Source organism: Caretta caretta, chromosome 27 (genome assembly GCF_965140235.1).
Source record: "Caretta caretta isolate rCarCar2 chromosome 27, rCarCar1.hap1, whole genome shotgun sequence".
NCBI classification, from domain to species: domain Eukaryota; kingdom Metazoa; phylum Chordata; order Testudines; family Cheloniidae; genus Caretta; species Caretta caretta.
Genome location: NC_134232.1, coordinates 10,464,631 through 10,606,829, shown reverse-complemented (window position 1 = coordinate 10,606,829; position 142,199 = coordinate 10,464,631). Strand labels below are relative to the sequence as shown.

The window sequence follows — 142,199 nt, the reverse complement described above, 5'->3', positions numbered from 1 at the left end:
ATCCTTAAAAGCGTCACACTTGGACATTAGCCTCCATGGCTCCCTCTTGTGTTGGAGATGGGACGCTAGCTGCCCTATTGCAATCTCCATCACGTGACTTTGAATCCTGCTGGATTCCCAATGAGGAGAACTGCTCTGTACAAACCAGGCAGGGTATGACTGATGGCTTCACGAGAGCCAAAGTACAAGGGGAGCCACCCTCCATGGCAATATAATATCTCCATTTCCCATAATCCAGCAGGTATAAACCCCACAGTGGGTGAGCCAAGTCAGAGCACAAGTCAGCCTTCTCTGCAGCAGCTTCACCATGTTGTGGCCAGCTGGATATTTAAAATACGCAGACTCCTTCCATTCATCTTTCCTCAAGCAGCAACGTCCACAGGTTTCCAGCAAAGCTCCTTGCTCGCTAGCGACAGGTTGCTGAATTAGTTAATGGACATAAGGCTTTTCCAAGGTTTAAGCATTTATCCCTGTGGTATCAGGCAGCTTCTTTAAAAGTCAACACTGAGAGGCAACATGCTTTGATAGGAATATTTGCTCTCCCTGTCCCAGGGGAGCCTGCAGGATCATTGTGTGCTATGGTCCATCAGAGAAATTAATGCCACAGCTTAAGGGCGTGTCTTCACACGAGTTATTCTGAAATAGATAAACTGGAATAACTCTAGTTGTGGACACTGTTTCTAGAATAAGAGTCCTTTTTTCCCTGAATTAGCTCAATCCATTTTGGAAGTGGATTAAACTAAACCACTAAAAAAAGGCACTATTGTTCCAGAATAAGAGCGTCCACACATGGAATTATTCCAGAATAGCCAGCCCACTTTAAATTCACTTCTTACCTTATTCTGGATTAACATTCATGTTTAGACAAGCCTTCAGAGCCACCTTCCTGGGAACACCGTACCTTTGGGAGAACGGTTGCGTCATCTTTACAAGGCTCTTGGATGCTCTCTGAGCGTGATCTAATGCCTATTGGACTCAACAGAAGGACTCCCAGTGACTTCAGGGTCCAGGGTCTAATTGAGACAAGGGGGGGCAGCGGCAGGGGAAGGAAAAGTCATTTCCCTCATTAAAATGAGACATGGACCCAAGTTGTGAACTTGGGACCAAGAAGCAGATTCTAATCTGAGCTGGAAGGAAGGAAGGATATGGGTGGATGGGAAGGAGGGGTTGAAACGGAGGGGAGAAGAGAAGCAGGGATTTATTTGACAATCCAACTTTGCCGTTTATAAAAACAGGCTCAATTCATGGCGCTGGACCTGAAGGTGCCTCTAAACGTGCTATTTATGAGTTTCATTACAGTACTGCCTCGCATTCCCAGCTGAGATCAGGGCCCCTACACAGCACCTAGCAAGAGACCTTCCCTGTTGTGAAGCATTTGCAATCGAGACAAAACAGACAGCTTGGGGGGGGAACAGAAAGGTTATCACCCCCAAATGAGGCACTGAGAGAAGGAATGACTTCAACTTCCCCAAAGTTTGATGCAGGCAGGGGAGGTTTTAACTGGTGCTTTAGTTAAGCCCCGTCTCTGAGGTCTGGTCTGCAGCCAGTTTTTGTACTGGTATAATTATATCAATTAGTGGTGGGATTTCTTTTACTGATCTAGTTATAAATGGTACAACCCGCAGTGTGGACTCAGTGATCCTGATATAAATGTCCTTTTTTCCCATCCCAGAGAGGGAATAGGTATTCCAGTATAAGCAAATTTATACCAGTATAAATACATCTGAGCTGGGGGAGTTGTACTGCTTTAACTACACTGGGATCGCTGAAGTGGTACAACAACTTGTGATAGACAACTTGTGTTACACACACTGATTCACACCTCTTCCCACTTTCAACGTGGAGACGCAGGAGAGGTGGCCCTGTACTTGCTCAGTGATTATGGTTTAATTAGTGGCTAAAGCCAGGGTGGAATTGAGATGAAATGGGGGTGCCCCCATCCACCCAAACGGTCAGAGTCTCCCTGCAAAGACTAACCCGCCCTCCACGGCTGTGACCCTCCCCACCTTCTGAGTAACTTCTGTGTGAGCTGCACTGCTGAGTCTGCTGCTCCATGCTAGAGACAGGTCCCAAGTCACAGAGCCTGGTTTTGATTTTTGGACCGGGGGCTCCTGCATCCCACCCATTACAAAGATAGATCTGAGCTGTGATGGTGAATTCAAATCCTAACCTGGCCAAGAACTTCCGCAAAGTTTGGGTGTGGGGCCTGACTTCTGGCGCGTTAATCCCCTTTGGCCAATAACTTGGTAGATGAAGCCCTGCCTCAGGTATCATAGTCTAGGGTGGACTATTACTAAATCTCTCATCAAGGGGTTAATTCAAGTCAGGTGGCCTGTGGGTAGGGTCACGTGATCTGCAGTAGGTATGATGTCATCTATCTATGTGGCAGATGTCACATGCAAGGCACATCATTAGTCTCTGCAGGGCCACATGATGCATGTTGACACCACGGCTGCGAGGGGTGTGATTGATACTTGGCGCATGCAGCGGCATGAAAAATCTAGTGTGCAAATAACGGTTTTATAAATGCCTAATTCTATATGCAGACAGGCCCCTGGAAGGAATCTAGGAGATTGAATTAAGCTTTTAACCCTCTAGGCTCTCCTGTCGTTTATTGTTAAGGAATTAATAGGAATGCAGGAATGCAGATGGCCTGCCTGTCAGCTCCAAGAGGTGATTTTTCTGATCTTCACGGACGTTTCCAGCATCTTTCATTAAACACTCATGTACCAATTTGTCATTTTAACTGGGCAGGAAAGAAACTCCCATTGAACTCGCTACCTCAGGTGCTGTAAGTTAAATTCAGAAGCAGAAAGCCGTACTCTGTTACATCTGCCAGGCAGCCTTAAGGCTGATGAACAGCCTCTGATAACCGGTAGGAGACTAGAGGGATTCCACTGAGAAGCCCCAAGCTCCTCTCTCTGGAATCAAAATAAAAGCAGCTCATTCACTAGCCGTGAGGAAAGTCATAACATGGATCACCGCTGAGATCCCTCAGCAACTGGTATCTCTGAATGGCAAGAGCATTTGCAGAGAGAGCGGAGGGGGTGAGGGGGGGAAAGGAGAGATCCTGGGTCCAGTTAGGTTCTTATTTACATTGAAGTCAGTGGAGTCACTCCAGGTTAATACCAATGGGTTTACACTAGCATATCTGAGCGCAGAATGAAACCCTCCGTGATGCCAACAGCCGAAAATGTCTATGAATAAGCCCCTAAAATCTGAGAGCTGGACGTTTTGCAGAATAGATTACCATCCATTTGGAATTAGACACAAACAGCCACGTACCTCAGCAGTAGCCAAAGGAGAGGAATAGATTGCTACAACAGCATAGGAATTGCCAGAGTGGATCAGACTCAAGGTCCATCTAGCCCAGTATCTAGCCCAGCACCAGAGGCTTCAGAGAAGGATGTGGGAAAGAGGACAGCCTTGGGATTCTGGCACAAAGCCGGGCTTCAAAAGACCAAGGTTGTTCTCAGCTCTGAAAGCGGCTCTCTCCTGATGACGAGCAAGTCATTTAAACTCGCTATATCTGTTTTCCCATCAGTAAAATGCAGTGACATTTCCCTACCTCATAAGGGAGCGTGAAGCTTAATTCACTAACATCTGCAATGCGGTTTGAGATCCAGAGGCAGAGCACTATCATCCTTACTATCTGACTGGAAGCACCATAACTTCCGGAGAATGTATCTGTTAAAAGGCACAAAGATGCCCTTTACAAATTAAAAAGCACATGATGAACAACAGATATACAAAGTTAACACTTGGATGTCGCAACTAGGTCCCACAGTTCCTTGGAGAGGTTCTCACATCTTCAGGAAGGGACCTGGTTTACGTGCCTATGTGATGGTCTGAATGTTCAAATGCAGATCTGGACTCCATAGCTTAGGTACCTAAGAAAATCCAGCTCCCGGGACCTGATTCTGCAATCCTTGTTCTTTTTGGCATCATTTGCACCTGTACAAAGCAGATGTAAAATGCCACTATATCAGAATGGTAGCATTTTGCATACAGGTGTAAAGCTTCTCAGGGTGCAAAGCAGTGGAGAACCCGGCATCCTGTCCTCAGCAACTGGATCTCCTTTAAGACTGAAACCTGACCACCAACCCATCAGTCTGCTTTGCCAGTTCAAGAGAAACAGAGTGTTTCATTCTGGGCCTGATACAAAGCACTGGGAAGTCACCGGAACTCTTACTAAACAACTTCAATGGGCATTGGATCAGGATCTGCATGTAGAGCTATGCAAGTTCCTTGTTATCCCAGAATTCCCTTTGATGACGTTGGGCTTCCTCCTTCAACTAAAAGCCAAAGTGCTCATGGCATTGAGAACCAGCAACCCAGGCAAAAAGGGCCTGGCGTGGGGGAAATAACCAATTGAGTCACTATGAATGAATCAGGTTGACTTTATAATGGGCTCATTAAGTAACCTGTAGCTGTAGTTTGTTTCTATGTGTGTGAACTCTAGATGTCAGAAAGCCTGACAGAGGGACAGACGGCCGCAATTATGCTAACAGAGGATGGACTAGGCAGGATTCCCCCATTCACACTTATTGGAAATTGTCATCACTTCAAGCCAAATGAGCTCCAGATGTTGAAATCCTTGCAGGGAAATCTTGAAGGCCCAGGCTAGTGGCTTGTGATTTTCACTGGTGTCACAGCAGCTGCTCCCTTGATGTATTGTTATTGTACCTGACAAGATTTGGTAGATGGGAAAACTGAAGAGACCAACACCTGGGTGGAGTTCCACGGCACTGGGCCACCGAAGGAGACGTGACACTTTTGTGGCCGTGGGGCAGAAAAATATCAAGAAGGACATTATTGTTGAATGTTCCTCTGACAAGTTCAACATCTTAATATTTTCTGTTTCTGGTGTCCTACGGAAAAGAGGAATGCTGATACGAGCAGGCTTTTAGTCATATTGCAATAGCACCTAGAAGCTCCTGTCAGACACCAGGATCCCATTGTGCTAGGGGCTGTACAAAGACAGAACAAAAAGATGACCCCTGCCTCACATCCTCAAAGTTAGTTCGGCTCCTAACTCCCATTGGGCATCAATACCTCTGAGGATCTGGGCTTTACAGTCCAAGTAATTGTTTCATCCAAAGAATTCAATGTGCTTTACTAGGGAGGGTAAAATCAAGACCAGGAAGAAGACTGACTGAAACTCCCACCACCACTTTTGCGACAAGCGTCAATGACCTGGAAGTGGTGGTGGTGGAATGATGCATTAATTGTTGATTGCAAATTTGGGCCCTAAAAACAAAAACAGTGCTCCAGCCCAGATCCTCAAAAGGTATTTAGGCACCTACCTCCCATTGCAATCAATGGGACATAGGCCCAGATCCTCAAAGGTATTTAGGTTGATTCCAGTGGGAGTTAGGTGCCTACGTTCCATTGAGAATCTGGGACTGAGTTCCCCAACTGCCCCTGAAGTCCATGGGCCTGATTCTCCTCTCACACTGGGGTAAATCTGGACTAACTCCATTGAAGTCGCTGGCACAGGCAAGAGGAGATCCAGGGCTGATGGGTGTTAAGGGTGCTCAGCAGCTTGCAGGATCGGGCCCTTTATTGTTTTAGTGGATAAGTTTATAGAGTAAATCAGCTGCACCACTGTCATATTTGTGCTTTCATTTCAGAGGTTCATTTTCTGGCCTGCTCTGTGCTGCCCGCATCTGACTTCCTCTAGACCAGCTGATGGGATCTGTTCCCAGTGGCTCTAAGCCCTGTCTCCTCCCCTCACAGGCCGCTTTTCCTCATTCACGGTCAGGGTTCGTGAACTGTTCCCTGAGCTGGGCCCACAAAGGGGTGTTAAAGGAAGGGGCTGGAGCAGAGTCCTTAAGAATGGCCCCCTTCCTCATCAATAACAGCCCCATGACAGGGCTGAAAGGGGCTCGTCACTTCAGCGGAGGAACAATCCAAGAGGGACCCGGTGGTAGCTGGACTTTGCGGTCCAGGTCACTGGAGAAAGCTTTTCACTTCCTGTTCGGATTTCAAAACCCTTGTGTAACCCAGGGGCTGCATCACCGAGGAACGGGACTCTGCTGTTCACTTGGGGGGGGGGAACCTGGACTGTGCAGTTGTATCTGGAGGGACACCCGAAGCTCTGTTCATGCTGTGGAGTAAGCAGGGCAATGTGAATCAGTGTAGTCATGGAGCGATACCAATTTACAGCAGCTGAGGGAGACTGCTGGCAAATCATATCCCAAAGCTTTTAGGGAAGCAGAGCACCACTTTGCAGTTCTTACCCACAAACTCTCTTCTTTAATGTAAGCTGGATTCCCTTCTCCCTTCCCCTGTGTAAATAGAGAGTAACTGAGCTGAACCCCCTGGAGTTATGCTGGTGTAAAGTTAGTGCCAGGAGATCTAATCCCCACCTTTTATTGTTTATTATGATGAAGTTTGAAACCTATTGACTAAAATTCAATTCATCTGAGGGTGGGGAGGAGAGACAATGACATGAAATAGGCGCCCAAATGCAATGACAGGCATGGAGCGTTTGCTTCGGTGTTTGTTTTTACAGAAGGTTTTAGTCTGTGACAGGTCCAGGGCTATACTTGAGGAGTTTGCTGGTATTTCTCTTATAAATGCTAGAGTTGATTCTCCTTTCATGTGCCTCTAAGTCAGGAAACACTCAATGGAGCCTGCGTAAAAACCAGTGTCTGCTTCCTGAATGGTTCGTTTTCCTCACGTACAGTATGTATTTCCTCAAGGTTAAATTCCGCAGTCCTTGGTCAGTCCTTACCTAGGCAAAATTCCCATTGTTTTCCACAGTATCTTTCTTTCAGAGTACAGTAGGGTCAGCCCTTGGGAGTACCCTAATGTCATAGGGCCCCATTCTTATCCCCCAGCAGTTGTATACTAGAGTACCTCCACTCACTTCTGAGGAGTCAACTGCTGATTTGCCCCAGCATGGGGGAGAATCAGGCCACTGATGCTGCTCTTCAAGCCCTACATTTCTGATTCTAAAAGACCTCCAGTGGTCATCTAGTCCACCCCCTGCCTGTGTTTCGATATTCCTGCCTTGCGTTTCAGTGCCTGAATGCCTCTCCTAGCAGGTCAAAAGGCGTGGATGGAGTTCTACAAAATCAGACTCCAGCTGGTCTCTCCAGCTCAATTGTTTGGGCTGTTTGACTTTAGCTCTTAATAAAAAGCTAGTCGGTCTTTCTCCAGCTGGCCCCTGGATTCTTACGTGCTTTTACTACAAGCATTAGAGTGTTCACAGTAAAACACCTCTCACTGCATGAGAACTGAAGCTGCAAAAAGATGGTAAATACAGAGGAAGGGCTGTATTCAGTTACTAATCCTATAAATTGGTTAGTCTCTAAGGTGCCACAAGTACTCCTTTTCTTTTTGCGAATACAGACTAACACGGCTGTTCCTCTTAATCCTATCTCGAACTTTACAGCCATAAATCTCAAAAGCACTTTGTAAAGGAGGTAAGTACCATTACCTACCCAATATACAGGTAAGAAAACTGAGGCACACATCTATAGTGACTTAGCCAAGGTCACACAGCAGGCCAGAGCTAGGAGTAGAACCTAGGTCTCCTGAGTCTGGGCCCAGTGCCCAATCCACTAAACCACACTGCCTCTTTTCAAGGCCCCATCAAGCCACAAACAGCCTGAGATTAGGAAGACATTGTCTAGAACCACTGGAACCCCTCCACAGTTGAGCAGGTGTTATGGCAAATCTGCCGCCATTTCCCCTTTGCGGAGCTACTCACCACTTAACCCCAGGCCAGGTAGCTCCTCGCCGTGACTCCAGTCTTCTGTCTGCATCATTAATAGCCTCTCCCCTCTTGGGCAGTAAAGACTCTACTGAGTCAGGAAGGGCCAGTAACCCTAGCAAACCATCAATAGTCTCCACTTTCTTGGGGTTTAGACCCCTTTGCTCTGCAGGCTGTAATAACCCCTAAGTTGGGGCAGGTAGGAGAACCCAGGCCACCCACTCCTCTGGGTGCCAAGCCAGGGACAGCCAGTTTCTCCCAGTCCCTTACTGTTTTCCTGGACTGCTCCCTACCACCCCTCGCTAGTCAGCTTCTTTCCCACATTGATACTCTGTGAGCCTCTTCTTCTTGAGGGCTAGGTATCTGGGCAGCTTCCGACCAACCTGATGCTGAAAAACTCTGCTTTCAGGGAGACCTCCACTGCTCTAGCAACTAATCCAGCTGTGCGACCTACAGCCTTTTTACCCCACCCCAGCTGTTGCAAGGCTGCCAATCAGCCCCAGTTGAGGAGGCAGTTAGTTAACCCTGTTAACCCTTTAGCGACTGGGACAGCATGGGGTCTGTACACCCCATGGCAGCAGGTTATTCCAGAATTGCCCATCATGGAATTTCTTATCCCTGCCTCTGCAGTACAAGATCTATGATGTGGAAAGAGGATGAGGAAGGGAGGTGATGAGAGGGGAGAGCTCAGCCAGGGACAGATGGCAAGAGGGGAAAGAGAAAGGTGTGGATTGTTTTGTACATGATATCTCTTTTCCCTATCCTCTGTTTGGTCTATTACAATTGTAGGTCCTTTGGGGCAGGGACTTGTCTTTATTCCATCCTGTCTGGGAGGCACCTCACATGCTTCTGGGAGCAGGATCAATAAAAACAATTAACCATTCTAATAAACCCTCTTGTCCTGGTCGCTGCTGGAAACGAGGTACGAGATGAGATGCACCACTGATCTGATCTATCATGATGATTCTGGTGATCCGATCTGACACATTTCCTGAACAGAGTTTATTTTGCCTGCCTGTCATCGTTAGCTGGGAGTGCGTGAGTCTGGGGGTTATTCTGGATTTAAATGCTTGATATTTGGAAGCTGTCTCTGCCAGATCATTTCCTCCTTTGGGTGGGGGAGAGAGAAAGAGAAAGAACCCGCAAGCCAAATAGAATCTACCTACTACTACACCCCATTTTAAGGCTCAGGGGAAGAGATGTAGTTAATTATTAATGATTATTATTTATTTGGATTAGGACCCCCCCCCCATGACCCTGCCTAGTCATGGGTCTCGTGGTGGTAGGCACTGTACATACACAAAAGAAAAAGGCAGCAGCCCCTGCCCTCAACAAGGTTTCAACCTAGGCCAGATCCTGATCTCATTGAATCCAAAGGGACTTTTGCCACTGCCGACAGTAGGCGCAGGTTCAGCCTTAAAATCTTTACTAAGTGGAAGGAAAGAACCAATTCCAAAATGAGAACTGAGACCTGTAGTTATACGGCTTTAAATCATTGCAGAAAGCGTTGCCTCAAATATCCAAGTGGCAGGGCATGGATTTTTTTGCCCTGCTCTGTGCTAGTTTCAATTGATTTATTCTTACCTTGGAAGCATTTGTTTTCTGCTGAAAGGATGACTGGTTCTAGCTAAGAAGTAGATGTTTTTCCCTGGCCTGGGCAGGGCATCCTAGTGGGTGGAAGAGATTCTGCTGCTGAAGAAATCATCCCAGTTTCTCTGCTCTTCCAGAGTTGGAAGGCATCAAATCCCAGCGTACCGTGCAACTGACCAACAAGGCACCAGAAGCTCTCCCCCCGATTTGAGGTCTCTGTAAGTTTAACACCCAGATGCCTTTATTTTTCGGTTTATTGGCTTGCCCATAACATTTGGTGAGCTGTGATATGAGCTAGAATAATGCCGAAAGGCTGGATTTTCCCCTCCGGCTGTCTGCTTCGTGGTGAACAGAAGGATGACAACAGCTTTGGTGGCTCAGCTGAGATTTCAGGGTCTATGGGCTGTTGTGGATGGAGCAGAACTGCAGGGTTCCAGGTGCCTGTATGCCACATGTATGGGACACTCGGGCAAGCAGGGCCCCATCCCACTTCTGCCATAATAAAGTAGGGAAAGGCCTTTGGCTGCCAAAATTAACCTCTCTGGATTAATCAGGCAGGGGTAAAGAGCCTCAGAAGCAGTGGTGAGGAGCCTGTCTGTAAGGAGTTTCTTTCTGGGGTCTGTTTCTTGCCAATCAATAGGCCTGTGTTGTTTCCAGTTTGGAATAATACACTGTAGTGAAGAGGGATGAGCCGTAAATTACATAATACATGTTTTGGTGATTTTCCAAGACTCCTCCGGCCCCACCCCGTAATACTCTGTAATGCCAAAACAAAGAGCCCTGTCACGCAAAATTCAGGGTCCACCCATTAAGGCATAGACATCTCCAAAAGGGAAGCAGTGTTGCCTAGTGGTTAGGTGACAGGGCCTCAGGAGGTGCGGGTTCAATTTCTGCTTCTGCTGCTCTGGGACTGTGGGCCAGATGCCGCCTTTCTCTTTGCCTCAGTTTCCCCCGCTTCAAAATGAGGATAATGATATCAGTCTCCTCAGTGAAACCAATGACGATCTTCAGATGAAAAGCACTAAATAAGAGCTAGGCATTAGCATTAAAAAAAAAAAAAAAAAAAAAGCCTTTCTCAGACTGGAGATAAGGCATGAATTTTTGACAGACCCTGAGAATCTTTGTTTCTTCTAACCCCTTCACCCCTTAATTATTTCCTGACACCTGCAACACACACCACATCTGTGACTCTTAAGGGTTGAGGGTTTAGGTATCTTTTCATGCCAGTTGGGACACCTCAGTCTAAAGCCCCAAGCTTTCCCCCAGAAATCCCTGGCAGGCCCAGGGGATCCCACATTCTACTAAGATCACACCCCTGTTGTGCCAGGGAATCTCACACTAAAATCCAGAGGTACCTCTGAGTTCCCCTCAGTGCAGTAAACTCCCTGCAGGGTTCCCACAATTTTATCTTCTCTGCTTTGTAAAGTAGGACAGGAGGAGGATCTGTGGAGACCAGATTTTCTGACAATGTTACCTCCATAAGGCTGTTTATCCAGGTCTACATTCTTAGAGTTTGTACATGTGTGTGTGTGTATGTGTATGAGTGCCACACACACACGCAGAGAAATTATAAATTGCACAGCCACGTGATAAACTGTATGCATCATGCACCTTTGACAACCTCACCAGCACTCTACCCACTAATTTGACAATGTCTAGACAGCTGGTGTGCTGAGACCATGGCCTGTCATACTGGCCAGTGTTGTCTCATTGTTCCCTTGTGCTTCCCCTGTCTGTCTGTCTCCACCAGTTGTCTCTTGTCTTGTCACAGCTACAGTGTAGACGCTTCCTACATCAACGAAAGGGGTTTTTCCGTAGATGAAGTGAATCCATCTCTCCAAGAGGCAGTAGTTTCCGTCAGCCTAGCCGTGTCTACACTGGGGATTAGGTTGACCTAACTACAGTGCACAGGGTGTGAAATTTGTCACAGCCCTAAGTGACGTAGCTAGCTCAGTCTAATTCTTAAGCGTAGACCAGGCTATCCTTAGATGGTTAGCTCTTTGGGGCAAGGACTGTCTTTTTGTTCTGTATTTGTGCAGCACCTTGCACACTGGGGACCTGGTCTCTGATTGGGACGGCTCGATGCTACTGTAATAGAAATAACAACAATAATAAATAATAATCCAACTCTCCAGGGACTGCATCCGCCATCCCACATTTCTGCGCAGCTTCAAATAGCCAGCATTAAAAAAAGAACGTACATCAAAAGAGCCCCCCAGAGCCATGTTTCCTCTGAGCAGTGAGTTCCCTTTCCTAGCATTACACTTTGGGGTTAGAAGAGGGAGCTTCGTACCATTAAAAACAGGAAAACTGCGGAGTTCCAATGGGATACACAGCACTTGCCTTGCCCCCCAGCTTGACTAAAACCTTGTGGGGAAGCCTGCAAGTATAGATGAGCAGAGTGGAGGCACTTTCGCTGACAGATGTCTTAGGCAGACGGCCTGGGACGGGCTATCCAGAGGCAGATTCAGAGATCTCACTGGCCCAGATGGCCTGAGGTGGCAGCACAGGGCCTGGCCACCCCTTCCTGTCCTTTTCAGGGCTCCACCCCCAAAGCTCTGATACTGCAGTGGAAGATCCTCCCACCACCGCTGCTGTCCCTCCTGGCTGGCTGCACTGTCTGGATTGAACCCTAACCTCATCCAAATCAATGGCAAAACTCCCCGTGACTTGTCTGGCCCTCGGTCCCTTCCTCCCCAGCTCTCTTTGTTTTCTTATCATCATCAGCTTTCTTCTTCCTATTGTCTTCACTTCTCTCCTCCACTCAGCCCTCTGCAAGGGGCCACTTACAACAACCATGCTGAACAGGAGCCTGATACCAAGCCCACGGAAGGAAGACAATGGAAAGACTCCCATTGGCTATGGATCAGCCCCTGAATGAATGGAGTTCTGGTCGCCCCATGTCAAAAAAGATCTATTAGAATTGGACCATGTGCAGAGAAGGGCAACAAAAATGATGAAGGGGATGGAACAGCTTTTGTATGAAGAGAGATTAAAAAGCGTGGGACTGTTCATCTTAGAAAAGAGACGACTAAGGGGGGATATGACAGAGGTCTATAAAATGTCAACCAGTGTGGAGAAAATGAATAGAGAAGTGTTATTTACCCCTTCACTAACCACAAGAACTAGGGGGTCAGCCAATGAAATTAATAGGTGGCAGGTTTAAAACAAACCAAAGGAGGTACTTCTTCACACCATGCACAGTCAACCTGTGGAACTCCATGCCAGAGGATGTTGTGAAGGCCAAGACTATAACAGGGTTCAAAAAAGAACTAGATAGGTTCCTGGAGGATAGGTCCATCAATGGCTATTAGCCAGGATGGTCAAGGACGCAAGGGCTCTGGGTGTCCCTAAACGTCTGACTGCCAGAAGCTGAGACTGGATGACAGGGGATGGATCAGTCAATATGCTCCTGTTTGGTTCATTCCCTCTGAAGCCCCTGTCACTGGCCAATGTTACAGACAGGACACTGGGCTAGACGGACCATTGGTCTGACCCAGTATGGTCGTTCTTATGCTCTTAACAAAGAAGGGTTTGCATTGCCCTCCTGCTGTATTAACATTAGCTAGTTCATCACCAGGAAGCTCGTATCAGTGGCAGAGAACCTCAGCTTCCACAAAGGAGAACCTGGGGAAGAAGAGGTGGGGAGCTTGAGCTTCCATCCTCAGCCCCATCACTCCTCTCTCCCCAGCCCCCTTTCCTCCTGCCCCCCAATGCTGCCTCGGCTGCTTTGCAGTTGTTCATAAACACCGTCTACATCTGTCCCGAGCCGCGAGACGTATTAATCAATTTGATGAGGATGTTAAAGCTTTCTCTTTGCACCTAATTATGGGCTGATTTATAGGACTGGCCTTGTGTGTGATGGAGCTGTCCCCTTGGCAGTGATTTACGTGGCATTGGCACCAACCCCTCCGTCTCGCCAATGCTCTGTCATTCCCCCCTCCCACCCTGCCGCACTTCTTCTCTCTCTCTCTCCTCACTGTCCCATCCCATACCTCCTCCCCCCACACCTCTTTGCTCTATGTACCCTCACCAGAGCCTTAATGACATGTTGACAGGATAGTGAAGCATTGCTCCCTCTCCGTTACATCTGCCTCTGGCACTGCAGCTCCCTGATGCTCTTTGACACATCCAGATGGAGAGCCCAGCAGGCTAGGCCAGGTACAAGCCCTGGAACTCTGCAGATTTCCTCTGGATGCAGCTAATATAGAGATCCAAAAGTTCTGGGGGAAACCTCGTCACCAGCAGGGCTCTCAGGGGATCATCAAGTCCTTGCTCTTAAAGTTCTGTTGGCACCCCTTAATAATAATAAATAATCATAAGTAATTATTAAGGAAAACATCTCAACCAAAGATGACTAAGGGGGGATAACACAGAGGTCTATAAAATCATGACTGCTGTGGAGAAAGTAAATAGGAAAGTGTTATTTACCCCTTCTAATAACACAAGAACAAGAGGTCACCCAGTGAAATTAATAGGCAGCAAGTTTAAAACAAACAAAAGGAAGTATTTCTTCACACAATGCATAGTCAACCTGTGGAACTCCTTGCCAGAGGATGCTGTGAAGGCCAAGACTATAACAGGGTTCAAAAAAGAACTAGATAAATTCATGGAGGATAGGTCCACCAATGGCTATTAGCCGGGATGGGCAGGGATGATGTCCCTAGCCTCTGTTTGCCAGAAGCTGGGAATGGGCGACAGGAGATGGATCACTTGATGACCACCTGCTCTGTTCATTCCCTCTGGGGCACCTGGCACTGGCCACTGTTGGAAGACAGGATACTGGGCTAGAGGGCCCTTTGGTCTGACCCAGTGTGGCCATTCTTATGTTCTTAAGAATCTCAAAGCATTTAGCCAAGCATAATTCACTAAGCTGTACAACTCCCTCATGAAGTAAACAAGTGTTATTGTCCCCATGTTACCGATGGGGAAACTGAGTCACAAAGGGAGACTACTTAGACATGGGAGCAGAGTAAGGCCAATATGGAACACTTTAGAAAGCCCAAGTCAATGGCAAAGCACCGGAGTCTGGGCTTCCCAGCCCTGTGTCTTAACCATTATACTGTGTAGAGCTTCCACCTGGACAAATGCAGCTTTTGGACAAATGCAAATTCCTTCCTTCCCACCAGAAACGTTGTGCATAGAAATGTATACACAGGACTAAAACTGTGTTAAAATCCAAGGGCCTGATTCTCCTCTCAGGCCAGTTTTACTAGTGAAATGGTACTAAGTTCAGTGGAGTTACTTCTGATTCATATAGGTGTAGCAGACAGCAGAATCTGGCCCTGGATGTGTAGTTCTCCTCTCCCTCAGAGCAGTGTAAATGAGGAACAACTCCATTGAAATTAATGGTGTAAGTGAGAGGAGAATGAAACCCAATGCAGTTACACCAGCGTATGTGAGATCAGGTCCAGTCAGGCTCAGGTCTGGTTCCATACGGCTCAATCTCACCTTCTTTTAGTCTGGTACAGACTGACTGGAAAAAACCCCCACGTATAAACAAATATAAAGGAACAGAGGCAGCTAGATTCATGGATATCAGCTCCGCACAGAGGCATTTACCAATGACATTTAAACTCTTCTTCATGGAGGTTTCAGTGTGCATTTGGGTGGGTGGGGGGACATATCATATCCTTACCAGTTATGATACAGGAACTAGACATGGGCCTTCAACTCCAAATACCCCTAAATATGAAGAAGATCCTTAATCCAAACCTGAATCCGGATCCAAATGTTACATCTGGGCCTTGACTTTATTTGTCAAAGTCCAAAGTCCAGGATCCATAACTTCAAAAGATGAAAAGCAGGGGGCTGTTGAAATCTGGATCTGAACTTCAGGGCTCAGGCCCAGCCTAATGAGACTATGACTTTTAGATGCAGAAAGCAGGCCCTGATCCTGCACCCCTGAGATCAATGGAACTTTTGCCGTTGTCTTCAACAACGCTCCACAATAATGGCCTGATCTTTATGGTATGTCTGCACTGCACCTGCGAGCAAGCCTCCCAGTCCAGGGTGACACACCTGTGCGAGTGTGCTAAGAATAGATGTTGCAGCTGGGGCTCTCAAGTCTGGGGGTGCGGGGCTGAGACACCGAGCTCCTACCTGAGCCACAACATCAAAGTGACACCCACACAGCTATTTCTAGCCTGAGCCCCGCTGCCACAAATCTGCGGACCCGGGCTGAATCCCAAATACAGGGTAGGCATAGAACTGTGGAACTGTAGGACTGGAAGGGACCTTGATAGGTCATCTAGTCCAGTCCGAGTCCCCTGCACTGAGGCAGGACTAAGTATTATCTAGATCATCCCTGGCAGGTGTTTGTACATAACCTCCCTAGGTTATCCAAATGGTGCTGAGAGATCCCAGGCCTCACTGACATCATGAGGACAGAGGATGCTCAGCACCTCCGGCCTTAAAAGCTGGCTTTGAATCCCACTGAAGTCAGTGGAAAGACCCCCCCAAACCCCCACTGATTTTTAGTGGATCAGACCCTAAGCAACTATCTAAAATTAGGAAAGCCAAGGCATGGGGTAAATCAAGCAAAGCCTGGAGTTGGGTGAAAGTCTCTGATTCGTGAGGTCCTGGAAATGTGTCACTGGAGTCAGAGAAACCCCAGGACTTTTCTAAGACAAGCCAAAAGAGAGATGTGTATCATATAGGTCGTCTGAGGCGCTACCTACGTTTGAAGACTATGCGGTTGAGAATTCACAGCTGCTGGTATGCCACTCCAGCCTCATTCCCCAACCTCTACCTACCCCCCTTGCACCTAGATAATGCAAAGGTCACAGCACCAGGGGAAAAAAGTTATATTCCATATGCATGCCCAAATAACAAAGATTATGGGGTCGAATTGGAAAGGACGGTTGGCCTGAACTCTGAATTTCCTGGCTTTTGCTGGTTGCCATCAGGAGATCTTATGCACAAGGGACTGACAAGGCGAAAACCGATTCAGACCAATGGGAGTTGCACGTACATTCCCCAGAAAAGAGATCAGAATAAAAGGCTAACTTTTTAGTCAGCGTCTCTGGTTTGCTGTGCTGTAGCTGCTAGAGTGGGCATGCACCCCTTCAGGGTGGCACAACGGCCATGTCTGCACAGCGGGGGTTGGGTTACCTGGCTGCTTGAGGTGCACGTGCAAAACAGCTGAGTATCCAGTTTTGCAGGTGCAATTAATTGTATGCGCAAAACCAGGCCTATCAAAATAGAGGCCAGGGCTGAAACTTCGCTGTATTATTATATTATTAAATATTATTACAGTAGTGCCTATAGACCCAGCCAAGATCAGGACCCCAATGTGTTAGGTACCTGTAATTGTGCATGCTTACCTGGACATGGCATTGCAGGGGATCCTAGTCTACGGCTCCCCCTACTGGGCTCTCCTTTGGACCTTGCATCTTCTCTTGATTCCCCCTCTGGTTGTTGTGTGGCTTAGCCCTCCAGCCAGATCTCATAAACACCCAAAACCCCTTCTGGGGAAGCACAAACAAGTCCAAACAAAATTTCAGATTAACAGCCTTTCTGCCCCTGTTGGGTCTACCTCAGGGCTTCCCCTGTAGCAGCCTAACCATTCCCTGTAGTGTTCTTCCTCTGTTGTTACCTGGTTAAACCCTCTCCCAGGGCTTCTCTCTGCGAGAGAAACCTGTCTTCTCTACAGTGTCCCTCCGACTGCTATTCCTCAGTCTACTTATAAGGCCTAGTTCTGCCTTGTCTGGTCAATTAGTTAACACCCACCAGGTGCAGAGCATGACTAACTGGGGTTCTTGCCCTTGCCTTTGCAAGTGATGGGGGTTAAACCCAATCACAGTACCATACATACACATAAAGAAAAGGAGTACTTGTGGCACCTTAGAGACTAACCAATTTATTTGAGCATGAGCTTTCGTGAGCTACAGCTCACTTCATCAGCTCACGAAAGCTCATGCTCAAATAAATTGGTTAGTCTCTAAGGTGCCACAAGTACTCCTTTTCTTTTTGCGAATACAGACTAACACGGCTGTTCCTCTGAAACCATACATACACATAGTAATACAGTTTGCCTACCTTATTATATCTTGGAAATTTAGACTGTAACCTCTTTGCAGTAGGGACTGTCTTGTATTATGTGCTTTACACTGCCTAACCCAATGAGGATCCAGTCTTGGGTAGTGCCTCTAGACAAAAGAAATAAATAATGGTACCAAACTTTACATGCTAAAGTTTGAACTTTTTAGCCCAAAATTTTCTGGTGACGTACTCCATGTTCTCTTGCATGTAGTATGAACAACACAATATACAGCGCTCTATCAGGTCCTTAAGTAGAGCTAGTTGAGAATTTTTCAACAAACTATTTTTGCACCAGCAAATGACAATTTGTCAAAACCAAAGCTGTTTGGGAAACAAGGTCAGTTTCAATGAATCTCCCAACTTGAAAAAAATATTGAAAAAAAGTTTTGAAATGATTGAAGTATCCTGTTCTGACATTTTCAAACTGGAACGTTTTATTTTTTTGAGTCAAAGTGACCTTTCATTTAGAAGTTTTGCTAAATTTATGAAAAAAAAGAAAAGAAAAGGTCAACACTGATACTCATTGATACTAGGCTTTACAGTCAATGCCCAAACAAAGAGAGAAACAGGTTCCTCCCAGACAGAAGGGACTCTCACAGCTATCTACCTATCTCCAATGAAATTAAGCAAGGTGTGACCAAAAACAATGGAAACCCCATTTATGTTCAAATCAGCAGCAGGATGGAAAGCCCACAGGGAGGGAAAAACAGCATGAGATCATACTGCCTCTTGAAAACAAGGTCACTGAATGCTGGAAGATATAAGTAAAGTAAGAAGCTATCTTTGATGTTCATCACTACACAGACCCAAAGGACCAGAGCTCTAGCAAGCTGAGAAAGATGGATCCTTCAATTAAGGGAAGGTTGAAGTCTCTGGAAACTGAATATAGGTGAGAAACCTGATTAGGCAAAGATCTTTCACCTAAGAAGACAAGGGAAACCAGCCCCTTGTGCTTCTGTGGAAGGTCCTAATGGAGAGAACATCAGCCATGCCTGGGAAGAAAAATGACTGGTGAGGAAAATCATCTTGAAGAAAGCCTGCAGCTTGCTAGATTATTTTAGACTTTTAGATGCATGTTTTCACTTTTATTTGCTTGTAACCACCTCTATTTTTATTTCTTTGACTTGGCATCACTTATCCTATGTCCTATTATTAATAAATGTCTTTTATTTTTACTGTAAACCAACTCAGTGCTGTGTTTGAAGGGACGGGCGTATTTCCCCTGGTTAAGTTAATAAGCTGTTATGTGCTTTTGACGCTGAAGAAGAGCTCTGGGTAGCTTGAAGCCTTGTCTCTCTCACCAACAGAAGTTGGTCCAATAAAAGATATCACCTCACCCACTTGATCTTTCTAACATTGACACCAGACATTTTGAAATGATCAAAACAAAATGTTTTGATTGCCTCAAACTGAAACTGTTCTAGACTGTCTCTAGACAAAGACTGTGAATGGCTAGCCAACTACAAAAGCAGTTTTTCCTCCTTTGGTGTTCACACCTCAACTGCTAGAAGAGGGCCTCAGCCTCCCTGATTGAACTAACCTCGTTATCCCTAGCCTGGTTCTTGCTTGCATATTTATACCTGCCTCTGGAAATTTCCACTACGTGCATCCAACAAAGTGGGTATTCACCCACGAAAGCTTATGCTCCAATACGTCTGTTAGTCTATAAGGTGCCACAGGACTCTTTGCCGCTTTTCCAGATCCAGACTAACATGGCTACCCCTCTGATACTTGAAACTGTTCTAGTTTGTCAGCTGAGATTTTGACATTTTGCCCTGATTTGGGATGAGAAAATGTTTTCAAAATCGAAAAATTCTCATGGGTTTAGAAAACCATTCTGTGCCTAATCATGTCCTATATCCTTTGGTTGCAATAATATGGCATAAATGGAATTATTCCAGTTTCATCACAACAGGTTAAAAATTCAGTTGAATGGTTATAATAAAAATGTGAAAATCGGGTGCATTAAATGCATCTTTTGTCCTTAAATAACACACACACTTTGGCATTTATTTCATTAAAAAGCCAAAAGCACTAGCCTATACTAAGATCCAAGGACCACCACAAAGCACTTGTGGTTGTATCCGGTCAATGCTTGAAGAGAATCAGAAGGATAAGACGTAGAATTCCTTGACACTGATAGAACTATGTACCGTATCCATTATGGAATTCTTAACATAGTTCCCTTTTGATAAGAGACTTCTTCCTCACAGAGTCTTTCTTAATATTCTGACAGATTTCAGAGTAGTAGCCGTGTTAGTCTGTATTCACAAAAAGAAAAGGAGTACTTGTGGCACCTTAGAGACTAACCAATTTATTTGAGCATAAGCTTTCGTGAGCTACAGCTCACTTCATCAGATCTCACTTACGTTGGTTTTACACTTGGTGTAACTGAATTGCCATTAGTGGATTTACTGCCAATTTACAATGGTGTGATTGGTATAATTAACATTATACTATAACATATATTGTTCTTTTTTATCTGGGAAATGTATCCTTCTGTCTATATTCAGTATATTGCTGCAGTGGGAGATTTGATACAATGAAGTGACATAAAGGATGGTGTGAGTAATATATTGATAGAGGGGGGTTAAGTAGATGGGCAGTGTGGCCGAATGGATAGAACACTGATTGGGGATGTATGAGACCTGGGTTCTTTACAGTGGGAGATTTGATACAACAAAGTGACATAAAGGACGGTGTGAGTAATATTTTGATAGAGGGGGGTTAAGTAGACGGGCAGTGTGGCCGAATGGATAGAACACTGGTTGGGGATGCATGAGACCTGGGTTCTTTTCCCAGCTCTACCCCTGGCATGCTGAGTGATCTTGAGTCACTTCACTTCTCCTTGCCTCTGTTTCCCCATCTATAAAATGGGAATAATGATATGAATCCCCTTTGTAGATCTACCCATGAAAAGCACAATATCGGAGTGAGGTATTATTATTAGGGGACATTTACACACCAAAGAGATAGAAAGGGGGTATCGGATATAGGAGGAATAGCACCCACCAGGAGGATGCAAGAATGTGCCAGATGAAACAGCGGCAGCAAACTCACCTTCCCCTTCTGTAACTTAAACCTGTTTACATCCACCCCAGCATATAACCCCTCCCGCAACTAAAGTCACTTCTGAATCTGAACACTGGCGTTACACCAAGAATGAATTTGCCCCCAGGGTCTGCGCGTACGTATGGATGTTTGTTTGCGCGCTGTCCTGGCGTCTCATTTCTCTTCCTCAATACATGTTAATCTTGCGGGATCTGGGTGCAAGAAGATGCTCTGTGCATGCGTGTGTGTGTGTCCATCCAAAGCTGTGCCTATGCGCCACACATGTGTTCCACTGCACTCCACAAAATGCACATGAGTGCTCCCGGAGTTGGAGTCCTGTGCAGAGCAGCAGATGCTTGTTGATGGTGAAGCTGGCTCCGATGAACAGATGAAAAGACATCTCTGCCTCTGAGTGAATTCCATCAGACCTGGAGCAGCTGCTCCTGAAGTCTCTGAAAGCAAAAAACCTCATGAATAAATATTAGTGGGGAACGGGGGTGGGGGGTGGGAGTGGGGGGTGGAATGAGGCTTCTAGAGAACAAAAGGAATGCAAAGGAAGTTACTGAGAGATGCAGATCTTTCATCTCAGCAAAACACATAATTAACACAAAAAGAAAAGGAGTACTTGTGGCACCTTAGTCTCTAAGGTGCCACAAGTACTCCTTTTCTTTTTGCGAATACAGACTAACACGGCTGTTCCTCTGAAACCTATAATTAACACACACACACCTCCCTAGGAAAGGCCTCGCATTCGCCCAGAGTGACTGCAGAATCGGATGATGATAAGGTTGTCGGTTTTTCTTAGTGAGCCAGAAGGTCTATAAACTGCTACTCCACTGCCTGTCAACACACGCGCTTTCTGCATTAGTGATTTCATGGAGTGACTGAGTCAGCCTCCTGGAAAAGCTCAACAATCATTTGAGCTAAAGGGAGGATCCTGAGGTGTCAGGTTGAGAAATGCTTCGCATTCCCTCAAACAAAGTTTGCACCGGTGGGGAGATACCATGGCTTTGAGTTCTGTTGCAGGGAAAAGCTTCAGGGCCTGATTCCCGGTTGCCTTGCATCTTTGTGTTGTCATTTATACCACTGCAAAGTGGGTGCTACCAGGTCAGCATAAATAAGTTCATGGGGGATAAGTTCCATCAACGGCTATTAGCCAAGATGGTCAGGGATACACCCCCATACTCTGGGTGTCCCTACGTCTCTGACTGCCAGAAGCTGGGACTGGACGACAGGGGATGGATCACTCCATAAATTGCCCTGTTCTGTTCATTCCCTCTGAAGCATCTGGCACCTGCCACTCTTGAAAGACAGGATATTGAGTTAGATGGACCATTGGTTTGACTCAATATGTCCATTCTTATTCTTCACAAGGCTAAATGATCACCCAAGGTGCGAGGCAGTAAAGAGTCTGGCCCAGAGTTTGTAGTCTCCACATTTTCCATCCTGGCTAAGCATCAGGTGTTAAAAGTGAGAGAAAGCAATGGGAGCACAGTATCCACTCTTTGGCTAAAAGCCGAAGGAGATTTTCCCCATCTCCTTTTCTCTCTCCCTGGTTTGTGGGAGCACTAATCCCTCTTCTCCTGTAGTGCAGTCAAGGGTAAGTTCAAGTGAACTGAGTTTACCCACTTCTCATTGGGGGAATATAGAGTTTAGTTGAGATTGGTTAATCCACTTCTATTTTTTTACCAGTACACCACTGCTCTTCTCCCATCTCCTCTCCCCCTGGTGAGGTGAGGATTCATCAAGTGGAGGAACAGCAGGAGGTGCTGGTGTTTGGCCAGACAGTCTCCTGAAAGTTAGTCTTATTGTTAGTGACCGTGGCATGGGCAGTCAGGCCTAGTGGTCCGAGCAGGAGTCAATAGCCAGAAATCAGAATTCCAGGTGCCCGAACCATGGGACAAGAACCGGAGTCAGAGCCCAGGGTCAGGACTGGAGTTAGAGGCCAGATACCAGAGCCAAGGGTCAGAGCTGGAGTCAGGTGGTCAGGAATCAGAGTGGAGAGTCAAAACCAGGTAATCCAGAGTGAAGCAAGGCTGGGTCTAAGGCAAGAGCCGGGCTGGAAACAAGCAGGCATCTAAGGCAAGAGCCGGGCTGGAAACAAGTACAGCCATGGAGTGATGATTTGAGCAGCCACAGGACTGCCGCTGCTGCCGGACCCTTCCGCCCAATCAGGCTGTGTAGCCCATCAGGCAGCCTGCTACAGGCCAGCTGTACTCATTAGGTTGTCCAGAGACTGGCTTTGCTGCAGGCCCGGATTCCTGACACTTCCTGCCAGTCTGAGGATCATCATCAGCATGTGATGGGGGTCCCTTATCTGAAGATTTGCCCTCTCACCTGCTCCCCCTTCCCTCCATGGGAAGAAAGGAGGCCCCTGGAGGCTCCAAGGGAAGAAGCGAAGTGAAGAAGAGACCCTCCCACATGTCAGCTTGCCGTGTGGGGAGCAACTGTCACCTCCTTCTCTCCTCTTGGCATTCTGTGGGGAGTTGGGGTTGGGGTTGGGGAGAGCAGTGACGCTGGAACATTTTTAGCCGTGGGGGTGCTGAAAGCCAGCCCCCTTACCCCTGTCCATGGTCCCCTGCCCCCCCAGGGTTGAGGCTGGGAACAGGGCTGTGTCTCCGGGATAGGGGAACCCAGACAGGAGTAAGGGTGCCGAGTCCGTGGCCACAGCTGGGGGCGGGCGTGGGGCCAGGAGAGGAGCCCCAGGCAGGGGCCGGCAGCCAGTACCCCACCTGTGGGGCCAGGAGCACAGCCCCGGGCGTGGAGCCAGCAGCTGCATAGCGGAGCCGGCTCCTGGGACCTGAGCTGGGGAGTGGAGCCCTGGGCGCGGGGCCAAGTGGCCCCACATAAAACCTGGAGGTGCTGCAGCAGCCCTCCGCAACCCTACTTCCCTCACCTATGTGGGAGAGTGAATTTCGGAGGGGTGAAGGGGAGACCATGAGAGCTAAATGGGAGTGAGTGGGGAAGGATGATGGGAGAATGGAAGGGGATGAAAAGGGGAAATGAGGGGAACAGAGGAAGGAGAGTTTTCCATGGGAAGGAACTCCTGGACCCTCCATTTTAAATTATGTTTCTGTTGGTGCCCACCAAGCCTAACTGGGAGCATTTCTAGGGAGGGGCTGGGGAGCACCAAGGATTTGCTTCCCCAGGAACATAGGAATCGCCAGAGTGGATCAGACCCAAGGCCCATCTAACCCAGTATCCTGTCTCTGACAGTATCCAGAACCTGATGCTTCAGAGGAACCCTGCAGTAAGTAGATGGCTTCCCCTGGCATCCCCTTCCTAGTGCACAGCATGTCCCCACGCACTCTGGCTTGGCTGGCTCAGGCCCTGCAGGGGTTCCTCTCAGAAACATCTCTTCTCATATCCCCACGCCCTCCCCCATGGCTCATCCCATCACCAGAAAAAGACCTGAATGACGCATCCCCATGTGACTCCAAGGCCCGTCCCCGTGGCCATGGGAAGCAGTGAGCTTCCCCTCCTTGTCTGATCTACTTGCACTGTCCTTGGATAGCAGCCTGAAAATAGGCTTTCTCTGACTTGTGGACTTCTCATCCCTTGGTGCTATCAAGATATTGCAGATACAAAATCAGTGATGACCTGGGAAAAATCTGAAACTGAGCCCCCCCCCCCCCCCCGCACCCTTCCAAAAATACCATAGATGGGAGACCCTGCAAGGAGTGGGGGATGGGCACCCACACTTACCCTTCAGTGGTGGCTCTTGTCCCGTGGGGCTGGGCCCTAATCCCTATGCCAGGAGTTGCAACCAGGTGTGCAGGGTTACAGCACCATTCACGTTTGGCCTGGCCGCCCCTCCATCATGACAGAGGGGTGGCCACGCCAAACCTGAGTGGCATAACCCTGCTCATCAGGTCACAATGCCACTCAGTTGGGGGGCCCTGTCAAATGGGGGGGGGGCTGGGGCAAATGACCGATTTTGTCCTCCTCTCTGGGCAGCCCTGGTCATAACTACAGATGGCTCACAACTGGAGGAGAAGCCAAACACAGATTTCAGCTGGCGGCAGTTTCTACCACGCCCAGGATAACTGGTTCCTCTGGATGAAGAGAAGCAGTCTGTTCCTCTCCTCTAAGCAACAATAGGTAGACTAGACTTGACCATGAACAACTACAGGAAGACGCAATCGAAAGAGCACAGAATGGCTTCTGCAGAATCCAATGACTTTCTTTCTTTCTCCCACAGCACCCCGGGACCAAAGTCCACTACAAGAGCCCCTAAATTCTGCAGCAGTGTGAGTTTATTCTGTATCCATTATGATGTTTGCGCCATGCACACAGAGAAGTTAGATAAAAACATAAATACTTTTTCTGGAAGGTTGCTCTAAGCTGACGGTCTGTACATTGACTGCTAGGCCCAGGTTGCACACTTCCCTACAGAGCCCCCTAGCCTGCAAGCAGGACCAGGAAAAAACCCCAAAATTGAAAATGACAGCCTATAATTTTAACACAGTTTAAATACACCACATCTACGAAATACCCTTTGTCCCCATCCCTCAAACGCATATGCAATTGTGGCTCATCAATGAAAATACTTGGAACAAAAAATTCTTGTTCAAATAAACAAACAAATCAAACCCACTGATTATCTTCTGATGCAGCCAGGCATCCAGATTCCATGCATGTGGGATCCCTAAGACTGTCTCTCGTGCTTTCTTGGAGAGTCTGGCTCATCTGGTCTCACTCACTTATCTGTTAGATACTGAGTTATCTGATTTACAAATTCTGGAGAAGGTACAAAGAAGCTATAAATTGATCAAAGGCCTGGAAGGTCTTAGCAATGTTGATAGACCAAAGAGCTGAAACTCATACAGTTTGGAGAAAGTGCAATTACAGGGTGGGAGGTTGGGGCGTGTGTTTCTGGGGGAGGAGAGAAATCTTCTGACTGGCCCTAAACGCGGACCATGAAGGCTTGGATAAGAATGTGTTCAAACTAAGCAGTAACAGGAGAGCATGGGGATGCACTGAGAGATTCCAGTGATGCTGTCAGATAGTTTACACCCGAAATACAGGTTTGCTAGAACACAGTATTTCTGCCTCAGGAAAAGATGGCATATAGCGATCATTATACAATATCTAGGGGCAATTCCCCAGCCTGCATGTATCTTTTAAGGTAATGGATCTGTTTATCTATCATTCAGTGTGGTGGTAAGGCTCTCATTGAAGAATGACTCCAGGGCATGATCTGTCTTTCCATCTTTTTTTTTTTTAAACAGCTTAATAGTGCAGTTACTTCCCAGAAAAGAGGCTGGATTCCCAGCACTGGAGACTGAAGATTTTTACTCAACCACAGAAAAGCTACAGTTTAATGGCAATGTAAACTTGTACTACCCTGCCAATGCACTCCAACTATAAAGTGAAGAGATTCCTCACCTTAAGCCCTGGGTGAAAGAGTAGCCTCCAGGGGCTGTTCTATCCTTGGTGTCTCTGCTGAGGTGGTCAGCAAAGATGAGCATCGCCACAAAGAGTTTACGTTGTTTACACCGATGTACTGGATTAAGACCACTGGTTCATTTCATCTGACACAGGTCAGATGGTCATCACTTGGACTCACTACCAACCTGGATCTGACTTGAATCAATGTCCCAGAGGGGGACAATCTTCTGACTGGCCCTTTTTATCTCACTACCCGTCTCCTGAACCAACCAGTGTCTACCCATTCGGGGCGCTGGTTCCAATCAGCTCAGATAGCAACAGTGCAGAAAATCTTTGGTCCCATTGTTTTAATACACATTCTCCAGGGGAATATCATGTGCAACTGGTGTTAGGCTCCTCTGGGTCTTATATGGCCCAACAAGGCCCTGAATCTAATTAGGGACTTTATGCAACCATATGATACAAATAAGTAACTACAAAAATCATAATCAAAAAGTATATGTCATCCATCTATGCATGGGAGAAGGTTCCAGTTTTCTACAAAGCACATGGTGTTGTCTCTTGTGACCGTCCAAAGCAGCGAGGAGACTCCCAAAATGCTCAACCTTGTTACAGAATTATCTGTTACTGTGTGATTTCAGCTCTTCCGGTATTTGTCTAGGAGGTTTTTAACTTCCCCCTGCAGAATTATTGAGAGGCAGTGTGTCCTATTGGGTTTGCTTACTGGACTGAAACCCAGAAGATGTGGGTTCTATTCCTGGCTCTGGCCTGCCAGAGGCAAGTCAATGCCCCGCTCTGTGCCTCAATTTCCCCATCTGTAAAATGGAGATAATAGTACTGACCTCTTCTGTAGAGCACTTGGAGATCTAAGAGTGAGAAGCACTATATAAGATGTTATCAGGGACATATCAACTTCACACAGGAAAGGGCTGGTCAAAGGTGGTGAGTTTGTAGGGAAGACTATAGGCTAAACTCCAGTATGCTTCCCTGAAATTAATTCAGAGAGGTCGTATGTTATGCAGGACATCAGACTAGATGAGTACAATGGACCCTTCTCCATGATACTTCAATGGAGCTATGACAATTGGCACCAGGTGAGGACCTGGCCTCCTTATTTCAGTGGAGTTACCCCTGGTTTATGATGGTAGAAGCAAGAGGAGAATCAGGCCCAGAAGCAGTGTTGGAAGATTTGCCTCAGTTGTATGTATCTCAAGGGGTTCTTATTAAGGCCACTATAGAAAGAACTATTCTGTCACTGACAGAGTCTGCTGCCCTCATCTTGTCGTATCCCATTTATTCCTGCATAGCTGGTGGAATTCCTCTAGAGTGGATTTTCACCCCAACACTACAGGAACTATTAGATGAGTTTTAAAAACACCCCAAACCCTAGGGAACAACCAGCCATCAGGTTAGACTCAGTTTCTTCTGTACTTCTATAGCACTGATGCTAAATAGAAGCAGAAATTCCCCTAGGTCAGAAGAAGCCAGGGTAGGGGCAATAAAAAAAGAAACAGCAGCCAAAATTAACAAGGTCCTGGGGACAGAAAAAAAAACCCAATAACCAAGCTGTTTGGATAGGATACAATGAAAGTGACAGGTAGGGTGACCACATGTCCCGACTGTAAAGGGACAGTCCCGATTTTTGGGTCTTTTTCTTATATAGGCTCCTATTACCCCCCACCCCCGTCCCGATTTTTCACACTCGCTGTCTGGTCACCCTAGTGACAGGGCAAAGTTTCCTTGCTAGCATTTGAATCACGCTGTTAATCTGCAATTCCTCAGAACAGCTGAGATGGCTCTGCTGCTTTCGATTTGATTTTTTTTCCTTGCGGGCGGGTGGAGGAAAGGCCTGGGTTGGCCGGATCTCCTGGGCTGCAAGTGTGGATCCACTAGGGTGCAGCTGTGGGCTGGCTGTCCAGAGGATGCTTCCTTTCGACGTTGGCTCTTAGGCTTTGGGGTCTATTTCTGCTGTAACTAGAATTAGGGAGGGACTCTTTGTTTATTGAGGCTGAGAGCTTTAAGATAAGTGACAGCTCCAGAGATGTTTTTCAGCACTTCATAAATCAAGTGCCAGCTGGTCAGTTTCACCTCTGAAATGTCTTGTGCGTTGTGGAGGGTTTTTTGGGTTTTTTTTTAAACTTTGGAAAGATGGTGTAGGCCCCCCCCCCTCCACACACAGAGCCAGGAGTGTGGGGAGAAGTGCTTTTGCCTAGACACCCACACGGCAGGGAGTATGGGGAGACATGATTTCGCCCCCTTGAAAGGCTGGAGGCATTTAAAATCAGAACCCCTTGCCTCATTTCCGTTTCTGAATTGAAAGCTGTTAGGGGACATCCACAGCAAACATTTGTAAAGGCAAGAGACACCCAGCAGACGGACTGACAGACGGGCTCGCCCCTCGTTGGCAGCAACACATACATTCTCTGGTTTAATTTAATGCTTCTTTTCACTGTCTCACTCAACACGTCTGGAGATTTACAGGTGATATGGGTTGGGGGGGGGGGGTTGGCCTTAGCAGAGTATTTATAGCTTGCTGGGAGGCCTGCTGCAGCTCACGTGGGTGACTGTGCCAAAAAGCGAGACAAGATCACTGGCAATGGGGCGTTGGCAGCAGTGTACCCTCTCTGGACAGGAGCTAAAAGGGTTTCCCTCAAACAGTGTGCATGCTTTGAAGGCCTCTGGACAGCTCTGCACCCGCTAGCAAGGTCTGGGTTTGCATTATCTCTGTCCCAGACAGAAGGATGGGACGGGGGGAGGGGGGGCAAGAATGCCTGAGAGCCCTTGGTTTTTTCTGAAGGAGGTGATGTCGAAACACACAGTGGCTGGGATTCTCGAAAGAGTTTAAGGGAGTATGGCACTCAGGGGGAGTCAGTGGGAGTTAGGTGCCTCAATACTTTTCTGAATCCCACCGCCGCTGTTCCAGTTGTCTTTAGGGCACCTTTGGATAATCCCACCTGTAAGGGTCATCTGAAGAAGAGACATGGGCTGCAAACGCTCATTTGCAATGCTCTAAGTTTGGACCCACGCCACAGAGCAAAGAAAGGGGCTTGATCAGGATAATCCGTCTTTAGGTATGCCTTGGAGCTTAAGTGAATTATTGAAATTATTGGGCCTGTTTCACAATGCTCGTGTGAGGGGATGCCAGAAAACCTAGCCTTTGCGTATCCACCATGCTTGCGTCACCACAAAACAGTCACCAGATGTTGATACCACAATGCTGCATCGTCACCGTGTTGCTTGCAAATACATTCAGGGATTCTTTGAACTGTTGTCTAGGCTTGGAAGGTGGCTAATGAAAACAGGGGTGCAGGGCTGGCCCAGCCATATATGGAGTGTAGGACCACCCAAGGACCTGTGCTTGGCATTCCTGGAGTTAGTGCCTAGGCCACATACCTAGGGTCAGCCTTAACTGTCTGGCTTGAGGAGCGCTGTGTTGTGAGATGAAGAGGAAAAGGAAAAGGCCAGCAAGATTTTAGCAGAACAGGCCCTGTTTCCAGTGTTTAAAGGGCTGTCCTGCTGTAACATACCTGCCTTCCTTGTAATTTCGTCTCTTGCCCAGCTGGAGGTGCTCCGGAAAGCCACGCTGCTCATGGGATGGGCATTGCAGCTGGCTCCTTTGTCTGCCCATACTCCCATCCTCTCCATAAACTAAGACGCTCGCCAAATCACAGTGGCAGAGCTGAGGAACGGGAGGAAGGTAGCAAGCAGGGTAGGGAGGCAGCTGGCGGGTATTAGGCAGAATCACTGTAAAAATACCCCCCCAGCTCTCTACATGCTAAAAAGATGGGCATGGAGTCCAGACAAACTGTGGCTCTGGGGCCTGAGGTGGAGAGGGGGCAAAGGAGAGAAAGCCTGGGGTCTTGCACAAAACCTATGGTTGATCCTGTTAAGATTGTCCTTCAGGAGAGAGGCAACCCCATTGAGATGGTGGGACTTTCTCCTATCCTTGTATTATCAGGGGGCCCCTGCCACAAAGGCTTTCTTGGCCCTGCTAGGAGGAGACCAAAGACTAGAAGGGATGCTGGCCCCAAACACTCTAACATCAGTGCATTAGAGACGGGAGAAGCAAAGTGAAGGGAGAACCATACAAGGAGGAGAAGAACCACTGACTAAACCAACCAGGACACAGGTGCAAGAAGCTTTAGGCCCTTGAGAGTTCATCAGAGACAGTAAAATGTTATGGCTCTCAAGTGCATGTTACAGCATGAGAGACCACTGTGCCTTTCAGATGGGCAGATCCAGTGCTGGTGTAAATTGGTGTAGCTCTATTGTCCTCTGGTGAACAGTGGGAAATAGCGGGGCAAGTTCCCTTTAAAGAAAAAAGTGGAATTAGTTGAGGTATTTAATAAACTGACCTAAAAAAGCCCAGTGCTCTGGAGAATTTCCATCAGGTTGCAGTAAACCAAGACCTGCATTTTGTTAAAATCCACCCGCGCTTTAATCTCTGCTCAGTTTCACATTTCCTTGTGATGCCGAAAGAAATGCGCTCGATGGCCAACAAGCTTAACCATCACCGGGAAGCTTAGCAGAACCTTGATGGGGCTAAAAAACATATAATAATAATACACTTAACTGCTTAGCTTCCTGAGTTCCTCTTGTCAGCAGATGTTCTAAAGGGACCAAAAGCTTGGCAAATATTTGCAGACAAGAGTAATGTTCATACTGATGGTCTGATTTTCATTTATACTAAGACCCTTTTATGCTGCTCTGGCTAGGCAAAGGTACCTTGAAGTGGGTGTAAAAGTAATTTATATAAAGGGGCCCTAGTGTAAATGAGAACCGGTCGCTGAGTCTCCTCGGGCAGATGAGGATTTTAAATGTGGTCAGCTCAGCTTCCTTGATTTGAGTCCAAAAATGTCAGATCTTAACGTGTGTGTGTGTGTGTCTTTAACAGAATGCACAGTAGTTCCTGTAATGTCTGGAGACTTCACCTCCAAATTTCCTGACCGTTATTGTGATTGTTTGTTGTTATAATCTGTGGTAGCACATAGCAGACCCAACCAAGGACCGGGACCCCATTTGTCTGGGTTCTGTACACAGAACACATAGACAGTAGAGCCTAAGGTCTAAGTACAACACAGAACTCTGGAAAAATAAAACCAGGTGATACTCATCTTGACACTGAACAAAGAGCATGCTGGGAAAAAGATTTCTGGGCACTTTGGCCGGTGCTGTGTGGATATGCATGGGCTGAGACTTTTAAAGAGATTTTTGTCTCTTACACATCTTTAAAAATTCCAGACATGAACAATGAAGCTCATACCTATATATTACATTATCAAGCCTTTAATGGAAGGATCTCCAAGTTCCTTGGGACACAATAACTCTCTTTCCATATTTGCTTATAGCTTAATGTATTAAACACTCACATGCCACAGTGATGGGTGCAGTATAAGAGCCTACTATTAATAAATAGTTTAATTAATAGGCAGATCTTCTTTCCCAAGGGTTCTGCCCTATAGGCCAAAATAATCTCTGGTGTAACTGCTGAAGTCAGTGGAGTTATACCGGAGATGCATTTGGCCCCTAGGTATATTCATAGTTATATCTGCTGACTTAACAGATAATTTTTTCCTCCTCTTAGACTGGCAAAGATAATGCATCCAAGGGAAAGCGAGCTGGATTCTCTTCCAGCTCCTACATCTTTAACACGATTGCTAATTAGGAGCATTGGAATTGCAATAGTAGGTGAGACTGGTAACCAGAGACACTAAAATTCCTGCTGCAGAATGTACACTGGTGGTTATGGACAAGCCAGAAAGGCACAGCTTGAGTTTGTCCCCCTCGCTGGAGTTTGGGAGCCGGCGGCGGGGGATCTTTTCACTGATTTGAATGTCAGTGAGAAGCAACAAACTCGGGAACCCTTGTGGTATTTTTACAGGGTCACTTTCCAGAGCTGTCCTGCACTTTAAAAACGAGTCGTTTGAAAGATATCACAGTTTGGGTCAGCCAGGGCTTGTGAATCCTAAGGCTGCATGGATACATTTAGTGGAAGTTGCCTCTTCACCTCTATTTCTTTGTGGGATGAGGCAGGGATGGCCTCTCGGGCTTTTATTTTCAAGGGGTGGGCGGGGGAGAAATCTGATTTCAAACAACTTTGAGACACTTCCTCGTCAGGGAGAGACCGGAGCCGGGCGTGACCTAAGTGGCGACAGTTTATCTGGAGCTGTTGCTGCGTTTATTAAGAGGGGCTGTCGCTGTTTGTCTGCGCCTTGTCTGCAGAGTCAGGTGTTCCCAAAACAAATTCTATATCCTGTCAGCATGCCGGGCCATCAGGGTCGGAAAGGGGTAAACGTCCAGAGGAGACGAGGCGAATCCAACGTCTGACCGTCTCCGGGAAACCACGCAAAAACCTCCCTCTTTGCAAAAGCCTTTCCAGCCGAAGGGAATGTCTGCTCTGGAGCTAGACAAGCATCATTTCCAGCTCGGGTGGACATACCCACGCTAGCTCTGATAGAGCTAACATGCTAAAAAATAGCAGCGTAGCTGAGGTTACACCATAAGGTGACCAGATAGCAAGTGTGAAAAGTCAGGAAACTTTTTTTTGGAGGGGGGGAGGTAATAGTTGCATATACAAGATAAAGCCCCTAATATTGGGACATCTGGTCACTCTACTGCATTTCTAGTGCACTTGCTGGATGAGAGTTTGCATGGCTGTGTCTACCCCAGCTAGAAATTACACTCCAGCTCCGGTTTAGAAATACCCTAGGAATGACACTCACAATGGTGACACTCCAAAACGTCTACCAACAAAACAAAACAAAAATGAAAACGATTAATTAATATCTTTAACGATTATTAAAATTAATATTTTAAGAGAAAAATCAGAACCCCTCCTCCAAGCAGAGTTGTCAGCCCAGAAAGAGAGACGCACCGGAGATTCCACAGCCCACTCGGGCCTTGGCTGTGGCTATTGATTCACACACTGCAGTGATGGGCAATGGTATAAAACCCTAAAATACAGAAATGGTCTTTCTGTTGTCTCTTCATCTTGGCTGGGGCCTTTGAGGGGCTCGGTGGGTGCTGGAGTTCCTCTGAGCAGCTGTGTCAAGCTTGAGAAGGGACTCTAATTTTTAGGGTGGCTCATCCTCCTGGCCTTTTATAAAAATAATTAATAGATGGGGATAACAACTTAGAAAAATGATAGATTCTAGTGCTAAAAGCGGGGACAGACGTGATCTTTGCAAACTCCACCATTACACTTGCGAATGCTTAACCCACACACCTCCTGGGTGGGGTGCTCTGTCCCCTCTAATGGCACAGAGACCACTTAGAGATTAACGAGGCTGCTACAGTCTTAGCTAAGGGCCGCGTGGCTTTTGGCTCATGCATTTAGCTCCAGAGGTCCTGGGTTCGATCCTGCCCGCCGCGTTACAAATGCATCTCAAGCTGAACCTACGATAGTCCTAGGACCCCAGGCAGCTCGACAATTGACACTGCCGGTCCTCTAGCACGTCAGTCCAGAGCTGCAACGCCCCCTTGTGCTATTCCAGGCCTGCCCCACCCAGCTCTTACTGCGAGCCTCACCCTTTACCTGCAGCATCATGGCTGGCCTAGTCCAGCCCCCATTTCCCACCTCTCTGCTAATGTGCCTGAATCCTGACCCCTGTTCCCTCTAAGCTGTGCACATGTGCACACAGATCCTAAACCCTGTGCACACGTGAAACACTGCGCACACAGCAATTTGCACAGAAGAAATTTTTTTGCTCACACGGCCTGTCAAAAATTAGAGGGAACCTCGATCCTGACCCTGCTATTCGAATGAGCTTCATGTGAGCAGAGCCTTCCCAACGTCCAACTGGGTCATTACGCTGTGAGGTGGACGTAGGTGACGAATGCCTGCTGAAGACTAGGTTGAGACCACCCAGACTTGTCTCATGGGTGTCCTAAGGACAAGCTGAGCTTGCATTTTCAAGTCAGGAAGATGGCTATGTTACAGCACTCACACCACTTGTGCGTCTACTTATGTGCCTATTTTTGAAAACCTAAGCAGACAGTCTGGACTTCCTTCCCGCTTCTCATCCATATTTCCACCCCCCCTCTATAAAATGTTGCCAGGTCAACATTGAGCATTGGCCTGCTAAACCCAGGGTTGTGAGTTCAATCCTTGAGGGGGCCATTTAGGGATCTGGGGCAAAAATTGGGGATTGGTCCTGCTTTGATGGACTAGATGACCTCCTGAGGTCCCTTCCAACCCTGATATTCTATGATTCTATAAGGAATACGTCAGACACTTGCCACTTTCGAAACATCAGCTGACTTCACAACAGCCAGGGGCACTGGTGGGAAAAGGGAAAAACAACAAGACAAAACAGGCAGGTATATTTAAGATACCGGTTGATTCATATCAATGTCCTTGAGCCTGATTCTCCGTCACATGGTGCCTCCTTGGGTGCCAAACGTTACCACACCAGCTTGAGTGAAGCTTTCTGATTTGGAAGCATGGTGCATCCTCATGATGCTGGCTTTAAGGAGGTGTACATGATGCCAAGAGAAGGGGAGGACAAAATCAAGCCCCGTCAGTTTACATAACTGTACTCGCAAAAAGAAAAGGAGGACTTGTGGCACCTTAGAGACTAACCCATTTATTTGAGCATAAGCTTTTGTGAGTCACGAAAGCTCATGCTCAAATAAATTGGTTAGTCTCTAAGGTGCCACAAGTCCTCCTTTTCTTTTTGCGACTACAGACTAACACGGCTGCTACTCTGAAACATGACTGTACTTGTTTTTCTTAGACACAAACGGTCGCCCACTGTTTATGCCTATGTTACACCCCAGAAAGGATATCCTACATACAGCACAAACTGGGGGATGTTAACTCTTGTTTTCCAATGATCACCCATGTTGTAAGGGGTTCTTACAACAAAGTGAAGACAGGAGCAGGAGCAAAGATTGGCTGGAAATGATGCAAGAGTTTCAGGATGTTGTGGGAATATAGGAATTGCCAGAATGGATTAGACCAACGGCCCATCTATTCCTGTATCCTGTCTCTGATAATGCACTGTACCAGCTGCTTCAGAGAAAGGTGCAAGAAACCCCATGGTGGCATTTATGGAATAATCTCCCTATAGGAAAACTTTCTTCCCGACACCCATTAGCCAGAGGTCAGTTTACAATCTGAAGCATGAGAATTTATAATTCTTAGGTTTCATGTGTTTTTCCCCTCTCTCTTTCCACTTATCTGTCTTCAGACTGATCAAAATGGGGTAGAACACTAGACTGGGACTCAGGATACCTGCGTTCTAGTCCCAGCTCTGCCTCTGGCCTGGTGGGTGATCTTAAGCAAGTCATCTTGCCTCTCTGTGCCTCAGTTTCCCCCTCTGTAAAATGAGGCTAATGATAATGACCTCCTTTTCAAAGCTGTTCTGGGTCTACTGATGGTAAGAGCTAGGGATTTTTATTATTCGTCTGCCTTCATGAACAACCACTCCAGATTTTCATGTTAAAAAATCCGGTGATCCAAGCCCCCCTCGCCATCTCTCTCTGAGATGCTGAGTTGAAAACCAAAGGACCAAATCCATCCCTCCACTGGAGTTACACCAGGATTAATTTGGTCCCAAGAAAGCAGCAATTTCCAATCGTTCTCATTGGCCTACTTTCTATGCTAGAAAGGAGAAAAAAACCAAACCACCCACCCTCCATATTCAGTATCTCTTGGCCCCTTGAACACAAGAACCACTTGACCCTTTTGCATAAACTCTCATTAGCCCCTGCGACATACAGTGCATGGTGTGGGGGCGAGGGGGCGGTATCTCTCAGGCCAGAGCTCACCTGTTGATTGGCTGGAGGATGCTCTGCCAGTGAGTGAAGCATGCTTATCGGGAGGCTGTACGTCCAGATACCAACAGCACCGTGACAGCAAGGCCGGCCTGTGAAATGAAGCCAAGATAAATGAAGTATCACTCATCCCCACCAATGTGGCCCAGACAGAAACCAGGTGCAGGCCTTCTGTAAACAATCTTCGGTCTCAGCTGAAACAGCTTTAGGCTGAGATGCTGGATTAAGGGAACTATTGTTGCGCCAGCCAGAAAGTTAAAGGGCAGCGGTGATAATGCACTGATGGCAAAAGGTGCTTCAGGGAAGGGAGCCATTATTCAACAGTGGGTTCATTTGACCTGGCAGGAGAACATGTGATATCTAAACAGTCCCGACTCTCTCAGAAACCTCTGCAGCTAAATATTTGATGCCCTTGCCTGATAATGTATATTTTCTTTTCTCCCCACCTGTGCAAGGCTAGTAGGCCATGAGCGGGGAGAACCATGGAGGTGACACTTTACTGTACATAAAGGACTGATGCAGAACCTTTTAAAATGTATATTGTGAGACAGATAAAAGCTGGCAGGGCACAGGTGTGGAGAAGATGCTGTAAGGTCCAGTTCTGCGCTGGTCCCAGGGAGATATGAGGTTGCATCCAGCCTAGGTCTTTCCTTCCTCTGAATTCTATGGGCCTTGTTCTCATCTCAGTTAAATCAGTGTTTATGCAAATGACATCAGTGAAGTTGCACCAGTGTGAGATCCGAATCCAACCCCTGTGGGTTGGAGTCTCGGTTACTCCATTCTTGCAGTTGGTGCAAGGATGGGAAGAGAAGGGACGGAGGTGAGTTTAAGCTAGCTTTGATCACCCCGTATTTTGGGGCTGTCCAATACCCTGCCTGGCTCCCAGTGTAAGTTAGAGGAGGTCCATGCACCATGTAGGGGTTATAGGTCATCATCTCAATGGCCCAGATCCTCAGCTGGTGTCAATCTGTGTATCTCCAATTAAATAAATAGAGCTATGTTGATTTACACTGGCAGACAGTCTGACCCAAGGTGGTCAGCATGCTGAATACACCATCTCAATGATCCAGATCCTCAGCTGGTGTCAATCAGTGTATCTCCAATTAAACCAAGGTGGTCAACATGCTGAATACACAGTTGCCACCTGTCTATGCTTGCCACCTTCCTGTTCTTGAGAGGCATGAGATGGGATTTGCTTACAGCTGGTGGGAGCAGATCTTTGGAGGCCTGTGCTCTGTAATTCTAAATTCAGAGGTTTCCCTCTGACCTAGTGCCATTATCAGCCATAGAATGGCATGACCAATACCTTGAAAAAAATCCCCCAAATTCTACTGAATGTTCATTTCAAAACCACCTTGACTTTGCAAACTTGTCTTTTTTAATTGAAGTAATCATATAGTTGTTAATATCAAGCCATTTCCCCACCCAGGATCTTAGATGGAAGGTGTCATTTAGACAGAGTTCTCTCTGGAAGATCCAGCCTATGCTATTTGGTACCTGCTTCTAGTGTGAAATTATTCTCAGCTTTTTTAGCTTTTGTTTACATTTAACAGACTGGGACATCTTCTCTTCCCTTTAGAAACCGGTTTATCTAGACTGATCAATTCCCCTTCCCTATGGGAACTGACAGTATGAACTAAAAATCTAGCTAAGAAGTGACATTGTCTTGTGGTTATTTCTGGGAGCCAGGACTCCTGTGTTCTCTGTGTGGCAAAGGGCAAGTCACTTTCCCATCTGTTTGCCTCAGTTTCCCCATCTGTAGCACATATAATAAAGCCTCTACTTCACAGAGCTGTCGTGCTGGTTAATTAACGTTTGCATATTTCTTTAAAATCCTAGGATGAAAGGGGTTGTAGGGAGGCAAAATTGCATCTAAAGGTAGGTATCCTCAGTCCTGTCACTATCACCTTCCAACAAAAGTTCTTGCTCCGAGATAATCAAACTGATAAAAACAGTTTATTATAAGCACACTGTTGCTTGTGAAAGTTCAGGTGAAATAGGTATGGAAGCTGGAAAGGATGGGAACTATAAATATGTTTAAAATGTTATCTGTTCTTTCTCAAACATGGCTTTCCAGCCTCAGGTATTTGCACTCTGATAACCTTTCGGTCCCAGTGGTGGTAGAGACTTCATGCCTCGTATTTCCAAACTGATAAGAAATTGAAAGATGGTGAGACTCCTAGGAGCATTATGAAATGCACACCCCCTGCCTTTCTTTGGGCTATTGCACATCTCAAAGCATTGCATTTCTGGAATGTATTGTACAGGATGCTCCTTTACCTCCATGAGCGCAAGACAGATGACATATCTATGAGAAGGAAGTGATGGAGAAGGAGAGAAATGCACTGTTCTCGTTATCCAAGGGATTTGCCTCTGTTCTCCCCGATCCTTTTATCTGCAGCCCTTGCTGATTCCTTACTATCTCTGGATCAAGGAGAATTTTTATCTTCCTGGGAGCCTCTGCATGTGATTTATTATTAATTATTAAATTCCTCTTTGCAGTAATATTAAGTGACACTTTCAGGAACCTCTATCCATTCTGCTCATTAGGATTTACCAGACAAAGAGCATATTTGGGATATTTAAAAATAAACTCCTGTTGGAATGTTCCCCCCCCCATTACATATTAGCACTGCCATAAAAAAGAAGCCAAAAATCAGATATGGTGGCGTACAGGATGTCTTAGAGAGCTGGGTAGCATGATAGGATGAAGACTTTCATTGCTCAATCACCTGCTTGAATCCAGCTGGTGGTGACTGAAAGTTAACTTTTTCTTGTGGTTGTTTGATGTCCTATATGAAATGAGCATGGTAGGTCTCCGTACACTCACTAGGGTCATGTGTCTGTGTCACCAAAACTGGCAGTATGTGGCAGAGAGGCCAGTGATCAAATGAATCATCGATGCTCCCACTCCTAGAAATCAGGAGCTGAAGGCACATTGCAGGGCAGGGTGCAAGAAGTGTTCACTGCCACTCCCTGTTTTTAGGAATAAACAGAAAAGCTCAGTCTCTGGGCCTGGCGCCTTTCAGAAACCCTCCATTCACTCAATGAGAAAGAGGAAAGCTAGTCACAGATATACTGCTCTGAACCTACAGGCAAAGTCCCCATTGACTCCAGCTCTATGCCGCTGACCTCTGGGAAAAAAAGTGTTTAGTTCATATATCTGAGTGGCTGACACAGATCCAGTCTCATTACTTGAATCTTAAACTCCTGTTTACAAGGCGGTGCGGAAAGCCAAACTCTAGGCTGTTGTGATGATGAAGAAGTGAAACTGACACTGCTTAGGTTTCAGAGTAGCAGCCGCATTAGTCTGTATTTGCAAAAAGAAAAGGAGGACTTGTGGCACCTTAGAGACTAACCAATTTATTTGAGCATAAGCTTTCAAGAGCTACAGCTCACTGCTTCGGGTGCATTCAGTGGAAAATGCATTCAGTGACACTGCTAAGGTGCTCAGCTACTGGGGTAATGGGGAAGAGGGTGTATAAGTCCAGTTAAGTAGATACTTTCAACCTAGCAAATGAGTTTGCTTAGTGACAAATTCCTCTGTTCTCTGCTGCTTTGAATATTTCTCAGGGTGGTGAGCTGATGACTGCAAAAGGCAGTTAATACAAGTATATTTCATTTGGAATATGAACACACCAGGGACATAGAGACAGTTAACCAAGCCAGATGAGGTTCTAACCATACCCTTCATAGCTGGGAGTGTGCAATTAATTTATGTCAGTTGCTGATGATGACAGAAACGCATGGACCAGTAAATACAATGCACTCGATTTATTTCGTATGGGGCTGGACAATACTTAACACAGCAGGTGGACACCTCTTGCCAAAGCCCAAGTATTAAATGAACAAGATCTGATGAGAGGCACCTCAGGAATATTAGTCAGTCACATACATGGTGCTTTTCATCGCTAGATCTCAAGATGCCAAAGGACGGTAAATATTATCCTCACCATTTTACAGGTGGGAAAGCTGAGACATAGTTTATGGGGCTTATTCACTGGAAGAGACCATAACAGCAGCCATACTGAGTCAGACCAATGGTCCATCTAGCCCAGTATCCTGTCTTCCGACAGCGGTCAGTGCCAGATGCTTCAGGGCAATGGTTGGGTGATCCATGCCCTGTCATCCAGTCCCAGCCTCTGGCAGGAATAGAACCCAGATCTCTTGACACTTAGACCTATTCTCAGAGCTAAAGGCTTGATAATACTCATCAGCTGCAAAGGGAAATGTTGGGAAATAGACCAGGATTGGTGAAGGAAGGAGCCAAGGGCTCATTTAAACTGTCTCTCCCAACCCTTTCAACTAGGGCCAACTCCCCCAGAAGTCAAAAAGAAGACTGTTGTTGTTATTCGAATTACAGTAGCAGCTAGAGACACTAACCAATCAAAGCCCCATTGCTCTGGGTGTTAAAGCCCCCCAAAGAGTTTACAGTCTAAATATATACAACTGAGAAAGGGTAAATGAGGGGAAGTGACTTAACCAAGGCCATATAACCAGTGAGTAGCTCAGCTGAAAGTAGAGCCAAGGTCTTCTGAGTTCCAGTCCAGTGCACTAGCCACACTGCCTCTCTCTATGGGGATTTGAATTTGGTCCTTAATCTAGCTGGAAACTCAGGCAAAATAGGTTATTAAACGAACAAGGGAAGGCAATTTGAGCCATATTCCCTCTTCCCCCATTCCCTTCTTCTTGTTTTGTCTTCGTTTTTTTTTTTCCTCTGGGTTATCTCCTTGTTCAAAATTTATGACCAACTCTAACTCCAGGAGGTGTGGGAATCTGGCTGTCTTGGAAGTAGATTTCTTTTCCACATTAGATTGGGGACTGCCCACAGAGGGGGAGATTTCTCTAAAAATCACTGGAAACAAACAACTTTTTAAACAAACAAAACCAACAAGCCTGACTCCTCACTTGGGAGCCAATCAGGTTACCATTCAGATGGCCACTGGATCATCCTGTGTCTCTGCATGGTTCTGATCATGTTTCCGCTGTGCCTATGATCCTCCCGAATCTTTCTTGTCAGTCTGGAAGTACAGAGAGCTTTGACGCTTTTAGTTGCTTCTCAGACCAGTAGGAACCTGCCAGACTGGATCAGACCTATGGTCCATCTTGTCCAGTATCCTAGATATGACAGGTTTCAGAGGAACAGCCGTGTTAGTCTGTATTCGCAAAAAGAAAAGGAGTACTTGTGGCACCTTAGAGACTAACCAATTTATTTGAGCATGAGCTTTCGTGAGCTACAGCTCACTTCATCAGATGTTTACCGTGGAAACTGCAGCAGACTTTATATACACACAGAAATCATGAAACAATACCTCCTCCCACCCCACTGTCCTGCTGGTAATAGCTTATCTAAAGTGATCAACAGGTGGCCAGATATGACAGTGGCCAGACCCAGATGCTTCAGAGGAAGGTGAAAGAAGCCACACAATGGGCAGATGTGGCATAATCTCATCATAATTAGTGATTGGCTTAAACCCTGACATATAAGATTTTATCTCCCTTCAAATACATGCTTTAAAAAAAAAGTATTAACTTTTATAACTGGATAGTCTTGTTTTCCATGTCAACAAATGATCACTCTTTGAATCCTGCTAAGTTCTTGGTCTCAATGACTTCCTGTGGCAATGAGTTCCACAGTCTACACGTGGGGGGGGGGGGAGAGGAGTATTTCCTCTTATCAGTTTAATTGCCAATGTCTCCCTATTGCCTAGTGCTCCCCTCCAACCTGGAATACTGAAACCACCTGTTGCCTCCACGCTGCAACATTAGCCCGGTTTAAGTGAGAGCAGTTGCGCTGCACGCAACAGCCCTCCAGCGACACAGGGTGATTGGATTTGCAGCCGTTGAGTTGTGCTAACTGGGGCTGTTAGGGTCCAGCTATCTGGAGTTTAAAGTACCACCTAACCTGGGCTAGAGATTTTTCTGTGTGGACAGGAATGGGGTCAGGGGTAACACTGGGGTTCTACCTCAAGCTAACCCAACAGTGGAGACACGCCTCTTGCTATAGGTGCCTAGCAGAGTGAGGCTGTGGTTTTTTGGAGCTTCTAGTCTATACATACGCTAAAGAGTAATGCATGTTCAAAGGGGGTAGATAGCCTTGCCTTCTCCTTTGCGTGGCTTCTTCCCCTTATCTGCGGTCTTTGGAGGGGAAACTGTATTTTTGCGCCAAACATTTGTTTTCTGGATGGCGAAACGGAGCCCAAGACTAGGCTGCAAATGTGCCGATGGGAGCGTCCTCACTGGAACGAGCAAAGACGACCCTGCTTTTGCTGGGTGCGTGTGTCTTGCGCTTGGCAACCTGCAGTGAACTCTCTGGATGTGTAATGTACCCTGAAAAAACACCCTCCCCTACCAGGCTCCTTCATCCCTCAAGACAACCGAGCTCCACGATTAAGTCTGGCACCGTAACTCGCTGCTTCATAAAATCGCGATAAATCATTCGCGAGGCATATTAAAATAATTTGTATCACCGGGGACTGATTTACAGCCCAGCTCTTCATTCATCAAAGCGGGGCTTTCATTTGCTGGCATATTCCTACCCGCTGCAGGGAAGCCTCGCCAAATCCATGAATCAGAAATATTAATTAATAATAAAAGAAATAAGAAAATAGAAAGGGGGCGTGGTGGTAAGGGGAAAGCCTTCACTAAAGAAAATGGACAAAGGGAACTCAGAAAATTATTCTAATAAATGTCTCCTCCTTCACAGATTCACACCCCTCTCCCAAACTAACGCTGAAAGACAAATGGCCTAACGACTTTTGATCTTCTATTACGAAATAACTCATGGCAATTTTTAATAGATAAAAAACAACATTATCTTCCCATTCAAATAGCACAAAATAATAAATTAAAGGGGAAAGTGACGGGGGGGGGGGGAAAAACCCATCCATTTCAGTGGGGGAAAGATTTTTTCCTTCTTCAAAATATAGCCACGTAATTCTCTTTGCTTTTTAAAAATAAAAATAACTGAAAACTGGGCATATAATTTAGTGTCAGTACATTCAAGCATGACTTATGTACAGCTGGGGGAGCAAACCACATACACCTGACACTTTAAAAGGGCCGGTTCAAGCCTGTAAACAGAAGAGGAACGTGAGCAGTTTGAAGACACAAAATCACGTGTTGAGAACATACTGTATAGAATTAAAACTCTTTGCAACTGCCCAGAGGCAGAGTAAATAGCCACTCTGTGATGCTGTAATATAGGAGTCAAATATCCAACTTTCTTCACTAGGACTTAAAAGTTTGATTTTTAGACTGATCTGTTCAGGAGCCAAAATTACTACATTTAATACACCGGCACATTTTCATATGAAATAAAGTGATAAAATTAGTGTGTGTCTATCACCAGGAGTTATTATTATTTATGACTTATTCATTTGTTGGTAAATTTAGGTTGTTGGGGTTTTTTTTTTTTTAAATTCTTTCCTAGAAAAAAGGCTTCCACTGCATGCATCCGATGAAGTGGGCTGTAGCTCACGAAAGCTGATGCTCAAATAAATTTGTTAGGCTCTAAGGTGCCACAAGTCCTCCTGTTCTTTTTGAGGACTTGAAAAGAGTTTCAGCCCTTTTAGCATCTTGTTCAAACACATCTTCGTTCACACACAAACTCGTTCAGCCTTCGGAAGCAGTCGCCGAAGGCATTTACAGTCAGGGCAAAACTGTTTTCATCAGAAGGATTCAGGAGTATTGGGGTTTTTTGGAAAGCCAAAACCCAAATCTCCTGCTATTTAGAGAACAATATTTTCTTTGTCTTCCATTCTATCAGAATTTAAACACGAAATACATCGGATCAGTCCATGGCAAACAAACGTGAATTTGATAAGGCGGTTGTCTTCCACCCTTGTCCATAATAAATTAATAGGGTTTTTGTTTCGGGCAATAGTAGGTTGTATACTACAGAATATACTAAATCGTTGAGGACTTGACGCATTATTTGTGTAGAAGGAGCTAAGAAAGGAATTAACTGGAAACCAAACTTTAGAAATGGAAACCTTTTCACTCTAATACTTGGGGATATTTTGGGATGTTTCTTGTTCTAGCAGAGCAATCGATAATCAAAGCAAATCAACAGCAACTTGAAATTGGTTAATAGCCCCTCCCCCCTTTCTGCCTCATTAAATAATAACGATTTAAACCCCCTTTCTGTTTGAGGGGGAAGATCCTGCCACGGATAAAAGTCATACTCAGGGAAACTCTTCTTCTCCTTCCTGATTCGTATCCCGTCGCTAACCAAAGGAACGAACTGAAACCAATTATTAGAAATAAAAAAGGCAAAATTTTATATTTTAGCGTCTTGTTTCTTACTGAAGAGGAAGAAGCCTTTCATTTGTATTTTGGGGGGTTAATTCGGGGCGTCTAAAATAGAAAACATCGGCTTTTTATCTCTAATGGTTGGTTTCAGTTCTCTCTTTTCGATTGTTAAATGTTTCTTCTGAATGTGTTCTTGTTATTTCGAGCCAAATGAGGCTCTGGAAAGGGAGAGACTCTTTTGGCGATTATAGGAACCCGCTTAGGAATCGTGGAAAGGAAACGCGGGGGATCCCAAGCCTGAAGGAGCCCGGAGCAGAGCAACCTGGGGATTGTGTATTTTTGGATACAGACTAACACTGCTACCCCTCTGAAACATGGGGGGACCCTTTTTCTGCCCTCAAAGTGCATCAAGCCAGTTGTTTAAACCAACAGAAGCCTGATAACCGCAGCGGTTGTATAGCCGTAAACAAGTCTGCGGTGTCACTTCGGATTAGCTTTATGGCCGTTTTTTAATAAAGAGCCTTTCGCCTTCCTAGTGTGTGAGGTTCGAAGAGACTTTAAAACTAAAAACCCTTCGCCTATAATCTCATTGAACTGGACAGCCCTAAAGAAAAGAGCCTCGGGTCCACACACACAGGCCCGCTCCCTGGAGATGGTCTGTGCAGGTGTTGAAAAGATAGAGAGGTACCATAGGTGTGGCTCCTCCAAGCAAAGGCCTTGCCAATAAGTAGGAATAGGCGGTCTTTTGTTTGATTATACTTCTCGGTTCTATTTCCTCCTGGCTCCAAATATTTGTTCCTGGTGCTTCTAAAAGGTCGCCCCCCCCCTTACCTATAGGAGCCCAGGTGAGATGGGCATGATTAAATCTCCCTTCCAGAAGCCGTTAGCAGAAGAGTTTCCTCCAGCCAGGACTGGCAGGTGACTTCTTTTTAACTGGGTGTTTGACCAGGCTCACCACACAAGATGGTTTTATGCAGGGCATCAGCTTGAAAAGGGGAGGCTGGAGGGGGCAGCAGGACAGATGTGTCTCCCTGTCCCTTAAACTCCCCCCAGTAGACACCTGTGAGCCCTACTGAAGGAATGGAGTCATGGATCAAGGCAAATTGTTGAAATATTGCACAGCCCACGTCTGTCCTTCTCCTTGGAAAGTGTTATCCAAACTCCACATTTACTGCTGCACCTTCAGTTTGCCCCAAGGTGACTGCCCTCTGGTCTACTGTCCACTCAAGTCATTAGATTTTGGATCAGGCCCTTGGCAAAAAAACAAAAATAATTTCCTAACTACCTATGGCTTCCCACCTCACACAGCAATGTATGCAGCACAAAAAATAGGTATGTCCTCTCCCCCCCTCCTAAACAACCAAGCTACCAAGAACAACTGTAAAACTTTCCAGTTGAAAAGCAGAGCCCCCCAAAAGGCACACACAGTGACCATGGCAGCATCACCCAGTCCTCAGTTCCAGAGCAAATTGTTTCCAGTCTCTACTTCGTCCTCTTAACTTACACCAGCTTAATGGAAGGGTCCTGTAGTGGAATCCAATAGCAACTTTTCCCCTCTTTTTGGGGGTGGGGGAGGGGATAATGGCCTCACAGTGGTCAGTGTCTGCGGTTGTATTGTTGCTTACGTTATTTTATTTTATCTTTTCCCTCTTTTTCCCCCCTTAGATGGAGCTCTCTTGCGGAATAAAATTTCTCAGTGAATTCCCAACTTCCAAGATGGGTATGATCCAAAGTTCATCTTGGCACCAGTGTCTAACCTTCATGATTTCTGCCTACACTGTACCCCATTTAAGCCTCAAAATGAGTAGCCACATTTTCAAAACAGCTCAGGATACTGGGTGCTCAGCTCTTCTGAAAATTTAGACCCAAGGGTCACTATGCAAGTGGCCTTTTTGAAAATTTGGCCTTGTGTTAAAATTTTCAAAAGCATCCAAGTCCCATTTTCAAAATTAGCTCAGGCACCTAGGCTCCTCACTATCCTTCCAGATCAAGAGGACTTAGGCTCCTAAAAAAGCCTAAGTGACTTCTGAAAATAGGACCCCAAGGGTATGTCTCTTCTGCACCTGGGAGAGAGCCTCCAACCCCAGCAGAGGGACCCCAGTTAGTGAGGCTTGGGCATAGGTACTTTGGAAAATTTGGCCCCACAAAACCATGAGGTTCTGAACAGACCAGAAATGCTCCTCCTATCTCTTTTTTGTTTTTATACACACCAAGTTTGATTTGTTGTCCAGAACATTTCTTAATACCAAAAGATTTTATAAAAAAATTGACAAGCACTGAAATTTGTCATGACACAAAGTTGCATTACCTTTCAAGAAAATATTCTGCTTGAAATCAACTCTGGTTTGAAATTAAAAAAAAAATAAAATAAAATTCCCCTTTTCCTCCCACGGAAATAGATATGTTTTATTAAGTTTGCAAGATTACACCTCCTGTATCATACCGACTTCCAGGCATGGTTAATGTTCATGAACTATTCTCGCCTTCCCTGAAGGCTTGACCTCTGCTCTGTGCACTGAAAGCCAACCCCAGCTATGCTTGGTGTTCTCTTCTTACCAGCCAGTGCTTTTCTTTTTTAACCCAAAATAATTTTTCAAAGCAGACCTTTTGCCTGGAGTGCTGAGTGCTGGGCCTTGCAAGGCTCTAGTGGGGCACAGAGACCTAGGCTTGACCTCATCTCTGGTCCTCAGGACAGCCTGGGCCCATCCTTTGGTGAATTCATTTCAGGCTGAACTTTCTGTGAACCTGGCCCTGAGGGGAAGGGGAGCAGGCAGGGCAAGGCTGATGGAGGCAAGCTCTGGGCAAACCTATCAGCCTGAGTAAATATTGAACAAGTCCACTTGAAGGCTGGGGTTGAATTGAAGCTGTCAGACCATGTAAACTGAAAGGATAGGTGAGGCCTCTGAAAAGTAAGGGGATGTTTTGTATACTTCTTCAGTTTTGTCCCCTCCTCCTGAGCTGACTCCCTGGGCTTCATCTCACCTGCTTCAAAGAGTGAAGCAACCTTGAAAACGATCAGCTGTAGGGCTTTTTTGTTTTGTTTTTGGGTGGGGAAGACTAAGGAGCTGGTAGGGGTCACTGAAGAGTGGTCATTTCACTATAAATATGGTTAGGGCGTATAGCTCCATAGTAGAGCATTTGACTGCAGATCAAGAGGCCCCCAAGCTTACACCCAGGGTTTATGACATATGGGCCAAGGTCCCTGTCCTGAAAGTTTTACCACAGGTAAAACCGTAAACTCCTTGATGGCAGGGACCATCTTTTTAGTAATAAGTGTACAGTGCCAAGCACAATAGGACAATGATCTTTGATTGCAGTCCCTAGGCCCAATCACAATACAACTTGTTTATTCATTGAATGGTTGATTGATTTAACATGAATGGGAGAGGTTTTGATACATTTACATTGAACAGCATCTTACTGAAGTAAGTGAGACTACCTGTGGACATGGGGCTAGATTCTGCAAAAGGATCTGCTCAGGTACACCAGTGAGCCATAGGTGCTGGACTGAGGCATGCTGCGAGTGCTGCTACACCCCATGGCTTGAAGTGGTTTCCATTCTATAAAGGGTTTACATTTTGCTTGAATGGCTCTCAGTAACCCCACTATAAAAATTGTTCCAGTGCTCCTTCAGGGAGCCCAGTTTACTCCAGGATCTAGCCAACTACCTAACGTATTACCAACTACCTAAGGTGCTATCCAACATGAGTGAGGGTATCAGAATTTGCCTCACAATCAAAATCTGGGGAACTGGGGGTGGTTGCACATTCCTTCAAACTGGTCTCACTTGGAGCCTTCAGGTTCCTTGCATGGTCCACCATACTCTGTATTATTTTCTTAGTGTGACTTGAACCTGTTTGTATTAAAAGTATTAAGGAAAAATAAGTGGGCTGCTTTAGGCCTCAATTCAGCAAAGCACTTAGGCAGATGCTTACCTTTGAGCATGTAGGCAGTGTTGTAGTAGCCCTATTAGTCCCAGGATATTAGAGAGCTAGTTAGTTTCCCAGACCTGAAGAAGATCTCTGTGTAAGCTCCAAAGTTTCTCTCTTTCTCTCACCAGCTGAAGTTGGTCCAATAAAAGCTATTACCTCACCCACCTTGACTCGATGATCATGTAACTCCACCCTTATTTAGCAGAGCACAGAGTTAACTGTAAGAACCTGGGCAGTCCATTGATTTCAGTGGCATACTTCAAGTTAAATTAAGCACATGCTTAAGTGCTTTGCTGAATAAGGATGGTTACTCACATTCTTACAGATGGGCTCCTTGCTGAATCAGGGTGTTGCTGAATCATGTTACACAAAGTGAAATTCAACTAGAGACCAGCTCTGATTTCCTTCAGGAAATAATGAAAAAGGCCTCTTTTTCAAAGAAAGAATTTGTGTCCCTTCTAGCTGCTACCCCCTCCCCCCCTTTTCTTCCCTGCTTGTTCTTGCTGTGTGAAATATGAGGGCTGGATAAACATGAAACTGCTCACAACTTTCATCTTCTCCTCATTTGAAGGGCATCAGAGGCTTTGCATTAGGAAAGATATGTCTCTTTCCAGACCCACGGTCATTTCCCCAGACATGGTAGTGAGCTTCAGAGGGCGTCCACACCTCCAGCCCCCATCAGCTCTGGGGAGAAAGTTAATAACAGAACAAAATGGAGTTGAAAGTAAGAAAATCTTCTGGTTTCTTTTTTTTTTTTTTAAATAGAATGAGCTCTTCTGAGATCAAAAGGCTTATATTGTGAGAACAAACGCTTTAGGGAGAGAAGAAAAATTTCACACCAAGGGGTAAGGAACACATGGCCCTGAAATATCTGCCAAGAAGGGCCAGGAGTCCTGGCCTTCTCTCCAGCTCTGTTATCTGTGAGCATGGCTAGAAGACAGGAGTCTGTTCAATATCCTTGCCTAACATCTCCTCCTCTCGCAGAAGAGACGTATCTCAAACAAGGCTATTGTCATAAATAATTTACAAGAATTTCTAAACTGGGAAATGTCCTCTTCCTTTGGGATATTAAAAGAATAAATCTCCATTATGTAGATAGACAGACAGAGAGAGAGAGATGTGTGTGCTTATATGTTACATATATATGTTTGCATTGACCCTGGAGTGATTTTCCTGCTCACAAAAATATCATACCAGATGCTCCACAGATAAATAGATAGATGTGAGATATGTGTGTGTATATATACATAGATTAATACACATCTTTGTATATCTGTCAATCATATGCATACACATATATCAAACACAACTATACACATAAATGTATGTACAAATACAGATAAGATAAATCTATACATATATGTATAGATATACATGCAATGTTACATGTGTGTTTATCTATAAACATGTATTTATATGAGATGTATGTAATTTAATATATATAATAGCATGTACACATATATGCATGTCTGTGTGTATATATATATAGATAGATAGATAGATATATCTGTATATATCTATGAGATACAGACTTTCTTTCTTTCTTTCTTTCTTTCTTTCTTTCTTTCTTTCTTTCTTTCTTTCTTTCTTTCTTCCTTCCTTCCTTCCTTCCTTCCATCCAATTCACCAAGCTGGTATTTTTGCCATGTTTTCTAGTTCACAGCCCTGAGTTTCTGTCTGTTAACTTCCAGAAAAACAAGAGGAAGTGTGAAGAAATCTGAGAAAAAACCCGAAAGAAAGTGTGTGGTGATTTTTTTGAAGCCAGTGTGAGAATGAAGGACGAAATTGGGGGGTGGGGGGAAGATGAAACGAACCCTCTCATAAATGGAAATAGGTCGGAAGGGGTTTACATATGTAAGGACACATCAACACAGGCGCTGCGGCCTCTTCCGGGGTCTGCCTTTGAGTTTTAAATGCGAGCTTTCTAGGCTTTTGTTGTGCCCGACATCCTGACATATCAGTAACCTCCTGTCCTTTCTGCTCAGCTCCATCAGCCTTCCCGTCCTGGGCAGGACCCCATCCCACCCCGGGCTTGCCAAACTCTGCTCCAGTGGAAACGGCTAACGTCCATTCTCACCTGTCAGCCTTGTGGGCAAATGGGACCCATCCCATTACATCTTCGATTAGAAACAGATGCAAGAGACATGAGAATTCTCCCTGGTGGAAATGCCCGAACGTTATGAGGAGTAAAACCCGGCTTTTAATTGGACACTTTCAAAGAAAGTTTCCTTCAGTCAAATGAGTTATCAAAGCATCCAGCTAGCTTGCTTGCTTGCTTTCCCCTGTCAAAGGAGATGATACCCAAGTTATTACTTTTAGCAAAAAGCCTTCTCTTTTAAGCTATTGTATTCCTTCTCCCAGCCCTGTCCCTAGACTAACTGCACCTCCAGTCACCTTCTTTAGAGCCCATGCAAGATGTATTCCTGACGATCCCGATTAGAAAGGGGAGAAGAGGATGGTTACACGGCTAGGGGAAGTTCCCTCAGATGACTTGGGCCCACTTCTTTAAAACAGCATTGAGCAGCGTTTAAGACATCGATATAGGCAAATCCGTACATTTAATTTACAACAGGTACTTTGGTAAGTTGCTTCCCCTCTCCCCCCCCCCCCCCACAAAAAAAACAGGGTTTGCAAATTTCAACTGAGGTCAGAACAATAGATTCTCCTGGCAGCCTCTCTGTTTACTTGTTTAGAAATCCCAGAGGCGTTTCGAGGTAAAAAGGTCAGAGCTAAAAGTCCCCTTCCCCCTCCCCCACCCCTACCTCCACCCCCACCAACCTCTCTTCCTCCAAAAGTCTTAAGATTATAGAATAAAGTGTCCGATCCCGCGCCCAGTGAAGTCAAGGGGGGATGTGCCATCGCCTTGTGGAATCCGGCTCCAGCCCCCAAAGGTGGTGCATAGTTATGTCTGCTTTTCATTCGGAGAGCAATCGGTCCTCATTCGGTGTCCCCATTTGGGGGCGTGCGGGGGAAGGGGGAAATATCCCTCTTGACTTTTACTTCTGAGGCCACTGGATCCCCTTTAAAGCATGTCTTCAATAATCCAGAAACCTTCTTTATGTAAATATGACACCCCCCCCCCCAAGTTCATGCCAGTCGATGCTTCTATTTCAAGAACGTGGGTACCCTATAGTTCCTGAAATGTGTGTGCTTAAATTAGAATGTGTGTGTGTGTCTGTGATACATTTCTATCATTTTAAAGATCGTTCACTGATTAAATACAACGTGTTGGGTTTTTTTAAAAATCACTAGTTCTAGGTGACCGCAGGAGAAACTGATTGCTTGATGCCAAAGGCCTCCACTGAAGTTAAGCCATCCGCTCTGCAGTTCCCCAAAACATCAGCTTTAAGTTTGGCCCTTAGAAGCGGTAAAAGGGGTGTCTACTGGGCCCGATCCTGCATCTGTCGAAGCCAAGGGGAGATTTGCCATTTGATCTACAAAGGCAGCAGGATCGGACCTGTCTCTGGAAAGGTTTAGCGGCGTTAAGAAACCTTCCACCTGGCTGGGTGTGAGATATTTCCACGTAACTAACAATCAAGAGGACTAGACTATGAAAAATTAAACTTTATTAGAATGAGGTAGTTTCATGTCAAAATACAGGGGGGGGAGGGGAGGGGAAATCCCGATAAGCTTTTTTTCGATGTAATTTTCTCCTTAAAACAAAACAAACAAAAAATGTCCACGTTCTCAATTTTGGTCTATGCAAAAGTTTGTTGGGGGAGGGGTGGAATATAATTACACTGTATTTTCCATTGTTAAATAGCGTTTCTATCGGGCTCAGAGAAACGGGGAGATGCTACTTTCCTTTAAGAGTTAAGGCTATCGCAATAGACAATAAATACCATTTGAATCCAGCAATGTAACTGAACGACCCAAAATCTTACAAGGTTCCACCCTGCAGACTGGTTGCACGAAGCATGCACACTCCCTAACTCACCCTCGAAAAGTACCCGGAGGTCAAACTTTTCCTCAATTATTTTTTGTGTGGCTGGCAGCATACAAACCACGTTCAAATAAAAAGTAAAACAAAGCATTGGAACAGCATGGAAAGCCGCGATAGTGCAAAGTGATGAGGGAAGGGTTGTGTTCTTTTCTCAAAGGCCTCTGGCTTATTAATAGGGTAGGTCTCACTCCAAGATATACAAAGTTTAAAAGCAGGGGTGGGGAAAACATAACTTTTTACAATCCTGTGGGAAGAAAGGACACGGGGGAAAAGGTTACATTAAGCAACGAATTCTTGCAGCCCAAAGTCTGTGCACACTGTTTTTTGGAATGGAAATAACTAAATTCGTTTCAAGAATTTCTCTGGTTGAAAGTGCAATCCCCAAACTTGGGGTGGAAACGTCCCTGAGACAAATGGGTCTTGCCAGGAATGTAGGTTAAAGACCCAGCCAGCCCCTCCTTTTTGGAGTGAACTATTCCTACAGGACGGTCTCATAAATTAAGAGCGAAGGACAGAGAAATGGAAGCAGGAGTGTAACCATCACAACTCCGGCAACGGGGCACCAGTCAGTGGAGTGGGGTGTGGGCCAGCCTGGGCGGGCTGGAGTGTGTGTATGAAAGTGTGGGGGGTGTATATGGTCTGGGTACGCGCGCCTCCATCTGTGTGCCTTGGCTTCGTTTGCAAGGAGACAGCCTTGAAGGGACCCTTTCAGGAGGAAACGGAGTTGGGAGAGGCCTCAGGTGAGGTGAAATTGGACTGGTCCGAGGCTTCGCTCACTTCCTTGGCCACCCTGGGGGCAGGAGCGGGGGCCAGGCCTTCCTTCTCCCGCTTTTTTTGCTTCATCCTCCGGTTCTGGAACCAGATCTTCACCTGGGTTTCGTTGAGTTCCAAGGTGGCGGCGATCTCCACTCGCCTGGCCCGGGTGAGGTACTTATTAAAGTGAAACTCCTTCTCCAGCTCCGTCAGCTGCTTGGTGGTGAAGTTGGTCCGGATGGCATTTGGCGGCCCGACCAGTCCATATTCCGACACTTTAGCTGTTAATGAGCAAACGCACACAGGAAGCAGCAGCAAAGCGTAACGCGTTAAAGCAGTGGGGAGGGTCGACACATGACAAGCGAGGCTCTCTCCCGCTCTCTCTCCAGCCATCCATCACCCCCCCACACACTCACCACTTCAGCATCTGGGCCAGTTTCTGGCCCTTTGCTCCATCCACGGCAGGGCCCGGGTGCTTTCTGTACCTGCACGGGTCCCTACAGCACCGGAAGGCTCCCTTCTGAGATGAACGGCTCACCTGCTCCCTTCCAAATAGTCCGTTTTTACAAGTCACTGTTTCGTGGAAAACTTTCATGGAACTGTCAAGGTGGGTGGGGGAGGGAAGGAGGTTGGGATTTAAGGGGGGTTCAAGGGAAGGAAGCTGAACAATAGGGGAGTGGAAGGGAAAAAAATTTGGAGGGACAGGAAGCCACTATCATTTCCTACTTAAGGCAAGATTTAAATCGCCCTGGGCCTCGCACAGAAATTCAGCAGCCCTGTATCCTTATAGCAGAAGGCGCAGCTCTCAGGACCTCTGTCCACCTCTACTGCAGTCATGATGTTCCTCTGTTCCATTCTCCCTTGAGCTGTTTACCTCCTTCCTTGTGACTTGGGGGGTGGGGTGGGGGGGAAGATCTCTCCCATAGCCAACCCACAAAAGATTTCTTCCCCCACCTCCCTCTCTCTCTACACACACACACACACTTTAAAATAAAACGATCACCGAGTTGTCCAACTCACCTGTTTTGGGAGGGTTCCTCTTCACTTTCATCCAGTCGAAGGTCTGTGCGAGGCTGGCGGTGGGGCATAGCTCAGATGGGCAGGCGTGATCTTTGTCCTGGGTTACAGCAGACGAAAGGTGGCTGTAAGCCCCCTGCAAGTAGCCTTGCTGATCCTGGCCATAGGGGTGGTGTTGATACTGTCCAGAGCCTGAGGGGCAGTAGCCGTCTGACCCAGAACCGAGGTGAGATCCGGCGGGGGCGGAGTACCCTGGTGACTGGAAATACAGGCCATCCGTTTCCTGCTGGCTGAGGTAGAACTGGTGATGCCCGTAGCTGGGGTTGCAGGCTTGGGGCGGGTACCCTGCTGATGCAGAGCCCGAGAAGGGGAGGCCAAGCCCTGAAGGGTGGGGGTGATGGTAGCTTGGGTTCGGCTGGGCAGGGTGGCTGGGCACGGTAGCGCTCCCTGCTACTACAAAGCGTCCGTCTCCGTTATAACTGTCACTGGTGGGTGTACCTGAGCAAGCAGGAAAGGAGGTTGTCCCTTGCTCTAAATGATGGTAGCCCTTGGGTGAGTAGGCGCTCGTCCCACGGTTACAAATTGCATACTCTAAGAAGGAGTTCATCCTAGTATTGTCCATCTGCCAGTGATGGAGGAGGGTCAACCTGTTTTGGGGGGATTTCGCCTGCCCTACAACCTTTAGATAGTATGTCAAAGCCGTAAAACTTCCATCCATGGATCGCTAGCCTTCGAACCCCCAGAGCCTTCCGAAAAGGGGTGGGGGGGTTGGGTTGTGGGAGTGGGGGGTGGGACCACGTGGTTCGCCACTAATCCAATGAGCAAAGACCTCCTGAAGTTTGTCAGATATCTGCGCTCATCCATCAAGCCCCTGGCATTTGCATGACAAAGGAACTTCAATCAAACCCTGCCCATCAATCTGATAACAACACGTATATGTCAAAATCTTTCCTCAAAGACTTTAAAAGAGAGAAGGGGTTGGGGGGTGGGGGGAGGAGAGAGTTAGAATTATTCAAGACTGTTTTAAGTGTTAAAAAGGCCCCAAATTATAAGATGTAACCAACTTCATCAGAACTCCCCCCCCCCAATAAAAAGAAGGTTTTTTCCCCAACCCCAGTTCCATCTGAGACAGAGACAGACAGAGACAAAGGTAGGGAGGTTTCACTGCTTTTTCAATTATAAATATGCTCTTTTCTTCATTTTAAAACTTTCTCTGCAAAGTGGCACGAACGAGTTTGGAATTTGCTTGGATGAAAAGGCTAAAAAAACCAAACCAAACCAAACCCATCTGTACTTTCATCTTGCTACACTAGCTTTGTGTCTAGAACCAGTGTGGGTAAAAGCTATTTAATTCAATCAATATTCTAATGAGCTGATGAAATAAAGTTTGAAAGACAGAATGTCTTTGTTGGAGAAACACCACAGTACACAGTATAGGAAAATGAAGAATGGGATTAAAAATATCTATCTATCTAATCATAGAAAAAGAGAAGTTTCTTTTTAAAGTGTTTAATAAATTCCAGGTTTTTTTTTTCAGTTACAAACATCATTTGGTCTGTTTCTGATTCATTTATTATATTAAGGTCTTCTTGTGGCACCGCCCAAATTGTGGGTAGGTACAAAGAGAAAGAAACTGAAGTCAGACTTACCCCTCCACTGTTACTATAATGGAAACAGAGGTAGGCAACATTTATTTACTTGTTAGCACAGGGGAGACAAGAGCATCTAACAATATGACGCCCACAGTCATTTGTTACTTGTCAGGATATTTACTGGTTACTCAGCCCTTAAGAAGTATCAGGAGTTTTTTAGGCCAAAAGTTCACTTTAAGACATATATATATACAAGTTCTTTAGTCCAGAGATTTGGCTGATGCAACACTTTTGGACACAGGGACAGTTTTGTTAAGAAACAGGGATAGATGTGACTAGAGCAGGGTCCCTTTCCCTTTAAAGCCTCCAAAGACAAATGAAATGTTTTAGCCAGTTACGTTTCTCCTGGTTCACTAACGGGCTTATGAAAAAGTTTCCTACATCACCAGCTTTTGGTTCGTGAATATTATTCATAATAAGGTATCAGGCAGCTTCTTTGAGTTACTCATGTTCTGTGGTGTTTAGAACATCCGACTTCTGAATAACACGTATGCAAACTAATGATCAAAACCCAAGATAATTAACACTTGATTCGTTTTGTAAATGAGATGCATTTTTAATTTAAAGCCAGGAGTGGTTTTCTATATTATATAGCACTTATTTGGGAGTGAGGGGTGAGGAGGAAGAGGAAATAAATGTATTATATTTAAATAATACTTAAAATAGATCACTCCTGGACTTTTTTTTTAAAAAAAAGAACCAGCGTATTCCATCACTGAACCGGTTTTCCAGAACTGCTCTGATCATTTTCAATGATCTCATTCCAGCGCTAAAATAGAGTGCGTTTTATTTCATTTAAAATATAGAAACACTCTGGGGTTTCCCAGGTTGCCTCAAGGATATCTCACTATTGCAGCCATGTGGAGGGGAAGACAGGCTGTAGTCGGTAACCCCTGCCTATGAAACCTCCCTTAGTGAAAACCAAGCCAAGTATCAGCTCTGAGAGTTGGACTTTTCAAGAGTTTGGTCGCGATGGCAGGTTAAGAGAAGACACTAAAATGCCCTTTTACTGCGACCAAGCAATGGTCATTTATAGTATAACACTTCCGGCCCTGGACACAAAAGAAAAAGCATTTAATATTAATCAACCCACATTCTTGCTCCTTCAGCAAAGGTGAATATAACAGGGACAGGAAATATAACTGACTGGAATCAGAGGCAAAGCCAATCTGGAAAGGTCTTTTCTTATGGAGGTTATTCTCAAATCAAGGCAAAGAAGGTGAGGTGTTGTGTGTGTGTGGGGGGAGGGTTATTTTCTTTAAGTGGATGTTGCATCTTCATTTCCCCCCACCCCCTCTTCCCCCCCCCCCTTTTGGAACTCTCTGGCCGCTCGCCATCTGCTCCACTCTGTTACCCAAGGCACTGTCACCCCCACAAGGACCCATCACTTCGCTTTCTTCTTATCTGCTCTCTGGAACCCAGGTGCCAAGTAGTCACAACGTCCCGGATAGCTATCTGGGGCTAATGGTGAGATCAAAGGCGCTGGGGTTAAAATAGCCCTGTCATAAGCGTTTATTTTGTTTGTTGCTACAGTGAAAAAGCACCTTCCCCAGGGGCCAGTTCTTCATACTATAACTCCAGTTTAGTTGCACCCCTCCAACTTCACGTGGGATCCCATTGACTCGTGAAGGAAGGTGCTAGTCCGTACAAGAGTATCAAAATCTCATCCCCATTGCGAGCAAAAAGTGGCGTATGCTTTCCACCAAATGGCAGCCATGCCTGCAGCTCAACTCCAAATCGAGGTCCATGGATCCCATGCAGTGACAGAGTGGGGCTTTCCGAATCGCCTACCTGACTCTCAACGCGACTTGAGATCCTACCTCTCTGTCCCTTTCCAGATCCTCTCACCATTTATGATTATTTTACATTTTGCTTCTTTTTATTTTCCCCAGTGGAGAACGTAAAGAGGGCCCCACTTCAGGACAGATCGTCAGACCCATCAGAGAAAGGAGACATCCGATCATGGGTAACTACAAAAACAATCTCTGGTGATTGCCGGTCATATTATGGGCAGCTTCTTCTTGAGAGAAGAGAGGCTCCAGAACTTGCTGAAGCAACAGAAGAGTGGGATCCCATCCGGGGAAAGCGATGAGCCAACGTGGTTTATTCCATCAAACCTCCGGTCCCCCTCCCCACTTTTCTCCCCCCCAAATACTTAATTAGTCATTACCCTTTCATGATATTTATTGCTTCGTTATATTATATGATCTTAATTAATTCTATGATACCATATTTATTGCTTCATCTGTCATGAGTCCTATCCCCTAAAGCACAACAACCGACAGAGACTTTCAGATGCCGCTGGCTTTCACGGGGTGGGATTACAACAAACAACGACAACAAAAATTAGCTGGGGATTTTTGAGGATGGGGGAAGGGCCGTTTTCATTCTTCCGTTCGGGTGTGGGGGAGGGGAGAGAGTCTAAACTGACCATTAGAATTGCACTTCGGTTGCTAGCCCGGATTAGGGGCCGTGACAGGAACCAGCGTGTTAATTGCTGGCCTAGACTCCAGCCCTTTTCCCTGAGGTAGATCCTTTCTGTTCCCCCCCACCCCGCCTGTAAGCGTTGAATATTGCACAGAGGAGGAGCTTTCCCCCCCCCCACCCCCCCGGAGCTGAAGTGTGTACTCCTCATTTATCAATCTGGGCCTGCCGGTCTCTTGTTTTTTCAGGGGCTACTGGACTCATCCTAAATATAGGCTTTATATGAGGCGACAGGTCTTGGGGGTTTCCCTTAGCACACGCCAGTGGTCCGTCTCCAGCACTGACCAAAGCAGAGTTCTTCAGGGGCGGACACTCCCTCTACCACAAGCATCCCCCCCCCCCCCACACACACACCCCGGGCCAGAAACACACTCGCTAGGCATATAACTGCGTAATATTATACTATGGGCGCGCAGGAAGAGGCAGGGGAGTTCCTACAGCAGCCTCCAGGACAGTTCATCTGTGATTACTCATTGGGTTGGTTTCCCTTGTTGTAAACAACCTCAGCAGCTGCCCTGTAACGGTGTAGGAAAGAAATCCAGCCAGGGAGAACCATATAGTTATCCCCGGCCATCCCTATGATTGCCCAGGCTTTATGGGAGCTCTTACAAGAAATCTTTTTTCCAACAGGACATCCCCTGGGCACAAAAAAGGGGTCCCATGAAACCTAGTGGTGTGCTGATATGAAAAGGGAAGGTTTCGAGTTCTTTCGTGAGAGATTGCTTGGTTTTAAACAGTTTGGTTGACATATTTGATACCGGAGAGAAAGAAAGATCTATAGCCAAGTCTTTTGTGGCGAGATCTTAAGGGAAGTGGAGCGGGTCTTCTAAAGGTATCCATTTGAAAGAGGCTCTGCCATCGAAAGTTAAACATTTCCAAGGTTCCAGGGCACTTAGACAGACTCTTCTATTTTGAAGCTCAATATAAGGGTTAGCCGAGAAAGTTTGTTCCCCCTCCCCCAGGAGACATCACGCCGGGCTTCTCCATTATTTGATTAATAAGGAACACTTGAGCGGCTTTCAGACATCTGTACAAAAATATTTGATTTGGCCTTTTTTGTAGAGTTAGGTATTTTGTCGGTGATTTTTACATCACGTCCTCTGTTTGTGATATTTGGGTCCAAAAGGAGGGCGGGGGAACAACTTCAGAGGCGGTGATCCAAAGAAATATTGGAGGGAACCTCTGAGCACCGCTGTTCATAGATCCCAACACTAGAACGGGCCATTGTGGTATTTAGTCTGACTTCCCCTATAACACAGGCCAAAGCACGTCCCCAAAGTCTTTCGGTTTTGAGCTAGAGACGATCTTAAAAAAAATCCGATCTTGATATAAAAATGGCCAGTGATGGAGAATCGGACACATCCGCCAGTGGTCAATTACCCTACCCGTTAAAAATTGATGCCATTGTGTTGTGAGTGAAGAAGAAGATACATTTTAATTGTTACCCGTTGTGCTCCATAAAGCAGCAAGTGTAGGCTGGGTATTAATTCAGACCAGGGGATTTCAAGAGAGACCGTGTTTGGGGTGATGGATCAATAATTGTAACTCCATTCTCTGTGTTGATATTTCCTTGCAGCTGCGCTGCTGGGGTAAATGGACACAACTCTCCACTGAGGTCGCTGCAGTTTCGCTTGTTTTCACCAGCAGATAATTTGGCCCCAGGAGACTGGAGTTACGCATATAAATCCATACTCAGGTACCTACATACAAATGCCCTCATTGTCAAAGATGCTAAGTTAATGGGAGTTACAGGTGCTCAACAGTCCGGGGTGGGGTGGGGGGGAGAAGCCTAACTGTGGATTGAATTGCCTAAGGGCAGGCTTCAAACAATTAAATATAGCTCCCGCCGTTGATATTAGGAGCGACAAGTTACGGAGTGGAAGATCTGAGCCAGAGGTGAGTGGGTATGCATTTACCTTTCAAGAAAAAGTGGCAAGCCATGCGGATGAAAAGCTCTTCTCCGTTAGCTGCTTGATCCAGCTCCATCCTTCGGTTGTGAGCCTGGATACTTTTTCAGAACTGAAAATCCGTGGACTCAGAACAGCTGCCAAAAATTCGGTTTAAATTGCACCCGGATCTAGTCAGGCGCCTTTAAAACTTTCCAGCTGGGTGACAGTTAAGTGGCGAGGGGAGTAGATAGGTATCTGGGTCAATGGTTTCTATTTACAACCTGTGGGAGAGACTCTGATACTCGGGCCGAGCCATGCATCCCTCCTTCGGGACTAGACTGTAGTCCCGTGGAGAGACCAGGATTGGGACTCTGGAGACCTTCTAGTCTCTCCTCTGACACTGACGTTCTGGGTGACCTTTGGCGACTCACTTCTTCTTTCCCTGCCTCTGTTTCCCCTCCCTCTAGTAAATTGTAAAACGCTTAGGGGCAGGAGCATAGGGCATCTTACTATGTGTTTGTTCAGTGCCCAGTACCATGGAGTCCCCAGGTAGTACTAGAATAGTGATAATAATTAATAATTGTGCAACCCTTACACTCATTGGTAAGCGCTTCCTCAGAACATGAATTAGTCCCTTCGGCTGGACCTCAATGGGACTACTCACCAATATGTGTAAGGGGAGGCCAATTTGCCCCTGAATTTAACACCCCTTGGTTTCAGTGCGATTTACACTAGCGCTCAGCACCTTGCAGAACAGGGTCCTCCTGTGAGCTTGTTTGTCTTGAAACCAGACCTGTAATAGGGATATTTTCTTTGGGAGGAAAAGGTAACAATGGATCCATCCAGAATTGCAAGACAGATTCAACAGGGATTTACCTGCCCTATCACATCGTTACTTTAAAGAGTTTGTTTGGCTCAGATACAATCTCCTTTCGTATTCTCGTGGTCTGGTAGGAAAGTATCAAAGAGAGGAAAAAGCAAGCGGTTGGGTTGGTCATAACGGTGCATGACATGAAAACGGTGCAGCTGTGCAAAGGGATTTAATGGCTGTTGACTGCTAAGGAGCGCACAGGGCTTAAACTACTGGAGCCGTGGGCAAACCCTGATGGTTTATTCCTGTGTGACCGTGGCACAGTCGAGAGGAAGAAATGGAGATGCTAGACACTCCCGACGCAATTTAAAACAATGCGGCATTGTGTCCAGGATTGCACGCAGATGTCACAGCACAGATTGGCATTGTATTGCATACAAATATAGATGCGTAATGATATGGCTATTTGGAGACAGACTCCATGCAAACTAAATAACATGAGAGAAGTGATCTGCTCTTGAGAGATTTTCTAGGCTTTGTTCAGATTCCGGGATCAACCGTTTAGAGGAACTTTGGGATGATTTCCCAAGATAAGGCAATGGGCTCGCCTTGTTCTTCTTGTGGCAACACATAACCGCGCCCTGGGATGCTCCGTTCAGTCCATATTTTGTTTCCAGGGGCATTGTCCCCTGGTCCTTCCCATGACCATAGTCGCTAGCTCAAGATCTTCAGGGCCTCAAGTAGCTCTTTAGGAAACATATGCCCAGACTAGATCAGCACCAGATAAATATTACTTTCTCACCATTACAACACGTGTGAGCGCATCTCATCTGCATATTTCTAGGTTAATAATCGCTAGTCCGCTGCAGTGTTTTGACAACGATCAGGGGCAGGATTTGCTTAATAGATGCCCTCCAGTTGCAGAGAACAGAAGGGTAAGGTTTCAAAAAACACATTCTCCGTTTGTTTGACATTTTGAAGAAGGTAAAGAATGGCTGAACTAACGATGAAGTCTTACAGTCATTCAATAACTTAGATTTTATTGAATATTCCCCTTCTTTCCTCCGACATTTCTGTCTTGCTAATTAGGACAAATAAGAAGGGTGGCTGTGAACGAGGATAATAACTGGCGAGGGCCCATTTATTAAGTCACTTTCCGCGGGTGTAGAATTGATTTGTGACTGTGACTGGCATGTTTTCTAGACCTGCAGCAACTTTGAGAAGTCATTATGATCTGCAGAAGGGCCATTGTTAGAGATTTGTATTGATAAGGTGTCAGTATTTACATTGGCCAACTCGTAGAACTCCCTTCTCTCCTCCACAGCCCCGCATCCCCTCCTCCCTGGCATCTATTGGAAAGACCATAGCCATCACCGCCAAAACGTAACCCCGGGGAGAGACCGCCTCCCCAACACAAGATGTCCCTTATTCTACCCTCCTCCCCGCTGAATGATTGAGTTGCTTGGAGATCGCACGTTGCATGAGGAGCAACCTTCTCTGGAGAGGCAAATGGGGAAGGGCACATAAAAGATCCAGAGAAACGTGTTACCTCCTGCACTGAAAATGGCTGAACTAATGGGGGAAAGTGTGTGTGTGTGTGTGTTTCCCTGCGCAAAATGCTTGTAGTATTTTTTTAAAATAGGGAAAGTTACGCTATATGTTGGATGTATCCATTTTTCCTCCCTAAGCTCAGTTGATATTGACTAGGTATAACCAATTCCTTAATATTCCCCTGCACGACTGTATGCAGGATTGCGGGCTGGGGAGCTGGGGGGGAGGGGGGGGATATATGTGAGGCATTGGAACAAATGGCCCTTTGATAAACAGCGTCTGGCACTGCCTGCATTGTACTTGAGTGTGTTCCAGAAGCTAGAGATATTAAATAAACTTAACGATAATGAATAGCCTTCTGTGGTACTTTGGAAAGGCGCGGTCTGTCGGGACTTCAGGACTTTCAGAGCGGACAAGAGTGGTTAGTAAAAGAGGCGTGCACATGCTGGGTTGGGAAATGTTTGAAGAGGATGCTCCTGGCATTAATTGTAGGGTCAGTGTTTTTTATGTATATGCATTTGTTGAGTAAGAGTTAGTCGATTATTTGAATTGCAATATATTTCGATTTTCAACATAAACATTTTCAGTCCCGCAGGAGCAGCGTTTTCGTTTGAAAATATATCTGAGCATTTGTTCTGCAAAAGCGAAATACTATCCGTATTAAGACTAAACCGCGTAGACTTGAAAGCAGAATTCCCTGCTGTAATTGACAGAAATGTCTGGGATTTTTCCAAGAGCAATTTCAAAACATGTGTCTTTTGTACCCAACTGTTTGAAGGTTGGCTAAATTTGAAGTTCTTAACCACCCACCCCCCAGAAAAGCAGTGGGAGGTGACAATGACATGTCTTACTGCATCTTTCTGATATGTGAATTCTAGTAGCAAAATGAAGGCTGAACAAAATCTTAAATCTTCATCCAAAAGAGACATAGACCCGGTGGGGTAGAATGTTCGCTCTTTGTTGTACCAACGAGTGTGTTTGTGTGTGTGTGTGTGAAAAATCCATCTTCCCCTATAGTATAACTGCGTGGACAGAAGGGATCATTTAACCTCCCTAGACTCCCACCCTCCTCCCTTAGCTCCTCAGAAATTGCCCAGTATAAATATAGCTTCTATCATGGCTGCCTGTTTTCCTTGTCTGGCCACAGATTCCTGCGCCATTTTAAGCAGCCCAGGAAGAAAGAAGAGCCCCCTTCTATTCCCCCTTCCCACTCCCACGCTCTCCCCCGCCTCCCAGTCTTCTGGGTTTCGATGCTACTTTCACACAAACTCGACTTGAACGCCTACCAAATTTCTGCCGTGTCTGGGGAAACACCGATGACTTAGCAAAGACGTAATATGATTTATTTTTTGTGTGTCACCGCGATTGATTCCTCCGCTGACCCCTTTTCATTCATAACAAGCCCCCACCCCCTTTTGATATATGAGTTTTGTGTTTAAAATTACTTGTTGGAGGAAAGCTTTCCTAAAAGGACTCGCGAGCCGGGGCAGACCAGCACAAATGGCTATCGAAATCACCCCAGATTTATTAGTCCTGTTTTTTTCTGGCGTGTTCCCCCCCGCCCCCCGCCGCCCTTCACTCTCCCACTTTTAAATTTAATGTCTCCCCCCTTCTTTCCTTTATACCATTTAACTGCTGGCTACAAATATGGTAGTCAGGGTGCACCCATGGAGTATTTCTTGAAACTAGACAGTATTTATTCTCTCCCCCCACCCCTTGTGTACCATGGGGCAGTTTTAATTGGTAATTTTTTGCTTCAGGGGATGAGAAATGGAGGATTGGAAAAATCAAGAGGCTGCCTTTTGTCTTTCTGGATTGTCATTTGCGTGGTGTTAACACTCACGGGAGACGGGAAATATTTATAACAAACTTCTAAACAGCAAACGTTTCTAACCAGCGTGCGCCGGACGTAGGTGTTCTCAGGACTGAGGGGTGGTTTTGAAAGTAATGTATAGAGCTGAAATTTTAAACTTTGAATTTACATTTTAGGTCAGACGATTTTTTTTCTAACAATATTTTTGCTCGAAGAGTAGGAATGGGGTGTTTAAAGAATGAATATGTTAAAATTCACAGCGAAGGTCTTTATTCTTTGAGCAAAAAACTAGCGCAGGGAAACCGAACAAGGAAGTTTAATGAATACAGTATTCCTGATTGAGACCTGCTTTCTATGAAAAAATGTGATTTATGAGGTCACATTTCTTCTTCTTACCCTCCCTGTCTACACAAGATAATAAAAACCAGTAGATAGTTGCAAAGAAAGAAAGGGAAGGTTCTAACTTCAGAGGGGAAATGAACAAGGTTCTTAAAGACGAGACATAAAAATGATAACACATTGTTTTAATTTTATAAAGACATTTATTTAATCTATGAAAATAATGTACAATAAATAATTTGCCATTTACTATTAAAGGATTTGAATAAATAGTCTACATCTAAAACTTAAAAAAGAGGAAACAAAATTCCTCCGGGTTTTTTTTTTAATTATTATTATTTATTTTTATTAAGAAATCTAAAAGTTTCGTTCGGATTCCTGAGAAAGTCACTTGAAGGATTTACAAATGTTTTCTCTCGGGGGTGGGGGGTTGTGACGGGCGAGGGGGGGGGTTGCTTGTGTATTTCTTTTAAATAAATACGAAAGAATAAAAGTATAATTAAATATCTGAATTTAGTAAACACATAGGAGGATCCTGTTATTTGGGACTATCGGAATAACTATTTAAAGGATGGGCCATTCTTATGATCTAGCTTCCACATTAGAACGCACTTGAAAGGGGGCGAGGGGAGAAGGGGTCTGAGAAAGCACATGGCCACATTATAGAAATATTCTGGTGTCAAGTGGGGAGCTGATGGAGGTGCGTGTGGAAGGGGCGACACAGCCAAGGCAGATAGACCCTGGTGGGACTGGTTATTGGAAATTCAGATGCTGCAGGTCTATAGTACACAATGTGTTTGTAAAAAAGTCCAGGTCTTCCTCCGAGAAGTGGACGGGGCTCTGCAGGGAGCCCTGGAGGCTGGAATCTGTCGCGAAGATGCTCAGATCTGGCAACAAAGGAGACTCCTGCCTCTCCGGGAAGGCATTGTCCACGCTGTCCGCTGCCCTGCTCGGCTCCATTATGGACCCTGGCTCTGCGGTGGGCGTTGGGTAGCCGGGGCTCCGGGGCAGCTGCTGAGCGCTGGGCGGCTCCTGGCTCGCCTGGTTTTTGGTTTGAAAAGGGCAGGGGGTCTCCAGGGCTTGGCCAAACGGAGAGTTCTCGTCCGCCTCGTCGCTGCATTCCTCCAGGTTGGGGTAGCCGAGGTCCCCGTCGGAAGGCTCTTGGTGCTGGGTCTGCCTCTTGTGTTTCATCCGGCGGTTCTGGAACCACACCTTGACCTGCCTCTCGGTCAGGTCCAGCAGCGCCGCGATCTCCACCCGCCGGGGCCGGCACAGATACTTGTTGAAGTGGAATTCCTTCTCCAGCTCCAGGAGCTGGGTGTTGGTGTAGGCAGTCCGGAGCCGCCGGGAGCCGCCCGCGCTGGTCTCTGGGAGCCCCTGGGTGTCTTCACAACACACACACACAACCGCCCATTTACAAGGGGACGAGGGGGGGAAAAAGAGAGAGAGAGGGTTGGAACAGCCACCGTGATGAACGAGCTACATCCATTCGCTTCCCGTTCAAGGGCAGGGCAGAACGGTGCCTGGTGCTAACCAAGGGGCAGAATTAAGCTCCCACAGGAGAAAACAGAATTTACCATCCTCCCAAATCACTCTCATGCTCCCTTCCCGTACCCCAAAGAAAACGTTTCACTCCCCCAATCCTCCCACCCCAAGGGAAAAAATATCCCTGCCCCTCCCGTCCCCAATGGAAGGGGGATATTTCGTCCCCCTGGTACATTTGTTGCCAACAGTTTGGAAACTCCAAACCTTTTCTGGGGGGGAGGACCCAGTCGACACCGGAAAATACCGCCCATTTCACACATTGTCGTTGTGTTATAATTGACCGAAATAATGTGTTTGGTGTTGGTTTTTAAAAAAAAAAGAGAAAGAAAGAAAGAAAGAAAGAAAGAAAGAAAGAAAGAAAGAACTCCCAACACACCGAGAAAGGTTCTGTCCTTTGGGCCCCCAGGAAAAAAAAATATAACCCAAGATTATTTTATTGAGAACACGTTTAAAGGACTGTTGCTTTATTTTGCTATCTATGGCTTCTTCTTCTTCTATTATTATTATTATTTATTTATTTTGCATGTTCCTAATGGATACCGATGAGGGAAATTCGGTCTCTGTCCCCCTCCTTCACCTCCTGCACACACACAAAAGCGCCAGCAAATCTCTCTTCTCCCCTCCCCCCCCCCCAGCAGGCTGTAAAAAGGAGGGGGGAAAAATTCTAGAATTTCGGGAATAATAGGAAAATCGAGCCCTGACATGTTAGAATTTCGCTTCCAATTCAGACGGAATCTTGTAGGCTTATTCCCTCGGAAAGATAATTGCAGAACCGGCTATGATTCCCACTTTGATTTGCACTGGAGTGGGGGGGGCACACCAAAAAATAAGGCTGCATATCGCTGCGATGTATTTTATTGCGTAACACCGTTTCAGGGATGGATGGATGGATGGGGCGGGGGGGGGGGCAGGTGAGGGGCGAAATGATGCCAACATGTTTATTGTCTGAATCCAATCCCAATAAACACCCCCCATCCCCCTCGCCCCTGCATTGTACAAACCTGCAGGAGATCCAGCTGCAGATCCCGGGAAGGAGGAAGAGGATGGCGAAGAGGAAGAGGAGGATGGAGTCTGAGTAGCTTTCTTGGCTGATTTCTTCTCTTTCATCCAGGGGAATTCTGCAGCCAAAGGGCCAAACTGGATTGGGCGCTGCTGGGCCAGGCCATGAGTTGCTCTTTCTTGGCTTCTTGGTCTCGCCTGGTTGCTGGAACAAGGATTCAGGCTGAGGAGGGTTTGCTCAAAAGGAGGTGGAATTAATGTCGAGTCCTTGATTGATGAAGTTTGAAATGTCTCCAGGACAGCGGGAAGAGACGCCAGGCACTCTGCGAGCGAAGGCTGGCTATTTATAAACCCGATCTCCCTCTCCAATTCAAAATTCATGGCTTTTCCAGGGCCCAGTGGCAGAGGGAGGGGGACGAGGAGAAGGAGGAGGGAGGAAATCTTAGGGCCCCAGTTTTTTTTATTGTTATGGTTATGATGACGATTCTCGGGCTTTTATAATTGTTATATTGCTGATAATACAGGCGTATGGGGACCTTGCTCTATTAAACTGGAGACTGGGGCGAAAATGCAGCCAAATTCCTGGTCACATGACCAGCCTTGGCCAATGGCAGGCGGGGCCTGCTGGAAAACAGAAAGCATTATTTTCTTTAATAGATTAAAATAAAAATGGTCCTTAGGAAACATCCCTTTCCCTCCCTCCCCCCTTTTAGAAGGACTTGGGCTCTGGCATTTAATTAGGGTAACCTCTATGCTGCAACAGTGGAGATGCCTGTAAGGCAGGGAAGGGTGGGAATGAAGGTAGGAGTTGCCTTTTTAACTCTTTCCCTGCCTGGGAATACAGTGGCTGATGAGCACATTCTGGAAGACAGGAGCAGTTAAGAAGCAAACTCATTACTCTTTTTAAAGTTTTGACAACGGATTGAAATAGGAATAGAAAACAAGTTTCCTAAATCAAGGCAGAGGCAGTCTTCATTAACAGCCAGGGAAGGCTAAACCTAATCAGTGAGGCAAATTGGAATTTCAGATTTACCAATATCTGCAGTTGGGATTTTTTAAAAAAAGTTCAGGTCAGTATGAAAGCTGAATTCAGAGGTTTATTTGGGGGGCAGTTAGATGTTCTTAAGAACTTTTTAGATCCTTCGAAGTCATAAAGCAAGCATTAAAAGTTGAGGAGAAAAATCTTAGCTTGTTAAAGTACCTTAATCCCCCACTCCTAAATGAGTGGGCTTTAAACTTCGCTGCAAGAGGAAAAACGTGTTTTAAGGTCACTGATATCTTTGAAATCAAATGAATTGTCGCTAAACAGCTCCCCTTTAATAGTTTAGAAAACAAATAATTAAATTAAAAGTCATTTCCCAGTAAGATTTTTCTTTTAAAGCCAGCAGCTTCACACAAACCAAAAAAGAAAAAGAGAGAGAGAGAGAGAAACGATCAATCTTTTGTTCGAAAGCCTTTTGACAGTTGGGCCTTAACCAACTTACCAAAGAAAGTTGGCTTTTTTGAGTTATTGTGAGAGGAATTATTCGAAAACTTTAACCTAGAGAAGAGCAAAATAAGAAAGATTAGACAATGAACAATTCTGGGAAAAGAAGACCAAAAAAATAAAACATTCTGAAAGCTTAGAAGGTTTTTAGTTTGTTGGTTCAAGATCTATTTTCCCGCATCTTCTCGGAAAGAAGGGCTGGCAAACGGCAGGCAGGCAGCAAAGCCTAGAAACTTTTGTCCCTTCAAACATCCGTGTGGGTGGTAAGCATTTACAGAGAAACCCAGAAATCTACAGCCACGCCGAATTGCAGGGCAGCAAAAAATAAAATAAAATAAAATAAAACAGTGGGAAATTAGATGGCTGGAACGCGGACATGGGCTTAAAGTTTGGGAGAGTATTTCCCCAAAACGTTCATCTCTATTTGATTGGATTTCTGCTGAGATCAGGGGATAAAAGGTAAACCCAAAGAAACAAACAAACAAAACCAATTAGCAAATCAGAACAGAGATCAGAATCAAAACAATTTAAAATCTGGCTTTATTTGAATCTTAGTTGTAATAATGAAACAGGACAGTATTCTCTGCTGCCTGGGAGACAGATTGGTTTATAAGAGGTGTGGGATATGCTGAAATAACTTGGAAAGTGACTATAGCTTCTTTCATTTTTTTCTTCTTCCTTATTAACACTAAAGTTACAGCCATAAAACCTTTTGGGGGAACATTTCTTGCTCTTTATTTCACAGGGAGTGATCAGATATTAAATTTCCATTCCCTATTTGGAGGGGAAAGTTTTCTTTCTTTCTTTCTTTCTTTCTTTCTTTCTTTCTTTCTTTCTTTCTTTCTTTCTTTCTTTCTTTTTCTTTTGTTATATAACAATACATTATATGTATACTGAACATTAAAGGCAAACGCAAAGTTTTTTTTTAAGGCAAAGACAAGTCTTCTTATTTAATACTGTCATGTGCAAAATCAAAACTGAGAACATGGGACGCTCCGGGGGGGGGGGTGGGACGGACAAAAGAAACAACATCTGTCTGAACCCTGAAATGTGACTTGGGTCTTTCGTTCTGCTGCTGGATTCACTTTCACTTATTTTGAAACTAGTTAGGAGCATTTCGTGACACCAAATCGAACAATATGGCGCCCACTCTTTTAGATTCAGTGACATCTCCGAGAAAACTATACTCGGGGGAAGCCCCTAAAACCTTGAATATTGTTATTTGATCTGATCTCAATCAAAGCTTCCATGCTTTTAAATTGTAGTATCACTGAATCTTAAATTGCTTCTTGCATGGCTGGATATTATCCAGTTACAGTCCTGTGTAGAAAAACAAGTTTCTTCTTCGTCTTCCTTTCTTTTTTGCTTATTTGGTTAATTATTATTTATGATTGCACAAAGGCTTTCGTTTATTAAAAAGAAATCAAAGATAAAATGAACTGAAAATCATTGCTCATTGTAAAGTCTTCATTCAACCATATATACATACACATACACAAAGTGTGTGTGTGTGTGGTCTAATCAAGAAGACTGTACATACAGGCACAACACGCCGCTAATTAATAAATTTAAGCCATTGTTTCCAACCGAAATGATGTTAGTATTCAGTGCCTTTTGATCTCCCCCCCTCTCCCCCTCCCCCAAGAACAGTGTTAGGAGTATCACCTTCCCTCTCAGAGCTTTCTCCTTGCTTATTTGTTACAGCAATGCAAATGGGGCATTTTGTGTTTGACAGACAGTTTATATCCAGTTCCAGCATCATAAAACTTTTATTGACCCACACCGCTTATAAAACAAGTTTTCTTAAGGCTCTGGAGCATAAAAGACAAATTATCCACAGCATTATCTTATATTTGCTTTTGCTTCTGCATACATCTTTCCCTCCCTCCTCCCTTTACCTTTCACTAGCAGTTTAACCCTATCACAGCATCTCTCTCCCAGCACCAAGGTTTTATTCTTCCGCTTCTCCAGTGATTTAATTTCACTTCAGTATTAAAATTCCTCTTTGCCTTTTTGTGATTAATCATTTTCCTTTGTTTTCATTTTAGGCCCAATGGCTGTGTCGTTCGGATGACACGTGATCTCCTCTCTTTGTAACCTCAGAAGAGGACTGTGAACTTTAGTCTGCTTGGGAGAATTTTAAACAGGCTTCCAAGGGGCGAATGGGTGGGGTGGGGTGAGGTGAGGGAAATAGAGACTAGCTATTAACTTTTTAATTAAATATTGTGGTCTAGGAACGTGTCAACGGTTTATAACCTGCGCTCTAAAACAAATAGGATTATAACCTGAGGGGTGCGCCATGGAGGAGAGACTATAGATATCTAGCTATCTGTCTTTAGTCTCTGGGATATTTAAGCTTGTGTTTTGACTACTTCGTCTTTATGTTATTTTTGCTTTTAGATCCGACTAATAGGACAAGATCCAAATTGATAACAGAAAGTTTATTCAAGAATTGTTCAACAGACAACCCCTTAAGCAAGGAAATGAAATTACTACTATAGGAACAAAGAAAGATCTCCAAAGAGGAGGGGTGACGGGGAGGGGGGATTAGCTATAGTTCTTCTAATTCAGGACTATACAATTACAGTCTGGTTCTGCTCTCATGCCTCCAGTAGAACTAATTACATTATTCATAAGTACGAGGGTAACATAAAACTACTGGTCTTCCTAAATTACAATAACTAAAATAAGCTTGTTGTACAATGACAAGGAAACACAATGTCCTTTATAACAAGTAAATACTAAAAAAGTACAATTTGATTCTTTTTCTCATATAAATACATGATGTTGGGGATAAATAATACAAAAAAAGGAAAAATATTTTAAACTGGCTATAACCAATAAATATATATGAATGTTCACCAGAACACACAGCTTTTGAAAGACGTCAGGATTGAGTGGACGAACGCCCTTCAAAGTTGTTTTATACCCATTCAATGTAAACTCTAAGTGCAACAAAGATGTCCAGACAAGAAAGCATTAGCAAATACCAAAGGTCCATTCACTTCTGCTTCTTTTGGAGGACACACCGTTTGTTCAAAAATACCCTGTTTTCACGTTAAGTCAAGAGAGAAGGAGGAACAAAATGTAGGATTTCTAAGTCTTAAGATTGCTTTTTTGTTAATGAACCCTAAACGAAAAAGCGTAACCGAATGGAGACTTCACTTCGTAAGAGGCAAAGGTTAAAAATATCCAGACCTGTCAACTTTCTCTTCCTCTCTTTGGCCTCTTTAAAAAAAATAAAATATAAAAATCAGCTTTGTTGCAGAAATTTATTTCCAGAACCTTTGCAACTCTTCAGCCTAGTTGGGGAGCCTGTGAAGAGGAGGAGGAAGAAAGGTACTATTTCCAAGTCTTGGCAGATATGTATATTTTCAGCTAATGGGGTGAGGGGAGGAATTACTCAGCAAAAAAGATGTTCTTCATCTCAAGAGTTAGACTGGAAAGAAAAAGGTAAGATTCTTTGGGGGGAGATTTGGAGAGTGCAGTTTTCTGTGAATCTATTTAGATTAAAAAATGTATCTGTTATTGATAGGCCAACTGTATAGATTTGGTGGGTTGACAATATGCTGTCATTATCAATGTCAGAGGAATCTTTGTACTTATTTGTACCTTCTTTAAATATATCAGGTTCTTTTGGTTTTGTATTTTGCTAGATTTCCATAAAACTACCCCAGATATATATTCAAAAGCATTTGTGTTGAAGCATTAGAAGGTATATCTATCTAGAGTTTAGACAGAGAGAGAGAGAGAGATAGTGGGGTGTGTATGGAGATAGATTAGATTAGATTAGATTAGATTAGATTAGATTAGATTAGATTAGATTAGATTTGAGAGCTGCATCTTGCAAATAAATAAAATGAATCTTCAGGAAAAAACAGGAAATTTCTCCACTTGAAGGGCTAACAGGATAGGCCACCAAATAAATATCTTAAGGGTGCAACACAAATGTTTCTGAACCAGGTCCCACTGCAGATTCACTCCCTCACTTCAGTGCTCCCCAACTTCTTCCCCAGTCTGTCCTGCTCTCCCACAACCCACCCTGCCCCCACCCTATCACAGGTGGGTGAGTTTGGGCGCCTCTTGGATTCGGCCCTGAGAAGAGGCGTGGTGCGTGGAAAGCTCTGTGTAAGTTGGATGGGTCTCACAGGGTCCGTGGTGCTGGCTGGCTGGCATCTGTGGGGCACCGTTGTAGTCCATGCCGGCAGACTGGTGGTGTGGCAGGTGACTGAGGCCGTAAAGGGAGGGGCCCGGAGCAGGCATAGAATCCCCGTAGCTGCTTCCAACGTATACGGGGCTGCCTTGCATATTGGGAGTCCCATACGTGCTCCCATTGCCCTGTAATATGTGGGGGTCGTACTCCGGCGCCGTGTTGGCGTACTTTTGTTGGGAGGGGCACCCTTTGATGGGGTTTTGGTAGTTAGTGGACATGGCATAGGCATTCTGGTGGGGTTTATTGAAGGAAGGAGGCGATGGGTCCTCGTAGTTACTGGTCATGGTGTGCAAGGCATTCATAAATCCTGCCGAGGATTGCATGGGCTGGGGCGGGCTGCCGGTTGGGGAGGGCCCCCCGGAAGAAGACCCCATGCCTTTCGACTTCTGATCTTTCTTATACTTCATCCTCCGGTTCTGGAACCAGATCTTGATCTGCCTTTCGCTGAGGTTGAGCAGATTGGCCATCTCCACCCGGCGGGGCCTGCAAAGGTAGCGGTTGAAGTGGAATTCCTTCTCCAGCTCCACCAGCTGCGCGCTCGTGTAGGCAGTCCGGGCTCGTTTGGAGGCAGAAGACCCCGGAGGGCTTCTCTCGCCGCTGCAGCTTTCTACCGGCCCGAAATGAAATAAAAGATAATTACTTACATGCAGAAATTGAATGTACCGTTCCCTAATAAATCCTGTAACAGGCAGGCGGATTTCAACCATCCTCCCCCCCCCCCCCGTTCACATTAGCTTGCACTCTATAATCATGTCATTTATTAAGAGTTCTGTTCTCCAAAGCTGCCCCTGCTTTATGAAAATTTGATCATGTCACGCAGAAAAGGATTCCAGGGCCATTTATTTAGGAGTCGATTATTTTCAGTAGATAATTTCGAGACAATAAAATTTGGCAGGGGGCAGTGTTTTGAAAAGCAAATTAATATAAACACGGATGCCAGCAATGTGTGTATTGCGTTTTCATGTGTGTATATTTTATACCTCACAGGCATGTGTGTGTGTTTTGTATAAATGTGGGTGTGTATTTAATATAGGTGATAACACACATGCGCGCATAGGGGCACACATGCATTTGTGCCTTCAGTGTACATGCGTATATATAATTGCCCTTATAGAATATATATGCATATATAACACAAATACTATATTAAAACACACACACACACACACTTATATAATAAACAGACACGTGCATATCTGTTTATGTGTATGTATGGGCAACTATATTTTATTATATTATATATAAAAGAGCAATTCCATGGTGTTCTTTTATCTATCTAATCTATCTATCTATCTATCTATCTATCTATCTATCTGTTGATCAATAAATAGATGGATAAGTAATATACTGTGGAATTTCTTTACTACTGATAAATATGCTGCAATGGATATCCATATGCATTTATTAGTAACTACATGCATTCAATGCTTCAGCCACCTTTAGCTATGTACAATTTATTTGGTGCATTTTACTACAATATTATGGCATTTAAAATAAATAAATACATAAATCAAGTGTACACAGCTAAATCTTCATTATGGGCCAAATCCAGTGGGCTTTATTCAGGCCAAACTCCCATTGAAATCACCAGGAGGTTTGCTTGAATAGAGGTTGAATGGCTTGGCTCCGTCAACCATAGCAGTATTTTCAATGCATGTATCTTTCCACTTTCAGACAAGAGCATTCAGGCTGGTGGCTTCATTACCTCGCTGTTTAGGGAAGTGGAGGGTTACAAAAGCAGAACATTATACCTGTGGTAGGGGAACTGTTTTTCTGTTTGGAGTTTTGTCTCGATTCTTTCATCCAGGGGAAAATCTGTTTGGTGAGAGTTGCGTTTGAACTGAGATTTGATTTGCTGGGGGCAGTTTTACTGCTCCCTGACTGGCTATCGCTGTTGCTACTGTTGCGGTTGGTGACGGAGTTTGGGGGTGGTGAGACAGGTGGGGCTTGATGATTCTCCCGGGGCAAACTCGGACGCATGCAGCTTCCATTCAGGTCTTTACTTTTTGCATGTGGGGCAGTGTTGCCAAGAGATTGGAGGGAGCAGGCAGACCTCTGGTAGTCATTCTCCACGTGAGAAGAAGGCTGGAAAGGCTGTTGAGGGCCATCATAACCAAACCCATTAGCACCCTGGTAGGAATAACCTCCAAACAGCGTCGAACTGTCGTAGTATGTTGTTTTCTGCATCTCTGGGATTCCCAAAAAATATTTTTACTGACTACCAGGGTCTTGAGACCCCTATGGAAGAACATTGGCACCCCAAGGTCACGTGACAATCCGTTTCCAGTTGTCTATTGGAAGCTGACCTGAAAGGTTAGAAGAAACACACAATGATAGTGGCCTGGCTATGAATCCATCTTAGGTCGTGAAAAGCACATGACATGAATAGGGTCCTACAGAACAGGGCTAACAGATGCTTTGAACAGATTTGTCATGTGTTCCTCCTCCCAAGGCTTATCAACTATTTTAAAGTTTATTTTTTAAAGTCAATGCATTTTTATGAACAGCATTGCACCGTGTATGTCTAAATATGTCTAAGCACTGGTGATTTCATATGCATACATAGGCATAAACACACACACATTAATATAATAAGAACAAGAACATAGAATGGATCACTGCTATCCACAAACATGAACCGAATATAATTCATGCCTTTTTACCCCACATCCTAATCCAGTCAATACAATAAGCAGTTCCCAAGAATAAAAGAAAGAAGGTTACGATGTGCCCAGAAACGAAAGTTTGGAGGATCAGATACTACAAAGTTTTGTTGCTTTATTGTAGGACTGCCTCACAGAGTCTTTGATTTTAAACCAAGAATGGCAAATAGTCTCTATATTTTATCAAGGTAAGGGTCTCTTGACTCATTTAGCTTTATTTGCTGCTTCCACAGTAACACACGTTGTCTTTGCAATTCTGGAGAAAATATTTTCAACAGATATTGGGGCATCCATTTAATAAAACAAAACGTTTTTCCTTTGGCCTATTTGTCTATTGTGTTTAGGACAAGTACCTTTTCACTCTTCACCCCCATTTCTTTAAAATCTTGAGTCTGGAACTGCCATTGAAAAGAATTGCTTCCAAACCCAGTTTCATTGTGTGTGTCTGTGTTTTTTTAAAAAGCAATTTTGTCACCAGGCCATTTGGTTCTAGCTTTCTATCCCTTTGACTTTTCATCATCCCCCCCCCCCTTCTGTTTAGGTTTGCTTTCCAATCCAAGCCCAAAAGTTCCAGAAAACCGGAAAAACCAGCCTTTACTACCTCCTTTTGCCCAAAGTATGAACTTTCTCTTCATGGGATGGGGGAAAAAAACCAAGAAGAATGGACACTGATCAGAAAATAATTTGGTATCTGGGGATCAACCAAGCAGCAAACTTATTTTAAAAACCCGGTGGATTTTCCCCATTACTATGCACATTATGCGAGGATGGATTTGATATTTATCGCCATTTTTAAAATTTAATTTTTATCACTTTTAAAAAATAAACTGCATGTAAATAAAGTCTAATGAGATGTTTTCAAATACTAAAGCTTTAACACAATGCACAGCTCTACAATAAATAACACTCGGATTTTTCCTCCCCCGACTTTTGTGTGTTTGTGGTTATGTCAAACTGCACTTCAGACAACACACTCTCCGCCAATATACACATGTAAGATTGATTTAGCTTTTATACATCAACTTCTCCACTCCCAAATCGGTGGGATAGCTTCCACAGAGCTATATTATTTATTTATTTTGTCGACAAAGAGTCTGGAATAATTTTGCGGAGAATTATTGGAGGGAGTACTCGGGTTTTATTTCCTAGTCATGATAAATATTAAAAAGTATACTCCTCTACCCGAGCTGAAGAGCTGTGAATTAATTAACAACCAGCAGTACATATATTATGAATAGGGTGGCTGAAATTGAGGAGGAGTACAAAAAGGTGGGAATCTCTCCCAGGCCTTCCTGTTTTACACTGCTTTCTTTCTTCTTCTTCTTCTTTTTTAATCGTCTTTTTCTTCTTCTTTTTTCTCTTTTAAATGCCCGAGGGGCTTATCAAAAGCAGCTAAAAAGAACAGCGGTGATTTTCAAAAAATACATACAATAATCGTACCACCTTCTCCACCCAAAAAACCGAAGCTATCTGGTTTGGAGCTTCAACAGAAGAGATTTGCTTTTGTAGCTCATCTCTCAACGCCTCGCAAATGCCGGTCATTTATCTTCCCGAAGACGGCCGGAATCCTAATTATTTACTCCAAGGAATTGTCTGTGTGTGTGTGTTTTTTTAAAAAAAAATCTCAGGCAGAATAATAAATATTAGATTATATCATGTTCCAATTAACTACCGCAGGATCAAGTCTAGTATGTTTCCCCATCTTCCAAGTTTCACTTTGCGAAGGATAACAACATTAAAGACACAACACAAGAACTTTTACGGCGAAAGATTTAGAGGTGATTGAAAAAAAAATGCCAGTGAAATATCGAGATGGAGAAGGAAAAGGGATCTAAGTCAAAAGGTTCATAGGAAGATTGGGTGAGAGGATGGGAACAGATCTAAGCCTATTTATTTCCCTTTAAAGCGATTCCCTCCATGTTGGAAATCCTAAATTCACTACCTGACTCTGTTCAGGAAGAAGAGCAGCTCATTCCTCCCCGCCCCCGCCTAAGGTATATTTCACAGACCGAGCAAAAGAAAGAATAAACCCGTTTTTAGTTTAAAATAAGAACGCTATCGACATGCCTCTTAACAATAGGCTGGCGCTGAGAGGCACCTCAAATTCCAGCGACTGCCTTGCGGTGAATATGCCTGGAAAATAGAGACACATTCCTAAAATTTCCCTCCCCCCCCCCGCATCATCACCCCCAAGCAGAACCCCCCAGTTGAAAAGCAGGGGGGAAAGAAAGGCCCCTGGATGAGGGCTGCAAAACAGTCGCTGCGTGGAAGGAAGCTTAAAGCTTGTGAACTCTTCTTGAACCGAGATTGGAGTCATATGGTCATAAATCATTGGGACATAGACTCCGCCATTCACAAAGTGATAGCCTATTTGAGTCCAGCTTACCTTAGTCTCTGACGAGCAAAGCACAGGCAGACATAATGTATGTTCACATCCAGCACCAAAGCAATCAATAAGCAAGGAATTGCACCCTCTTCCTTTAAAAAAATGTTAAAGGAATATATAGAGATAGATAGAAGTGTGTGAGTGTGCGTGGAAAAAAAAGAGAGAGAGAGAAATCCAGTAATAAAGCCAAAGGATGGGGGGCTAAGCCAGGGTAGCCTTCGGTTACGGCTGCTCAAATTCTCTCTCTCTCTCTCTCTCTCTCTCTCTCTCTCTCTCTCTCTCTCCCTCTGTTCGTTTGGGGAAGAAAAAAAAAAAAAAGCAAGATGCTTTACAGCTTCCAAGATGTGTAGAAAAGCTCAGGGCTTTGAATGGACAAACCCTGAGATTCTAGTTGCCCTATAGACTGGTACGCCCTGCTCACTGATAACAATGGCCACGGCAGAGGGGAAGAAGGGAAGGAGGGAAAAAAAGGAAAGAAAGAAAAGCTGAACGCGAAACCTTTAACTAGGCAAGGTTGGGCTAGGATTAAAAATAATAACAGTAATAATAATGAGCCAGGGTGGAGGGGATGCGGGGTGGGGAAGGGGTGTGTGTGTGTGAAATAAAGCTAGGTGGTATTTAAAAAAAAAATTAAAGATTTGCTTTGGAGCGCTGGGCAAAGCCAACAGCCTTCCAAACAGCGTCACTAGTGAAAAATTATGCTAATTGCAGACGTGGTGGACCGGGGCCTAGACAGAAAGATAGCAAAGCTTTCCTTTGATTCACGTGTTTAACAATTAGGTGTCAATTTATGTTAATAAACCCTTTCAACATAGGCATACTCCTCCCCCCCCCTTCCCACCCACAGTTAGAATCGTCTTTCTTTCAATAACTGGTGCATATATTTTGTCTCTCCCTCCAACTGGATTTGTCTCCTGTTAAGAGTCCCTAATATGGAATAATTATGAAATATACTTTTCGGGGGGGGGGGGAAGAAGGGGGGGTGATCAGCCAGCCAGGGGCTGATTATTTGTTTTAAAGGGAGTGGAGACCGGTGGGGGGAGGGAGGAGAGGGTGACAAAAGGAAGAATCCGTTGTGTTGATGCAACTCAAAGCCTACAGCGGTGGGGAACTTTAATATTAAGTCTGCGTGTCAAAGTTCTCTGGCTGGTGGCTACACTATTCCCCACCTACTGCAGGTTGGTGGACGGGAGGAGGTGGAATTTGCATTTCTAAAGGGCGAGAGAGAGTAAAATCACATAGGAAAGGCAAAGTCCGGGAGGGGTCGAACCATAAAGATTTGTATTAATATGATGGTGAAGATGATGATGCCAGACGCTGCTGCTATAGCTGGGCAAGAGTTATGACTCCTGGAGCGCGCACAAGGAAACTTTCCCCGATGAGTTTTGATGAAGGTGCAGGGAAAGGAAGCGTTGCAAAGGGAGCGTGGGAGGAAGACAGGGCAAAGAATGTAGGTGTCTGCACTTTTTTTTTTTTCTTTCCCCTGCTGTTATTGTTCCAGATTGCAATGATCTTCCTCGCCTTTAATTCTTGCCCACACCGCCTTTGGGTTAAGTGCTGACTGGAGAATTTAACTGTAGGCAGAGAAGGGAAGGGGTTGACACGAAAGCTCTTTGGATCCCGCTTGGAAGGTGTGTCCACTTGTGCCGTTTGCATCACTCTTTCGCACCTTTTGTTGAGTGTCCATTGAAAATGGGGCTACATAAAGAGTTTACTTTTGCAACAACTTACTTTCGGGATGCGTCTGGTGGAAAAGACTTTCAAGGTGCTGGCTGCAGGCTTACTAGGGGGCATAGTGTTTCCACCTATTGTTCTAACATCAGTTTTCAAACCTGTGTCTTGAGGGGGTTCCACCGTGTAACTGAAATATCGTCTCTGAGAATTTTTTTTTCCCTTCTAACTTTTTATGAACTGGGACTGGGACACACATCTTCAACTGCAGGCGGGCGTCTATTTTGGAACACCAGGGCTACAGAGCGGCATGGAGGAGACACGAATAGGATTCACGGATTATTCTTTTTAAAAGACCCTGCAATAGTCAACAGACTGTCGCAAATGGGACCTCATGGACTTGTGCTCGAATACCTAGAACATCAGAGGTGCCGTGAACTCTGCAAAGAACTTTTTCTGAAGTACCAATTTTGGGTTCCTTTTTTAATTAACTGGAGAATAAAAAAATAATAAAATCATAGCTGCATTTCTATACACTGAGTGTCTTGTAAGTAGATATTAGGCTCCATATCACCTTGTATTTCCGCTTCTACTTTTTGTTGCAGTTTTGTGTTGTTTTAAAAAGTGACTGTATTAGCTGCATTACAAGGTCAGCCAAATTTTGCTATCCTGGACATTTTAGACTTCCTTTCAAAGGGAATACAGAAAACATTTTCCATTTAAAATGTCCACCCAAAATTATAACCATAAACCATAAAATTTAAAGACAAGCCAGTAGCAAAACGAAAACACTTCACAGAAAAGTTAAGGCAATAATCGTCATTATAAATGTGGTGAAAGGAAAACAAGTTGGCTCTAACTAAAAACTAAACAAGTTTTTTGTTGTTTTTTTTTAAAAAAGAGTGGTTTCTGGTTCTAAGAAGTTCATTTTTTAATGGCCAGGCATCGTGTTTAATAACACTCACCAATTCTCCGTTGTCTGGTCCAGCACAAATGAGGCAGCGCAGCGGTTTGAGAAAGAAAGAGAACTGTAAAACAGAAAAGTGATAAAACTTCCATCACAACGGTATGGGAAATCGGACTTATTACACAGAGAACTCTTCCAGTGGTAATGGTGGGGAAAAGTGTCTAATGGACAAAAATTAAATACAAAAATATCCATTGTTCTATGTGAGGCATTTTCTCAACAATGTAACTAAAGGAGACATTTCATCAAGTTTTTAGCACTTTCCGAAAGTTGTTTTATATATGTGTGTCTCTCTGTGTGTGTATATATATATACACACACACACAGACATAAGTATCATCAAGATGAAGGATTGGTATCAGGCAGACATTCAGATAAGTATTTTTTAAAAATAACTGGACTCATATCTGAAGCAGTTTCAAGACAATTCTTGCAACCTCATTATGACCCTCTCAGATATTTTAGTATTAGCTCACTTGTAAATGTCTAGCATTTCTCATTTCTATGGTTCTCAAACATTTGGATACCACTTGCTCATTGGAAACCGTCTCTGAAGGAGATTATTTACCAGTTGTGCCTGTTCAAGCTTTGCATTAGAATAGTTATCGGTAGAAATTAGCTGTAGTGAAATGCAAACGTATTTTTCCTGTTGGTGAATTTTGGTTTTAAATAAATACTAATAAAAAAAAAGTGAGCTGTTCTGCAACCCATCATTTGCCTCCTTTTATTGTTTTTAGTTAAAGGCGGTTGGTAATTCCGGGTTAAGTGCATTTTAAAAATGAAATGTATCGAGTTAATTAGGTAAGGCGGTATGAAAGCCTTGTGGAAACCTCCAGACGATTTTACTGGAAGACAACAGAAGCTTAAATATTTACAGCACATCTTTTCCTATGTAGCCAATTTGTTCACTGTCTTGAATGATCCTCATTTAAAAAAAAGCAGATATTTTATGTTATATGTAGGTAACATTTACACAAAAGTTATTCGATAAAAGGATTAACGACACCAGCTTAAACCTCTGTAAAACTAGTCGGAGATTTATCACTGAAACCTTGACACGATTTGATTCAGAAAGAAAGAGGGGGGCGGGGGGGAAAACTCATTTAAAATTATTTTCGTTTTGGGAAACATTCCCTCGCTTTAATAATCTTGTTTCCGTTCTGTCTGTTGATGTTATTAATCTCAAATCAAATGTTCCTCCCGCACCTCTATCTTTCTCGTGACAACATTCCTGGAACATAAATCACACATCATGCTGACCTCTCTCTGGTCTGCGGCCTATAGCCATAATTTATGATGATGATGATGATGATGATGATTACACACACACACACACACACACACACTTTAATACACAACATTGGCTACCTTCCATTTACATCACAGCCTTACCACGTTAACTTGGGTTTTTAATTCCCTCTGTAGATTATCAATAAAGATAAAGAAAAACCCACCGCCCTTTATGTCGTATGAAGCCCAGCGCACCCAATATGACTCTATAAAAGTTCCACCCACATTAAGGCCTGGAAGAAAGGGGGAGTGGAGGTGGGGGATGAACAAAAGGAGGTGGAGAGAGGAGGAAAGTCGCATTTTTTGGCGTGACTAGAGAAGGCAGGGAGAAAACAGAAACAAAATAAATAAAGGCTCCGAGAAAGATTTTTAGTGACGCCAGCAAAAGGGGTTTTTGCTACTTTTTGCGAGACCCGGATTAAAAATAAAATCACTACCCTCCACTCCTCCCCTCTTTACCTCACTGCCAACAATAGGCTCATGCATTATGTACCATTATTAAAAGATATTAGTGGTGAATTATGGGTATTCTCAAATTAGGCACTATAATCTTAATAGGAACATTTATCTTTCTCGCTAGATAGATAGATAGATAGATAGATAGATAGATAGATTGCAAGACTGGTCACTATCCCCTTCCCTTTCCTTTTGTTTACTTTGTAACAGGATGTCAATATCCGAATTATGGAGGCCAACCCGTCTCCTCTCTTAAGAAGGTGAGGGGTAGGAATGCTGAGGTTGAGGAGGGATGGATTAGGGACACTCGAAAAGGGCACTCTCTCTCTCTCTTTCTCTCTCTGTCTCTGTCTCATACACACACAAAAAGTCTAAACAGAAGCCAGCTCCGGATAAGAAATCAAAATGAAACGGAGTGTACGGTGTCTTTGAGAGATTAGCCCTCTTTCTCTCCATGACCTTTGCTTACAAGAGTAATAACTCACCGGGTTAATGATCAATCGGCGGAAGTGCTTTTGAATTACCTCCTAAATGCAAAACAACAACAAAACCAGGGCGCCCACTATTCCTGGCTGTTTCTTTCCCCCACCCCCTGAAGCCCTCTCCTCTTCTATAAATTCTCTGGTCGCCAAAAGTCTTTCACCCACACATGTTGCTGTACTGTAATTTTTTTTTTCCCTCTCGGAGTGGGGGAAGGGTTTGGGTACCAGAGTGCTGTAAATAGATATTTAGGAAGCCAGTGACCAGCGAGACTAGGGAGGACAGAAGCCCTCTCCCACATATACTCTCCCCCCCCTTTCTAAATGCCAAAATAATGACTTGAATTATGCGCTCACGTGACTGGTAGACGTCAACCTTTTACCCATTTTATACAGAATTGTTAAATGAACTTCTCCCCCCCGCACACAGCATGTCCCCCCCTTTCCAGTGAATTCTCTAAACTTAGTTGCCAGCAGTCGCTTTCTTTTTTCCCACCTCCCCAGTCACTCCCCTCAGATATTTTGTTTTGCTTTTTTTTGTTGTTGTTGTTCGGTCCTCTAAGCAGAGGAGGAAAACGGAGGTGCGAAGTCTTCACCAAAACCACAAGCTTGCAAAGTCTCAGCTCCGAGCCAAATGTCAGAAGAGGTGGAAGGAACTAGAGGGGAAAGAAAGAAAGAAAGAAAGAAAGAAAGAAAGAAAGAAAGAAAGAAAGAAAGAAAGAAAGAAAGAAAGAAAGAAAGAGGATGGCTGAAGGAAGATGATTGCTCCGCTCCGAGCGACAGCAGCCACAATCTCCGAAGACCTCAGCTTTGAATCTGCTGCTGATAACCTGCTCCTGCACTTCACTAGAGAGAGACGCTGTGGGCCGGGGTGGCTGCTGGAGCAGTTTAACCCCCCACGCTCCCTCTCTTAACCGAGTGGATTTACAGTTAAAGCCTTTCTCGACCCCTGGAAAGAGGACGCGTGTTCCACGGCGGTAGATTCTACACTGGCTGCCCCCCTGATCTGCTTATGGGCTAGCCAGATTTTAAGTCACTTTAAAAAAAAATAAAAAATCTGGAGGAAAAATGAGGATATATATATATTTTTTCCTCTCGAAAGGATTCCTGGATAGCATCCAATATCTATTGACTGGTCAGTTTCTGTTATAAAATGAAGGCATTCCGTTACTTTATAGCTACATTCCTCTGAATAAAAAAAAGAAAGAAAGAAAAGAAAGAAGCGTGATGCGGGGCGGGGGATGGGTGGGAAGGAGGGATGCACAAGGGGTCCATTTTACCTGCCTTCATTTGATGTCACATACAGATAGGTAACAATTTCTGAGGGAGGAATGTCAGAGAGAAGAGAGAGAGAGAAAGAGTTATGTTCAGGAATCATATTTCTGGGTCTCTACGTGTTTGTATAGTGTGTTGTCTAACTAGATACAATGAGAATATATTTTCCTTTTGCAATCTCTTGTTATAATTTTTTATTGTATACTACAAATACACATGTATAGCATTCTATAGCTGTTGTATAATTAGATACAATGAGAACATATTTTTATTTTACATTCTCATTGTATAGTGTATTTATTATACACTACAAATACACTATACAAGCACACATAGTAGACACATAGCATGTAGATGTACACATGAATTTGCATATATATATGTGTGTATATACACATAGCATGACCAGTGATCCATATAGATAGATCAATCCATAACTGGCAGTGCTAAAATACTGTAATATTGTAAGGGTCTTTGGTCTCTCATATTCATCAACATATCAAAAGGCTATCATCCATAACAGTCCCTTAGTGCAGTAAATAGTTAATTTTTAATTAGAGGAGAAAGAATTCGGAACAACAATGTTTAACAGGGTTTCAGTGTCGTTATTGTGGGGGATACTTAGATGGAACTCAGCACCCGAGATCATAGTTCTGTTTTAAAATCTCCTCTAGCTCGTGCATGCTTAGCAATGAAATGAATGTGTGATTTGGAATGCAACAATGTCCTTCCCAGTGATGTTTAACACAAATGTAGGGTCACTGGATCTCGCTATAATCACACCCACACACACCCACACACACACGCTGTCCAGACAAAACCATACTTTAAGGACGACTCTCTGAAAAAAAATATTTCTCTTCTGATGGACCATCTACCGAGACTAATCCGATCGGTGGTGTTTCTGTGCTTGAACATTGGCCGGCTGCCTCATTAAGATTTGATCCTTACAAAAGCAAGAAAAATAAGGTCCCCAAAATGTATAATGAGTTTGTCGTGAGAGTGGTGGCGAGAATGAAATCCAAACCAAGAGATACAGGCGCACCAAAAATCTATTCCAACTCGAGAGAGAGAGAGTTGGAATTTCAAAAATCGTCCATTAATATCAATTTACTTCAATGAAAACTTTGGTTCTTCACGGAGTTGATGATTTATGATAAAATCAATTAAATTACTGTCATTTAGGGCCTTGTGGTTCCCCTCAGATTTTATTCGCCAACAGACCAAGCGCTTGGTAAAAAAAAACATTTCAAATTTCGCTGGAGGCGAGTAAAGATAATTCTGGATCTGAGGAAATTTAATGCAAGGCAATTTTCAGCAAAAAATCCGGCGCTTGTGTAGCTCTCTGCCAATATACACTAGTTTGCCTCGGGAAATATTAGACATTGAGTCTAAACTTTTGCGGTTTTACAAGGTATGGGGGCATTTTTTCTAGCTAACAGATTGTCCCAGGAACTGAGTTATTTTCAGAGTACAAAAGGATACAAACAAACACCAGCCAAATTGAACAGGGAGCACATTAAAAAAAGTGAACTTCAAATTTAATCCTATTTGTCTTCCTGTCTTCCGCATAAACTTCGTTGTGTTGCAACTCACTCTTAAAATACACATCGGGCCTTAACAAAGAGACCAATTCTTCCGACTCCTAGCCCCAGAATGAGTGACGAAACAGCACTCGTAAATATTGTGTCATATATTCCAACATGAGTCGTTTTCCTGCCCCTCCTTTTAAAATGGAGCTCATTGAAGAAATTACATATAAAAATAAATCTTTATTGTGGATTCTCCAAAACCCCGAGCAGATTTGGAGCTCCTTTCATGGTCTGAAAACATTTTAGCTGGTGGGATTCATAATAAAACATTGTTCTTATCTAAAATGTTGAAGGCTCGCATACTTACCCATGCCACCAAAATTAATTGGTCAGCTATCGGGGAAAACAAGTAAATTGGCCAGATGTTTGTTAATCACATCTGGCAAATAAAAGCAGAATTTGAGGGGGGTGGGGAGGGAACCCACTATCAGCGTCGTGGAATTTTTAGAAGACATGGGCTTCCAGGAAAAGACTTGCAATTAGGAGCTGCTCCAAGTAAACAAAACTTCTGAGGGCCATAAATCACGCTCACATACATTCTTCAGTTTAACACTCCGCTTTTCCAAAGCGGCGTTTGTAGTTTTTTTCCAAGCAGCGGAGAGGTGCTAACGCTTTAACAAATGTGTCACAGGGAAACCTAGCTGGGAAACACGGACTTTAAAGAAAGCTTCTGTATCCCGTCTAGGTATGAATCACGCAACTTTTCCCTTTTTCTTTTCTTTTCTTTTCTTTTCTTTTTTTTTTCTTGCTCATCTTCAACTTCCCTGGCTATGTTTCGGAAAGATCAGTCTTAATTTGAGACTAGGGAAAGTCAGCTATAGTTCACGTTGACCAATGGAGAAGTCTCTGGCCTGTCAAAGCTTTGGGAGCGATTAATTCTATCTCAGAGCGCTGGAATTCTTAGAGTACGGAAAGGCAAAGTTGCATCAATTTCCACCCCCCCCCCTTTACCTCTTACCTGTGTTAGCTCTCCACCAAGGACTTCAGGAAGAAGGAGAGAAGGGGGAAATCGGCTGCTGCAAGTATCTGAACTGAAGCAAGCACATTAAAGAGAAGAAAAGAAACTACTTTATTGTACCCCAGTGGATCTTGCTGACAGCTTTGTCGGACGGATTTCTTCTCCCTTCCTCCCTCCAACCCCCCCCCCTCAAAGATGCTTTAATTTTTGGACTCACTCGTTTCGAACGGAACTGCCTTGACTGAAGAAAAACCTTCCAAAACCGCGTTAAGTGTTGCAAGGATGGAGACCCCTTTCCAGAATGCCCAGAGATAGTGGGAGGGGTGGGGGAGTGCGGGTCTTGTACTTATTTTCCCCGTTGTGGGGGGGGGGGGGGGGGGGGAGGAATCCCTGGCACCTCTCTGAAAAGCTATTTCTCTTTATAAAGACTTAAAATGTTGCAAGACGGGCATAATACTGAGTGACAAGAGGTGCCGGAGAGAGGAGAACCAACTGGATTCTGGTTTTAGAGGCCAGTAGGAATTGGCCAGTCTTCAATGTCAAGATTCAAAATTGATTCCATATGTCTCGACCAAAAAAAAAAAAAAAAAGTTAAGCGTTACATTCGGCATTTTTGGGGGGTCATTGCGATCCTGTTCAATATTTGTGAATTGCAACTCAGCCTATCAGACTTTTGAGTTTAATCACAGAGGCTGCGAAGTAATAGGAGTCAATGGACATGATCCTGTAGGGTATTTTTAACCTCGCCTAAAATTGAAGAGTGAACAAAAATCTATCTGAAGGATGAGAGGGGTAAGGTTTGCCATCGCCTGGCTTTGGCACACCAAAACGGGGGGGGGGGGGGAGGGGGCGGGAGAGAGGGGGAAAGTCTCCTTACCGATTGTTTTGTGTTGTTTTTAATCAGGGAGATTCTGAGCCTTCCATCACTGATGTCCTATTGGCCAAATGGAGTCACTCCCGTGGACCGAATGGGAAAACATCCATTGACTTCAGTGGGCTTTGGATCCGGCTCTTGGGGATCACTGAGTGTTGATGTGTTACGGCTATTGAGAATGGAAAGGCCTGGGTTGATTTTCAGGAAAGGACAAAAGTTGCCTATTAAAATGTCATGACACAGCTGGCCATTTGACTTGCCAGAGTCTCCCTTCAGAAACTCCTGTTGAGCTCATTGGTGCGAGCATGGAGAGACTGTTACCCTATTTTTTGTCGCCTTCTCTTCCGATCTCGAGATCTTTCTGCCAAGAAGGGCCGAGGTATCGGATTTAACCCAAAATATTCAATGCTATTGAACGAAAATTCTTTAGTTAACCCCTCTCTGTCTTTAAATAAAAAGGAATCAAACCCTTCTGATTTATGGCTCTGATTTTCTGAAATAGCACCTGATTTGGTTTATCGCAGTCAAGTGTTGAAATGTGGTTATTAGCCCCCCACCCCACCCCCAGCAAAAGAAAAACCACCCGGAACTTCAAAGGACACCATCATTATATCCAACCTTTTGCCTATTTAACAGAAAACCAGGGTCTCCTTTCCCTTTGTCTTTGCTCCAAATAAATCTCGTCCCAATCCCTTTTTAAACAGAAATGTATCAGCCAAGTTGCAAGGGAGTGCGCTATGGGTCATCGGCAGTTTTTAAGGCCTGTATAGCGTATACTTATTTCGGACATTAATTGCTTTTTTCACCTCTGCATGTATTTTTATCCGTTTGTTGTTTCTTTTTCTTCTTTTAGACAATACGATTTGTTAAAATAATTCACTCCCTTTGACAGGGCCACAGTTATTGGTGTAGGGGCCAGTTATTTTAACCAACAATGGTCATCTTGCATTTACAATGTAATATTAACCTCTTTTTAAATCCTTTTGTTTTGAAGTGATCACCCGGAATAAATGGATGGCCCATGAATGATTCCTGAATCTTATGTATTTTAAAACAGAAATTGGACAGTGTATAAGGAATAAGAGTTATAATACTGTATACTGGAAATGCATTGTTCATATACTTGAGACCTCATCTGTTGAGTCTACAAGCTTATGTACTGACTGCAGGTATTACCCTGTTCTGTATTAGCTACCGGCTTCCTTACATAGCAGTTCCAAAGAGTTCTATCCTTCCATAATTCTTTGATCTTACAGAACACTCTCTTACAGCCTGCAATAAATTATGAACTAGGGACTTATATTTTCCACCTTAATAGCTGCCTCTCTGGGAAAGAAATGGTGTGTGTATATGTACGGGAGGGTGGGTGTGATGGGGGGAGAAATGTTGCCTTTGGAGATGGCATATGATAACGTAAATATTGATTCTTCATGCTGGTGGATCAAACTTTTCTGAAACGGTGGTAGACAAGAAGAACAGCTTATTGCAAAGAAATGAGCGAAACAATAATAACCTGAACTATTTTAATGACAAGATCAATAGCTCATCAAGTATTTTAAATATTATTCATATCGTTTATAACTATAACACAAGGAAGAATATTCCACCCGCTGCTTCCTGATGCATTCAGTTTAACCGAGTTAATAAAGAAATATAGACAACATTTTTTTAACGATCTACACATAGTTTTAGTCCGTAGGAGAGAGCTAATCACCGAAGTTATATTACCTAATCGATAAATAAACCAATAATGAACACAAATGGGAAAATATGTGTGATTTAATGAGGTAGGTATGGCAGGGAGTTACAAAGATCATGGCTGGGTAAGAGGAGTTTTTGCTGTTGTTGTTTGACCAACCAAAGGGAACAATGAGAGCTCTTTTGGTTGCCCAAATCTGGACAAAACGAAACCCTTTTCATTGTATTACGTCATCCGATGCTAAATAATCGGTAGCCATCGGAGGGACAGAGAGAGAGAGAGAAAAACACAGAGACTAGTTATTGAGAAGGCTCCAGGCAGAAAGAAACCGTTCTTGGTAAATATCAGCTTGATACAACGGTGGCAAATTTCTAGAAGAAAGAAAGAAAGAAAGAAAGAAAGAAAGAAAGAAAGAAAGAAAGAAAGAAAGAAAGAAAGAAAGAAAGAAAGAAAGAAAGAAAGAGCACTGTGAAACTTTCGCCTTGTTTATTTAAAGGGCTCATTGATAAAAATCTAAGTATAGAAGCGAAGAAGATCTGAGGCAACATTACCAATAAGAATAGATCCTACAGCCAGGCTTATCTCAAGCCAAAATCTTTGCATCATATAAATCACAATTCTGCCCCACCCTGCTAGAAACCAGCTGGAAAGGCAAGGCAGAAATGTAAGTGTTATCTGAAATAGGCATCTTCCCCCCTCCCCCACCTTAAATCAGAAGGCTAGGGATAGAGATAGCGATATCAGTAATGGATAAGGAGAGTATATGGTGCCAGGTGAATGGGGAAATGGGATTCATTATAGCCAAGGGTGTCAAAAGCATAAATGTTTGCCACCTTGTCCGATTCAACATCCTGCGGGACCTGAAGCTCTTCCTGACATCTGACTTATTTAAGGGGGACTTTTGCACAATGGCGTCTGGAACCCGAACCGAATAACCCCCCTGCTATTGATTTATACTCCCCTTTAATGCGACTAATGCATAGGGCTGGACGATAGAGTTATGTGTGGTGCACTGTCTGAAGCTTTAATGACAGCAAAGGAGCCGTAATAATAACGATAATGAGAGCGAAATTAATATTTTCGCTCCTTCCAACTTCGTAACTACAGGAGCCTTCCTCAGTGGGCTAATTTTTCATGCTCAGAATCTAACACCTAAAAAACCTAAGACCTAAAAAACAAGTGGTCAAAATCAATTGGAAGCCAACGATTTAAATTAATATATGCCTGACAAAGAATGATGTTGCATTCCTGGCTTGTTCACCGTCCCCGGATCTCCCTTAATATTTAATGAAAGTCGCTGAGTTCCTCTAATTTTACTACATAAAGGTTTACCCTAGCAGACAGAGTTAAATATCACCCCTCATGACGGTGTTAAACTTGGCTCACGGGGGCTAAAGGAAGCGCGGAAAATGTGGTTGGAGTCTCTTTTGAGAATCCGGTGTGAACATTTAATCTTCAACCCTGTTGTCTGTTTTACTGACTCCTTGCATGTTACATATTTAAAAATGCTATTTCCCGCTTCCTCCTTCCCTTTCAACACTCACGGTTTTAACCTATTTGGTCAAGTTTTAAAATGGAAATTCTAAGTGGTTGACTTCTGACCTTCCATTTTCTATCAAGGATGCAAATTCTCATTGATATACACTCTTGCTTTTTAAACAGGTAACATTATGTCTTTTACCCATCAACTCTGCTCTTTAGGAGAATAATCTGCTCCCCAAAGTCTTAACTTTACTGCGCTGCCTCAATTGGTTGAAAGGGATTTACTTATTATAGTTCATATATATACTATATATCAAGTGCCAGTGAAAAGCTAACATCTGTTGGCAAGCTATGCCTATTTTAGTTTCTTGAGGAAGTAGGGCAAGCTTCTGCTCTCATGTACTAGTTTTAAATCCGTGTAATTCCATTGCCCTCAATAGGTTTACTTCGAATTTACACCAGTCTAAATCACAGAAAGCAGGCTCTTCGTTCCTAACAAAATGTGCTTTGTTATCTAAACTCCTGAAACTTTTATCCTAAGGACATTATTTACCTACCTACCTACCTATCATAGCAAGATCTTGCAGCAATGAAGCGGTGCAAACTATTTCTTCTTTGCATAAAAAGAATAAGGAATTATTTGGGGACGGATTCGCTTCCTTTTTGTTAACAGTCTTTGGTAATTATAAATGGGTAAAATGATCAGGTTTCGGAACGAAACCCATAACATCGCTCCATTAGCTTAGAACCCGTGTCGTTAGTTTGGAAGGCAGGGAAGCTCACCTATTGTTTTGTCCTCCACTGACAAAGTAACTTCATTCTCTGCTTGTGATCAAACGCTATCCCTATTTAAGAGGCAGCCGTACATTTTGACTCCCTGCAGCAATTTGATTTTCATTTTCAAATTTAGTTATTTATTTGATTTTCCCCCCTGATCAGCTGGCATACAATGGGACACATCCAGGCTTAAAAAACAAACAAACAAAAAAATCCCAAACCAAACCAAAATAAATAAAAAAAGCCTCAAACAAGCATAAACACGCCTCAACAACCTGTGTTTATGGTGCAATAAAGTCCTTATTAGAGAGGGAGAGGGGACAAGATGGTGAAAAAATGAGGAATAGCTAGTAAAGTGATGCTGCAATACAAGACTCCTAGCAGTAATTTTTATATTAAGGTCCTGGTCTTTTACTAGGTTTATATGCCAATGAGGCGTTCCCGGTTTACCAAATTTATACAAATCTCTCCTTAATTGGTAATCACAGATGCTGTAATTTAAGACCCCCAGCTATAGAGCTTTCATATTAGCTGCTGATCTATTACTGTAAATCGTCTGAAATAATCAACTCCAGGGAGTGGAGCAGAGAGAAATTCTCGCTCTAAAATATCATCGCTTGCACATCATTTTCACTTGAGAAATGATTTATCTTGGACACCGCCATAAACAACACAACTCTCTCACAAACACACACACGCGCACACACAATGGCAGCCACACTGCTGCTGACATGCTTATTGTAATAAATCAAGAAAGGGGGTTTCAAAAAGAGAGAGAGAGGGAGAAAGGTTGTGAGGAGAGAGAGAGAGAGAGGGAGAGAAAGGAATATTCCTAAAAATATCAATGAAATGCCTCGATGGGTATTAACACACATACCACCATGTGAAGAGAAATGGGAGGAAATGAAGACGGCTATTTGTCACATTTTACGACAATAACATTAATAACAAACAATAAATTTACATGGACATATAGACACGCTAGGAATTGGGAAGACCCTGCTACTCACAACAATCCAACCCTCGGCGTGGCTTCTTTCTTCCTGAGAATTGTTTTATTGAAGACTCTTTTCTCTCTCTCTCCCTCTCTCTCTCCCTTTCTCTCTCTCTCTCTCTCTCTTTTTCCCCCCCTCTGCTATAGGCTTGTTTTTTAAAGGACAGTTGAATTTCACGTCAGACACAAGGAGACCATGTCTGCGATGTTCCTGACGAATACATATCTATTCTGCAACCTCTGCATTAATTATTTAATGAATCACGTGATCTGGAAGGGGGAAGGGGGTCTCTCAGTTTCATACTCAAAGGACCACTGTGACCTTCCACTGGAACAGTGTTTATCCCCCCCCCCCCCCCCCCAAAAAAAAAAAAGTTTAGAATTTAATGTAACATGCTAGATCTACAGAGATATTCTGGCTACCTAGTTATTTCTATAAACATATATGCATACTTGCACAGGCGTGTGAACGTGGGATGAGTGTATACACAGCACAATATACAGTAATATACATATGTCTGGTAAAGGACGCAACGTTAGGGTGTCCACCCCCACTCCCCTCGAAGTTTAGAATATTTAAACACTTTCCCCAATCCTGATGCCTCTTTGCCCTGCTAGGCACATAATGCTTTTCTCCCTGACATTTTATTACACTGACTAGAACAACAGTTTTAGGCTCCAAAGTCCTCTGAGGATATTTATGCTCATGGATCCAGATTTTTTTTTTTTTTAAGAATTTCCCATTAGGATACAGGGCAAGAGCTTCTGCTGTTATTGTTTTGTGAGTCTTTATTGCATTTTTGAAGTCGGTTTTGGCTCTGAGCTGAGATGCCCCAAAACGGAATCCTGGCCAACAAAGGAAGCTGCTTATAGTGAATGTACAAGAAGCTGCCTATGGACCAAATCCCAAGCAGGCAATGCCTCACTGACACAAAACAATGTGCACACGTCTGTATGTAGCAACATACTTACATATGTTTACATAAACACAGGCACACGGATGTACAGACATAGCTGCGACACTGGTTTTCTTTCAGCCCTGCAAGGAAGCTAAGATTTTTTTACAAATCTAGCGTAGGGGTCCCTCATCCCATTTCAGGTGCTAAGGATGACGGTCTCACCTCCTCAAACAATGGAATGGATACAGGGCATAAGGAGCCACTGAAGATCAAACAATAGAACCGTGTGAGACCTGGAGTAACAGACAAGGTGGAATGCGTTTGACTATAAAGCTCTACTCTTGCAAGCCTGGGAATACCTCTAAACATAGATAAAATAAAGATAGGCATGGAGGTTTAGCGAGAGTTGTCCGGCGTTTAATAATCCTCTCTCTAGGAAAGCAGCTACCTGAAAGAATACAGTTTAAAATCTAATTAATAAAAGGTGAGAAAATTCAAACCCAGCGTTCAATCCAGGCAACATTTTGAAGTGGTTGTGATGGCTGAAAGGGCTGTTTAAAGCTTCAGGAAATGAATACGGGAGCAAATTGCCTGGAAAAGCTTCACACTTGTTTTTAAAGCATAGACCTTATTGTGTGAAATTTCTTAAAAAAACCCCAAAACCTTCGGCTAAAAATTCTGGGTGAAGGTGTAATACAGAGAGAGAGGAACACAGAAAAGGAAAAGTGAATGTATTCTCTCTTTTTAAAACATCCTTTCGGTGTCACTGTATGTTGATAGAGGAGCAGTTACCTAATAAAGCAAACTTCCTTCACCCCTTAAATTAGATGATTTTTCAATTTGGGACATTATCAGAGTAGGAGGGGGTAAACTGAAAAGCCACACACTTTCCTTCAGTGGAGCCCTTAAAAAAACAAACAAACAAACAAACTATCCCTCATCCGAATGTTGCTTGCCCCAAAATAAACAAACAAAAAAGGAAAAATCCGGCTGCCTTTTTTTCTAAGAAGAGCAACTTTCGCTAAAAGTTCAAAGAATAGGAAATGCGGCCATAAACAGCACCCTCAGCCTCTGAGGGGCTATCATCAAAGCAGCTTTCTTTCGAGAGATAAAATGAGCGTTTATATAGTGAGAAGGGGAGATTGATTTACGAATTTAAACACGCCAGTTTTATTGGAGATCATAAATCTGTCAGGGGGAAGGTGTTCAGGCAGAGAAACTCCCAAACTGCTCCCACCACCCAGGTCCTTACTCAAAGAGGAACATTTGAAGGAACCCGAACACTGCAACAAGGTGTCGATACACCTAGACACCTATAACATAAAATTTTTCCCGGTGTGTGTTTGAAAGTATTTGTATATAAATACTTTTCCCCACGTATATTTATATTATACAGAGACAATCTCGCGCGTTGTATTTTAATAGATAGATAGATAGATAGATAGATAGATAGATAGATAGATAGATAGATAGATAGATAGATTTAAATGCCCTGTATCCATGTATATGTATATATATTTGCTCTGGCTTCCAAATAAATACATCTCAGATCATAATGGCAACTAGACAAGCTATTCCAGTTGGTTTGATGCAATAGACTTTTGGTCCGGCTTCGATTTCAAGACGCAGGCGGAGCGAACAAAGAAGTGCATGGGACAGAAAGGCCATGTCCCAAGGAGACACCTTTCAGACTCATGCTGATTAAAAATATTTACATTCTTCCACCAGGAACTAGGTCGGAAGAGTAAAATCTCAGAGCGATGAGTCGAACCATCAGGTGTCATATCGAGATCTAAACGGAGACTCCAAAAGACACCTGGCCTGTCTCTGGCTGGGTATGTGGCTTTAATACCTGCTCATGAACGATGAGTCGTTCATGCTTTGTTTCCCAAGGTTCCCCTGACACAGCTATGAAGCGGAGTCGCCCCTAAGTCACTGAGCACCGCGCCGATATAAACAAAGGTAGCGGGCGTCAACTCATGTATTGAAACGATTCTAGGTGGCCAGCAAGGTCGGGAGAGGGCTACCAAATGTCTGACGGAGCCCTTAGCCCGTCTCTCCGAAAACAGTTCTTCATCCTTCGCCGTTTAGAGTTCATCAAACCCCGGAGTGACTGTGTAAACGCTGCCCCGTGTCAATATAAGTGTTCCTCGCTATCAGGACTAAGGGCCATCGTGAGCCACCGAAGGCCACAATTTGCAAAGGAGCGAGGTGGTTTCAACAACATTCACCGATAACCACCCTTACCGTCTGCCCTCCTGTAGCCCCCCTCCCCTCCCCTCCACCACCATCAAAAAGAAATCCCTGACTGCATCAGCAAATATCACACCCCTTTAGCAGATACAGACGAGCTGTGAAGGGCTTTTGAGAGTGTTGTGGGCTAGGAGCGGGGGGAGGAAAAGCGGGGGCGGGGGGGGAGAGAGGAGACGCTCCGAAACAAAGGATTTTCTGGAAGGGAGAAGATAGCTGAGGTTTGAGGAAAAGTGAGAGGCGTTTGGCTGGGGTAGTGTAAGGATCCTTTTTAGAAAGCCCTCTCCTGAGAGGTAAACAAAACAAAACAAAACAAACCCAAGTGGCCGAGCCAGCCCAGAGATCTTTCCCCTTGCACTGACCGCAAGCTTCCCGACTCTAAAAAACTCAGCTGCCCTTTGTCTTTTACAGTGGAGACCCTCTGTGCTTTGAGATGAAACCCAAAGCCAGGAAGAGAAACAATGCATTGTGACCAGATTGAATATAGAATGACTAAGACATTAAAAGCCAAACAACCAAACACAAAAAATCGGATCGTTCTGGGACGCCTTTCCTCTGCATTCCCCGCGCTGGCCCAGCAATGGCAACATTAAGAAACAACCATGAACACGCGTGGTTTAAAAGATTCTTTCCGGAGGTGCAAAGTTTGCCTTAGCCCCCGTCCAGTTCGACGCTGGAAATGTTACACAGCACAATGTCCAGTCTTGGAAAGGTCAAGGGGTTTGAGAGGTCAATCCTTGGCTATAATACTCAGCTAATCAGTTAGAAAACGTGTCCTTTGGGTGAACCCTCTATGCGATCTGTGCTCGGCAGCTCAGAATTTTGCCTCAATTTATTTGTTTATTTTGCCTTTCAGCCTCCCCAGTAAAATGCAAAAAGTCTTGAAACAAACAGCAATCAGACAAGCGCGGCTCACGCAAACACGGTCTCTAAAGGCCAAACCCTTCCACAAAACAACTTTTCTAAGCAGAAACGAGAAACTCAAAAAGTCTGATTTGGCTAAAGGATTCGAACACAGTTATTCCTCCAAGGAACATCTGACACACGAAAAAAGAAATCATCTACCAGACTGATCTTTCCATAGTCACACGTGACGTTTGTACAAAGCCCTTTAATTTAGGTTGCAAAGCTTCAAGAAGGCAAAATAGAACATGGAGGAATATAATTTGAAATAGCAAGGCTGTCTTGGTCACAAAAAGGCCAATGTCTGAGCTATCTGCTTTTCCTCTGTATTCCATGAGATAAAAAAATTATCCGAGCAAAGCCAAACTCTATAGGATTCACACCATAAAATGGAAAAATACGGGTTTTTAGCATCCCCTTTATATGTAATCCATTTGATATCTTTCTTTTCTCTCTCCCCCTCAGACAAAATAAAATGAGGAAACCGAGGAAAATCCCGTAAAGGATTCATGTGCCCCCCCCCCCAAAAAAAAACAACTTACTCTTGAAAAGAGGCAATAAAACGATCAAAAATGCATGCCAAGCAGTCGGTTCTTTTACCTTGTGCATTCCCACATCCTTTTTCCAACGCCCAATAGATGGTATTCATGGTTTGAGTGGTTTCTTCCCAAGTGAGAGTTGTTGTTTGTTCCGTTTTGTTTTCCAAAAAATAAATAAATAAATAAAAGTTTTCAACTTTATGATCCAGATTTTTTTATTGTTATTATTCCCCTTGAAGATTTTTGTAGGACTCCGGGTACTTTTTTCCCAACAGACGGTCTGCGGAGATTTGCTGTTGAATAACAATGGGGAAAGGATAAGTATTTAAAGAAAAGAAGTGATTAATGATTTTCTGTATAATTCTCGCATTTTTCTTGGCTTCTGTCTGCTTATAATGGCTGTGAACTTTTAGGTCCTATAGAAATCTTCTTTTCTCCCCCTTCAATTCTATTCATACTTTCCAGCTTTGATTTAGTTCTATAGAAGTTGCATTCCTAACAACATATGCTTTTTAAGAACTGTTTTGGTACCCTTAAGAGCATAGCCTCTATCTGAAAATTGCATCGCCTTTACATAGGAAGCAGATCAAAGGGGGGGGGGGAATCAGCCATCAAAATAAGTGCAGTCCCGACCACCCCTCATCGAAATAAAAACTCGGAAGGTTTGCTCTTTTTGCCTTTAAAGGGGCAAAAGTTAATCAAATACATACACAACTCCGTTTTTCCAACACAAGACGTGCAGCGGCTCTGTGTCACATGACCATATACATATTTCTTACAAACTGTTACAAAGTCAACAGAGTAAAAGACGTAATGGGCGATTTATTGAGGTGTGGGAGGAAGGAACAACTTTTGAAGGCAGTTTGTTTGCAAGGTCTGAGTTAAATTGCTGAGTACCCTAAGAACAGAAATAGCCATTCTACCACTTTAAATATCCCAAGCCAGGTCTTTGTTCTTAATAACGTGGTGGGGTATTTTAATCATGACTTAGAGGCCGAGACAAATTCATAAAATCTCATAAATAAGCGAAAACCATTTTCTTATTGGGAATGATTCAGAAAATTATGATTTTCTTTGTATGGTCTAGAGGCCTCCTTCCCACAAGCACACCCCACCCCTTTCTTCTTCTTCTTCTTCTTTTTTTTTTAAATGTAACTTAGAACTGGAATGTTATTTCGCCCTGAACAGTATTTTCGATACTTTCTATGAGCAAGAAAATGAAAATTAATACAAGAGCTGTGGCTCACAAAAGAAGCCATTTGTCTTCTTGATTATCTATTTGCTTGTCAGGGTTTGAGCTATTGCAGTAGCCAGCTCCTTTGTAATATAAAAATACACAGAAAACCTGCAAACACCGAGAAACATCTGTGCAAAAATTATACTCATTAATGCATTAAATACCTTGGAGAAGGAGATTTTTTTAAAATGAAGTAGCCTCTCCTGAGGAATACACAGCTGCTTTAATTCCTTAATACAATGTAGCGCTTTAATGACCCAACACAGTTGAAACCAGTTTGTGAACATATCATACAACCATATTAATATGTGCATAGAATAAATAAATCACAATATGTAAGGCTTAGCAGTACTTAAGACTGAGATACCCTATAGTCAAACACATTTTGTTTTCATTAGCGAGGTGCAATTGACAGAAATCCTTATAAAACTAACAAACATTTTAAATTAAAAAAAAAACCTTATTTTTTTAAACACACACGGGTTATAGTCACAACGAAAATTTTATTTCTACTTGCTTTCGTTCTGCTATGTACAAGTTATCATGAATATCACAAAGAACAATAGGAGGTAATTCAAATGAACAACTGGAAGGGGGAAACGAAGATCCCAAAAGTTCTTTGAAATCACATCAGCTCGGAATGTCAAGTACTATAGAACATGGAAAGAAAAAAATAAATCTGTTCGAAGTTCATAACCCCTTTTCCATCAAGAAAGAAGGGGATCCCCAGCTTCCATTTTTTATACACATTCTCAGTACAAAAATGGACTGAATCTTAGTGGAGAAGCATCCTTTTTACAAAGAGCCCTCCCTTCCCACACCCCTTTTGACGAACGTTTAAATTCAGGTGGCATTACTTGATCATCAAGTTTCTAAACTAAATACGTTGCCCCCCCCCCCCCAAGATTTACAAGTGAGGTAATTAACCTGCTGGACTCAAAAGTGGCAGGGGGTTTCTTACATAAGTCTCCATTATGTTGGTCTCCTTCCCAGCCCCAGCCCCACCCCAAATTTCACTCGGTTTGTTTTAAATTGTGCCAATCTCTTCGTTCTCCAGCTATATGACCCTGATCGTTACGATACTCAACATCTATTCAGTCCCCCCCGTCCTCATACCGCATGGAGTTGGGGTTGTTGTTGTTTGTTTGTTTGTTTTTGGTCTGTAGGGCTGTGTTACCGTTGCCAGAATTGCTATGCCCTTGGGGATCTGAACAGAAACTTTCGCTTTGGGGCTGGTAGGCAGCAAAAGAAAAGAAAAGAAAAGAAAATTCAGTTCCTCTTGAAGAAACTGAGCCTCATTTATTAAAGTGAACACTGGTTGTCGAGGTAATAGCAAGCATAAGGTCCATCCTTTGTACGGGAGAGTAAACATGACAAATGGGGCAGAGTTTGGCGTGATTAAAGATGAAACAAGGATTCATCTTAGCCAAATTTGAAAACTACTATCCACAGCCTTCTTTTAATGGGAGGGAGCACAAAAGCACATCTCTGTTGTTTGTTTGTTTGTTTGTTTTGTAGCTGAGTTTCCCTCCTTTTCTATAAATAAAGAGTATGCCCCCGTTACGCCCCTTGGAACATAAAAAAATTATCATGTGTCTCCTACACTCTCTCTCTCTCTCTCTCTCTCTCTCTCTCTCTCTCTCACACACACACACACACACACACACACACACACACACACAAGAAACAGTTATAGGCCAGTGGCTGGTGCATTGGCTCGGTTCTGAGACCCTCCTTGTATCTGCAGGCTTGCAGAAGAGTTGGAAGAATTAGACCTGATCTTGGTATTGGGTAATTTATGATCTTTTTTCCATTTCATCCTCCTGTTCTGGAACCATATTTTGATCTGGCGCTCGGACAGGCAAAGAGAATGGGCAATTTCTACTCTGCGCCTCCGCGTGAGATAGCGATTATAGTGGAATTCTTTCTCCAGTTCCAGGACTTGCTGCCTGGTATAAGCTGTCCGGGAGCGCTTCGGTTCCCCTCCTGTGCAACTGGGGTTTACTGAACAAACACAAAGAGGGGAGTGGGGAAGAAGAGAAAAAAGAATTACTGAGCTGCCCTTTTAATTTTTTTAAGTGTCACACGCTGTTTTGCTGGGAGACTACTCGAAGCAGAAAGATGCACCACGATCTTCCAAAAATATACACTTAACCCATCTCCAACCCCCTCTCTCCAGCCTGATTGCATGACGTACATCCATGTCTATATGTGTTTTAAACTTCCCTAGATATATTTTACATACTCTCCTCGATAACATAGATGGTGCAAGTATATTATATACATATATATATACACACACCATCTATGCTCTTTAAAATCCATAAAATCCCCCCCATACATACACCCTCTCTTTGTAATAACACGTCGAGAGAGAGAGAGAGAGAGAGAGAGAGAGAAAGAGAGAGAGAGAAAGAGAGAGAGAGAGAGAGAGAGGAAACATAGTAAAAGTTTACTCAACCCACCACTTAAATACAAATTACAAAAACATAAAACTTAACTTACGAAGATTCAACAACCATAAAAAAGTACCCTGCAAGAAATTGGAGGAGGATGGTAACAGAGACTTCAAAGGCACTTGGCCAAGTAGAGCCATAAAAATTTATGGAGGATGTAATTATACTGCTCTGCAAACAGGCGATCGTAAATCTCCACGAATGGTTATTTTACAACTGGTGCAATAGGCTTTCCACAAGACTTTTAGGTGCTAGTTAGTATAAAGCAAAAGCCACTTTAGTTCACTTACCCGTGCTTACATGGACTTTTTTCATCCAGGGATAAACTACTGGCTCTTTGCAAGAAGAATGAGATGGGCTTTGGTTCATAGAGTTTTGGCTACAGGAGGGTGGAGGAGGGCTGGGGGTGACCGACTCACAGTGGTGATTTGCCTCTGAGAGGTGGCTCTGAAGTCCGGCAGAAGGATGAACGTGACCCCTTGGGGATAGCACCGCTGGCTGGTGGCCGGAGCCCTGACAAGCTGGGTAGGGCGGCTCGTTGCAGGCTGACCGTGGCTGGTACATCGCCTCATGTTGGAAAGTGGTCTCTCGCCTCTGGCTGCTGTAATATCCCGGAGAGTGATTGGGAAGGTAATCATTCTGAGAATATTCTTCGCAGGGTGGGAACTTGGGATCCACATAGTTGGAGTTGATCAAAAACGAACTCATGGCCATTAATTTCTTTGAATTGCACACACACCACACACACACACACACACACACACAAATACTAAAATTTATTCCTATCCCCCCCTACTCGTTTTCCTGTTTCGTAAAACCCTCCTACATACTGTCAAGTGAACAAAGTTAGGAATCCATGTGACACCGGCGGCCAATGGCGAGGTTCCCTGCGATTCCCGGATAAGGAAATATGCTCACACAGGGGCATTCTTACTCCTGTAGGATTTTTTTTTTTAATCACCAATATTTACATATTTTCAGCAAGGGTGAAATGTCTTGCTCCTGCACAATGTTACTTACCCGGATTAGCATCTCAGGCTCTAAACCCCTAATGTCACCACTTAATCCCTCGGGATAACAAAACCCCACTCCCTCCAGTAGGTGTGTCTTGGGTTAGTTGTGTGTTACAGGAAAAAAAAAAAGATTATTTTCAGTAATATGGGGGAGGATGGGGAGGGAAGTCCGCTCCGGATCAAAATGAATGCCCTGGCAGATGATACATTGAGATCCCTCTGGCTGGTGTTTAAATTTCGGTCTTAATGGCGGTGATATGAAGCGGGTTGAGTAGCGACTATGCGCTGCGATACTGGCAGAGATAAATAGGACTTGTTCTGGGTCGATAGAAAATCCATCAGCTAATTCGGGGTACCGGGGCTCCTAAATCACATTTAGCTTCGGGATCCGATTGACCATTTTCCAGCCATGGGTGGAAGAGAGCCCTTCCCCTGAACACGAAATAAAGGGCTTTATGGACAATTAAAGATAAAATTAACTAGCCTCGGTGCTGTTCCCTTCTCCCACATTGTAATAAACATGATTAAAAAAGCAACATTTGGACGGGTCTTTAAAATCGAAGCAACTAATAATCCCTTCATAAAAATCAGGAAACAGGGCAGCGTTTGGCTGGATTATTTATACCTAGTGTATTTTAAGCAATTATACAGATTAAAGCAACAGAGTTTTCCCTCCTGAGTTTCAGTGATGTAAGACTTCTGACACCCCTAGCAGCTCAGATTTTTATTACAACGAGGTGATAAAGTTTGCCACAGGAGTACTAGAGTTGGGAGTTTAGGTAAATCCCCCAATATTTCTTTTCAGTTATAAAACGATCTTCTGGCCAAAGCTTCTTTTCATCCTGTTATTTAGGTTTTTTTTTTTTTCTTCAGGGAGAATGACTGTAGTGTTTGTGTCAACTACATATTCCCCTAGATACGAATTTGTGACACAACTTCCTTTACACAAATTCGGATCTACAGGGTACATATAGAAGACAGATGCATCTTTCTTGGTCAGAAATCTTCTAACTTCACTTAACTGTAATCATTCTCTTCGATTTAATTTATTATTAGTATTACTGTTTTTAATACAAGAGATTTGTCACTAAAAGAATTAATCTATGGATAAATATGGTTAAAATTTCCACTTTCCAAAGGAAACACAAATAATGAAATTCACCCATTCGAAATATAGAGCTAGTAATTGTTAGGCTACCAAAGTAATACAGTACGTTCCTCCCTATTCATGGATACACTGAACATTAGTTTAGCATTATGTTGTCCCCCCCCCCAAAAAAAATGAGTCCTGGACTATATCTAAAAACATAAGTAGAGTCCCAAATTATCATTCATTTCAAATGTAAATGTAATAGTTAATATTCACTCCAAATGTGGTTGTTTCAATATCATCCACTGATCAACAGAGACAAACATTTCAAAATTTTTGTTGTTGAGTTTCTGAAGGTCATCCAAAGTTTTTTTGTTATAAAAGTAAATTACGGGGGGAGGGGGGAGAGAAACAGAGGAAAATAAATACAGAATGTGAAGGCAGATGGGACGATATTCTTTTTCTTTCTTTTTTTTTATGACAGGCAATTCTTTTTATAACCCGAGAAAAAGATCAAAGGAGTTTCATTTCCGAAAGCAATAAAATATTCATACTGTCTAGCTAATGAACCTTGATTCGGAGCGAATGAGAATAACATCGTGTTGACACTTCGTTTAAAATTCCAGTAGCTCCAGAGATTAAAAGTATAACAGTCTCCTCCACCCCAACCCCACCCAAAAAAGATCAGAAGGGAGCAACACACGTTTCTGTTCGAATATTTCCGATTTAATCATATTTTAACAGCACCCAGTCACAGACGATGCCATAAAGATGCTACATTTCCCCCTTCATTGGCTGGAAATACTGTTTTTCCCCTCCCCTCAAATCGAAACGTATTTCAAATAGCACTGCTTTAAAAAAAAAAAAGAAAGAAAAAGACCTTGTAATGGCAGAGAATGAATGAACACCGCTTGCTTGGGACACATCAGGCGTTAAGATTTTCCGGCTGCTTAAAGGTAAGTCGACTGTATCGCTCGCAAGGTAATGCAATCGAGAGCCCTTCTCAACGAGAACTGGCAAAATCTACCCTTTGCAATCTCCCCAGCGTCTAACACTCCCAAAAAGTTTCTTGCACACCAAGCAGATCTCGCGGGTTGCTTTATAATGCCTTTCACACCGGACAAGGAGGTCCCAAGCCTGCATAAATGCCTCAGACCCCTCAAGTGTACTGGGGAACAGACAGTGATTCTGAAATAGACCGCCTTCTAGAAAGTGTGCTCTAAGTACATAAGAATCCAAATGAAATCTGCTAGAACCAGGTAAAGACTGAAACAATAATAAACCAATTCTGCCAAACCAGTCCAGTCGGACTACACTTTTATATTTCGGTTCCATCTGCCCCCGTCCTTTTGTTAATTTCCCCAACAGCAGTAATATCCTCACCAACACCGGTACACCCTACACCTTAAACATACACATCTAGGTAGGGCCTATTCTGGATTGATACCCGGCTCCCTTACCGCCCCCTCCCCAAAACATGCCGTTTTAATTTTCCTTTGCAATGACAGACAAAGGGGTTTTAGCAGCACCAGCACCCCTAGTGTTTGCCAGAAATCTTTTTTTTTTCCAGAAGTCTCACACAACAGATCCCGAATTAAAAAGCCAAGGATACTGCCCCGCACTCCCCCCAACACACACACACACGCCTGCAGTTTTTTTTTCACACTTTCTATTCCGCTCATAAAAACGTCTAACGTTTCGGAAGTTTAGAAAGATAGATCTAGCCAATGTTCTCTCTCCATTTCAAAGGGGGGGAAGCCGCTTAGCCGCCATCCAAACCTACCTCTCTCCCTTTCGACGGTCGGCCTGCCGCCTCACTGTTTATTTATATTGTACAATAAAAGGAAAGCAGGAGGGAGGGAGGGCTGGAACCATTAAGACCATAAAAAAGGCTCCGAGAGAAGGAGCTTAAAAGGAGAGGATCGCTGAAGTGGTGAGACACCTGCCAAGGCAAAATCCCCCCTCAGTTGCATCCTTAATTCCCTGCCTAAACAGCCCCTTTTCTGCCCCACCCCATCAATAGCCTCCTACCTTGGGGGAAAAATGATAAAGAAGACATCTAGACTGGTACACGATCTCTCCTCCCCCCACCCCCACACCTCTTGTCCCCCTGATTGCACCCGAGGCTTTTCTTACCTTTCAGTTCTACAGGTTGAGTGTCTGACCTCTGAAAGCCACCCCTTTTCCTGCCCGTTCCCACTCTCTCTCTAGGTGCAACGCCAAAAAAAAAAAAAAAAAAAAGCAAAAAGAAAGCGCAACAACACGTACCTTTAAAAAAATAAAATAAAAGCCCCCCTCCTCCTCTTCCCCAGCTGAAAACAGTCTCCTATACCGTTTGAGGAAGCTCCCACAAAAGTTCGTAACGCTTTCCCGGGCACAAAAGAAACAAATAAAAGAACCCCCAACCCCGAGAGCCGAGTTCCTCTCTGCTATCTTCCCCCTGGACAGGGATTATTTCTCGATAAGAACCCCTCTTTCGCACCCCCCCCCCCGCCTCCCCCAGCATTGTCTTTAAAGGCAAACAAAACCCTGCTACTGGCAGGGAGCAAACGATAGGCCCTTCTGAGTATTTTGGGTTTGGAAACCCGCAAGTTTTCGTATTAATCGCATACTTTGTCAGTCTTTGTTAAACAGCTAGGCGTGTCCCGAGTCTCTCGAACATTTTAATATTTGTTAGACGCTCTGACCTGAGTTTCACCCCACTCCGGGGGCCGCTCCCACTGGTCTATAATACGCTTGCATAGTTCTCTCGGTCATATTGAATTTTACCCAGGTCATTACTTTGGAGAAAAATGGCAGGGCAAAGAATTTTATTCAGACCTTTCCTCGATTGCTTGAAATTCCAAGAGAGCTGAGCGCACACCATTGTGTTTGTAAATTTCCCTTTGAAGATTTTTTTTTGAAGGAGTCCTAGTCATCCAGTCATGACTGCCGCCCCTGCTTTCTTTGCTATCGAAAGCATCAACGTTTTGGTGTCTCGTAGTAAGCAAGGACTTCCTCCACATAACGCGAAGCCATGAAGGTCTGAGGTGATTCTATAGGATGGGACTTTTAATAAAAGGAAACTTGATCTAGATCACAGTTAAATATTAATAATAAAAAAATCGAGTGAGTGTAAGTTTAGACGGAAAACAGCTCACCTCTGTTTTTCCTCTATAGGCAAACGATTCACTGAAGGTTTAAATCGTCTGTTTTCTGATCATTTTATTTTAAACGCTTTACAGCAATTTACAAAGATCTGTACTTGAAAGAAAGAAGTGCAACATTTCCCCCTATCCTTTAAATACCCAAATAGAAATGATGGCTGTAGTATGCATTACTAAGGGGATAAAGGTTAATAATCTCTAGGATACCTGAGTCATATAGGCTACATACATTTTTTTAAAGCCGCCTGCAGGGAGTTTACAGTCCTGTCTATCTATCTATCTAATCTATCTATCTATCTATCTATCTATCTATCTATCTATCTATCCACACACACTCTAAATGTAGCATCCTGCTTGTTCCAATGACAGAACAAGTAATTTGAAAAGTAAATTGGGATTAGAAGCACCTTTAATCTATTGTTTTTGTAGAAATCACCTTCTTTAATTTTATTTCGACTTCTTTTATGTTATATACAAATTCACACACTCAGACACGGTGCAACGGGGGAAAACAAGGTAGATAAACTAGAAATATCCTTGCAAATAATATGTTCCTTTCCTCTCCTTGTTTTTTTGGTTTGGTTTGGCTTGGGTTTTTTTTTTTTTTTAAACTTGTTACTTCAAGTGAATCTTCCAGAGAACAGTAGAGATTTGCATTCCTAAAATGAAAGTTAAACGTTGTTATGATTATTAGGATTGCCTTGAAATTATACCTGCTTGTGTTAATATCCCGACAACAACTGGCAGTTGTTATCCATTACCTGTTGTATAAACCTGGAGTTGAAATGACTGTTCTACAGAGATAAGTATAATAATTACAAGAGCGAAAAGATGGATGGCCCAAGTTAGCACTAAACGGTAGCTCTTATATAGTGATATTTTATAAATACCAAGCAAATTCGTGGTAATTAATTAAACCCCGCCTTATCACGCGAAACAAAACGCTTTACATTCTCTCGAATTTCACCCACTGTATGAACATACTCAAATCGGCAAAGCAAATGGGTTATCCAAGATGCCTTTCCCAGGATTCTAACATTCTCTCTCCCTCTATTTTTCCAAGAAAAACGATGCTTGTAATAAGTATTTAGTCACTGCAGATTTTTAAAAACGAGAACAAAAGCGAATTTGCGATGTTTTTTTAAGAGTCGGCATAGCTTCAAATGTTTGCTTTAGACGCTATTATTGAAAAGTAGCTTTCTGCACCCCCAGCCTTGATAAAAATAATATTTGAAGTTTGGAGATGCGAAGTACAGCAGTGAATGTTGAAATAACTGTTAAATGCCAAGGGAAATATTTATTAAATCAGTTCATTAAACTGTTGCAACTGGCCAGAATGGATTCACATTTCTAGCAATAAATATAACACATTTAATTCAAATTCAGAAGGAAAGTCTAGGGAAGAGCAAAATGAGATCGTTAAACTGGACTAAAGGGCATAATGGATACTTTTCCAAAAAGCCTTAATGTGCATTTAATATTTTGTTAACTATCACCCTATTTATTGTGTATAGCAGGCGGCATTGTGGATTATATACAATTGAGGTGTAAATGCCAACACTTATTGTATATACTATCAATAATGTTGATTTTGTCCTTTAGATCTTTTGTAAACAGTATTTTCATTAGTATATATTTAAAGTGTTAGAACATTCAGTCTGGAGGTTAAAATGATGAAAATGACTGTAAAATGAACATTCTTAATGTATTTGTTTCTATATAATATATACGTGACGATAGAATAAAAGTTTATAAATATCTATAAGAATATTCATTCTCAAGTCATATATATACATTTATATATACGCATAACAGCTCATATATATATAAAAGAGTTTTCATTCTAAAGTAATATATATATGTATGCATAACAGCTCATGTTAATATCCTATAGGGACTTCCATGTAATTGGATTTAATACATGTATTTTGCCCTTGTATTCTTTTAATTAGATTCTATATGGTGTTTCAAAGGTTATCTTTTTAAACAAAGTATTTAGAAGTCACTGCACATTTCCTCACTGGAGATCCAACCAAATAAATCCACCTTATTTTCTACCGGCTTCCATTCCGAATTGTTAAACCCCACACCCTCTCTCTCTCTCTAGGTTGGCAGCTTGTTACCCTTCTCTCTCTTACCTCGCTATCATTTTCTCTCATCTCTGCCCATAAGAAAAGGATCCTTCCTCTCTCCACCCTACCCCCTTCGCCAAACCACTACCCTTTTTTTTTAAACACTGACATCCAGTCTATCAGGCTATACACAAGACTGAGTCACGCACAGCGTAAACTTTTGACCCTCAACTTTTTGACCCCTTGAGCTATAATGCTGTACTAACAAGCCCCCCAAAGACCATAGTCACCTTCTACGTCCTCAGAAAGTAAAGCTGTACAGATTTCCCTGTTTTTAAAACCCTCTTAACATTTCTGGGTTCCTTCTTTGTCAAGGGGGGACAAAATGTCCAGGCTTTGCAAACATTAGACGTGTTTCTCCACATCAAGTCACCAGGTTCATAGGCTGTCCGTTTTTTTTTTCCCCCTTTACACTTTTCTTTTATCTCTGTGTGTTTAGAAGAACAAGAGGAAAAAAAAGTCCCTTAAACCACAGCTGGATTCATCTCATTTTGAATTATTTCTGTTTTATTTGCCTAATGGGATGTCAAATAGGTGAGTTGTTGACTAGGTGAGTTGTTGACTGCAGTAATTAGCCTGTTCTAATTTTTTTTTTTCCCCGCGCTGGAGGACTGGGTGATTAGAGGAGCTTTTGGTTATCTGTGGGGGACTGGAGGTCTGAGAGATACGTTTGTGTGGGGAGGTGTTGGGGCGGGGAGGAGGGGGGCTTGGCACAAAAAAGAACCGACAGAGACCAAAAGCCAAGCTTTAGCTACTATAGCGAGCAACTCAGAGAGACCCTGTCATGACTGTGAACTTGGTCTGAAGCGAGCTCTGCTGGTTGCTTGGGGACGTTACAGGCTCAAAGATTTCCCAGATTTTCTTCCCAAATCATTTCCCCTCCGATTTCTACTGTTTTAAATTAAAGATCTTTTTTAAAAAATAATTTGCCACTAAGCTAACTACATCTTCCCTTTTTTTAAAAATATGCTGTGATTTGTTTTGACATGAAGGGCTAATATATGTATGTATCTCTATATATGTTAAATTGACATACATCAAAAGAGAGGGAGAGAGAAAAGAAAACTCCTACAGTCTTACTCTTTCAACGCTTCCTGTCAAAATAGTTTCTTTTTTAAGCTAGTTAGGCTAAGCGAACATGGAAAAACTGCACAGGGTAGACACCTCTCTAGCTAAGTTTTCTGTGCCCCCTTTAAACTGCCATTTATTTAACACGAGGGGAGAAAAGATGATAGAGGGTCAGTCAGATATTCGAGATAAATAATCAGAACTTTCCAGTATTCTTAAGGAAAGTTTTATTCTTAAATTAAATCCATGAGTTGACAGAGACACCCCCCCCCCCTCCCGACGAAGATACAAACGGAAAGAAATCACTTCAACAATTCTTGGGTTTCCTAATTGCGGAACGATCTTTTATCATGTGAATTTTAAATAATTATGTTACTTAGCTCCGTTCAGTTCTAACTAATAATAATAATTAATTTTATTTTTAAATGGGGGGAGGACACGAGAAATTTTTCTGCAATTGAAATTCTATTGTTGCATTTTCTGGAGAGTGTTTTCACGAAAGGGGGTTGGTTTCCTGTGAAACAGTGATGTGAAACCCTCAGATATAGGGTTATTTGTGCGTAGGTTGGGATGATTCGCAAGACTATTACAAACAAACAGAAAATCTTTTTTTTTTTCAAAAAAAGAATCAGTAAATTACAGCTACTCATCCCTCTCCCTTCCAGATTATCTTTGCCCAGATAGATAGAAAACAATATTATTCCAACCTTCTCTTTTTTTTAATAAAGAGAGGGAGAATTTGGGGTCGTGTGTTGCAAAATGACCCGTTGGCTTGCCAAAAAATGCATTTGTCACATTTGTTACTGTTGCTCTTGCTAGATGGGAGCAATATGACCATCTCCAATTTGATGGCTCTTTTCAAAACCTTTTTGGTATTAACAACCAATAAATTTGATTCGCGAGTTCTTCTCGGGCTTTTATTTTTCTTTCAGAAAAGCAGTTTAGGTTGTTCTTAAACCTGTGACCTGCAGACCCCAGTGTACGTGGGAGATATAACTATTGTATTTTGATAGGGTGTCTTAGCGCTCCTAGATGGAAGCTAGTCTGCTGACCTCAGAATGATCCCGGGTTCCTATGAATTATTGATGAGATATGAGCTCTGATTTCTCTTTTCAGTATGCAAACCCCATTATACTGTTAAAATGGCGATTTAATCGTTTAGAATAGCTTTGCTTTTTTCCAACTCATTTGTGCCCCCTTCCTTTTCATTTAATTCTCTTAATTAAACCCTTTAACAGATTTTAATCACTTTTTGTTGAATAAAATAAGACCTCATACACATCTGTAACTAGGTTACCTTGGGTAAGTTTTGTTTGGTTTCTAAGTTTGTTGGCTTTTTTAAACAAGGGGTGAAATAAAATGGTTTCATCCCTATTATTTTCGTTTTACATCCAAATAAAAAACGTCCACAGGAAAATGCTAAAAAGCCATACCGAACTTTTAGTTTAGAATTTGCTTGGTTGTTGTTGTTGTTTTAAAGCAATCAAGCCTCCTATGCCATGATACTCTAGGTAGTCTGGAAAGGACACAGTGATATTGAATTGCCTTTTGTCTGAACGGTTTCTATTGCTATATCTATCTGTACATCTAATGAGTGCTGTTTCTACCAGGGTCTTCTGCTTATTGCTTAACCAAAGCTAGAAGGTTAGCAGGATATTTTAATATTGAATTTTCACTTTATTGTCTATTTTTTTCTTTGACATGTCTCTTTTAAATAGCTGATTGATCTGCTGAGTGGATAGAGCAGATACTTTCTGAGATAAGGGTTGTCTGACTGTCTATGTTGTTTATACAGAGAATGTAGAAGCATAGAATTCTGAACATCCCCTCTATGTCCAAAAAGTCACTTTTGAGAGGGTATGCATAGGGGGGACGGCTATGTTAATTAATATAGATGTTCAACATTGCCCTCTCAGAAGAGGGACACTGGTACAGATATATTATCATGTACTGGATCCTCCACTAGTCTCCCATATATGAGGAACAGTTTTATTTCAAGAGCAGGAAACACTTTTACTTTGTTTACCCAATTAAGTTGAGATCCTTCATGAGTGGAAAGAAATTCTAAAGCTGCCCATCAAAAAAACAAAATGTAGGCCCACCTGCCCATTTTTAGGTTAGCATTTCCAGTGGATGTGGTAAATTACTGGGCTCCTTATAGGCCCAACTGGATTCACTGAATCAGTGGGTTTTGGGTCTGATCCTGTATGTTGTTGGTGAAACAGACAAATATTTATTTCCTGGCAAGCATACTACCTCCATATATAGTTTTTTAAACCAGATTCTAGATAGATAGATAGATAGATAGATAGATAGATAGATAGATAGATAGATAGATAGATAGATAGATAGATAGATAGATAGATAGAAAGAACCTCAAGGGAAGTTTAAAAAAATAAATGGGCTGTTTTGTTTTCAAATCAGTTGTCATTTCCATGAGAAACACACACACACACACACACACACAGAGAGAGAGAGAGAGAGTATTAAAATATCTCATATTTATTCTATCTTTTACAGCTGCTGAAGAACTAATTGTTCCACTGTCTGATGCATACCATTAAAGGGAGGGAAAGGATGAAAAATGCAATGGAAACCCTCGCCAATCTGAACGGTCAGAGCTCTGTTTTCCTGTTTCCTCTCCTTATACTTCCTCAGTTCACCAGCAAAGGGAGGTGGTTTTTTTAAGGACGCAGGGCCGCTGGGGGGGGGGGGGGGAGATTCTGAGCCTGTGAATCCTTCCTTGCTATAAAGTTGTAGCCAGTTGTACACATTAGCCACACAGGAAGCTGGGGAGACTAGAACTACACAAATAAACCCAGCCTGTAAGAGACAGAGAAAGCAATATAGGTAGAAAGCAGGAATTTTTAAAGTGCAGAAGAAGGGGACATGATTTTAATATGACAGGAATATAATTTCTCAAACATGCTTAGGTGATGTAATAAGGCCCAGTCCCATACCTACTACAAACTTTTGTAAAAGGTTGAGATTCCTGAAATAAATGGGGTTACCTGCTACTGTAGCAAAGACTGACTGGGATAAAAATGGAAATCATACAAGCATTGTTTCCATTCTGCTTTAACCTGTGCTAAATAAACTTCTTAATATCAGTGTAATGATATGGAAGATTATGCAGAAAGAATAAACCGACCTGGGGCTCAGTCTGCATTTCTAAGTGAAGATGGACTTTCTATGTATCCTATCTCTCTTTGATTGTTCTTTCCATCCCATTAACACGTTGCATATTCCATGTAATTAAAAATGGTGGTAGTTTAAGTTGATATATTATATGCTTTGGGTCATTAGACCTGATTTTAAAGGAAAGTTTGACTGGGATAATATACAAATACTGAAACCCTAATGTGTAACCTTTTTGCCTTTTGAATCAGGATATGGGAATATGACATTAATCCAAATGTAGATAGATAGATAGATAGAATAAAAATTTTGGAGATATATATATTCCCCTGCAGTTACATTGTCATTGTCAAATATATATTTCCTTGCAGTTACATTGTCATTCAGGTACTACCGTAGGTGAATGACAATACGCACCTAGCTTGCTGGTAACAATTGCATCAGTCAACATTATTTCTTAACATCAGTAGAAACCAGATGGCTAAAGAATGTTCAGGTCAGTAATTTGGTACCACCCCATCATACCTACACCCTATTTACCTTCAGTAAATATTTATCTTGCTGTGTAGGCAAGATTTCTGTAATTTGTGGTGTGTTGGTTGCAAACTTCACACTTTAGACCAATTCCATTCAAGTGTCTAGAAGCCAGCAAATGTCTTTATTATGAACTTATAAAGAAGCATAGACTCGGTTAGATAATCAGATTAGGATGTTAAAATTAAAGTGACTCAACTACCTATCACTCTCCCACCCCCAATCACCCAAGTCTCCCTTGCCAGAATTTTGATTTTGTATCAGAATATTAGTCAGGAGTTCTAGGATAGTCAGTCAATTGGGTCAGATAGAATCTAGAAGTTGACATTGTGCCAATAAAGATAACATCAGACCCATGGACCAGGACAGGAAAAACAGCCCAAGGAAGGAAAAACTATCCCAAACTGCGCAAAATGGTGGCGTTCTTTTGCTCTGTGTGAAAGAGACGGACATGTGTCCACCAAATGTTGCTCTACCATTAAAAAAAAAAAAAAAAAAAAAAAAAACGGCTTAAGAGGGGAAATGGAACGTTTAGTGGCTGCTGCAGCATTCTGGGATCCAAGGGGGAAAAAATCCCTCTTCTCAGTATATTTTCTTTTAAGCTTTTTAAAGATACAGGAACAGAATTACAGATGTGAGCGGGCAAATATAGAATCTTTCCCCCCAGTGTAAATGTAAATCCCTAGAGTTCAAAAAAATAATTAAAAAAGCAGCCCTCAGCTCTCAGAGGATTTGTTTGTGCTGGTATAAAAAAAAATCATTCTGATTGGGGTGGGAAAACCCGTTAGTTAAAAATCTTTTCAGTCTAAATTTAGCGAGGCTCGATGCAATTGAACAGAGTGTTTCATGTTAAGATTCCTGAACGCGACTTTGTGACAGGCGTTTTGGGCTCTAGCCTTACAAACGTAAAGGAAAATAGACACCTCACCAGGACTTTGCCACCGCTAGCTGATGTCCCAGCCCTGGTAAATACTCAGTGCATCTCTTTTTCACCCTTCTCTGATAACTTGCTTATTTTCTCAAAGAAAAAGCTGTTTTAATGAGGGTGGTTTTTTTTAGAACTGTCCCTTCTTTATAAAAGCAGAAACAATACCTTAGGAATACATATACTTGACACATATAGGGTTTAAAGTTAATCGAATCCACCCCCTTTATGCAAACAGCAGCATGCTTGATTTTTTGATTTGTATTATTTTTGTAGTCACTTAAAGGCATACTGAAGAAAGACATAAGGACAGTAATCCAGTGTCCACACATTGTACAAACAAACCAGGGAACTATTAGGATACTGTCTACAGAAAGAAAAAACGCCTAGAACGAATATTTTGGTCTATACCCAGGCCAAGAAAAAGGCTAAAAATTTTCCTTGCAACTCAGGGTGAAAAAAGAACTAAAATTCTTAAAGGGTGTGAATGAAACCAAGAATGTAAACGTACATCAGGAGCCTTGAAATGCCAAAGCTTGGCCCATATTTGCTAGTGACTGTGATCAGTATAAAACTCACCAACGCAACCTCCAATAACTGACTCTCTATTGACGTGGCTAAGAATAAAACAAAGTTTGTCTGAAGTACATATGCCCCTAGGCAAAGATTGGATGGCTTTTGCAATGCAATCGTAATTAATCTTTAAGGAATTCTATTTCCCCTCGTTCCACAAAGTTTACGTTGCTTGCATATGGGCCTCAGAGCTTTCCTGAGACCTAATGAAACGTCAAATCTAGGGAGTGTAAGAATTTGGACTTTTCAGAGTGAGAAATAAAGCTTTGGAGAGAGAGAGAGAGAAAGAGAGAGAGAGAGAGAGAGAGAGAGAGAGAGATCCTCCTCCTTCATCCCGCTCAATCTTTAGCAATATAACCCTTAAAATAGTTTAATCAGATAATATTTCAGAAGGACTTACTTTCAGGAGCCCAAACTATTGGTCCTCTGGACTGAACACTGGACCAGGAAAGTTATGATACCAGCAATTGCAAGGGTTTATCTCATCTGGAAAAGTGCTCACCCATTTCTGCCCCTTACAAGCCAAACCAAGCAGTTAAAGTGTCACTTAACATTCTAGAGAATGTGAAATATATTGTACATTGTCAACTCCCCAAAACCATAAAACTAACTTTATGGACCTCACGTGACTTTTGAGAGCCAGTGAGGGGTATCTGTCTGAGGTCTGGGCGATTTTTACGATCTAACTTCTAGATAAAACCCTATCCATTTGACATCTAAATGTCATACCTACTTTTGGTATAGTTTGCTATTGGTAAAAATATATATAGAGAGAGCTATATATCAAGGGAAGGCGAGCAAATGGTTTTGGATCTGACAGTCCACCTCACATTCTTCTCAAAATCACTTAAGAAGTACCTAAACAGTGGGAGATTAAGTTTGGTAAGTTTATAAGATCCAACTTTACTTAATACGAGCAAAAATCTGAACTATATTATAAATATGTCAGTCGCATTTTGCCAACAGAGAGACTTTAACTGAAGTATCTTGTGCCTTGTAAGAAACCCTGGATAGCAAAACAGAAACATTTACCACCTTTGATTATGTTAAATTATTTGCAGCGAAAAGGAAGCTTTGTAGTGACTATCAGTAGTTACAGAACTGTTATTTACATGTTGAGCCAGAAAGTAGGATATAAAAACAGTATGCTCATGAGATTGAGGATGAGGGGTGGAGGGGTGTTTATAGATTAGCGAGCGCATGAATAGATAGATAGATAGATAGATAGATAGATAGATAGATAGATAGATAGATAGATCTCTTTATTTTTCAAAAAGTAATATAGGCCCGTTCCTCAAATGCACATAAATATATTTTGCAAAACATTTATATCTTGTTATTGTAACTTAAGCTACTTTAAAACAGCCTGCGTTATTTGATATTTGGTATTTTTTTATTTTTATTTTTTGACGAAACAAAGTTTGGAAACTTGACAGGTTGCATTTCCTCTGTAGAAAGCATTTGCTTTCCTCCTCAGCAATGAGATTCTATTATGTGAACTTTGCATTTTTTGGCTTCTGAGAGTTTCCAAAGTGCTATGCAGGAGAGCGAAGAGTGCGTAGTGTTTCTCAAATGCTCCTAACACAGCAATGCCAGTCATGTTTAGAATGCACTGCGAACTCTCAGCGTTAAGACTCAAGCGTTGTGTAGAAAATACGAATGGGAGCCTTTGTGAATAGGAGAAATGTTTATTTGACTTGAATTAAAGCTACAAAACAAATACAAAAAGCTTATTGGCAAAATACTAACAGGCAGCTAGACATGACAGATGCCATTTTACACATAACACTGCATTCACTCTGCCCACTACCAACTGTCTATTAATCACATCAGAAATATTCCTAGTATTTACAGACATTGGAACACTTTATGGTTGGTCCAATTTTATACATTTTTTTTAATAGTGAAGCTTACCCACGTCTAAGAACACGTCTCAGAATTAGCCTGGGACTAGAAAGCATGGCCTTACATTTGAACTAAACCACAGATTCGACAATTTTTAAGACAAAAAGATACAAGAGCTTTTTTGCTTTTTATTTTTTTCTTTACAGTTTTTTGATTCCCCCCCCCCCTGCTATTTTAGCGCAGGAATCCCGACTTTAGCTTAGGCAGAGAATAAATTCCCCCCTCCCGCCCAATAGCTGTAAACTCAGATACAAAAAAACAAAACCCAAACCCCAAACAAACCACCGTGTCTGTTATCAATTTATAAATAAGTTATAACATTTAAAGGGCTCACATGAAACATGCTAGCTTTCCAGAAAGCATCAAGAGAGCACTGTCACAAACATTTATAAGAACATCAAGAGCGTGGAGGAGCATCTGGAATTTTTTTTTAAAAAAAATTAATAATAATAATAATTAAAAAATAAAATTAAAACACAGCAGGAACGCAGTCCTGGGATAACAGTACCATAGGAGTTGTTTAAAATATCAACAACATGCCGAAAAAAGGTGCCTTCCTGTACAGTACTCTGAAACTAAAATCTGCAGCTGTTTCTCCCTCCCCACCCCCCCTTTCTTCGCCTTCTTCTTTCTTTCCTTGATATTCCTTTTCTATAATTTATGGCTGGAAGGCGCTGCCCGCGGAGGCTACACTCATGCTTTTCAGTTTATTATCTTTCTTCCACTTCATTCTTCTGTTTTGGAACCAGATTTTAATTTGCCTTTCGGAGAGGCACAGAGCATGGGCGATTTCTATTCTCCTCCTGCGGGTGAGATATCTATTGAAGTGAAATTCCTTTTCCAATTCTAGGGTCTGGTAGCGAGTATAGGCGGTTCTTGCCCTTTTACCGTCTGGTCCAGTCATGTCTGGATAATACGGACAACATTGGTGTTTGGTTTGATTTTTATTGAAAAAAAAAAAAAGGCAAATTATTAACCTTCCCCGGACAATCACGAACGTTCACTTGGTAATTTCAAAATAACACCCCCTCCCCCACGTGTAAGATCCCCCTCCCTCCATCGCCCAGTTCCGGCATATACAATTCAGTATTCACAATTTAACCTCGCAGACTAAAACCCTAATAATTCCTCCTACGTTTGTGTGCTTGGATCTGTTAAATATTGTCCTTAAAAAGACAAAACAAAACAAACAAACAAACAAACAAAAAACCCTGTTCCCGGTGCAATGGATCTACTCCTGGTTTTTATTTTGTAATGAGCAGATTGTCAAGAATACACACACCAAACGTAAAAATAAAGGATTGGGAGCCCCATCTGTGCATAGAGAGCCTGTTTTAATGATCAGTTCTTTCCTTTCCTTTTGCTCACCCTCCCCCCACTTTCCCTCCCCCATCCGCAAATACCCCCGCAGTTTTAAATTACCCTTTTTTCTCTATATATATATATATATTAAATAACCTCACATTTAGCGGCAGGGGTTACAAATCACCCCCCCCCAACAAGCATCAAAGGCAGTTTTCTGTTTTAAATCAACGATCAGATAAATAAATACAACGCGATAAATAGCTGGATTACTTAGCAGGCGCCTTCAAATAAAGCCAGGGGAAGAAAGGAAGGAAGAAAAAAAGAAGAAGGGAGGGGAAAGAAAAGGGGGGGAGGGAGAAAATAAAAAAAGCAGCTGTACCATGGCTAATGTGAAGCTTCCTCATCCACGGGAATATCTGTGGTGTCTGCCCTTCTGTGGCTGCTGTGGATGTAGCGACGGGCTCAGCCTGTGCCCTGGGAATAATGTTGCTGCTTATTTGGGTGCCCTCTTCGGTTCCCGAAGACGCGCTGGTCTCGTCTATTTCTGTGAAATTTGTGTTGGTGCTGGCAGAAGTAGCCTGGTCGGAGGGGGACGGGGCGGGTTTGCCTCCATGGTTGTCGCCGTTGGAGCAGGGCAGGGACTCGGGAGAGGACAAGGAACAGCTAGACGCTTGCCTAAACCTGCTCTCCTGAGCGGGCGAAGGGAAGCTGCGGGAGCTTTCTCCCCCAGCCCCAAAGTGGCTAGAGGAGGCTGAGCGGTTGATGCTAAGGTCCATCCCATTGTAGTTGTAGCCATAAGAGCTGGAATGCATGGTGCTTGAATCTCTGTACGAACCGTTCATAGAACTGCTGGTCCCATAATTTAGCAACTGATAGTCGGGGCCATTTGGATAGCGCCCTGAGAACGAGTTTACAAAGTAAGAGCTCATTTGGGTTATTTTGGAGGGCTTGATTTGTGGCTCGTGGTCGTTATAACCCTGTGCTTGACGATTTATGATGTATTAATGAATTATAGCAATGCACTGTACTTCGTTTTTGCTATGTATGCGGCCAAATATGGGGGGTGGGGGTGCGTTTGGTAATCACGTGCTTTTGTTGACCAGTCGTAAATTCTCACTGATGACCTCAAGAGGTAATTCATGCTCTATGGTTACAAATAATGACGATCTGAGAATCGTTAGGCCCAAGTCAATGCAAGGCTTCAAAAAAAAAAAAGAAAAAAAAAATCCGTGAGAGAGAGAGATGGCTCCATGTTGGCGGACTGCGCCACCTACTGGGGACACGGTGACTTAGCAGGCATGGAGGGTGGCTACCCACCCTTCATTAAAAAAATAAAGTCATTTTTTGGCAATTTGCACTCTTCGTATATTAATACTTTTTTTAAAAAAATGCGCAAATACCCCATTTTCATCCCGGGAATCTGTTTTCGTGGTGTGCTCTTTGCATGGGGGTTGTTATCTTCATTAAATGATCGCCACTCTGTTATAATAATGGCATTGGTGGGGGGGGAGGGGGTGAAGGGGGACGATAAGTCACCTTTGGAACTGGAGGTTCTGTGTTTGCATATCTTGGGGAGGGGGGGTGTATGGAGAAAAACCGGAGCCTGCTGAAAGAAAACCATGTGTGCTTTATTTATTTAATTTATTTATTTTCATTGGCACAATGAAAGTTTGGCTTTCTTCACCTTCTCATCATATTATCAAATACACAGTAACACCTTGTAATTCTGGAGGGGGGGGGTTGTATGTGTGGAAAAAAGAGACGGGAAGGGAGATCAGCCGTTGAAACTGGTTGACAATGTTGCTTTTAAGATATTCTTGATCATGAATAGCCCCCCGCACACACACTCCCTTTAAATAGAACATTGTTCTACCCCCCTTTCTCCCCCATAGGCAAACCTGCAAGAAATATTAGGTAGCCCTGAAAACCTGAAATTTGACCAGGGTTTTGCTTTGTGCAAGGCTGCTATTTTTTCCCCAGGCAGTTTAGGAATTTCAAGTGCTTGTCTGCAACTCCTTGGAAATTATGCGCCATATTGAAAGTGACATATAATTATAATAATTACAGGCAATGAAAAGAGTGGCAATAATAGTAAATGTCCTACAGCTTTGGAGCTTCTGCATGAATTGATTTTAAAAGTGACTGGCATTAAAACAGCTTGTGACATGAGGGAATGCATCCATACATAGGTATTTTTGGGTGGGTGGGGGGAAAGGAGTAGTTCTTTTTAAAGGCATGTTTTCTCCCGTGAAGCTTCAGACATTTTATTAGCATTGAGCTGAGCAAGTTTTTGTTGTAAATCTGCTGATCCCAAGAAGAAAAGGACTTCTTTTGGTTCCTTTTTTAATTAAAAAAAATCAAAGAAAAGTTTACTTCATTGCAACTACAAGACACCTCTTAGTTCTTTAGCGCAGAAGAGACATAACGCCCAGCTTCACAGCCTCCGAGTCCAATGACACTGTAAAGAGAGCCATCTGAAAGGTGTGTGTGGGTGTGTGTACATATACATGAAACAATCTAACTGTACTTAGCTTACCGGGGTTTGTTTGTTTTTTTCGTGCTTAAATAATTCCCATCGTCGTGGAGTGAAAAAAGTTTCAACTAAAAATAATTTAAAAACAAAACAAGTCTGAAACCTACCACATGTACATGTCTACAATGCACATCTCCCTGATTTTGGAAAGTGAAATAAGGGACCAGATGTTTGAAAGATGCTAGACAAACGTTATGTATCTTTGGTAGATAGACGAGAGCATATTTTTGCCTCTTTCTTTGATTTATTATGTATATGGAGAGCTTTTCCTCATAACTCTTTTGACTGTAACAATAAACAAGAGCGATCTTAAAGCAGAATGTCAGCTCGGAGATATCGTTGGTGAAAGGTCCTGCATTTAAGATTAGGCAAAAAGGGGGAAAAGCAGATTTATCTCTCAACTGTAACTTCCGTATCCTGCATGGGTGCTTGTCCTTGCTGATTAGAAGAGAGTGTCACACGCAGACAGCAGCAGCGCCTGCTTTGCTAACAACCCCTCAGCTCCACATGAATGGCATATTTTCATAGACAGGAATAATAATAACGATAATAATACCAAAGGGGTGTGGATGAGTCCGAATACTTTGCTTTTATTAGAGTATTCCATGGCCATACCTAAGACAAACTACAATCACAGCACGTACAAAAATTAATAAAATATATTTTTTCTTGTTGTTGCTTTTGCATCCTTTTAGGTAGCACTTGTTCCTTCAGTAGGTTTTCTCTTTAAAAAATGAAACTAATTACAAAGAGCCCAGGGTCTGATTAATTTACCAAAAGAAAAGCAACCGGGGAAGGGGGAATCTATAAGTCAATCGTGCATGAAACATTTTACAAAATTAAGACAATTAACACCAAAAATGACATATATTGCAGCACCTCCATTAAATACAAGAGTTAGCGGGTTACTAACAGTGACACCAAGGGTAGAAACACAGGTAAGAGTTCCAAATTATTATTATTATTTTATTTTATATTATATTTGGAGGAATAGAAAGGGGAAAAAAAACTCAACTAGAAGCCTGGTTTTTTGTTTTGTTTTTTTTGTTTTGTTTTTGTTTTTGTTTTTTGACACGACAGATTAACGGAACACGAGTCCAACGGTGCAAATTTATGGTGGTGGCTCGCCACCTTCAAACCGTCTCGGTTATTTTACAAAGCGTGCACCACTTGGGGTGCATTTTCTCTTCCACTCCAACCCTTTCCCCCCCTCCACCCTCTATCTCCTCCAACTGTTGGGATATTCTCTCTTTCTCTTAAATAATACTTTCACTCCGTTGCTTTCTCCTCCTCCTCCTCCGCGCTCAGCTGCGTGGAGTTGAGCAGTTTATTTTCCTTTTTCCATTTCATCCTCCGGTTCTGGAACCAGATTTTGATCTGGCGTTCTGTCAGGCAAAGTGCGTGTGCGATTTCGATCCGGCGGCGCCTGGTCAAGTAGCGGTTAAAGTGGAACTCCTTCTCCAGTTCCAGGGTTTGGTAGCGGGTGTAGGTTTGACGGCCTCTCCTGCCACTTGGCCCGAAAGATGAACCTGTTAGGCAAGGAAAGGAGGGGGGGAGAAAATACCCAAAGGTTTATTCTAGTTAAGAGGTGCGTAATAATGCCAGGGAGCCGGCCACTTAGCACTCTAATCAAGGGTGTGTGTTTAGGGGTGGTGTGGTCTTTTGCTTCCTTTGCCTTCCCCGCTAAATACTTTTACCAACCAAAAATCATCTAGCCAAAGTGCCCAAGACTCCTTTCTTTGGCAAAGCCAGCCCTCTAGCAAACCTCCTGACTTGCTAGTTCGCCTTGGAAAGAGTTGCTAATTTGTCTTGGGTTTCTGCAATGCCTGCTGCTTCTTCCTGCTGCTTAGCTCAAAGGCAAGAAAGTTCCACGGGCACCTGGGCAGGAGGGTTAATGCAGAACTTGCCAGATAGTCCAGGACCGTGCTTTGAAGAGATTGCTAGATCTGTCTTATTCCATTATGTAAAATCTCAAGGTGCCCCCCCTCCTCCCCACACCTTTCAATTTTTCCTCCCTACCGGCAGCAGTAATAGATCTGGGCATTTAAGCAATAATGAAGTGTATCGATCTAGACAAACTCTGTGCATTAAAGGGGATACAACACTTCATGTCCCTGCACTAATGGACATCAATTTGGAACTTAAAAGGCAACAAATAATGAATGTAAACATGGAAGCCCTATGACTTCTTTCTTTCTTTCTTTCTTTCTTTCTTTCTTTCTTTCTTTCTTTCTTTCTTTCTTTCTTTCTTTCTTTCTTTCGGATTGAAGAGATAGCACTTAAACCAGCTATACATCACAGAGAGAAAAAATCTCTCCAGGCAGACTTTTCATTATGGGTGAGTTTCATTAAAAATGTAGTTCTCGCCTTTCAAATATTTAAAGACTTTTACATTATTTAACTCCAGAAAGGGCGGGTGTGTGGGGGTGGGGGTATGTGAAGTCATCCTGTCCTTTTTTTGTGAATAGATATCTCTCTGTATGTGTAGAAGACACAGAGATAGATAAATCATTGTAACTGAGTGACATACGAATTAGAGCGTGCAAAAAGAAAGAAGATACGTGCCTCTCTAAGTATGGCACAAACTTGTTGTTTTTTTTCTCTCTCTTCTTCTTAAAGGATCTGGCTAAAGAACTGGGATAGAGGAAAAAGACTGCCATAAAGTTTGGGGTTGTGTCAGAAACAACTTTGAGTCTCGTACTTTGCCTGACTCGTCCGGCTGGAAGCTGGATCTCAACTAAGCTTTTCCTGTTTCTTTTGCAAAGAAGAAAAGGGGGAAGGGAGGTGGGGGGGTGCGGGGGGAAATAAATAAATAAAGAGAGATTTTAAAAAAAAGAGTAACTCACTATTGCAAGAGTTCATCCGCTGCATCCAGGGGTAGACGGGAGTGGAGCACTTCTGGTCGTCGCTTTCCCCGAAAACAGTTTTGTTCTGTGCGCAGTCTGTCTTCCGCTGATCTGGGGCAAACTGAACCTGGTCATCTAGGTTTGAGGTGGCACAGACAGGGTCCTTCTCTCTGTAAAAACCAGCTGACCCATAGTCACAGGCTGTGGTCCGGCTGTAAGCTCCGTTAGCTTGCTGGTAATAAGAAGAGGAGGGATAACCCTTATCTTGGACGCTAGTGGCTCCATAGGTAGCGGGGTAGTGTCTTAAAGGATCCGCATATCCTGAGGCATATAACGGGATTTGTCCCAGGAAGGGCTCCTGCCCAGCAGCCAGGCTCACCGGGAAGGTAGAGTTGACAAAATAAGAACTCATTGGGAGGAGGCAGCCGTCCTTTCCTGGCTTTATGATTTGTTGTGTTTTATAGTCCAAGTGGTTTAGCTATTAGTAGTATATCGGAGATTGGGTTTTAGCTGAAGGGGGATGGCTGGGTGCCAGCGAGGGACACAAGGAAATAGAACCATCTGATCATGGACTGACCAATAGCAAGAGTCTGAGATTACAAAATAGCACCCATGAGGGGCTTGCATTGCACTGGGGACCCCCAGAACAAACCACCCAGCCCCTCTTTTTCCTCGCTTTTAAACAACAAAACTCACCCCCTTAACCAAATACGTATTATCTGAGAAAGATAAATCCCCAAACGTTTGGAGTCTTTAAAACAATAATTAAAAAATAGACCAAACACACACACACACAGACAGAGCGATAGATATGGATATAAAGATATATACACACAGAGAAAAAAGTTAAATCCCTTTATTCTGAAAAGTTTAACCCCTGGTGCCTGTTATTGATTGCAGACCATTCGGGTAATATTGCTAGGATATTTTTTTTGACATAAAAAAAACTTTTAGGTATTTTTTGGGGGGAGGGGTGTTATTGAGGGTGGGGTAAATAGGTCTCATTTGTTTAATTAGCCTGGGTTTAGGATGGGAAGTGTGTTTGTGGTGGCGGGGGTGGGGGGAGAGAAGAGAAGTCAATGTTGGTAACTTATTTCTCATGGTTATCTAATTATCATAGATTGACAGAGAAGAGGCTTCCTTTTAAAGTATCATTCGCCTGCCTCATCAAATTCTATGCTTCGTATTTATTTTGTGAAAGAGCTACAAATCTATGAGATGGATGGGAATTGAAGTATTACCTTTATTCCGGACTAAATACTTACAGAGATATAGATATATGTACCGAATTGTGCCCTCTTGCGTTTTATTGTTAATACCAAATCTTTGTGCGACCCTTTGCAGTTAAAGGCAGCATTCGGTTACGGTCAAGAAGTGTCTTTATTGATTGTCACTGATCAAGATTTTTTTTTTAAAGGCTGTTGTTTGGCGTGTCTATTGCCTATAAGGTGAGCGATGATCCTGCTTTCATATTTTATCACCCTTTCCATTTGTGTCTGGCCCCACTACGAGGTCCCTATTTTTTTAAAAAAAAAGTTTAAACCTCTTTAGGAATAACCTCGAAATTCCGGGTTTTTTTTCTCAAACTGGGGCGAAAGACCAAATGAAATGAGTTTGGTCTGGGCTGGTGGCTCATGTTTCTGCTTTTATTCATTAGCTGTAGGTGTGTTTCTCAATGGCTAGTCACCTCCTCTTCAGATTTCTGTACGCGGAAGATCTGGTTGGATTTAAATATTTTGCTATGCATTTTAGCTGTGGGAAATTGTCATATCCTTCAGAAACTTCCTCAACAATAAAATTGAAAATTGATTGGTTTAAGGTGCATTTCTAAACTTCTATCTAATCTAATCTATCTATCTATCTATCTATCTATCTATCCCCATACACACCCCACTATGTATCTACCTGTCTATCATATGCAGTGAATTTTATACACCACACAAGGTACACACCTGTATGTATGAATACACGTTTGTGTATGCTCCTGGTCTAGAATTACACATAATTACATGATCACTGCAGAACTTCCAATGCCTATTCTCCCTGATGGGGGTTAAGTATTTAGGAAACTGTTATCTTATTAGGAGCTAATTTATTTTAAACATGTTTACAGCTGTAAAGCTAAGCCTACTTCATGCCATCACTGCAATGGGCACTCGACTCAGCGTAATCTTTATAATTCAAGGAAATAACATGTAAAGGAAGTAGTTTTTCTCCCCTCCTTTCTGACTGATATCTATTATATTTGTTCTTACAGAGTTTTCCTTTGTGTATGGAGTGGACCCAAACCTACGCAGATCTGTTTTATTGGCATGGGAACATGAGATTAAAAGAGAAACTTGACTGTCTATTGGGGAGAAAAAAACAACCTCCATTGAACACAATGAAGTTAGTTGCTTTGCAGGAGGCAAACGCTCAGGCATTTGATTAGAAAGTTACGCAAAATTTATGTAAGAGTAAAATCAGGAACATCTGGGATGATTTGCACAGCATGCGGAATCTGGGCTATGAAGTATGAATTCCTGATAATTAAATGAGTGAGTAAAATCGCTGAAAACGTTTTCTTTACTTCTTTTTAATGATGATAGTTGTGAAAATGTTCTTCCCTAAGCATGTTTAAAGACTGTTTCCCCCACACATGGTGATGTAGCGTTTCTATGAAACACAGCTCAATTTAGCATGCTTGTGGCTAAGGCTATCTTGTCCTACCTTTTGTCTGTAGTAATTTTTATTTTTATTGTGAAAGAAAAAAATAAAATTCACTAATTGAAACTCGCCTCGCGCTAATTGCTTATTGTTGATTATTTAGAGGTGTTATTTAGGCTGGAATAATATGCCGCGCCCTGCTAAAGGAAGATAGCGCTTCACTTAATATTTATGGACTTTTAGTGGTAGAAATATAAAAGAAGAAAACTTGGTATAAAACCTGAATTAAGCTTTTGTTCCATTTTGGGAAAAAAATATAGATCTTAAAGTGTCCATCATCCATATACTCAGACCTGCAAGATGGCAAGTTTACCATCTGTAACATGCGGCAGAGTATTCAGAATGCATTCGATCACTAGCTAGAATTGTGTGTTTAGTGTCAAGTTGGTCTCTAATATCATCTGAATAGCTTTTTTCAAAAGGTATCTTAATTTTGTTTAGAAAGATGCTTGGGCTATACCCTGAGTTGCTTGCTAAACTTTTAAGATAAATCTATGCGGGGTTTCTTATGGAAAATATTTTGCCTAAGGATGTTTCTAAAGGCAACCAGGCATGGGGAGTGGAACATAGAGACCTTAACATATCGGTTGCTGATACAGCTTGCAGTGTGGTCACTGTGTCTTCCACTGTATTTTCTTTGCATATTTTCATTCAGAACTGGGCCTCGTTTACTTAAGAAGTCTTTGGTTTTATTAAAAAGAAAAGAAACCACTAGTCAGTGTAGTTGCAAGAGACAACATAAGGAGGAATAAAATGTTTCATTTAGCACTGAGAATCCATCTTTCCCTACTGATTGACATAACTCGACTGGCAGGGTATAAATAAAGATTAAAGGGATTTATTTACAGCATGTACATTCGCAGCTCTCTGGCTCAGAGAGTGCTGGCTGGGCTTTTTTCTCCATTTTTGCTCTTCTGCTAGCAAATGCCAACTCCACAAAGCAGAGAGAGAGGCAGATAAATGAGGGGATTCAAACAGCGCACAAATATTTTGAAATGCAAACAGAACAGAGCATTGCTTGTATAAAAGCTAAGCTAGTTAAGAACTTTGTGGAAAGTTAAGAGGAGCTGGTCCCAGTAAAAAACGGGTCGCCTTTTTTTCCTGTCGAGTTGGGATTCTCAAGCCTTCTGAAGTGACAACACAGCAGGACCTTCCCAATCAGGGGACTTATTGCAGCCATAAAGTCAAGCTAACACTAAGACAACACTTGAAAAGCCTTGTTACTGTATTTAGACATATAAAGCTATTAACAGAGGAGGAGATTGCTCTTGTAATATACAACCTCACTCAAATTCCTATTAGAAAAACTGCATAAGGATTTTTTTTCTACATTGTTGGCATATTTAAAACAATGACCCCTGAAGGTGTTTAAAAAATAATTCTCTCTCCATCCGCACATAACCATTTGAAACTTAATTTCCAGCAATTTAAGTTTAATTTACCTGACTTCCCGTGCAGTGCATAATAACCTCGTTAATGGGATCTTTGAAAAGAAGCAATAATAATCTACCATTGTTCCATTAAACAGTGCAGCTAATAATTAACAAAAAAAAAAAGTGAGAGGAGGGGTTGCGGGAAGGACCTTGGGGTAGTAAAAAATGTATCCATATTACCTTATTTCCGCTAAAGGAAACCCTGGGAGGGTTAAGGGGAAAGAAATCTTGCTAGGGAAACTAAAAATAGGGGAACAGAAACGGGTGGAAGAGAAATCAAAGCATGAAGCATGTAGGTTGCTTGGAGAATGCTACAGAGTGTGAGCAGTTACAGAATGGAACAAGTTAATCATGGCTGTTATTAGTCAAAAGGAGAAACTTTTTATTTATTTTAACATAGTCTCTGGGCATCTCACTTTCATATAGGGGAATGTCCCTAGTCTAGACATAAACAGTTGCCAGGAAACTGTGTGGTAGTAGGAGAAAACGAGGGAGAAAGAGAGAGAGAGCTTTTAAAATAACAGGCTTGCATTGTCCTTTCAAAGCCTACTGTATCTTAAAAGGGATTCCTCTTAGGCTCTCACCCTCTGCTCCCCGCCCCAACCATCACCTCAGTGTAGTGCACACCACTAGACCTACCTTTTACAGACCACTCCAAAATGATCATTCGAAACAATAAGCGAACAAACAAATAAATAGTTCATTGACTTTATAATTAGCTCAAATCTCCTGCCTTCTTGTCTCCTCATCTAATTATGGCTCTCATTTCACAAGCTCACTTGCTGTGTGTGCTGTCAAGAAATAACCAGCTTTCTTTCCTCTTTTGGTTTTGTACTACATAATAGATAACGTATAGATAATGAACTTATATAACTTGAAATCCTCCGCAATGTAGCAGGCCTCAGAATAAAAATGGATCTGGTCTGAGGTTCCTGTACCAAATGGGAGGTCACATTTGTTCCATTTCCAGGAGATATACAAACGTGCAATGCATTTATAATCCACTACTCGAACAAAAATGTAGAAAATGGAATTTGTTAACCAGTTTCAAGGGATATTAATCACCGAGAAATATTTAAGCAAACCGAAGTTTTCTTGCATTGGACGGTAGATGGCAGCAGACCGCATAAAATGGGCTGGAAAGCAATTTATAACAGAAAAGACATAAAGAGAAATAGACCTTCCGTTTTAAAAAATAAACAGCTAGGTGATGTTTAAACTACAGGAATTCCTTAATTAGCAACTTATCTATGGTCTAGCGAAAACATTTAGATTTCATAGACAATCAGACATTAGAGGGTGCCCGGGGTAAAGTGATTAAAAAGACTTACTTGGAGTGACATTTATCTCTTGGGTTCTACAAGTGGTTTCTCACACAGCATTTAAAAACATCAGCAGACATAGATTCTGGAACTATGTTATTTAAATGAAATGAAATAATCATTTTCCCCCCTTTTATTTTTAAAGAACAGCAGTAACCACGGATTCTATAACATTTATGGACTTAAAAGGAAAAGCCCGTCAGCTGGCTTTTATTTTTCCCTGTTATGTATCAACACGTAACAGCTCCTTCAAAAATATCTTTTGAAAATTAATTTTTGTTTGCTATTTCCACCGTTGCTATCATTTACTCTTGCCCCTACAATATGCAGGAATAGTCAAGCCGGGTGATATAAGTCGCCTTGTCATCTATTTTTAATGGTTAACTCATTGGTGCCTTCCTTAATCAATATCCCTTGCCATGCATAAACCTCGGATACTGTGTTATTTGAAAAGCATCAGAAAACAGGAGCCATGTGTCTTTTTTTTTAAGTCCTGCAATAATGAAAAGGAACATTCAAAATGACGTGCCTCACCGAAGAAGTATTTTCTTAAAACCAAAGCAACCATTTCGTTCAGAGGAGAAGCTATTCAAATACAAGGATGTTTTCACACCGCACGGTAGCAAGCGGAGGAAAAGGAAGACAGAAATAAACAATAAACGATATTTAGGGATTTACAGCTCCACAGACGAGTTACATTTGCAGGAGCATTGCAGAACGCAATGAAACCCACCCATCCTCATTCCCTCCCAGCATCCTCGTTCATTTGGAACTTTCACTTTAAAAATAAACGTAATCATAACGTTGCAGCCCTGTAGTTGCTCTTATTCTTATTATGTTTTCTAGTTTCCAGAACCTTATTCTACAGGACTGTGGTGGACTGCCCTCTTTGAAGAAACCACCCACGTAATAATGACCCCGGAGAGCAAAACAAAACCCAACTGGCTTCAATGCAAACTTCGCCAAATTACTGGGCTCGCCTGAAGACAGGCAAAATGGCAAGATAATTCTGCTCGGGAGGGGTAAAAAATAAAACATATCCCAGGCAACAAACCAAGTAGGGTTTGGCTAGTTTTTTTTTAAGGCAATATCTAAAAGACCCCGTCACCGAAGACCACAGCAGCCTTGTTTCCAAGTCAGATATCTAAGACAGTATATCCAGGTGATATTGCTGTCTTACTGTCTCTGTTAATCTTTCTTTCTTTCTTTCTTGGGGTGGGGGAGGAGAGAGGGAGTTTTATAATTGCATTTTCTCAAAGCAAAAAAAAAAAAAAAATCAAATGAAGAGAAACATATATTATTCCCTTACCTTTTGAAGTCCATTTCTGTGGTATAAGTTTTTTTTTTTAAGCAAGTAGCGTTTGTTTATCTTTTAGCTGACAAATATTGTCCCAACCTGATAGCCGTCGATTGTCTCTCTGACTTGTGATAGCTTCTTGCATTGCTGTCATTTGCACAGAAAATGGAGTAACTTCCCTCCTTGAAAAATATCAGCCTCCACTCGGTACAGAATCTCCACTTCCCCTCCATTACTACTGAGACTCCAAAATCAGCAGGCAAATTAACACAGGAATTAAAATAAAAAAACCTTTTAAGTCTCTCTCGCTCTCTTTTGGGGGGTGAGAGTGCGTGTGTCTTGTGTTTACCCCCCTCCTCCACCTCCTCCCCCTTTTAGCCCTTTCGAGTTTATACACGAAAGTAAAACAATGTAAAGAAGCAAGAGCCCTATAGAGGACACTGATCCGACCCAAGGTACAGCGGCCAAAAGAATGGTGCAATATAACCACATGGGAAATCATAAAAAGTTCATGTTCACGGTTAGCAGTCCACATGACCGGCTCTGGCCAATCCCAGAACCCAGCCACTCATAAAGTTCTATCACAAAGTTGTAAATTTTCATAAAACAACAAGGAATTTATTGCATTTCTTCATGACTGCTTTACCGGCAGTCTTTTTCTTAGACGCCATCTTTTATTTTTTAAACAAAAATATAAGAATATGCAAAGATCTTTTTTTTTTCTTTTTTTCCCTGGTGGGGGATTTAATGGAGGTGCCAGAATCAGACCTTACACAGAAGGCTAAAAAAAGATTTTTAAAGGACAGGCGATGTTCAAGCAGCGGGTTTTATTTTAACCTTATTAGCTGTGTAATTGTGAATCCTTCTGTTAAAACAGAAAATGAACCATTGCGGGCGTCGGAGAATTTGGAAATAGAGCAAGGCAAATATATTGAAAGAGAAATGCTGTCTGTATCTAGAACGTAATCTAACCCTATGTATTTATGTGTCACTACGTATTTAGGATCCAACACACCACGCACTCAGAACGTTAATTGGAAATCCTGACACTAGGTAATTTTCGTGTGTGGAAATCACGGGCGGGCTGTAAGATTTGCTACTACGCTGATAAGATGTGCTTCAATAGATTGAGCATAATAAAGATTTTTTTTTAAAATCCTTAATTCAGAGATGCCCGTCGCTGTAGAGGTACATGTCCCAGGGACAATAGATCTGGCCCAATACAGCAAGACACCTTTCACGAGCAATAGGAATTTTCTGGAACCCAGTTTTCGCTCTGGAAAGAGTGTGTATGAAAACACATGACAGTGGGGGGATTTGATAAGGGAACATTTAGTTTTCACCTTTTATTCTCTGATCAAGTGGGATTTCTGTGTAAACGCCATAATATATGATCCATATAGTAAGTGGCCTAACACCGTGATTTTTTTTTTTAGTAATGTGTTACATTATTTTATCTAAAAGCTTTAATATTCTTATTTCGGCATCCCACTGTATTAATAAGTGGAAATCAAGTGTTGTGTATTGGGGGTAAAATGAAAGAAAGATATTTTATTAAATGTTTTCAGCTTCCGTGAGAAAGAAAGAAAGAAAGAAGCCATTTAACAGCTACACCTAATTCCACGCGGTCTGCTATATTCGTATTCCTATTACACACACATTTCTAGAACTGCGTACATCTCCTACTTGAAGAATACGTTCGTTTATTGCGTACACTGGAAATGTTAAAAAGAGGGAGAGAGAGAGCGAGCGAGCGAGAGAGATGCTCGCAAGTGCTTAAAATTAGTTACCGTTGTTTTGCATTGTTGATTTTCCTGAGTTTAATTGGTTTCATTTATTTTATGTGTGTTTTGATGTTAAACATTATGCCGTGCTAATGAAATACTTACAATCCACGATAAAGCAATCGAAAGGGGGGAACAACAAACCCCAAACCACAGCAAAATATCTTGTGTCCTAGGGAAAGGGTCAGATTAGTCACAGGAATCAATATATAATATAGAAATAGGGGTTTTTTTTATTGTTTCTTGCTTCTCTGCTTTTACCTTTCCCGTCTTTTTTCCCAGTAGAATAATCTCTGAAGATATTTGGAGGAAGGGAAAAGAGTGAAATCTGCAAATCCATATTCTTGGCAATTGTTTTTTTATACCCGACTATGAGTTTTATTTCGCTAAATGTTTTAAAGTCTTAACATTTGTAGAAATGTCATTAAAATGTTAAATACGACTGTTATGCTGAAAATTATCTGGTCCGAATAAGATGACGTATCAGGGGAAATTAAAGGGGATATTTTCTTTATATCCAGAAATAAACAACTGAATTCTAATAATGCAAACACATAAGAAAAGTGCAATGAACTGAACACAGTTTTAGACTATTGGTGGGTGTTTTTATTATTTTTATTTTGAAGAATAATAATCACAAACCAGGAAAAAGAAACTCGCTGCTATTAAATAATCGTCTACCTTGATATACACCGCTTTACTCAGCACAATATTAATTCATTTTTTCTAATGACTTGAACAAGGAAGTGGTCCAGGTAAAAATATACACAGACAAAAACAGCATCGCAACCAGAAAAGAACCACAGAGGTTACAACAGAACAAGCGATCATCATAATTCATATTATGTACAGAGTACTATATACGCTATGTATAATTTCCCTTCATACTTTCAGATCACATTTTCTAATTAAAGGTGCTAACACGGCCACATTACTTCATACCAAAAAAGTACACAAGGAAATACAAACAGGGAGATTTACAAATACTTGTACTGTATGAAGACTCACATAGAAAAATGTGTCTATCTGACTCTAAAGCCACATTTAATAGGTAGATATTATTATCCATTCTATTGTACAAAAAAAAAAAAAAGAGAGACTAACATAGGTAGTATTTTTTTTTTCAGTATCAGGAAACAGAATGCACCATTCTTAGGCTTGTTTTTATTTTGATTTCATTTATTTTATATATATATATATATATAGTCCTTTATGTTTAGGTTTCACGTTTCCTGGATTAGCTTTCAGGACTAAAGTCCCCTTCACCCAAACCCATCCCTTTCATTCTTCTTCATCATCTTCAGCGTCTGGTTTTTCCTGGCTATTTGAACTGGTGCATGCAGTTTTATTTTCTTTTTTCCACTTCATGCGTCTGTTCTGGAACCAGATTTTGATCTGCCTCTCTGTCAGGCACAAAGCATGAGCGATTTCGATGCGTCTTCTTCTGGTCAAATAGCGGTTATAGTGGAATTCTTTCTCCAGCTCCAGGGTTTGGTACCTGGTGTAGGTCTGACGTCCTCTTTTCCTGTCAGTCCCTGTGAAACAATAAATTAGAATCAAATGAACTCTGGGTAGCTGTTGGGTTGCCTTTTTGTTTGTTTGTTTGTTTGGTTGTTTTTTTCTTTAAACATATTCCAGATATTGTCCATAATAGCCTAGCTATGTAATACACCAACGGCAGATCCCCAGTTGTTTCCTCAAAAGAGCGCTGACAACTTAGAATCCGATCCTTGTATTTTTGGAAGAATATAACATTCTAATAGAACACACACACACACCCATCGCATATTTAATTATTTTTCTTATCTGGGGAGCGGGGGGAAGTGTTACCTATTTTCAGATTGTGTTTGTGTGGGAGAGAACTTCAACAAGTTTGCTACCACTTTCATATTAAAGCATTTGTTTTTATTTTTAACCTAAGAAATTTCCCATTAACCAGGGAATAAATACATTAATAAATACTTTCCATAGCTAGATAGAAGCATCTGCTAAATATACCATTTCAATTATTTGTCCTCTGTTAAAGCTGTCATCATTTAGCCCTGTTTGTAAGCTGCGCAATGGTCTTAATTATTTAACGTAATATTTTCTATATTACATTGCTCTGGTCTACTGGCAAGGGGCAGGCAGTGGTTGACATGGATAATGTTACTTCCCCAGATGAAAGTGGGGTATTTTTTTAAAAATCTGTCAGAAAGATGGGGCTGCATAACCAGAGGTTTTTGAAGAGGATATTTTTATCTACATGGGAACAGGCTGAAACAAAGACTCGGCAGTCATCCGGCATTACCCGCAACTATTTAGTTGTCTGTGAAAGGGGACTGGAATGAAACCAGAGCACATTTTCGTGCCATTTGCTGGAATTCAATTGGAAATAATTATGCAGCATCATGATGTTTGTGGTTTCTATTCAGTTGATACCCAGGATGGCCAATACAAGCCCTCGACATCCATCCAAAACATTCCAGTGGACTTTTTTTGGGGGGGGGGGGTAAGGAAGAAAAGACTTATTAAAGAAAGGAAAAGGAAAACGGCCAGGCGAGCTGTAAAAGGGGCAAGGAAGTAAAATGTGCAATTCTGTGGAATGTGGGTTGTAAAATCTGTTGAGGGAAGAGCCATAAACTGTTGCTGAATGGGGAATTGCTATACTATCTTCCCATCGCGGATGAAATTCCACAAACGCAATTACACGGTGGGCAAAGGTGGTGGTGGTGGGGGATCTCTAGGAGCAGGTAGTGTTTTAGTTTTAGGCACTGCAAACCACAAAATATGCCTCTTGGAGAGCTTGTCTTCGCAGGAATCCAGCATATTCGCACGACTTCAAAATCCTCCCTAGCCTTGTTGTTATCCTGTGGCACATTTTAGAAAGAAGGAGTGGGGAATCCTTAAATCGAAAGGCAGAGATGAAGTGTTCACAACCAGAAATATTTGGTCTTTGATACATCAGCTGTAAAAGTGAATGAATTATGGAGCAGGTAATGGAAAATACTGACCACAAATAAGTTTAGGGTAAACTCTTGCTTGCTCAAGCGCCTGCATTGGGCTTCCTTCAACTGGCACATACATTGGGCAGGAGTTTGTTCTCCCCTGAAGTTTCCTACCAAGACACGTTCAGACTATCTGGCTTAAAGTTAACTCATCAGTCAGGCGGCTATCAAGTTGCAATCTGGCAAATCATAGGAAAATCAGGGCTTTTAGTAGCACCGAAATGAGCTCACATGTCCCACACTGCTTTCAATGGGGCAGCAATCCTTTTCTTAAAAACCTGCGTTTAGAGTGAAAACGAGATATTAATATTTCAGTTTGCTAGGCAGTGGTCTGAGAAAGACCAGATAAGAATTAGAAATGATTTCGTCCAACAAAAAGAGAGAGAGGGAGAGACAGGCCAGCGTTTTCACGCCTTATAACCAGTGCATTTCTTAATTATTGAAATGAATTCAGTTTATTGGGAAACCAAGGGTATGTCAGAACACTATCTCTTGTAATGAATAAGGATATTTATTAAATGTTAATTGACACTAATATGCTGAGAGGAGGCGTGTTTGTGAATGAAATATAGGTATGCCAGCCGGGATGGGTGCATTAGGCAGATTTGTATTTTAAATACATATGCTAAGTAGGCAGCTTCACTTCATGAGATCACTTCATAAGTCCAATGCAGGTCCATTACCGCTGACCAGCACCTTATCCAGAGCTTCTCCAAACAGGCCATGAAAAAGCATAAACACGCCGACCCTGATTAATCAGTGATTCTAGCCGCTGCGTTATTTACACGAGACCCGCATCTATTTATTTATTTATTTGTTCCCCTTCCGCAATTTCACAATTTTGAAAGCAGGGATTGAATTGCAAACTGGAATTATGTGTTGCCGTTTCTATTAGACTAATGGTCACATTCAGGGCTTAATTGCGCTGTCTGGGACGTTATGCTAAGGGTCTGGTAATTAGCGCTCTAGCAATCTTAAACAAGCCAGCAAAATTAATTAATTAATTAATTTTATTTAAAAAAAAAAAAAAAAAAACCCTGCGAGCCGCCTGTACGGAGTTTCTTTAGGAACAAGCAAACAAAAACATTTTAAAAAAATAGAGTTAAGTATGGGGACAATTAGCTAATGGTTATGATTTTGCAGCCCTGCCTTTCCTCACTAAGACAAACTGCCTTTTGCATCGCATACACGCAGCACCAGCCGCTCTAATAAATATTTAAAGCTAAAAGGATGGCTTTATGGGGGTGGGGTGGGGGGTGTCTCTCTCTCCCTCTCGAAGGCAGAGAGAGAGCGAAAGAGCGTTTCCTTTTCGGCGAAACGTCATAAAAGGAGTTGGGGACAATTCCCCCTCTCCCCTCCCCTCATTCCCCCCCCCCACCCCTCCCGCACGCCATAAAATAATTTACCCCCCCCCCCAGGCGACTTTCTTTAAGGAGGCTTTTGACTTACCTGTACTCCTCATCCAGGGATAGATCCGGAAGTTGCTCTCGCTTTGCAAGTCTGAGTCCCTCTGATCCGTTTTGCTGCAAGTCTGCTTGGAGGCGTCTCCCGGGCACATCATCGAGAGGTTTTGCTCAAACGGAGAACAGTGCATGTTGAAAGAACTGGTTTCCAGGCCGTAGCTGGTGGAATACATGCTAGAGGTTTGGGGGTGCATGCTACTCCCATTGGCGTAGAGCCCAGGCATGCTGGTAGCAAACGAAGCGCTGGAACCGGATCCATACCCCGTTCGCTGGGTATTGGAGGCAAAAGCGCACGAAGTTTGCTCAGGAAAGACGCCGGATGGGAAAACTGAACTTGCGGCTTGATATTTAGAAAATAAAGCATTCGCATAATACAATGAACTCATAATTTGGCCGGGTGATTTGTAGGCCGGGACGTTTTAGTGTCGGTTTTACGAGGTACCGTGATATATTACGGAATTAGAGTCCAGATTTACACCAAAAAGGACCCCCTTTTTCCTCCCTGACCATGTGACTCCGGGGCACGTGATTTTGCCCGCTCCAATCAGCAGCCAGCTTCCCCACTGGCTCCTGGTAATGTGGAAAAAAAAAAAAAGAACTAGAGTATGGCTGGATTTATAAAATATGATAAATAATGGATGTGATATAAACCCTCCAAGATCTATGCGAGAATGGGGCGGAATTGTGCTGGAGTCGATAAGCAACCTGTAATCAGTTTTCAACTGAGACGAAGGGGGGGGGAGGGAGGCTAGAAACACTTTGGTTATAAAACAGCATCTTTCTCTCTCTCTCTTTGCTGGGAGAAATAAATGAACGGGGCTCTCTTTATTCCTTTATTGATTCTGTCTAAAATTCCTTCCTTCGCCACATAAGATTTCCACTGTCTTTGTCGTAGTTTTTCAGGAGCCTGTACACCCTTCCCCCCACCCCCTTATCTGTAGCCCCGAAAAGACAAATGCCTCATTGATACCTAATACTTTAGGGTTTTTGTAAAAAAAAATAAAAAGAGCTATTCGGCCGTATATTTAATTCATTCTCGTGCCACGGGCGTTGAGCTGCGCATTGAGCTGGCATTTGCTTTCCTTGTTGCGAAAAATAAAGACTATACAGATCCCTTGTTTAGCTTGTCAGCGGTTCTAGGGCAGCCAATTACAACTATAAGTAAAGCGTTACCAGCTGGCTGCTTAGCTTTCTGCTGGGGAAGCAGGGAGATCTTCCAAAAAGTAACCTGTCTCTCTCTCTCTCTCCCCTTCTCGTTTTTAAATCAAAGCCTTACTGAGAAATGAGAGGATAATGATTGATCTGCATCTCAGATTTTCGCTGTTCCGCCTTTCCAAGGTTCTGTTGAAAGGGAAAATAAACCTCACGCACACACACTTCAGTAGTTCCATGGTGGAAGATATCAGGCAAAGCAGGAAGGGTTAGCATGTCAGCCACTCAATTGCATAACTGACAATTCTGCAAACAGATTAGGGGATGGGGGGGGGGAGTGATTCATTTCTGAGTGATTGGGATTCATCTTGGGGAAACTGGGAGTAAGCAATGAAAGAAATATTTACCTTGAGGAAGGATTTCCACACAGCCACCTAATCTGTCAACATATATGAACTGTTAAAAAACAACAGCAAAACAATCCATCCCCCCGCCCCACACACTTCCAAAGAAGAAAAACCCTGCGAGCCAATTCAGCCTCTGCCTCCTCCAGCCTTAATAGCAACCTAAACTCTTCAGTCTCGCTACAGGGTAAGCACTCCTTTGACTGCAAGGTCTGCAATTCTGACACAATTGACTTTTATTTCCTTTCTATCAAAGTAGTCCTGGAGGAAATGAAGCAGAGTAAAAGAATGATGTCACGGGATTCTCGCTTGTAAACTTTATTGTAACTTTCTTCCGCCGCTTCCAGGTTTAGACAATAGAACAAAGTGATGAAAGAACAACAAAATATATCATTAGTTCCCCCATAAAGTAATTCACGTATACAGTATACATTCTTTTTCACAGTAAACCTAAGGATCACTTTACAACTTGCTCCACTGTGCGCATGCTAACTAAAGGAGAGAGGAGAAGAAGAAGAAGAAAAAGAAGAAGAAGAAGAAAAGCCTTTTGGAAGAGACACAAAATTAACAAAAAAACAAAAAACAAACAAACCCCCGAACCAAACCCCAAGAACAGAAGCAAGGAAAGTGACGAAATAATAATCATAAAAGAGAGGGAGAGACAGAGTAGGAGAGATAACTACAGCATAAATAGGCAGTTTCATGTTGTCGGGATGTCTGTTTCAATAGCTACCTCCAGTACATACAGTTAACCACAACAAAAAGGAGGAGGGTTCAAAAGTGCACAATATAATTTCACATAAACTCCTATAGCATTGAAAGCAGAGTTAACCAACCCCCCAGCAAAGAAGAGAGCGAGAGAGAGAGAGAAAATTCACAGTCATGTTTTACATAAGCTATTGCGATACACTACCACTAGTTAATAACTGGCGAAAGGCTAGAAAGACCTCCGGATCTCTTTTGCATACTGTTCATTGTACCAAAGGACAATCAGGGAAAGTGGGTGCTTACAGCTATATTGTTTTACAGCAATAAAAGGGTTTCCCCCTCTTTTCTATGCATTGTTTCCCCTCCCCCCCCTTACATTAACTGCCATTAATGTAAGAGTCAGGATCCCATCAGACCCTTAGTGCTTGCCTCTCAGTTCTTAAAAATCTTATTTCTTGTCCCCCTTCTGTCCGTCCCCTTCCTCATCCACCTCCTGGGCTCTTTCCATTTTCTGTTTTTCCAGTTCTTCCTGCTCGCATTTGCTGCTGGGAAACTTGTCTTTGTTGTTTTCCTTTTTCCATTTCATCCTTCTGTTCTGGAACCAGATTTTGACCTGCCTTTCTGTCAGTCCCAGGGCGTGCGACACCTCGATCCTCCGTTTGCGGGTCAGGTAGGGATTAAAGAGAAATTCCTTCTCCAGCTCCAGGGTTTGGTAACGGCTGTAGGTCTGCCTCCCCCGTCTGCGTCCAGCGGCTGCTGGGGGGTGGCAAAGGTTGGGGGAGAAGAGAAGGAGGTTGAAAGATACATAAACCAGGCTCCGGAATAGAAAGCGAAGGGGGGGGGGAGGAAGGGAGAGAGGAGACACAGAAGCAAAGGCAGGAAACAAACACAGAGACAGACCCTACTCTTCTATAATATTACAAAGGTGTGTGTGGGGGGGATAACTCTCAAGGAAAGCGTGTGGGGGTGGAAAAATCACACAACCCACTCTCCCAGAGCGGGGCTAGCAAAAATGGGTTCACTTGCAAAAAAAAAAAAAAAAAAATCTCTCCCCACTCCTTTGTAGTCAAAGCACAGTGTATAGCTAGACCCCGGGCGAAAACCAAAACCAGAACAAAACAAAACACAAAAACACCCTCAAATGAAGGCGCTTTCAGGCTATAAAAGTGCAATAAACTTTAGGGGAAGCGCCCCACATTGAAAGCCCAGCTCTCCACAAGGAGAAGAAAAAGGTCTCCTTCAGGGTAATTAAACTATAAAGCAATTTACAAGTGCAAAAGTTTACCCCCATAAAGCAGTAAAAAGTCACTGTGGAAAGGGGATACTTTATGGGCTCAGGAAATGCCTCCTCTCTGCCCTTTCTATTTCGCCTCACCTTGCGGTCGCATCCAAGGGAAAAGCTGTGTCGGAGAAGGACTCTGCTCTGAATTCTCCGCCTCTTCCCCCAGGCCGCTGGAAGCTAGCTTGCAATCCGTGTACTGCACCAAGTCCGATTCCTGGGCACTGAACAGGCTCTGTCTTTGCAATGGGTCGTATCCATAGAAGTTGCTTGGGTCCCCATGGCACGCTACAGCGCAGGGATTCTGTTGGTAAGGGGAGCTGGAGAGAGAGGATGCTCCGTGGTAGAACTCCTGAATTTGGGTCGGATGCTGGAAGGTACCACCCGTGCTGGGTCCATACACAACTGTGGGTCTACCTCCAAGATCCTGAGCAAAGCCACAGTCATAGTAGTTGGGGCGCAGAGAGTCCCCGGTTTTGTATTTGGAGAACAGTGAATTGACAAAATAAGAGCTCATTTTAATTTTTTTTTTTTTAAAAACCACGGGAATCTATTAGCGCAGAAAGAGCTAAGATGCTAAGCAACAACAGTTTGTGATTTCCAGGAATATAAAAGGAGGATATAATCAAAACTCTAAGCCTGCATGATATTGAATTCCTGCTCCCCCCCCCCTAAAAAAATCGCCACTTATAGAGTTCTCGCTTTACATTTCCAAGAAGAGATGCCAGTTCATAAACAGTTTTCAGTGATTTACTTCGGCGCAAATGAGTTGTTTCATATTTTGCAGTGTCTTTTCATGATCATTTGCATCTATTACCAAAACCTCATCCTATTGGCTTCTCCTTACTCCACACGGACTCTGCACTGCATGATTGTGAAAAGAAGAGTGTGAGGGAATAAAGAAGGAAAAGCCAGAGAGGGAGGGAGAGAGAGAGAGCGAGAGGGAGAGAGGTGGGGTGAATATACGGATTAAATATGTTTAACTACCTACATTAATGAGATATCTCTCGCCTCACAACAAATCAAATACCTAGACCACCCAAAAGATTGATTTTTGGGGAGTGCTGGAAAATCAAAGAGAGGCGCGCTCAGTCGTTAATTTCAAAATTTTAACGAGGCAGTTTTAGCCTTTTTAAATGTCAGGGTCGCTTTGGAAAACTGTAAAAGAACAGGATTTAATTGCTACCAGTTTTAAAAGGTCCTATAAATGTAATTGGTATTTTAATACAAGTTATCAAATCATACAGCTTCTTATCCTAAACATATTTTAAAACAAACGAGGTAGTCATATTTAACATTTTAATGATCAATTTCCTTATTATTGATAAAGGTTTAACTATCCCATGAAGGGAATTGCGTTTGTAATAGCCCCCCCAAAAGGCTGTAAACTGTTTAACCAACTATAAAACGCCATAAAGCCAGGGATGTTGTTGTTGTTTATACCGCACTACATAAAAGCTGGTAGGGTTTTATGAGTTCCTTCCTCTACTGCTATAAAACAGAGGTTTCGATTGGAACCTTTCTCATTATTGCAAGATGTTGGGGTGTCAATATTGAATTAAAATGATGACAGTTTTTTCATATACAACATTGACTTTTTGTGGCTCCCCGCTACCCCCCCCCCCATCCCATCTCCCCCTCCCTCCCACCGGAGAGGATTTGTTAAAGATGTCGCTGGGCATGATGGCAACCTAAAGAATTGTTTCGCTTATCACATCCAAACCAGAACCTTTATGGACATTAACTGATGCTGGTTCCCCCATCTCCACTCCCCTCCAACTTCAACTTTTAATTTTTTTTTAACATGGTGCTTACGGAAGCTGGGAAGAAGAGGGGGTGGGATGGGGGGGGGGGGGGAATGAGGTAGCAAGACTTTGTATTTTATTGACATTTGGTAACAGCCGAGCAAAGTTACCCCTAACATGCCAACACTGCAGTTTTCCACAATATAAACACACAGGGGGTAGATTTTGAAATTCATTTATGGCAGTCAGCAAATATTTCTGTAACATATTTCAGATAATAACTACACAAAACCCTCCCAACTTAAACGCTTCTCAGTGTCCCTAACACCCTCTCTCCTTACACCCCCTATATACTTCCAGCTATATTTTTCAATCTTTCAACCTTCAATGGGACGTAAAGAGACACTTCTGTATCTTTCTTTCCGCCCTGCCTACACATAAATTGCTTTCCGTTCCATCCAACTACCTTATACTTACACACAAAAGGTGAATAAAACATTATTTCGTGCCCAACCTCAAACTGGGGGACAATTTTCAATCATCTGCTTCCAAAACGCTAATAAGAAAAAGTTAAAAATGTTCCTGCTAGAGAGTCACTCTTTCTATTGTTTTGCTTAAAAACCTACATTAAAGACGGACAGCAGAAACATTTTACGAAAGAAAGAAAGAAAGAAAGAAAGAAAGAAAGAAAGAAAGAAAGAAAGAAAGAAAGAAAGAAAGAAAGAAAGAAAGAAAGAAAGAAAGAAAGTTAGGATCAGAGAATAAAAGTTTTAAACCATCCTTAGTATTTCTTTTCCTCTATTTTTCATTGGGATTATTTCATCCTATTCCAAAATCCTTTTGAAGTAATTATTGATGTTGGAGTGCTTGCAGAAGCAAAATTAAGATTTTCTTCTCCCCTAAAAGATAAGTTAAGATTTTATTTTTCTAGACAATTTTACTATAGATTGAGTACAGATTGGTTTTATCATAGATAGATAGATAGATAGATAGATAGATAGATAGATAGATAGATAGATACAGAAATGGTTCACCTGAGTAAACAGCAAAACATCTCAGGGTTTTGTGTGTGTGTGTGTTTTTAGAAAAATTAGGATGATTACTTTCAGTAACAAACAAACAAATAAAAACCAAATAAAAAGACAAAAGTATTTTCAGAAAGGAACTTACGTTCTTGTGTGTCTGTATAGATTTATATAAAATAAAACATATTATAAACTCAGAAGTTGGTATAGAGAGAGACAGAGAAGGAGACAATTCAGTTGTTCTTGGAAGTTAGCATTTCTATCAAGTGCAGTAGAATTTTATGGTCATCATGTGGTACTAACTCATCAATGCATCAGAAATCAATGGCTGACCTTAAATCATTCATATACTGTACTAGTGATTCCTGATGAAAGGAAAATGTTTCTATTATAAGAAAAAGAAAAAGAGAGAGAGAGAGAGAGAGAGAGAGAAGATAATTTATAAATACCCAGTAGAGGAAAGATTTATTAAGAAATAACAGAAAAAAAGCATACTACGGAAACCATAACTTTTCATTATTTTGCATTTTATTGAGTGTATAAAATGGACTTCTATTAATTTTACAGGTATTTCTGTTTAAATA

General features: G+C 42.9%; 8 protein-coding genes and 2 long non-coding RNA genes across 19 annotated transcripts; 2 read left to right on the top strand and 8 right to left on the bottom strand.

The window, feature by feature from the left end:
- Window positions 1-51,363: 51,363 nt before the first annotated feature.
- On the bottom strand, window positions 51,364-54,095 carry HOXB1 (homeobox B1). The gene is made up of 2 exons (XM_048830253.2): window positions 53,477-54,095; window positions 51,364-52,737 (listed from the first exon to the last, which is right to left on the bottom strand). Exons 1-2 carry the CDS (start codon window positions 54,093-54,095, stop codon window positions 52,412-52,414), a joined length of 945 nt encoding a protein of 314 aa, XP_048686210.1. The 3' UTR covers window positions 51,364-52,411.
- Window positions 54,096-64,192: 10,097 nt separating this feature from the next.
- Window positions 64,193-68,022, bottom strand: HOXB2 (homeobox B2). Its single transcript, XM_048830080.2, has 2 exons — window positions 66,559-68,022; window positions 64,193-65,397 (listed from the first exon to the last, which is right to left on the bottom strand). Exons 1-2 carry the CDS (start codon window positions 66,935-66,937, stop codon window positions 64,766-64,768), a joined length of 1,011 nt encoding a protein of 336 aa, XP_048686037.1. The 5' UTR covers window positions 66,938-68,022; the 3' UTR covers window positions 64,193-64,765.
- Window positions 68,023-70,468: 2,446 nt separating this feature from the next.
- On the bottom strand, window positions 70,469-129,553 carry HOXB3 (homeobox B3). Of its 7 annotated transcripts, none has more exons than XM_048830077.2 (5): window positions 129,081-129,553; window positions 96,471-96,702; window positions 79,941-80,003; window positions 74,007-74,561; window positions 70,469-72,862 (listed from the first exon to the last, which is right to left on the bottom strand). In XM_048830077.2, exons 4-5 carry the CDS (start codon window positions 74,440-74,442, stop codon window positions 72,099-72,101), a joined length of 1,200 nt encoding a protein of 399 aa, XP_048686034.2. In that variant the 5' UTR covers window positions 74,443-74,561; window positions 79,941-80,003; window positions 96,471-96,702; window positions 129,081-129,553; the 3' UTR covers window positions 70,469-72,098. The 7 variants fall into 7 exon arrangements, with proteins under 7 accessions (XP_048686034.2, XP_048686035.2, XP_074979786.1 ...); XM_048830078.2 differs by lacking the exon at window positions 129,081-129,553 and adding an exon at window positions 114,122-114,224; XM_075123685.1 differs by lacking the exon at window positions 129,081-129,553 and adding an exon at window positions 104,342-104,435.
- LOC142070197 (uncharacterized) lies at window positions 85,632-87,892 on the top strand. The gene is made up of 2 exons (XR_012666202.1): window positions 85,632-85,719; window positions 86,897-87,892. It is a non-coding gene; the product is annotated as an uncharacterized LOC142070197 (long non-coding RNA).
- On the bottom strand, window positions 97,869-100,926 carry HOXB4 (homeobox B4). Its single transcript, XM_048830082.2, has 2 exons — window positions 100,393-100,926; window positions 97,869-99,650 (listed from the first exon to the last, which is right to left on the bottom strand). The coding sequence occupies exons 1-2, from the start codon at window positions 100,814-100,816 to the stop codon at window positions 99,337-99,339; spliced, it is 738 nt and encodes a 245-aa protein (XP_048686039.1). The 5' UTR covers window positions 100,817-100,926; the 3' UTR covers window positions 97,869-99,336.
- LOC125626741 (uncharacterized) lies at window positions 100,557-125,085 on the top strand. Of its 3 annotated transcripts, XR_012666201.1 has the most exons (6): window positions 100,557-100,732; window positions 102,690-103,161; window positions 107,923-108,017; window positions 111,072-111,165; window positions 123,728-123,758; window positions 124,568-125,085. It is a non-coding gene; the product is annotated as an uncharacterized LOC125626741 (long non-coding RNA). The 3 variants fall into 3 exon arrangements; XR_007353835.2 differs by lacking the exon at window positions 102,690-103,161; XR_012666200.1 differs by lacking the exons at window positions 100,557-100,732; window positions 102,690-103,161; window positions 107,923-108,017; window positions 111,072-111,165; window positions 123,728-123,758 and adding an exon at window positions 114,426-114,603.
- HOXB5 (homeobox B5) lies at window positions 115,390-119,605 on the bottom strand. The gene is made up of 2 exons (XM_048830081.2): window positions 117,311-119,605; window positions 115,390-116,532 (listed from the first exon to the last, which is right to left on the bottom strand). The coding sequence occupies exons 1-2, from the start codon at window positions 117,858-117,860 to the stop codon at window positions 116,285-116,287; spliced, it is 798 nt and encodes a 265-aa protein (XP_048686038.1). The 5' UTR covers window positions 117,861-119,605; the 3' UTR covers window positions 115,390-116,284.
- HOXB6 (homeobox B6) lies at window positions 120,029-124,166 on the bottom strand. The gene is made up of 2 exons (XM_048830086.2): window positions 122,311-124,166; window positions 120,029-120,993 (listed from the first exon to the last, which is right to left on the bottom strand). Exons 1-2 carry the CDS (start codon window positions 122,720-122,722, stop codon window positions 120,734-120,736), a joined length of 672 nt encoding a protein of 223 aa, XP_048686043.1. The 5' UTR covers window positions 122,723-124,166; the 3' UTR covers window positions 120,029-120,733.
- A 1,892-nt stretch (window positions 129,554-131,445) lies between the features above and the next one.
- HOXB7 (homeobox B7) lies at window positions 131,446-136,348 on the bottom strand. The gene is made up of 2 exons (XM_048830087.2): window positions 135,289-136,348; window positions 131,446-132,387 (listed from the first exon to the last, which is right to left on the bottom strand). Exons 1-2 carry the CDS (start codon window positions 135,686-135,688, stop codon window positions 132,134-132,136), a joined length of 654 nt encoding a protein of 217 aa, XP_048686044.1. The 5' UTR covers window positions 135,689-136,348; the 3' UTR covers window positions 131,446-132,133.
- Window positions 136,349-137,160: 812 nt separating this feature from the next.
- HOXB8 (homeobox B8) lies at window positions 137,161-139,901 on the bottom strand. Of its 2 annotated transcripts, none has more exons than XM_048830085.2 (2): window positions 138,942-139,901; window positions 137,161-138,319 (listed from the first exon to the last, which is right to left on the bottom strand). In XM_048830085.2, exons 1-2 carry the CDS (start codon window positions 139,360-139,362, stop codon window positions 138,015-138,017), a joined length of 726 nt encoding a protein of 241 aa, XP_048686042.1. In that variant the 5' UTR covers window positions 139,363-139,901; the 3' UTR covers window positions 137,161-138,014. The 2 variants fall into 2 exon arrangements, with proteins under 2 accessions (XP_048686042.1, XP_048686040.1); XM_048830083.2 differs by having other exon boundaries at window positions 137,161-138,322; window positions 138,942-139,900.
- Between the last annotated feature and the right edge of the window lie 2,298 nt (window positions 139,902-142,199).

Excerpts from the sequence above, each read along its gene's own strand:
- HOXB7 (XM_048830087.2), bottom strand. The coding sequence starts at position 135,688 with ATGAGTTCATTGTATTATGCGAATGCTTTATTTTCTAAATATCAAGCC. Across the intron at positions 132,388-135,288 it reads TCCCTGGATGAGGAGTACAG|GGACTGACAGGAAAAGAGGA; the intron begins GTAAGTCAAAAG and ends ATTGTTTCACAG.
- HOXB8 (XM_048830083.2), bottom strand. The coding sequence starts at position 139,362 with ATGAGCTCTTATTTTGTCAATTCACTGTTCTCCAAATACAAAACCGGG. Across the intron at positions 138,323-138,941 it reads CCCTTGGATGCGACCGCAAG|CAGCCGCTGGACGCAGACGG; the intron begins GTGAGGCGAAAT and ends GCCACCCCCCAG.
- HOXB1 (XM_048830253.2), bottom strand. The coding sequence starts at position 54,095 with ATGGACAATACTAGGATGAACTCCTTCTTAGAGTATGCAATTTGTAAC. Across the intron at positions 52,738-53,476 it reads GAGGAACCCTCCCAAAACAG|CTAAAGTGTCGGAATATGGA; the intron begins GTGAGTTGGACA and ends GCTCATTAACAG.
- HOXB6 (XM_048830086.2), bottom strand. The coding sequence starts at position 122,722 with ATGAGTTCTTATTTTGTCAACTCTACCTTCCCGGTGAGCCTGGCTGCT. Across the intron at positions 120,994-122,310 it reads GCGGATGAACTCTTGCAATA|GTTCATCTTTCGGGCCAAGT; the intron begins GTGAGTTACTCT and ends CTTGCCTAACAG.
- HOXB5 (XM_048830081.2), bottom strand. The coding sequence starts at position 117,860 with ATGAGCTCTTACTTTGTAAACTCGTTCTCAGGGCGCTATCCAAATGGC. Across the intron at positions 116,533-117,310 it reads GAAGCTTCACATTAGCCATG|ACATGACTGGACCAGACGGT; the intron begins GTACAGCTGCTT and ends CGTATTATCCAG.
- HOXB2 (XM_048830080.2), bottom strand. The coding sequence starts at position 66,937 with ATGAATTTTGAATTGGAGAGGGAGATCGGGTTTATAAATAGCCAGCCT. Across the intron at positions 65,398-66,558 it reads TGCAGCTGGATCTCCTGCAG|ACACCCAGGGGCTCCCAGAG; the intron begins GTTTGTACAATG and ends TGTGTTGTGAAG.
- HOXB4 (XM_048830082.2), bottom strand. The coding sequence starts at position 100,816 with ATGGCCATGAGTTCGTTTTTGATCAACTCCAACTATGTGGATCCCAAG. Across the intron at positions 99,651-100,392 it reads AAAAGTCCATGTAAGCACGG|TAAACCCCAGTTGCACAGGA; the intron begins GTAAGTGAACTA and ends GTGTTTGTTCAG.
- HOXB3 (XM_048830077.2), bottom strand. The coding sequence starts at position 74,442 with ATGCAGAAAACAACATACTACGACAGTTCGACGCTGTTTGGAGGTTAT. Across the intron at positions 72,863-74,006 it reads AAACAGTTCCCCTACCACAG|AAAGCTGCAGCGGCGAGAGA; the intron begins GTATAATGTTCT and ends TCGGGCCGGTAG.